Source organism: Dicentrarchus labrax, unplaced genomic scaffold (assembly GCF_905237075.1).
Source record: "Dicentrarchus labrax unplaced genomic scaffold, dlabrax2021, whole genome shotgun sequence".
NCBI classification, from domain to species: domain Eukaryota; kingdom Metazoa; phylum Chordata; class Actinopteri; family Moronidae; genus Dicentrarchus; species Dicentrarchus labrax.
In genome coordinates, this window is record NW_026136715.1 from 17,228,867 (window position 1) to 17,373,045 (window position 144,179).

General features: G+C 42.3%; 5 protein-coding genes and 1 long non-coding RNA gene across 14 annotated transcripts; 3 read left to right on the forward strand and 3 right to left on the reverse strand.

The window, feature by feature from the left end:
- Positions 1-701: 701 nt before the first annotated feature.
- On the forward strand, positions 702-52,924 carry samd11 (sterile alpha motif domain containing 11). 5 transcript variants are annotated; one of them, XM_051424237.1, is made up of 13 exons: positions 702-1,891; positions 3,048-3,139; positions 16,658-16,833; positions 25,006-25,115; positions 32,650-32,742; positions 36,080-36,244; positions 41,921-42,074; positions 47,248-47,363; positions 47,644-47,722; positions 47,863-48,659; positions 49,569-49,702; positions 50,770-50,880; positions 51,141-52,924. In XM_051424237.1, the coding sequence occupies exons 1-13, from the start codon at positions 1,192-1,194 to the stop codon at positions 51,423-51,425; spliced, it is 3,012 nt and encodes a 1,003-aa protein (XP_051280197.1). In that variant the 5' UTR covers positions 702-1,191; the 3' UTR covers positions 51,426-52,924. The 5 variants fall into 5 exon arrangements, with proteins under 5 accessions (XP_051280197.1, XP_051280198.1, XP_051280199.1 ...); XM_051424239.1 differs by lacking the exon at positions 702-1,891 and adding an exon at positions 2,017-2,163; XM_051424241.1 differs by lacking the exon at positions 702-1,891 and adding an exon at positions 2,082-2,170.
- Positions 52,925-53,873: 949 nt separating this feature from the next.
- Positions 53,874-71,635, reverse strand: noc2l (NOC2-like nucleolar associated transcriptional repressor). The gene is made up of 18 exons (XM_051424242.1): positions 71,474-71,635; positions 70,911-71,051; positions 70,612-70,795; positions 70,288-70,531; positions 68,850-68,940; positions 68,671-68,749; positions 68,339-68,449; positions 68,137-68,250; positions 67,719-67,907; positions 67,145-67,284; positions 65,989-66,100; positions 63,930-64,043; positions 62,396-62,497; positions 62,023-62,166; positions 59,082-59,195; positions 58,727-58,862; positions 55,379-55,480; positions 53,874-54,318 (listed from the first exon to the last, which is right to left on the reverse strand). Exons 1-18 carry the CDS (start codon positions 71,491-71,493, stop codon positions 54,188-54,190), a joined length of 2,268 nt encoding a protein of 755 aa, XP_051280202.1. The 5' UTR covers positions 71,494-71,635; the 3' UTR covers positions 53,874-54,187.
- Positions 71,636-71,793: 158 nt separating this feature from the next.
- On the forward strand, positions 71,794-88,111 carry klhl17 (kelch-like family member 17). Of its 3 annotated transcripts, none has more exons than XM_051424245.1 (12): positions 71,794-71,955; positions 74,356-74,620; positions 75,316-75,437; positions 75,559-75,780; positions 79,236-79,352; positions 79,496-79,727; positions 80,555-80,699; positions 81,020-81,187; positions 82,320-82,408; positions 82,570-82,643; positions 82,785-82,966; positions 85,633-88,111. In XM_051424245.1, the coding sequence occupies exons 2-12, from the start codon at positions 74,407-74,409 to the stop codon at positions 85,859-85,861; spliced, it is 1,794 nt and encodes a 597-aa protein (XP_051280205.1). In that variant the 5' UTR covers positions 71,794-71,955; positions 74,356-74,406; the 3' UTR covers positions 85,862-88,111. The 3 variants fall into 3 exon arrangements, with proteins under 3 accessions (XP_051280205.1, XP_051280204.1, XP_051280206.1); XM_051424244.1 differs by lacking the exon at positions 71,794-71,955 and adding an exon at positions 72,092-72,665; XM_051424246.1 differs by lacking the exon at positions 71,794-71,955 and adding an exon at positions 72,096-72,665 and having other exon boundaries at positions 79,496-79,709.
- A 6,133-nt stretch (positions 88,112-94,244) lies between these two features.
- On the forward strand, positions 94,245-108,071 carry plekhn1 (pleckstrin homology domain containing, family N member 1). 2 transcript variants are annotated; one of them, XM_051425495.1, is made up of 16 exons: positions 94,245-94,442; positions 96,219-96,309; positions 96,507-96,662; positions 97,812-97,892; positions 98,433-98,523; positions 100,400-100,533; positions 101,107-101,256; positions 102,529-102,609; positions 102,713-102,788; positions 103,058-103,203; positions 103,520-103,663; positions 104,387-104,629; positions 105,127-105,282; positions 105,712-105,987; positions 106,225-106,285; positions 107,215-108,071. In XM_051425495.1, exons 1-16 carry the CDS (start codon positions 94,369-94,371, stop codon positions 107,397-107,399), a joined length of 2,145 nt encoding a protein of 714 aa, XP_051281455.1. In that variant the 5' UTR covers positions 94,245-94,368; the 3' UTR covers positions 107,400-108,071. The 2 variants fall into 2 exon arrangements, with proteins under 2 accessions (XP_051281455.1, XP_051281456.1); XM_051425496.1 differs by having other exon boundaries at positions 105,715-105,987.
- Positions 105,971-120,702, reverse strand: LOC127377531 (uncharacterized). Its single transcript, XR_007887703.1, has 3 exons — positions 120,533-120,702; positions 116,544-116,680; positions 105,971-106,038 (listed from the first exon to the last, which is right to left on the reverse strand). It is a non-coding gene; the product is annotated as an uncharacterized LOC127377531 (long non-coding RNA).
- Positions 109,070-116,359, reverse strand: LOC127377528 (PPARGC1 and ESRR induced regulator, muscle 1). Of its 2 annotated transcripts, none has more exons than XM_051425494.1 (4): positions 116,067-116,359; positions 111,691-115,416; positions 110,346-110,462; positions 109,070-110,003 (listed from the first exon to the last, which is right to left on the reverse strand). In XM_051425494.1, exons 2-4 carry the CDS (start codon positions 115,397-115,399, stop codon positions 109,888-109,890), a joined length of 3,942 nt encoding a protein of 1,313 aa, XP_051281454.1. In that variant the 5' UTR covers positions 115,400-115,416; positions 116,067-116,359; the 3' UTR covers positions 109,070-109,887. The 2 variants fall into 2 exon arrangements, with proteins under 2 accessions (XP_051281454.1, XP_051281453.1); XM_051425493.1 differs by having other exon boundaries at positions 111,691-115,541.
- Positions 120,703-144,179: the final 23,477 nt, after the last annotated feature.

Consider the following 144,179-nt stretch of genomic DNA (forward strand, 5'->3'; position numbering starts at 1 on the left):
CACACACATATATAAAACAGCTTTTAAGTTTAAGTACAGCTTTAAGTAAGTTATTTCAAGGAGGGGGTTTAACACTGACAGCTCTGTACACACTGTTGAACAGTTTTAGTGCTGGCTCACTGAAGCGGCCACAGCAGGTGAGTGTAAGTTTGAGGGTGAGATGGTGTCACAGTAGGTTGAGTATAACAAATAGATGGCTCAATTTAGACACACAAGGAGAACATAAAAACCGGCCAGTGAGTTGACTGTCATGGGTTGATGTGGTGGCCTATGACGTCTGTTATCACCTCTGTGTGTCTGATTAAAGTCTGCTGCTAGCGTTTGGCTTTAAAATGATTATATATGATGGAGTTATTAATTTAAGTGGAATTTCTTTGATGTAGAAACTATTGGTCTAAAAGGTGCCTGATTTAGGTCTGGTATTATTGGACCTTAAAATGATCATAAATCATATCATTTGAGAGGAAACTGTTAATATAAATGTAGGCAGTGTTGTTGGTTGTCGTAAATATGAAGGCACAGCTGTTAAGATTAGAAGTTAGATTCAGTGGCTTGCTCATGCTCACTAATGACGGTTCCTCCATTTTACGCACTGAAGCGCCGTCCCTCTCAGTCCCCCCTCCTCTCCGCGGCTCTCGCTGAGCCTCCGCTGTTTAAATGGGCCAAGTTGAGAATCGGCGGAGAGTGCAAATCTTGTTTGGTCTGGGTCTGTGAACTTCAGCGTGACTTCAACGACATACACAGGGGTTAAAAACAACTCTTTCCAAACTTTCAACTGTATTAATGTTGCGCAAATACTACTCAGGAATATCAAGCCCGATATGTTTGGCTTATGTTTCTGATTAATGCCATATGCCACATTGGTTTAAGGAACAGGATTAATGTACTATTTCTTTTTTTATTGCCTTCACTGGCTGTGAAATTGTATATTGGCCAGATTAAAGCTCCCCGGTATTGAATCGATGTGCCGTTGTTTTTTTTTTTTTTTTAAAGATTGCACAGCCGATTCACGATTTTGACTTTACTCAGTGAATATTACAAAAAAAGAATCTCTTACTTCTAACTACCCCAAAGGCAAAGAAATAAGAGACACGACATAGCTGCGTGTGGTAATGATCACCGTAGGTAGCATAATGTCCGGGGCTCAGGGCTAGCCAGCATGTCAGGTATTAACAGAGCGAGCGTGATTAAATGTGGGAGGTAGGAGCTGTGAGGCTGGCGGAGAGCGCTGCTGCCGCTGCGAGCTGGAAACTACTGAATGGGAATCTATCCGGCAACTTCACCAGACCGCTGTCTCACGGCGACACGGGGGCTCTGCGTAAAACCAAGCGGCGCGTCTCCAAGTCTGGGTCAGCCCCGCTCACAGACGGAGAGGACGCTCAAGTTGGATCGGACGAGCAGCTTTTCACTTGTTACCGGCGCTCGGCTCCCTCTAACATGCCTGCCATCAAAAAGGAGAGGCTGGATGGAGACGATATGGCATTGACTGCGTTCAACCAGTCCGAATACCTGGCCCCTTTAAATGCCACCGCGATCCCCGTGGTGACCCCGCATCCGCCGCCCTACGACCATATTTTCGCCCATCACCGCGCGTACTTGGGGCTCCACGACTCGGCGCTGCATCACCAGCACCTCCACCATCACACGGACGACTTAATGCTGGAGAGGTTCTCCTCCATCCCCGACTTTCAGCCCTTCTTCGACAACGGGGAGCCGTGCATCGAGGTGGAGTGCGGCGAAAACAAGGCTTTGCTTTATATCAATAAATTGTGTCAAGGCAGTAAGGGACCCTCAATTAAATACAGGGGCGAGTGGCTTACCCCCAATGAGTTCCAGTTTGTCAGTGGACGAGAGACTGCCAAAGATTGGAAACGGAGTATAAGACACAAAGGTAAGAACAACATCTCGGTTCGGTTGGTAGAGAGGGGGCACCTCCATCATCAATAAAACACTTTTAGACGCTGCTTATTTTCTGGGCACAAAACTTAGTCTGGCGGTTCGGTGCCGAGTTTTGGAGTGAAAGGGTTACAGCAGTCAGTGCGTAAGGAGACAGATGAGAAAAGGCGCATATCCTCAACATACCCGCCGAGGCTTTGACACAGAGTTCGGGCTGCGAGCACAAACCACACCGGGGCGCTTGGAGTAGGCTGCACCGGGACCGAGGTGAAAAGTTAAGACATAGATAATTCAATATGTGACAGTTCAAATATGTCTTTTTCCTCATTAGGGTGGTGAATCGCTCTGTTGAGTGCAGCTGCATGGCTGGTGACACTTTTACGCATCGCGTGGCTGCTTTTAAAGCGATTATTTTTTTTAAATTAGCGTTTTGTTTCTCCATTCAACGTTACAATCGGTGTGGATTTGTGCCTATTTCAACCAAATATGACTAAATATAACGTGTATAGCTGCTTTTATGCATAAACGTATTTTATATGTTTTTGTTAGATTGTCAACATCCTTGACAGCATCAATCTGGGCTACTGTTCCGGTATATTTTATGTTGAGAGTTGAGATTTATAGTATTTTTATGCAATAACTACGCATGGTGCGCTCACCCCATCACCGCACACACACACACACACACACACACACACACACACACACACACACACACAAGGTTACTCAGGCAGAACTGACACGCGTTAAGATGTGTGGGGGGAGGATGTCGCCCCCAGGTCAGAAATGGTAGCCTAATAGTTTAATATACCGATTCTTATAGACAGATGACAGTAGGCTGCTGTCTCTCTAGCTCATCACACTGGACTATTGGTAGAATTAAACTTCATGGCAAAAATGTTGAGAGATGAGTCAAGTTTGACTGCAGGGGCTGACTCCTTCAGATATATTTCCTGCGTTTATTGGTTGATTTTTGGAGAGATTTGTCTTTAAAACTTTGAGTCCTGAGATGATGGGATGAAGAACAGGGCCCATTCTCGAGCAAGTTGATTATTCTTTATCACATGCAGTGTCATGGAGGAGTTCACTGGCTGGACAATGTGGTTGGTACTATTTTTTACTAAATGTGTTTCTCTCTTTTATTTTTTCAGGGAAAAGTCTCAAGACTCTTATGTCCAAAGGAATCTTACAGGTGCACCCTCCAATCTGTGATTGTCCTGGTTGTCGAATTTCATCTCCAGTGGTAAGAATACTTCTTCTCATCTTCTGTCACACTGGTGTTACTGCTGCACCGTCTTTCTGTGTGGAGTCAATGTGTTAACTAGGAGAAACTATGAGAATATGTAGGGTTAAAAGATGCTGGGTTGTTCACTGTTTCTCAAAGAGCACAATGCACAGAGTTGGAAGACATTGATATAGTACAAATATTTGTTTTAAGAGACTAGAGGTTTTTTGTTGTTATGATATATTCTTTCGTAGTTAAGTAATACAGATGTTTTTGATGGTTTTTGCTCAGTTAAATGCTTGTGCTTGCTTGGCTGTTATACCAAGTCAAGTCAATTTATTTAGAAATGCCTTTATATAGCCCAAAAACACAATCTGTTCCCACGGTACTAATATTTAGTCTTTTTATTTATTTTTTCCTCATAGACCATATAGCCCATAATTTCGTTTAGTTTAGCTTGGACTGGGCATACCGATGTTTTAATGGGATATTTTTGTCAGCTCTACAGACACAAAACAGCAGTGTGTATGAGTGTTTATTGGAGCATTGTCTTTCTTTGTAACCTTGATGGCGAACGACCCTACAGGCACACATGTCAACTTTGATGGTAATTTTTCTCAGCGTTAATATCAAATTCACTTTCACTGCTGCAGAGTATGAAACAGCCTTTTATTCAGAAGCATTGAGCTGTTGAGTCTGTTCAGTTTGACGTTAGGTGTCGTTGGTCGGCTCTTCTGCCCCATTGAATCATTTTCCTCACCTGGCTGTTGAACTTTTGTTTGCCTTGTGCTTCCCTCCGGGCTCGGCCAGGGGCACGATGCCAAACCTTGAGGCCTTGCAGGTGTGTCACGATTACAGCATCACCACTGTGTGTGTGTGTGTGTGTGTGTGTGTGTGTGTGTGTGTGTGTGTGTGTGTGTGTTTGTCTGAGTGGGTGTGTGTGTGTGTCAGCTTTGAGCAAGCACACTGCCGGCTCACCGTCGCCAAATCTGTTCACACAGGTGCAGTGGGTGTGTGTGTGTGTGTGTGTGTGTGTGTGTGTGTGTGTGTGTGTGTTTTTATCACCACAGAGCGCATCTGTCGTCGCTCCCAAGCACTAATCTTGAGGGAAGGGTGTAAGAGGCTTAGCGAGCTACTGAGCGTGGCTACTGCTGATTATTGTGTGCGAGGCACGCAAGGCAAAGGCGGTTTAGATAAGCCGGAGGTGTTTGAGTGATACAGGTAAACTGGTGACATTTTTCACAGCCAAGAATGAAGACCTGTACCCCTAACACATAGGGTTCAGCCAAAATGAATTACCTGAGGGCGGTAGGGGGCAGAGAAAACAGACAGTAGAAATGTTCATGTCTTATTTTTTTACAGACAGATTTGAGAATCCGAGCGTGTTTGCTTATGTTTAGGCTTATTACAGATATCAGTGTGATTGGCTTTTGGCTTGCAAGGACTTGTACAGTTTCACTTCAATTACAACTGTGACGGAGTAAAACTTTATTGACGTAAGCAGGGATATGAGAGCCTTAAGGTTGTTGTTGTAGCCTACTCTCCCTCTCTGTCTCTCCCTTTCCTTCCTGGCGGTGAAGCCTGAAGTCTAACCCACCAAGTGAATACCACCGTGACACTTTCGCGCACACACACACACACACACACACACACACACACACACACACACTCACACACTCACACACACACACACACACACACACACACACACACACACACACACACACACACTAAGTATGTTGGCAGTTCCATGCGAGGCGGTGAGGGTTAGGCGGAGGAGGGAAGGCAGCGGGACTTGTATGGCCTGTACTGGCGTCTCCCTCTCTCCCCACTGACTCCCCTCAGGGCATGGCAGCCAGCACTCCCTCACTGATGAGCTCTCTCTCTCTCTCTCTCTCTCTCTCTCACTTACAGACACACACACAGTGCACGCTATATGCCTGCCTACTGACACAAATTACCTCATGCAGTCATTTATTTTGAAAGTTTGACGGCTGAACTTTGAGTGATCTTGTTTCGCTATAGGCATGAGGCAAACGATCATAAAAAAAGAAAAGTGCAGCAGCTGGTGGGAAGACTTTTCACCTGCCTGCTCAGAACTCGTGGAAGTTAATTTGCTGTGTCGGCCCGGGCACAAGCTGTTTATAACGACAGGACACAAACTGAACTGTTGTTACACTCAACAGTTCTGAATTTAAATGTGGTGATAATATTGTTTCTCCACACTCTAAAATTAAATCAGTGTGTGATTGATATTCTGTTAATAACTAGCTGTAAAGGTGTGTTAGCTTTCTTTTAAACCTGTTACTGTGTGATGATCAGGTGCTTAAATTATTTCTCTCTTTTGGCACCTTTAAGTTGTCAGATGCTGCTTATTTTGTGTGTCTGGGACCATGTTTCATTATTTTTCATGTATAGAATGTAATACTAAAGAAGTTTATTATTTATGTTGGTGTTTTAGTCTGCAGTTAGTTTGTATCTGTGTCTTTATGCGTGCGTGTCTGTGATTATTTGTACACCCGCAATGGCTGGCTTACTTGTCTGTTTGCTGTGTGTGCGCGTGTGTGTGTGTGTGTGTGTCTTTCCTCCTGGGAGAGCTGGGCTTCCTCTGCTCTGTTATTTCAGCGGAACTGGCGGAGGCCGGGAGGAAATTACACTCCCCTCCTCCGGCTCGTAAAGACCTCCTCCAATCAAGGGCTCCTCTTGCAAGTGGAATTATCACACACACACACACACACACACATGCTCACACGCATCTACGCACAAACACAGACATACACACTTTTGCCTATAACTTAAAGTCATTCTCATTCCGTTTTCATAATGCCATTTCCAATAGGGTTAATGGGGAAAAGATAATTAAAATTAAAGTGTGCCATATTGAGTGAAATAATAGAAGTTGAGCTGTTATATGATGTGGAGTCGACTTCATAGATCAACTACTGACTGTACACTGCTTCTGGTTTATGTTTTGTGTGTTTGTGCACGTGCTTGCATATGTGTTGCTGAGGCTACGTCGCTATGGTAACACCAGAATCGGTCATTGGCCCAGAAGTGTGCAGCAACTGTGGTCGTGTTGAGAGTATTTGTGCACTTCTGTGTGTGTGTCTCCCTCTCTCTGTGTATTGGACAAATTAGAGATTAAGTGAGACTCTAATGATCTGTTCATTCACCACGGGTCTTAATCTCGTGTACAGAGATCAATATGAATTGGAATGTGTGTCACAAATATAGAAATACAGTAACATTCATATAAACATCTGCAAAAACGCTTCTGTGCCTCTTGTGTCAAATTAGCATTTAGCTTCTACTTCGGCAAGATGGCAGAGACTACTAGAGAGCTTGATTGTATGTGGTTGCATGTATGTAAGTACATGCTGTAAGCTTGTGTTGTGTTTATTTGCTCACTATATGACTGGATGTATGTGTATTTGGGTGTGGACGCTGTTAACAGGCAGCTAAAATAAGATGGAGCATCTGTCGATCAGCCAAATGCGGTTTATCACGACAAAGCCAACGGCGATATTTCTAAAACCCTCCTACCAACAGCTGTGTGTGTGTGTGTGTGTGTGTGTGTGTGTGTGTGTGTGTGTGTGTGTGTGTGTGCGTGTGTGCGCAAAAGTGTGTTTGTTGCTCGACATGTGATTTCCTCTTATAGTTGCAGGCTTGCTCTGTCACATTAGGCCTTTGCAGACAGTACTGTCCTTGCATAGTTTTACTGTCATACATCAATCAATACACTCAAACAAGCATACACATTGTTTATATGCACAGGATTACTAGGAAGTCAGTTAATTAACATTGTACAGTTATATGTACAGTATTTCTAGATCCAATTATTTCGTTTTTATTAAGTTTGTGTGGGTGTAAGAAAGCTCTGAATATGTTGATCATCATAATCTGTATACATGACACTGTATTTAAACAAAGGTAAACAAAGTCTGTTGTTTACTCATTTTGTTTATTTCTAAAAATGTGCTAAAAAGTCACGCAGGTAAAGCCTAAACTTTTCAACAAGATTACATTTTGAGAGCATAAATGAGAGTTATCTGAGTTAATCTTGGTTTTCCCTCCCCAATATGAATTCATCAGATTACCTATACCATTATTTCATTAATGGTAAGTTGTGTGTGACTTGTCCAAACCTCAGCAAAGGGGATGTTCACACATCAAAGAGGAGTAGTTTTAATGGTGTGGCAGTATATTTAGTTTGTTGTTTCAGTGCAAATAGTTGCTTTATATGCACTGAAACAACAAACTAAATATACTGCCACACCATTAAAACTACTCCTCTTTGGCAACTGTTTTAATTATTAATTAAAGCTGCAAGCAGCGTTGGGCGGGACCTCGCACTCCACGCAACTCGGGGTGCACTGCGGACGCGTTGCGTGCCGTCGTAACACGTGCGGACCACAACACGAAAATGTCACGTACATCAACTCAAAATCGCCACGCAGCGCTTACCAGCTGTTGCTGGAAGGTGGCGCTATTGCTATATCTTAATATTGTCATGTAGACAAGTTCAGGGTGGGACTGTTGTAACACACGTGAAGTTTCATTGAGATTGGACCACGTACGCTGAAGTTATGAGGACGTGTTCAGGGCGAGACTGTTACAGAATATATGAAGTTCACTGGAGATTGGACATTGCACACTGAAGTTATGAGTGGCATTTCATGGCGAATCCGCTGAATTTGACAAGTCGTCACTGGCACGGTCATTTCACGTAACGCAGCTCAAAATCGCCACGCAGCGCTTACTTCCTGTTGCCAGTAGGTGGCGCTATCACTATGTCTGAATATTGTCATGTAGACGTGTTCAGGGTGGGACTGTTATCAAACACGTGAAGTTTCATTGAGATTGGATCATGAACGCTGAAGTTACGAGGACGTGTTCAGGGTGGGACTGTACACTGAAGTTGAGTACTATCTGTTTATGGTGAATGGTCGAAATTCAACGCAACGCCACGGGCACGCCGTTTGACGGAATGTCGTAAATAGCACAACTTTTAATCATGAATGTCTTTAGATTGTGCTGATTAAATTGGAAGTTGATCCGATAAATTCCCTAGGAGGAGTTCGTTCAAATACAAGGCGAAAAATCACAGAAAATGAGCACGGAATGCAAAATCGCTGACTTTGATGCCAAGCCACGGACACGCCGTTTGACGGAATGTCGTAAATAGCACAACTTTTAATCATGAATGTCTTTAGATTGTGCTGATTAAATCTGAAGTAGATCCGATAAATTGCCTAGGAGGAGTTCGTTCAAATACAACGCGAAAAATCACAGAAAATGGCCAAAAAACTCTAAACGGCTGACTTTGATGCCACGCCACGGACACGCCCTTCAACGTACATGCACAAATAGCACAACCTTTAATCAGCACCATTTTTGGACTGTACTCACACATTTTGAAGCAGATCTGATAAATTCCCTAGGAGGAGTTCGTTCAAATACAACGCGAAAAGTTCGCGAAAGTGAAAATGAAAATCAAATGGCCGACTTCCTGTGGGGTTTGGGGTATGGGTCCAAGAGGCTTTTTTGTACGTCCCAGCATGTTACACCTGCCTACCGAGTTTCGTACATATCGGTGAAACGTGGCGCCGGGGCTTCTGTTTTTTATCCTGTAGGGGCGCTACACAAATGACGAACACGATTTTTGGTATGTGAGCTTCAGGCACTACTCTACACATGCCCTGTGAATTTCATATTCATAACTATTACGGTATTCGCACAGTGATTTTTCATGCCAAAGAGCGCCACCTAGTGGCGTATTTAGTTTTTCCTTTTTAAGGGAGCCTCAGGGAGCCAGGGGAAAGCATCATACCAAGTTTCATCTTAATCACACATACCGTTGTAGAGATATAAAGTTCTTCATTTTAAAGAGCGCCACCTAGTGGCAATGGCCTGAAATTGTGCACGATGCTTAAGGAAGACATGTTGAACTGTGGACCCGAGTTTTGTGTCAATCGGACATACCAATGTGGGGAAATGGTCCACTTCCTTTTTTGACGAAAAATCTACAGGAAGTTGGAATTTTATAGCATGCTTATTTTTTAAATTTCAAAAGGTTCCAATTACTTTTTTGCCAGGGCGGTCCCCAGGTGCTAGGTGAAAAATTTGTGCGAATCGGACAAAGCGTGTAGGAGGAACCCGAAAAAGTAGTTAAAGGACATTTCGCGCTCTAGAAAAAAAAATTTCTAGGCGGAAGTGGGCGGGGCTTATATGGGGAGATTCAGCTCCATTCACCGAACGCGTGGATATAAGTTTTTTGAATGTGCGACAAAAGATGCAGAAGTTATTAGCCTAAACGCATTTTTTATGATAGTAGCGCCACCTAGTGGCAGACCCAAAAGCGACACATGTAAACTCCCCATTTTCACCAGACCTGAATACTTTGCCAAATAAAATTGACTTTTCGTATATGTTCAGGGGGGCAAAATCGCAGTCAATGGGGGCTAAAAATAATAATAAGAAACGGAGCAAATACAATAGGGACCATGCCTCGCTGTCTGGCTCGGTCCCTAATTATTGTCAGGATGAAATATTCAACACGAGAAAAAACATCAGTTGAATTTACCAACCACAACTTCAACCTCGCCTCCGCTTCCCCTGTGTTTGTGCGGGGAGAGAAAGGCTCGTTACCTGTCCGTAAAGCTCCCCTGCAGCAGCCTCAGTGGGCCTATCCAAACACAGAGAGAGAGAATAACGGAGGAGGAAGGAGAGAAAGAAACTAGAGGGAAATGGGCGAGTGAGAGGCACGCTGGCACGCTTGACTGCACCGCCACTGACCTCCCAGCGCTGCCCCAGCAGCACTCCCCCGCCCCGACACCCCCATCGCCTCCTCCCCCCCACGTCGCCGCCTCTCGCCCTCTGTGCACCTCTCTCCCTCCCCCTACTGCTCCCCCATCCCCCTCCCCTTGCCCTGTGCCGCTCCACTGGGCTGCAACTGCCCGCTCGGCTCAGCGCGTGGGGGCCGAGGGTGCAGGAGAGCATGAGTGTGCGTGTGTGTGTGTGTGTGTGCAATGGTGGTGGTGGTGGTGGTTGGGGGGGGGGACGCATGCCTGTCCGCCCTACAGTGCTTTCTCACTTTTTTTCTCTTTCTCTCACACGGCCTTGAACAAACAAGTGTTGCCTAAAGTCTGTACATAAACCACACACACACACACACACACACACACACACACACACACACACACACACACACACACACATACACACACATTATCAGTTATCCAGAATCTGATTTATTTTGGTACATTTGCAAGGAGTTTTATTGGATCAGGTTTGTGCCTGATTTCGTGGCAACATCAAACCAGAATCTTAAAGGAAACATGTACCATTACCTGAGTCAAAATATCTTCCTCTAACTAAAATGTATCTTCAAACTGTAGCATGTAGTGGGATCTCTAGTGTTTTTAATAATATATTAATATGTATCTTTAATATGTAGGTAGAGTGTGGAGAAACATTCCCTGTGGCTGGAGATGCTGTCCATACTCCATTCGCTTTTGAAAAATGAAACATTTGGTGTGTCACATCTATGACAAAATTATATATTGCATATGAATCTAACACAGAGGTAGCAAAAACTGCAGTTCTTTGAATGGCCACTTGAGGCCGGCTGCAGAAGTGAGTCAATTTCCATAAGGCACCATATTAAAATGCTTTTACTTTACAGCAGAAATAAACATGTTCACAGCGGTTTCGGCCTCTATAGCTAAATTCCCCATTCATCTGTACGTGGGGTGAATTTCTGAATTTCTGGTGAGTTTCAATTATATTAAGGCTAAAACGTACGCATAATTAAGGTCACGGCTGCTTTGAGTGACAGGTCGGTGCCATCACAGGTGGCTGTTTTCAATTAACAGGCTTCATTGAGCCCGCCTCAGCTCCACCCACGCTCCCCGTCTTTGCCCATTAGCAAAGACGGGAGCCGATGGAGATGGTGACGGCCAGAGCTTCACAGTGGCTCTTCAGAAACCTATGGGTGACATCACAGAGACTACATCCATTTTTAATAATACAGCCTATGGATTAGTGTTCATGTTACTTGGTTGGTTGATATTTTCACTGCAATCCAAGAACAAGGAGACAAAAGCCATTCACAAATTTTAAAGTAGTGCCGTCTTTGCTTTAGTTGGAACTTGCAAAATGTGACACATCGTAGCTTTAACTGGATTAGGTGTGACAGGAAATCTGTACTCGGAAATAATGACGTCATTATAGGCTATAAAAAGGTGATACTTTCCTATTACATACAAATATATATCAATGTATGTTTGGCACAATAACTAGAAAAGGTAGGTAAAAAGTAACTATACTGTATAAATTATCATACAGTGTGTCAGTACGAGTGTGTTTGTGTCGGTATGAGCATTATATTCTAATGCCAGAAGAGTTCATCATGTTTCTAATTACATATCTTCAGTTTACTCACAGCGGCGCTTGATCTCTGCTGTTCTTGCAGATATTATACCAAGTTTGTTTACGTGCACAATAATAATTTGATCATAACCAGATCAGGCAAATACGAGGCTTGTCAGTTTATGTGGGACCTCTACAGTATAGTGCGCCATTTGTCTGATTTCTTTCACCGGTTTGATTCCTAACAGAAAGGTCATGGGGTACAGTTTATGCAAATGGTTTTATTTTAATAAACAAACAGCGTCATGGTGTGGTGGATGAAAAAGAAAACAAAAATTATTTTGGGATGACAACCATACAGCTTTCATGTCACAGCTAACACAAAGTAAAATAGAGATCGTATTAAGGTGCTCTGTGAATTTATTAAAGCAAACACCAACTCAATCTCTCCATGTTCTTTGTCTGTCCCTTACAGACATAATCCTGACCATCAAACACATCACATAAACTTTTAGGTTATCTGTGTAATCCGGTTACTGCGGACCACGTACACACTGGAATTAAACTATTACTTTAATCTGATCATTCAGGTTTTACTGGTTACGCTCTCAATTTGATGAAATCTGACACATTTGTAGCTGATCACCTTTTATAGGTGCACCTGTGGAAATGTCAGGACGGGTGAGTCAGAGATGAGGAGGGGGTGACACTAAACAAAGTAAAAAAATATATATTTTTGTGATCTCAAGACACAAACACACAGCAGACAAATTGTTTGTTATAGCCTTGCTTCAGAGCTCTTATGTGAGCACGGTAATGACCGCTTCACCTCCCACCCTCCTCACGCTCGTTTTTTTCCCTCTCTCTCCTTCTCTGTCGTCTCCTCATTCCCCCTCCCCCTTTCCCCTGGTGCTCGCGCCAAGTCGGCCCGCCATCCCGCCTCCACACACACACACCCACACACACACACACACACACACATACACACATGCTTCGAGGTAACGGCAGACAGGCGCGTGACTCATTAGGCATTCGTCCCCCAGGGAGATCGCTGGGGGGGCGCGTGCGAGGGAGAGAGAGCGCCGCAGCTGCAGGAATGTCACGGGCGGCTACCGCTGTGTGTGTGTGTGTGTGTGTGTGTGTGTGTGTGTGTGTGTGTGTGTGTGTGTGTGTGTGTGTGTGTGTGTGTGTGTGTGTGTGCGTGTGTGTGTGTGTGCGTGCTTGCTAATGCTGGTTGGAGCCAGCGGCAGGGCACTGCACCTTTCAGGAAATAACGCAAGGAGAAAGAAAAAAAAACATACGTATTAGTCCTGTTTTCCACCAAGAGCTCATTTAAAAGTCTGAAATAAATTTAGAGAGAAAACATTAGATTGCCTTATAATTTCTGCTTGGATTTAAACGCCTTTGCTGGCCAACATGTTGCTGTGATATTAGCCTGTGTTGTTTTTCACTGCATGAGCGTTTTGTTGCTTTTTAACCAAACCCTTGATATAAATGTATGAATTCAGGGCGCGACCTAAATGGGTTACAGGAACCTATATGGCTGCTAATGTAAGCACATTACTCACCATATGCAATCACCACATTGTTTTTCTTTGAAATATTCAAGCTTTATAACACGTATATCTACCTATTAAATGAGAATGTATGCAGATGATGTTTTTCAAAAGACCATATGAAAGTTTGATTTCCTGCGATTTCTCAAAGGGTGTCAGTAAATTTAGTGTGAGCCAAGATTACATTCTACCACGCTAAATGACATTCACTGCCACTCAAGTCTCTCTTGAAATTTGGTAGCCAGTGAAAAAGATGTGAATATTCACTAAAGCTAAAATCTTGATATTTATTGACTTAAAAACCCTTTAATATTGCCCATTATATCAAATTTCCTTCAGATTCAACTTCATTGTAATTTTAAAAAAGGACCCAATAACAGAAATGTTATAATGTCAATTGTTTAACTGTACATTGTAAACATTTAAACTTAATGTGTCTGCCCATTGGCCTAAACAGTGGAGCATGAAGAGGGTACGATAAACTGTGTAATGTCAAATCTCTTACAAACTGCAGCAATGTGAATATATTTTATGAAATATAATATGTTTAGTGAAAATCATGGTAGATTTCAGAAACCTTGCTGTTACTATACCTGTATTATGGAACTTTCCACACATTTTTAACATTAAGTGAAGTGAATGGTGCTAAAGACACTCTTGGTTACTGGCAAAAAGTCAGTATGGCTGTTTTATAATATGTTATGTAACTATAGTGATCACCTGCACTACTGTTTGCCCTTTGTGTTTCAGTCGCTGTATCAAACTTGCAGTAATTAATTACAGAAATAATTCACCATTATCAAGTTCAACTTCTAGTGTTATTCTCAGAGGATACTCTATCTATTGGAGAATGAATGTATTATATGAATGTATGAATATGAATGAATGAAGGGATTTATGTGTTTATGAGGAGTGTTTCTGACCATTTTAATTGTCTGTCTAGATTGTGTAAGAAGTTGGTCAGTGTGTATCTGTATGTATTTGTGTCTTTTTTTGCGTGTAAATGTGAAGCCCAGATATATTTCTTGGCTGCCTGACTGTCAGACAAAAAGCGTGGGAGGTGATATTCATAGAGGTGCTTTTAGTGGGACTTTTATGAGAGACTTTTTTCCATGGCTGAAAAGGAGGTTGACCACACACAGTAAGGTTGCCTCAGCTCTGTGCACATGCGTGTGTGTTTGTGCGTGCACATTCGAGCCTGAGCGCTCAGGCGCCCTTCCTTTGAGCGCTCCTACGTGGGCTGCCAGGGGTGTGTTTTGCTCCGTGTTTTGTTTCGGAGAGCCCTCCCCCGTGCTGCGGAAGTGTTGCCGGAAGCAGTGGGAGCTCACCCCCAGTTCTGCGTCAGTGCCACTAAAGAAAGGATCGGGGCTTTCCGGGAGGAGAGAAGAGGCTGGAGGGGGGTGGGGGGAGTGACGGGGGCTGTCAGCCTGTGTATGTCACGGCCATGTGGGTGGTTGTCTACACGCTCATACACACACACACACACAGATACACAGCCACAGTCACGACTGGTCTTAGACAAACTATTCCTGTATACGCTATATTGCTGGCATGCTCCAAGTAAAATCCCCTGCTTTGGAGGGGAATTCTAAGGAACAGGAACAGGTGGTGTGTGTGTGTGTGTGTGTGTGTGTGTGTGTGTGTGTGTGTGCACGCGTGTGTGTGTGTGTGTGTGTGTGTGTGTGTGTGCACGCGTGTGTGCATGCTTTTGTGTGTAGGTGGTGAAGTGTAGTGCGCACGTGCAGTTGTGTGTTTTCCTGGATGATGTGAAGACAGCAGTAAAGAGAGTTGGAGGTTGAGAATTTGTATTTAGCAGATGTGTGTGTCTGACAGATGTAACTGGTTGCGTCCATGGAAAACTGTTGTTTTGACGTGATGTTTAGCTCTTGTTTCTGCCCCTTTGGAGCTCCAGCACTAACTTCCCACAGCCTAGACCTGGTGTGGAAGTAGCAGAAGTATCAGAAAGTGATCCACTGTCCTCAAACGCTTGTGCAGAACTTGTAGAAAGCTTCGACAGGAAAGAAGAAAGGAAGAAAAAAAACTCTTTTCTGGCAAGGCATGATAAAAAAAAAAAAAAAAGAGAAAGGAGAGAAATGTGCAGAACTCTGTGGCCTGCTCATCCTGGGGGATGTTTTCATCTTTCTCTGTCTCTCTCCCCCCCCCAACTCTTTTTAATGTCTGCCATTTGAGAGACTCCAGAGGGGCTGCACCTGTTTGCCTCTTGGCTAGGAGCCCCCAAATCCCTCCTCCTGCCCCCGCCTGCCACTCATGCTGCTGCACCTCCTGGGATGGAAGGAGCAAGGGGAGGAGTGGTGGAGAGCGGGGTTGCATGTGGTGGAAGGGATAGCTGGAGGGCTTGAAGGCGTCCGGGAGTAAGAGCAGAGATGTAGGCACAGAGAGAGAGCGGGGGGGGGATATAGTTTCAAATCCAAGTCCACTCCACACCGGACAGACCTTACTTCTGTGGAGCTTTCTCTCTCTCATGTTTTGACTCCCCACATTCTCTTTCATTTCTGTATTTTCTCTCACCTTTTCTCTCTCCTGTACAAACCCACATCCGCTCTCCCTCTCTCCCCTGTTAACTTTTCTCCTCAGCCTACCCTTCCCTTGCTCTTCTCCAATTTCCTCCCCCGGCTCAGTCTTTTCTACTCTCTCCATCTCTCTCTCTCCCCTCCCATCTCTACTCCTCCCCCCCTCCTTCTCTATGTGATAGGACCATGTTAATCTGCAGTGACCTCTTCAGGTCACATTAAAGGTCGCCCAGCTTCACTTCCTAATGCCCCTAGGGCCACAATCTCCTTTTTATCCCTTCTTTTCTCCGCTTACTCCAGCAGCTTTGGAGCAAAATAAACACTTCAGTTAACCCACCAACTTTTCTCCCTATCAGTTTGGTTTAAGAGTAGAAAAGTATAGTAAACGTGACTTCTGTGTTTGGTACTAGGAAAGAAAACCCCACTTATTTCAAAAGGATGTTACTCCATTACTGCAGACGTACCCAGTTGACTGAACAGAGAGTATTTGAGGATTTGTTCATTATTCCTTTATAATTTATTCACAAAGAGTGCACGACTTTATGATATCTGGCTGTCAGTCTTACAGATTATGTTCAGTGGTTTCAGTGTAGCTCATGGGTGACAGCTACACTGATGTTTCTATCGTTGCAGTTGAACTGTTTTTTTTTTTCTGGAAGCTTGATTGTAGGTTCTGATGTCTAAAACAAAATTTGGTGTTCAATGATTTAATGCAGTGGGTCCAAACTGTTTTTTTGTCTCATGTACCCACACAGCCCTGTCAGATGATCCCAAGGACCGTCTGTCATAGTGTTTACGTATATTTCTTCTTAACAGATAGTGTTAGGTGTTAACATCTGACTCGATATGTGTGGATATATAGATTTTTTTTATCAAATCTCAATACTAGTCAATACTGCAAAATAAAGCTAAGATACCTTTACATTGGAGTCTTAATTCACCGTGTATGTGCATTTGCAGAGAGAATGCAGCGTATTATAACAATGATGCAGATTGAGACACACATTCAACAATTTGACAACCTAGTATGAATTCTGTTGCTAAAGTGTCTCCTTTTTACTTTGTGCCTTGTTGTGCAGAACCGTGGGCGCTTGGCTGAGAAACGTACCATCCCCCTGCCTCCCAACCGGGTGCCCAAGAAGGAGCTGGCCTCCATCTTCAGCAGTGACGACAGTGAAGGCAGTGAGCGGGCCAGTGGGGATCATGCCCACATCAAGCAGGAGGACGAGTTGCATTACAGTATCATGAGAAAGAGGTGAGACACCTATGACTTCTATAGCCATGGCTTAAATCTAGTTCAAGCATGTTAGATACCAGTTAATATCCCAGACCTTTTAGCTCTTTCTTTACTTCTTACATTGTCTTTCCTTTTTCTGTGTGCGTGTAATTGCTTTTATTGCACCTGAAAATGCATAGGATGTGTAGTGAAGTCACTGCAGGAAGAAAATGTCATGCTAACCTCTGAGGTGTTTCTTTTGTTAAAAATAATTAACAGTAATACGTCCTCTGTTTTGTTTGCTTCTCTTCGGGAGAACATTATTTTTAAAAAAGTGGCACCTCAGACGTGTGTGTAGTATTTCCATCAAAAGTGATTTCAGGATAATTTTGAGGTGTTAAAGGCACATTTTGTGACGAACAGACAAAAGAACTGTGTTTCAAAAATATACTCATGGCTTTTGCTTACGGAAGTCTAATGGATGGATGTGCTTTGAAAGTGTTAATTGGTTTGTTGGTTTGCATTTTGTTGCTCCTGCCAAGTCTCAGTGTATCTGTCTTGACTTGATATTGAAAGACTGAGTCACCTGAGTCACCGCACTGCTTCATCCCATCCTGTGCTGTGCTTGGGAGCTTGATCGTAGAGCGTTTCATACAAAACATTCACATTCAGGTTAAGTGTGAAGAACGTTTTGACATAGTTATGAAATACAGAGCCTCAGTATCATATTGAATGCGGAGTCCAGCATGTATCTATACACAGTCAGTCTCTGGATCCTCTTCCTTCACACTGTAGTCACACTATAGTTGTTATTTTAATCAAAGCAAGAGGAAAGCCATCTACTTTACAGGAATATTTTCAGTATTGCTGTTGTTATTTCTTAGGGTTGGCATCAAACCATAATAATAATAATAATAATACCACAAGTGGTATATATTAGGAATACAGCTTAAATGTTTTCAGAAAGTCAGTGGTTTATTAGTGAAATCAAACATGTCATAGTTTAGTGTGAATCAGTTAATGGCTGTCTGACAAATTGTCAAAACTGAAAATTTCCACAATAATGGATGGAGAAGAGTGCTCAGTGTGTTGTATACACATTAGACTGGTTTTGTCATAAAAATGTGGACTGCATTTACTAAAAGCCTGTTTGGATTCAAGCGATTAATCATGTTCACATCTTCAAACATGCAAACACACATGTGGGGTTACGGTCACCACAGCAACATAAACTAAAAAAAATAGGATTTTAATTTTAAATATATACTTTAACAATCAGTACTTTGATGCATGTGAAATGACAGAAATCAGTACATTTTGAATCTAAAATAAACGTCACATGGATTTGCGATTACGTGATGTGAACATATACAGATTTGTATGATTCAGAAATCAGACAGGCTATGGACAGATATAATGCAGAAGCCGTTCATTGATTAACCTCTGAAAATCCCCAGCTGCATTATAAGCAGCTTGTGCAACCTCATTACAGGAGGGGATGTTTTTCATGTCTTGAGACTTGCGTGTGACACGGCGGACAGCACAGCAACTGTGAAGCTTTAAATGGATCCACTAACCTCATTTAAGAGGGCTTCCCCTCCCCCGACACTTGTGCCGCTGGCGTGTTAAGATGATAATGAATTTAAAGAACACTTATGACTAATATGTCAGGCTTTTACCCTTTGAAAGGCGACGGACTCGCTGGAGCCGCAGCTCCGGTCTGTCCTGGGCATCCGTCTCAGCCCTGCTTTATCCCCCCAGTGCGGGTCTGGACGAACGGGATAATGGGATGTCCAATCACGGAAATGTGATTTCCATTGACCGCAGCTTCGTAAGTGAGTCGTAGAAGGGTCTTAACAAATTGGATTTGGCCAATGGATGTGAAAAATACAGGGCCTCTGTATACATGTGTGATGTATCTGTGCTGTCTCATCCACACATCATCAAGGCTGGCGGCAGCACCGTGTCACACCCACTTGATTGCTGCAACCTGCCTACTGTAACTTGAATCTACATGGACACATCCAAGCAGCATGTGTCAATTATCCAATTTTTTTTATCCTAACATAATGTCTCATGCAGCAAATTAACCAGAGGGAGCATTACATTAGGATATACTTTAGACTGATTTTCCACTCCATTCTTGTTTTTCAGTGTATAGTTAATTATATATTATTTAAATTTCTGTAAAATTAAAGAGTAGATTGTTTGGTTAGTTAAAGTGGCTGTCTTCTGTGCAATAAGAGGATTTGCTTGTCAGTGTCAACAAGTGTTGCTTTCATTCTCATCCGGACGGCTTCTCAGGTTCATTATAAACAGGTCAACCTTCTTTTAACCAGATTAATAGTTCCCTGCTTTACAGACAATTAGCTTACTTGGTGCTCCATAGATCTGAGCTCGTCCTGCTGAATAAGCACATAGCATCTACAGACTGAAGTGCAGCCAAGCCACGGAGCCGACCAAATAATCATTATCACAATAAGGTGTGTACGGAAGCTCCTTGGGGTATCAGAACTAAAGTCTCGTGTGGCTCCTGTGAACCACTCAGGAAGTGAAATGTGGAAATAAAACCTAGTTTTGTTATCACCTCGGTATCAGTGCTGCAGATTGTTTGTATCTGACTTGGATTCGTTAACACTGATTTATGGATTTCATCTCAGGGACTAAATATTTGATGGCGGTAACTTATTTTAGTGTCTTACTCAAGGGCAAAACAAAGCCTACCTTAGCGTTTGTTTCAGTTGGCCGTAGATAACAAGGCTTTGATTGAAAAGTGCTGACTGAGAGTCTGGGTAATTACCCGGCAACCACCGTGGATTTTATAAGTTACACCCGCTGACGTCTGCCTTTCAGCCTGTGCCCTGTAGAAGAAAAAAAAATTCACCATACCCATTATTAATGTTCACCATAACAAACAAAAGCAGGTTCTCAGTTTTTCAATCAGACATGAGGCTATTTGCTACTTGATCACTTACATATGCAAATGCTTCCATCTACAAAAAGACAAAAAATATATATTTGTTATATGTATCAGTGCAGACTAGATTAAGTAGGAAGAGGGAGGTTTTTGTTCAACATAGTCAGAGTGTCCGGGGCTAACACTAGGTCTCCTCATACAAGAGCCATCTCGTCCTGTGCTCATCCAATCACCAGGGAGTAAAGCTGATTGAGATGAGCAACATACTGAATTAAACATAACCCTCTAACATCATCAGCATCTAATTGGTTTTGTACCAGTATTTCTGTCTTCAGCTGCAAGGTTCTAGCATAAGTCATTGAGGGCGTGATTTCGATAGACCTGATTACAGCCTTGAACTGTTGCCGTCTGCTTGACTGTGTTTTTTACCCCAGTGAAATGTTGAGGCAGTGTGCGCTTTGGTGCTCATTGAGAGAAAACGCCGGAGCTGCTGTAGTGTTTGCTGCAGGTTCAAGTTGATAAGAGGCTGATTAATGAAATTAGAAGCAAACAGAGGATGCTCAAGTACATAAACATAAGTACGAATCTCATATTACTACTTACTATCTCAATGTTCCCTTTACAGCCCACATCTTTGTATGAGAATGGATCTTTTCATGGAGCAGCATGGCTCATATTTGTTAATGGAGATGCTGTATTCAATCTGTCTCATAACCACAGAGAGTGAAAGACACTGATGCTGAGTTAGCTACTGTATGTCTATTGCATTTGACATTTTGTCCTCTGGCTTTATTGAACAACTGTGTCATTGCCTTATGCCAGTAAGAGGTCACGGACAGTGTGAAATTACTGGAAATGGCTCTCCCCTAAAGCACTAATTAGTGAGCTTGGAGGTTTTATAGCTTTCTAGAGGAGCTTTCCGCTTCAAGAATTTTTGGCCTTGTTTACAATGTGTTTACCATGGCGACAGAGTCACAGCAATTTAGTAGTTGATTGGGCGTTGGCTAGCAGCAAGACACTCATTGTTTTCACATGGAGCAGTATTTTGTCTATCAACTCCCTGTCAAAACACAGGATCAACAAAAAGATGGTCAACAGTGTTCCAGCGATTTAGTCTCAGATTTGGCATTGGCTTGAAGCGTGAGGTTCATCATTTCCACATGTAAAGAACACAGTGTTTACTATTCATGTGCTGTCATACAGTATGTTGACATCAGCTGAAGATAATAAGAGCTTTGGCCTCTCATGCAGTACAACAGTGTGCTCTTTGAAAGTTCGACCCCCTGTAAATATAATGAATAATTGGCTTTTTCAATCAAAATGTTCCTTAAAACTAGAATTAGAAAAAAATAAATTAGGAAAAGGATACAATTTAAAAGGGAGAAAGCTCCTAAAGTGTGAGCCAGAGGTGAAATTACCGGTGAAAACAGCACCATGTCCATGGCTCAGTGCAGGAGACCTTAAATGCAACATGGCGGACTTACCGTATATTCTATTTCCCTCTTACTTTTCTTTCCTCCCTTGGCTGCCTTATCGACCTCATGTCAGCCTGTACAGCAGAGGAACAACAAGGAGAAGTGAAGCCGGGCTACTCTTACTTATTTATGTATCTATTTCTGTATTTATTCATTACCCCCTCTGCTTGCAGGGTTCCCAGTTGCGGGTTGCCTTTCGAGCCAACTGTGAGCAGCATGACAATTGGGTTTCCGTTGCTCAAAGGATTCAGACAAAATATAAAATGTATACGGAACCAATCCACATTTCTGCTTTAAAGCTTTATGTGTCCTAAAGTATAGGTAATTCCTAAATGAAAGACTTTTCCCGTGGAACATCCGATAAAACTTAACTCATTCCCACTTTTTCTCTGCATTTTGCCCAAGTCCATGCTATGCAGTTGTTGTTGAATATTACATATTGCCTGGTAGTATTTGAATGTTGCTGTTGGCCACCCGTGCAGGTTGGAGTAGGCTGTGTGTTGCCTTGAGAGCAGAGGAGAGCACACAATAAACCTGTGAGCACCAGATGTTACACAGCGCTTGCGACCTGTCTCTCTCTCTCTCTCTCTCTCTCTCTCTCTCTCGCTCTCGCTCTCTCTTCTCCTCCTCCACTCCTCCACCTTCACATCCCTGCTGTCTGTCTGTCAGCACTTTCCCAGTGGTGGTGTGAGACATGGCGTCAGGGTGCCTGGGCCGCCAGCTTCTGCCAGCTCACACTGTGACCTCCAGCCCCGCCACCTCAGCTCCGCGTGCCAATGCCACAGCAGGCCACTACTGGGCATTTATACTGAGGTGACTCCCTGTGCCAGGAGAAGAGTCTCTTCATGTTGTTGAACATTTTGAACAGTAACGTTTACTGTAATGGTAGAAGGGAACACAGCCTTTTCTTAACAAAAGAAAGAGCCCCAACAACTGATCTGGCAGACATCAATTTTTGCAGGAACACTGGACATTTTTATGACATTTTTATTTCTTTTTTATGGAGACGCTTGGATCAGAAATGCATAAAAATTTAAATGACTATGAGAATGTAGTAATTCTCAACATATTGTCATTTGGAGTAGTAGGGACTATGATAAGTGATCTGCTAAGTGATTAGTGTATTTAAAATGCATAGACTAGAAGCATTGAAAGAAAACCGCAGTAGAAATTCTGCCTGGGTATTGCCAGAAATATGTCTGGAACATCAAGTATCAAAAAGTTTAAAGTATAGAAAATAATTTGATCAGATATTTCCTGACCTAAATCAGGAACATTTTCTAACTTTTCACAATATATTAGCTTGATTACTTATACACAATTTGCGGTATCAGTAATGTTGGATATCAGTAGTAACCTTAATAGGCTTTGAGTATTAACTCATATTAGTTATCCCAGTGTCTGGGTCAGTCTGTCTGTCCTGTGGCCGGGGATGACTATTGACCAGTTTGGGGATGAGCTGAGGATGAGATGATTGTCTCCGGCATGCACCTGGGTGATAAGAAGGCAGCTCATGTCCTTCTTAGCTATCAGACCCCCCAGCCCACACCCCCACCCCCCTCCCAATCGTCTCTGAGGCCCCCGTCCTTCCCAGCTAACCCCAGCCTTAGGAGCTCCTTAGGGAGCGCTGACTCAGGTGACTGGGTTTTAAACACCATCCCCACCCCCCTCTTCATTGTCCAGGGCTTGAGTATGACCTTGCCTCCACCCAGAGAAAGAGAGGGGGAGGGGGGTCGAGGGGAGGGCAGAGGTGGGTGGGGATAGGGCTAGGCCCTCATTAGCCCAAGCCGAGGCGGGACAGCTCAGGAAAAGTGCGCTAATTACCCCACTAACAATGTCCTTGCCGTTCATGGCTTAGAGCGGCCACTTCGCCACAGGATAATAACCCCATCACCTCTCTGAGAAGTTCAGGATGGCATTATCATGATCACTTTAAATGATGGACAGAGGGCGGTGTTATAACGCAGCCAGTTGATTGATGGATTTGGCTGCAGTTTCTCACAGTGGAGTGTGTAACTGCAGTGTGTGTAATGTGTGTTTTGTTGGAGTCACTGGGTGACGCAGATACATTATTATGACTTTAAGCACAATTAAAAAAACCTTCCCTGCATCTAATTTTCTTTTAGAAGGAAACCATTGAGCTCTCAGACACAGATAGCTACTAATTTTAGCAAGTTACACTCTGAAAAAGTAGTCTATCATTAGTCTAAAAAGTTTGCAGTCACAGTCCAATCAAGCGTCTCCTCGCTTAGCAACCAGTGGTAACTGTTTTGTCTGAGACTGTTTTCTGACTCATTGGTTCTCTGTGACTGAAAGGTGACTGGTGAAGCCAGTGATGGCCAGCATTAGGCCCTCTACGCTTTCCTTCATCTTTTCTGTTAGCGTGTGGAAAACAGCTTGGCGACCGACAGCCTGACATTACAGCAGGAGCCTGTAATCATGGGACTGTAAAAACCCAAATCCAGCAGCCGCAAACAGTGTGGCCTCGTCATAGTGGTGGCAGCTAAGAACCATTCACCGCTTCTGTCCCATAAACTGTGCTTGCTGTGTCATACCAGACCCCCTTCATAGATGATTCTGCTTTCAATAAAGTTACCAGTTAAGCCTATAAACGAGATTCCTGCTGACACGAGAGGATGCCGATACCATCAAACTGACATGTCTAAATACTACATGTTTTCAGGCTTATTTTGTGGATAAAATGATAGTAAATGCTCCTCTTCTTTTGGGCTTTGGAACCTTCCTTGTAGCATATATGTCACAGTCCTTTAATGGTAAATGATATTTAGACTGTAAGCTACAAGATTTATACTATGCAACCCTGCACCTCTCCCACCACACAAGCTGTTTACCATTACTCTGTGACTACTCTCGTACTGCACGGCTGCTACACTCCCCTCAAACTCGAAGCGCCTATTTCCCATCATTATGCCATTTAATGCGATCAGGATGGTAATCAGATTGCAAATGAAATACCTCCATGACACAGTTGTGTGGGTCCATTGGTGTGGGGATGTTAGAGAGGTGGCTGGTGGAGCATTTGGAAGGGCAGAGTGGCTCCAACCAGATCTGGGCCTAATCTGTAAACCCTCCTCCTGCTCTTCCATTGGCTGCTGAAGGGCAGGACAGGGTGTTTGAGGAGACTCTTGTGGACAGTTTTGTTGTGAAGGACCTCCTGTTGAAGTATAGGCATGACAAGAGAAAAGAAGACCTTTTCTTTTAATAGCCAGTGTCATATACCACAGATCCATTGTGTTGTCTTTTAAAAATTACATACCTTATAAGTAAGTAATTAGTTAAAAAGTATTTTTTTTCAATCTCAAATATTAGTCATCTGTCTTCGTTCATTTTTCAATCGCCATATTTGTGTAAAACAGCTGGTGGCGACCTGAATTTAAAAAGAGCCATAATCAGGTTTTAAGCTGCTAAACTACTTATGAGTTGTGAATATGTTCGTTAATGCATCTTAGTGTGGAAGATGAGTAGGGATGAGACCCAAAAGTGCTGGATGCGGTAGTCTGTCAGAGTGTATTACACACCTCAGAGCTAAGAGCCAGTTGACAGGACAGCCACTTGTAGCTGCTGAGTCTGTGTGGAGGTATGCATTTTAGAGGGGATAGTGCTGTCTGGATGGAGGATTTCTATGGTAAGCAGTGTGTGAAATAGTATGAATTTATGCGCTGCCGCTTTATCCCATACAGTACTGGTTTGGATTGCGTTGTGGAGTTAAGTTTGTTTGGGGCTGCTTTTAAATGTGTTTATCCTCTCTTTCCTGTGTGTGTGTGTGTGTGTGTGTGTGTGTGTGTCTGTGTATTACAGTCGTGACAGTGACCTCTCTACAATCATCTCCAACCTGCACCACACCAGACAGCACGGCATGCCCGAGGGCCAGTCAGCCTCTGACCACAACTCCAGCACTGGACACACAGGTAGGACCCCCAGTGATGCTCTCTGTGTGTGTATGTATGTGTGTGTGTGTGTGTGTGTGTGTGTGTGTGTGTGTGTGTGTGTGTGTGTGTGTGTGTGTGTGTGTGTTTAAAGGTTTGTCAGGATGTATTCCCCTTTTCTCTTTCCTTTTTCATCTCTTTGTTTCTTTCTTCCTTAGCATCCAGGCTGATGATATATGCCCTGATATATCTCCTGTAACATATGTAAACGTTCCATCACCCATTTAATTTACCCTAATTTGTGTGATTGGGGGAATTTAACGTAAGCTTATTACTCATTCCTGAAGGTCGCTCTCAAGTTGATTACTTAATGTTCTTCCCACATTCTCTGCCGCACTCCAGGATTTTTGTTAAACCCCCTGTTTTAAATTACCTCTGAATAAATAGCTTTGTTTGCCATTAATCCAGTTTCATGTGAGCAGAGAAACCATGGTGTGCGTGTGCTAAGAGCTTTTTCTTACAGCTTACAGACAGAACACAGACAACATTTAATCACAGCTATTTGTCAAGTAGCTTGTATGGGGATAATGTGCAGCCATCAAAGACATATGGTTGTAAAACAACCTCTGTAGATATCAGTATTCAGCGATCAACCTACTATACTGGATGTTTGTTGGTTAGTCGTACTCATTTTCGTGACACATGATTGTATAGTGTTCTGTATCCCAACAAGTTATGATTAAAGACAACAATGCATCATCAGAAACCCAAACTTTGCATTGTCAACACATTATTATATTTTTGCATATTAAAAATGTTAAATCTTTCAACTGTTTTAAAGCGTTAAGCAAGTCACACTCAGGTCCTGAGGCTTGTTGATGACTCTGAACTCTGTCTCAACCTTTATTGTGGTGATTGTTGTGATTTTACATAAAGTTTCACTGTTGTAGCAGGCTTTTATATTATTTATTCGAATGTTTGTAAGGTTGTCTTTTCTCAGTGCTCTCCCACATTGAAGTCAGTTTAGTACGAATTATAGTAAATACTATCAATGTAGACTATTATAATACATTTTTTTATGCTGACCTGTGCCTCCAGGAAAAACAGTTGTCTAAAATTTTGATAATGACAAAAGAATTAGCTGAATTAAATACATTCCATCAGCAAATCCAAATAAAGACATTTACCCATAATTAACGAATGAGTTGGCTTTTTAACAGTAGAGATCATACCTTTGCTCCACGGTTTGACCCTGTCCCTTCTTATACCATTAGCCAGAGGCACAGCGAGTGCCATAATCAACCCACACTCAACACCTCCATACCCTCTCTCTGTGTGCTCATCTCCTCTGTCTGCCAGATTAATTGTCCATACGGTGCCCGTGATATCAGCCAGGGTGGGTGGAAGGTGGAGGGTATTAGACTGCTCAACAGCCAGCCCAGCCAGTGTCTTAAACCCCGGTTTGGGACGGATTTCCGCCCAAATACCAGCCTAATCAGCTGCTAAACTTAATGGAGAAATCAGAGCCCTGAGTAGTTATCTTAATGGAGGAGGACACAAGGGGATAAAGGTGGGTGGGTGTTGGTTGATGGAGGAAGGGGTGAGCACAGTGTGGGCAAAGCCAGAGGGGGGTCCAAGGTCCTAAAATCTGTACGTTTGACCATTAAAGGGAGATTTAACAGGCTGCCTAAGCAGCTCGCTCCGTGTCTGTAAACAAGTCCAATCCGATCAGCCACCGGCTCTAATTCTGTCTGCCAGTGAAATTAGATGCACACACGTTCACAAACACACTATTACACACAAATGACACATAGTTATACAGATGCATGCCCACGCAAAATCAACACAGGTTCAAATTTGTGTCCAAATACATAGGTGGGTGTACAAAGGTTTAAAGCGGTGGATTATTTGAGTTAGAGATGGATGAGACGGTTAACACAGCTCTCTGTCTATGATATTGCATTTACTCTGTCAGTCAGCTCTGCTTATTTGACTTATCCTCCAAAAGAGAGGGAGAGACAGGGAGTTAGACATGAGAGAAATTAAGGAAAGGCTGCAACAGAGAGAGAGAGACGGAGATGCAGTGATGGAAGAAACATTTGGAAATAAAGAGACAGAGGAAAGAGAGATGAATGAGTGCGGTGGTGGTATCAGGGGAGGGCAGGCGGCAGCTATGGCGGCGGCCGGCTGTGTGTGTTTGTGTGTGTGTGGGTCAGGAGGAAAGGGAAGCAGGCTTGCCGGGTCGTCTATGCGCCGGAGTGGGCCGTTAATTAAATCTGAGGGACAGACAGGAGGGCTGCCTCCCTCCTTCTCTTCTCCACTCCCTCCCTCAGTCGCTTGCTCGCTCCCCAGCCGCTGGCTATTCGGAGGCTCTGTGAGAGGTGGAGGGGAAGGAGGAGGGAGGGGGAGAGCAGGGGCGCCGACGCTGAGAGTCTGGCTGCCTGTGGAGACTGTAAACCGTGGCTCTGCGGTCAGACCGGAGACTCAAACAGGCAGATAAGGTGTTTTTGGACCGCCACTCTCTCTCTCCTCTGCTCCCTGCACTCAGTCTCCCAGAGGCAGTTACAGCCTGTCGGTGTGTGTGTGGTTGGGGGTTGTAGCAGTGGTTTGGGGCTTGAGCACATTTTTGTGTGTGTGTGTGTGTGTGTGTGTGTGTTTGAGTGTGTGCACCTTTCTGTGTGTGGTTTTAAATGCCTGGTTTTAGATGTTTGCTTGCGTGTGAATCTACAGCCAAGCGTGTTTGTGCAAGACCTTTTTTTCAAACTGATGTGGTGAGAATTGCTTTTAAAGTATTACCAGCTAGTTATTACATGATTAGCACATAAATGCACTTTTAAACAAAAGTAAACACTCAAGGATTTCTGATGGTATTAGCTCTGTCATACAGAAGCAAAAGGGGAAATAGGGGTTGTTTTTTAAACCTTCTGCTTAATAGGAATGTAATTGGGTGGCCATAACAAAATGGCTTCTGTGTTATTGTTCATAAAAATAAAAAAAATAAAAAACATGCTAATGCATCTGTCAAGAGATGAAATTCACTGGTGACAAAAAAAAAAAAAAAATATAGAGAATAAGCCCTTAAAGTCCAGTGTGTAAAGTTGCAGATTGCATCTTCCTTGCTTTACCCTCCCCTTCCAAGCACGAAGGAGAAACTACAGTGGCCATGAAATGTGTGAATGGTTCTATCTGCAGCCAGTGTTTTGTTTGTCCGTTCTGGGCTGCTGTAGAAACATGGTGGTTCAACATGGCAGCCTCTACGGAAAGGGACCCATGGCGTCTGTAGATGTAAAAGGCTCATTTAAAAGGCATATTTTCAGGTGATTATACACTAATGAAAACATACCTATGAATATTATATTTCATTTCTTCCAAAAGAAGTGTGGACACTGGACCAAGCGGAAGTTTCAAGTCCTTTTGTGTGTGTCTGTGCCATTTTTAGTGTTTAGCAGTACTAGCGATACTTTATATTTGTGGTTTTCTTTGGATTTCATTTGACAATTTAGATGTGTCAGGTACACTCTTATCAAAATTAACATAATGTATTGTTACATTCTCAGTACTGACATCAGATAGCAAACTTGTGAACTTGCATTATAACTTTAATAGCCTTTCATAACCTGTGACTTGAGCCTTGTATTGATAAGAATATTAATTTGCATACTTAAAAGTTACAGTGGAAGTGGAAGAAGACACATGAATGCTGGGTTGACATGGAAATATTAGACAAAGAAAGCAGTGCATTTAAGAATGGCAGAGGACAGCAGCTGATTAAAAACATATATATATTTTTATTATTTTGAATTTCCTTATTGGCAAGATTTCATTATGAGGTGTAAGTTATGACCAGAAATAAATCTTTTATCAGAGAATAATTAAATCCCATTTTAATTAAGACAAAGTAATTAGCAATATTAAAACTTTTTTAAGTAGCTATCTGTCACAGACCAGGACTCTAAACAAACCAGCCACTGCTGCTGGAAACATCAGTTCTTGTGGAAACATCACCACCTGTGCACCAGACGATTTCTACAGGAAGGAACCAACAGAAGGCCTTTAAAACGACAAAAACAAAAGCTTGCATAAATAGCCCGCAGGTTTAGTTTTTATTGTGTTACATAACTATATTGAGTTGCAAAAGGGACATTTATTTATATGACAATGTCACAGACTTTCACTTTAAGGTCAGCCATATTTTAGTCAGTTGACTACACAGTCTTCTCTTCCCGTGACTTCTTTAGTTGTGTTCTTCTCTCTTCACCTCTCTTAATTCCTCTCTTCCTGATGAAAAGACATAGGACATGACAAACAGTGGAGCACTGTTACTGTGTGTGTACATGTGCATGTGATGGCAGTGGCGCATCCTCCCCTCAGCGTGAGCAGAAGCGCCTCTCTCCCCATCTCCATCACCCTCCCCCTTCCTCCCTTCCCTCTCCCAGCTGCATCGGCCTGTAAGCCAATCAATGGCAGGGCTTTCAGGGCCGGCGGAGGCCCCGGCACACGGTGGGGGGATCAATAAGTTATTAGCACCATTCTGTCAGCTGTAATGTGGAGATTGATCGGGGGGCTGCGGCTGGCGGCCCACCCCACGTCCCCGCCTGTCACTCCCCCCCTTTTCTCCGCACAGCCCCCCCTCCCCGGCCTGATAAAGATGACAGATTAACGGAGTAAGAGAGGAATTAAGGAGTCTGGCTGTCTGAGCTGTCACCACGCTCCATGGGATGGAGAGAGGGGAGGAAGAGGACTAAAGTTTGAGGGAGGAGAGGAAATCAGAGAGTAAGAAAGAAAGAGGAATGCTTCCCTGCCTGATGGTTCGCCCTGGTGGTGTCACATGAAAGAGAAGTGGTTTTGGTCCTGCTGTTTCCTCTTTCTCTATCTGTCCCATGGTTTTCATCCCTCTTTTCTCTCAGTGGGAGGAGCAGCACATAAGGAGGAGGTTAACTAGCAAGGAGGAACTGAGTCAGAGGCTAGAATAGTGTGTGTTTAGGTCAACTTCTTAGGAAAAAAAAAGTTAGCCTGCAGACTGCTGACCGAGAATGGCAAAAAAAAAAACCAGGGGGCTATATCATAGCAGCTTGTGCTATATACACTTCTCTATATTGCACTCTTTTGATGGTTAAAATCACAGCCTTGAAGCTGAAATAAAACTCTTGACTCCATAACCACTAATTCTTCAGCCATATTAACAAGCAGGTGATGGGAAATGCCCGGGGTAGCAAACTTGACTGTAAGCGGGGTTAGTGGGAGTAAAAGGGTTAGCATAGACGCTAGCAAGAACTCAGGGTTGGGCATTAAAAGGGAGCGCCGGTGCTCTAAGAAGCCCCATTTAATTGGCTTTAAAAGCTTTCCGCCCTCAAATCTCTGGCCCTCGGGCACTCGCTCAGGAGACACAGTGTCTTGAGTGAGGTCGGCTCAAGAGACGACTCAAGTGTGTGTGTTTGATCATGAGAGGCTCTGGGTGTGGGTGTAAGCGTGTGTGCGTGTGTGTGTGTGTGTGTGTGTGTGTGTGTGTGTGTTTGGTGGAAGTGGGGGTTCTCTCTCTCTCTCTTTGTTAATATTCCAATCGGATTTTTTTTTTAACAGAAAAAAAAGACCAGTGAAAGAAATGCACTGAACGTGATTTGAAAATGAGAAGAAAAACCAAATGAGTGATAATAAAAGAAGTGGAAGAAAAAGTAGAAATTGTGAAAGACATTCAGCGTGTGTGTGTGTGTGTGTGTGTGTGTGTGTGTGTGTGTGTGTGTGTGTGTGTGTGTGTGTGTGCGCGAGTTGTCCATTAGTGCTCCCCCCTCCCTTCTCTGTCTCTTTAGGATGGTATAGGGAGTGGATCTCCTCAGGACCTGAGAGGCAACATCAAACACTGGATCATTAGTGGACCTCCTCCCTCTCCCTCTCTCTCCCTTTCTCGTTGGCTCGCTCGCCCTCTCATCAACACCAGGGCTCCTTTGGCAGCCCAACAAAATCCTCTGAGTCCTGTCTAAATCTCTTTCTGTCTCTTTCCCCTCCCTGTCTATCTGTGTCTTGTTATAGAGAAGAAAGAACATAAGTTTGGGTGATAGGTTAAGGGTTAAAGGTCAGACTCCTCTCTAGCTTCACTCCTCTGTTGATGACTGTCTGCCCGTTCCTAAGGTAACAACAATATCAGGAGTGGACACATGACAGAAATCGCCAAATGTTATTTGCTTGGGTATTGCTACGAAATTATGTTGTTTTGTTTGTATTTTCTTCCTTCCTGTTCATTGTTTCTCCGTACTGTTTACACATGCTGTGCAAATGATGAAAAATTGCTTTGTTGAAAAAGAGAGACAGAGGGAGAGAGGAACCATTCTCCTTGAGGGAGGGAAAAAAAAATGCTCCCCCATCCCTAAAAATACGCACTGAGAGGTGAGAAAGAAAGTGAGAAAAAAAGAGAAAGAAGGGAAGCAGTTGCTGCTGTGGGTTGGCTGTCTGTGTGGAGGAAGAAACAGAGTTAGAGAAAAAGCAGAGGTGCATGAGATAGAAATAGAGAAAGAAAGAAAGGGAGGGGAGAGAGAGAGAGAGAGAGAGAGAGAGCAATGACAAACGGCTTTTTCCTTCCTGCCGGCGCTGCGTGCGCTGTGCTCTGCATCCCCTCCCTCTCTGATTAGGCCCGTATTGATTTGAGGTGTGTTTGAGGGGGTTGGAGGTGAGGCGATTGGGTGGGAAGGAAGAGAGGGATGAGAGGGGAGGAGAGGAGGAGGAGGAGGAGGCGGAAGGCAGTAGGGGGTGCTGTAATTGTACACTAGATGCTTCTCTTTGGTGGCAGGGGAGGAGGTATGGGGAGAACAGGGAGGAAGAGGAGTAGGAAGAGGCAGTGAGGGTGTTAATGGGAGTAAAGACAGAGAACTCCTGATGGGAGGAAGGTTTCAAATGCACCTAGAGGAGAGGAGAAAGAGAAGGAAGCAGATGTAGACACAAGAAGTGTGTTTATGAGGGGAGGACAGCTACGAGAGAGGGGAGTGGCTGCTGTTGAGGTACAAAAACTAAAACTAAAAACATGATATAGACATAATGTAGGCTGAGAGGAGTTTCTTGAGCAGCTGAGAGGCTCTCGAGCACTTTAGTTCAGTTAGAGGCTTTTGTGCCAACATCTGGAAAAAGTAAAGGAAGAAGAGAAGAGCGAGAGGAAGAACAGTGATAACACTTGAGGACAGACTGTTGGAAAGAGACGTTTGAGGAGACACAGAGAGACAGAGCCCTCCTCCCTCCCTCAAATACACAAACACACACACACACGCACACACACACACACACACACGTGAATGAGCCGGGCAGATCTGTCATCCACGGCGGTGCAGGCCCCCTCTCATTTTTGACAGAACAGGCACATCTCCAGACGCCCGTGGCTTGCTTCACTCGCTCTGTTTCTCTCTTTCTCTCCACCTATCACTTTTTTCTCTTTGGGTCTTTTTTCGCTCTCCTTCAAATTCTGCATTTCCAAAGCAGCTGCCATGTATACAGGTAGACATGGAGCAGAGCGTCAATACCACAGCTTTTTACTTTGGTCTTTTTTTTTTTTTAAGTGACTTCTCTTTCTGTCTTTGTGTGTGTGTATTTACAGATGACCTTCTAGGCAAGAGGAGAAGCTTCTCTCCCAACAGCAGCAGCGAGTGTCCCTCTGACAGCAAGAAGTCACGTAGCGTATCCCCCAAAGGTAAGACCATGCCGTGTATTTGTGTGTTGTGATGTTACAGATGTGCTCGGAGGTGCATTTACTGAGAGTAAAACGGGTAAAAATTGTAGGAAATAAGACAGGATGACTGAATGTTAAAGTGAAACACAGAGGATGGAAGCTGCAGGTAAAGAAGAGGGAGAAATTAGGCAGTATTAGTTTAGCTGCTGGTGGTCAGTGTGTTCAGGTTACTGTGGTGATGGGATTACACGCACGCAGACTCACGCACAGTCTTACTTTCTCACATATTTGAAGAGACAGTTCCATGCCATTTCTGTATTAACCCATTCCTCTCTCTCACACACTTACAGCTGCATATATATATATATATATATATATACACACACACACACACACACACACACACACACACAATGGGGGAAGTCTGTAAAGGGTCAGTACGCCCAAATTACCAAAACATAGTATATTCTCACTAACCCTGAATGGCATAGACCATGAAGACAGTTTTGCTGTTTTTGTTTGTGCTGCTGAGTTTTATCTGTGAGATTCTGCTGCTACTACAATAAGATGGATTTTTTGAGCACCAGAACAGATTTGTGGTGGTCTAAATATTGAAAAATGACATTTGAAAAACTTTTCTGTACAATCTGCATTACTCGGATCCATCAGCAGGCCTCACTTTGAACAGTTCTCATCAATGATATCTCTGATTTGGGTGAACTGCCTCTTTAACAGGAAACCAGAGGTGGTTGTTATGTTTGCTCTCCTCCAAACAGCACACAATATAAGTATAAACTATATATATAAAATATCTAAATAATATCTTAGATAATAGCCCCTGTACATTCCTAATATATATACTGTTACCTCTATATATGACATGAGAACACCATAAATAATGGACCTTGAGAAAGAACACTTTGGCAAGACAATGCCCCTCTGTAGCACTACAATCCGGTCACCATCCTCTATTATTCATATCTCCTTCACGCGACGTGAAACCGGGCGCCTGTCGTGGAGCCGGCACAGCCACTGGGCCTGTCCCTCTGGGCTCCCGAGGAAGACTTCCTGTCTGATGCATTATACAGCAGGCAGAACCGCAAAACCAAGGGCAGCTCACCGCACATCCAGCCTCTTCTCTGGAGACACCTGAACAACACACACACACACACACACACACACACACACACACACACACACACACACACACACACACACACACACACACACACACACACACACACACACACACACACACACACACACTCCAGGAGCATGTGTAAGCCAAACAACATCAAATAGCTCTGATTATTTGATATATGAGTAAAATGTTATTTTATGATGGTTAGGGGTAAAAAATAGATCGGTGCGTGTTTATGTAAGTGCATTTGGATGTCAGATTGATTGTAGGGCTCAGCAGGAACCTGGTATTGACCTTTGCCCTCTGGGTGACCTTTGACAGACAGAAGCCCTGCCTGGAGCCTCTTTTCTCTGTAGTCATTCCTGGCCATTATAGTCTTACTTGGACACATCACAGCTTCTGAAAGATGCATGGGTTTTTGTGGATGTGTGGTAGTGTGTGTATGTGTGTCTGTTTGTGTACTCAGGCTTGGCTTCCTTTTAAAGCGAATGGAGCTCATGTGTTTTTATTTTGATGCTGTGCTCTGTGTGGTTAGGTTTTTGGCTTTTAAAGCAAACAACCTCTGTATACGCCTTGCATATATTCTTCTTTTGCTGTATATTTGCATAAGGGAGACAGATAAAGTAGACTCTTTGTGTGAGTATGTGTGTGTGCAGCCTGCTGTTCAGAGAAGTGCATTTAAGCCATTTCAAAACACTGCTGATCCTGTGTCTTAACCTTGAGCTCTGTCCACACCCAAGCCCTGACTCTGCACCTGTATGTGTGTTTCTGTGTGTGTTACATCTTCGTGCCTTTACGTTTGGCGACAGACACTATCCCTTAATGACTAATGCAGGTGGAGAAATGGATTGAGAGAGAGAGGGACAGAGAGAGAGAAAGAGAAGGTAGTGTTTGGATGGAGCCAGAGAGATTGGATGCCGCTGTGTAAATGATGTCTGTTTTTCTTTCTGTTGCAAAGTCGGCACCCCCCGCTGTGTTTAGAGAGCGAGAAAACTTTAGACAGGCACAGACTAGTTGCGCACACACACATACACACAAACTCACATACTCTTGAGGACCTTGGGTGGATTAGCTGGAGCTTGGCGGTGGAGACAGAGATGCTTGCGTGCTCGCTTCCTCCCCCCACTACCACCTCCACCCCACCTCCGCTCCTCAGCGCCACTCCTGCTCGCCTGCCCGGGGCCAGGCTCAGGTTTCAATAAGAAGGAGGGTGGTAAAAATAACCCCTGCTTTCTTCTGCTTCTCCCTCCTCCCCATCATCCTCTTTCTCCCTCTTCTAACTCCCTAACCACCTCCCCATATCCCCCACCACCCTTACCTTAGATCATGTTACTATTGACAGAGAGAGGGAGGAGGGAGGTCAGAGAGAGAGATTAAGTGTGGGGACTGACAGCTAGATAGATATCATACACCACATCGTCTTCACAACACCTTAAACACAGCACAGCAGTAATACACACATATACACACACGGTGGAAAAAACTCTTTTTCTTCTTTTTTAAAATTCTTTTGGTTGTGTTTTTTTCATTAAAAACAGTCAAAATACAGTAAAGTAAAACAACCCTACTGAGTTCATGCTGAGGTCAGGCTCAGACCATTAACAATGCATGGTTGTATGCATGTAGCTTCATTCAAAGAGGTATCCCATCCATCAGTGCTGTCTTCTTTATGAATGATCTGTGTACAAGCATGTTTTGTGGCTGATATTTCATGAAGCTTGTATGTCAGAGAGTATGTCAGTACATGGGTTGCCAGCTCTACCCACAGAGCTAACCGGGCGCCCGCATAAGGAATGATTTGTATTCTAAAAGTACACCTGTCTTATCAGCCAAAATCACAGAATGTGACAGAAAATTCACTCCCTTCAAATTGCTCAAAATTACTCAAATGAAATTCTGGTGTTTAGGATACACAACGTTCTGAAGTTAACAGACTGGTTCCTAAGCTGCAGTAAGCCTTCTGTTGGACTGAAATGTGATTTTGGGTATTGAACTACAATTTGATGTGAGTATGTGCTTGAGGCAAATTCCTCACAATCATGACTGACATGGAGATGAATGTGTATGAATACACAAGATAATTATTACTAAATTAATAGCAAGTTAATGTCTTAATGGAGGTTTTACAGCTTGCATTTTCAAGGTAGTATTTATCTCCTGATGAGTTGTATATTGACGGATACGGTCATAATATAAATGTCTCCCTCTTCTCTCCAGAGAACTCCCAGAGCCCGGTGGTGGAGGCAGGCGGCAGCCACGGCCACATGAGCCCTGAGGAGCACTACAGGCGCATGATGTCAGCGCTCAGCGAGCAAGGGTCCTACGAGGAGCAACAACAACGGCTCTACCAGCTGGCGAGCAGCATGGGTCTGCCTGGTCACGGTCAGTCTACAGACTTATACAGTATTTGTGTGTGTGTGTGTGTGTGTGTGTGTGTGTGTATGAGTGTATCAATCATCATCCTCAGTGTTATCCTGTTGGCTTTTAAATATCTGCAGTGCACAGTTGATTTCTGCATTCAGAATAGCGTTTCCTAGTCTACCAGTAAGAACTGACTCATGAAAGATCTAGAGGTATGTTTCCTTTAGTCCTTTTCTTTATTTTGAAGTAACTTTAGAGTTAGTTTGAAGAAACTTGAGATTTACTTCAAACTAAAAGGGTTTCCTTTGGAAGCACTTCACCAGCTTCTATAAAAAACACCTCTTCCATCACCTGTCACCAAGTCACCGAGATGCAGTGCTACTTTGTAACCCCAGAGTGTAGCACTGTGTTCAGGGTACCATGTTAAGGTGTGCCACACTGCTGCCATTGTAAAACCCCAGCCATGGAGATGGCTGACATTTCTATTTGTGGTGCTTGCCCACCCAGTGTCAAAGTGTCAGTCAGGGTGATTTCTGACCACCATGGCTCTCCGTTGTTAACACCCACAAGCCTTCGCATGCATCAACGCCACGATTGATCCGGGAGCTCTCATTGGCTGCCTGCCAACCCTCTAAATCTCCCTACACCCTGGAAACCACCAGTGTGTCCCAGTTTTTCACAATTTCTATAGACACATAAAATTTACTGGGTTTAGCTTAAGAGAATTGTAGTGTGATAGGGAAAAAAGGAAAATGAGAAAAGTTGCCTCGTTGGGATTTTATAAGCTGGCTTTATATTCATTTCACTCTGCCTGCCATTAAATTTTAACCTTTTTCTCACATTTTTGTAAAGAATGTAACATTAAGTCCTACCAGTCTTTATGAGCTCTTTCGCAGTAGCATAAATCCAATCGATGCCCTGGCCGAATTGTAGTTTGAGCTACTTTTATTTTTATTTGATTAGTAATGATTTTTAATTGCTGGCTGCAAATCTAGGGGGCGAAGCCTATAAACGCTTTAATTGCCTTTTCCCCATGTCTTAGAGGAGTTAGAAGCAAGAGGCAGTGCATTGTGGGGGTTTTATGGCCCAGGGTGCAGTCTGATTGCTGGCTTCCTTTCCCAGAAGCCTTGCTGGTATGAAGCAGACACACTCGCTCCCTTCCTTCACTTCCAAATTGCAAACCGTTTGATAGTTTCCATGCTATCCTTTATTCTGCACACGTGCGTTCGTCTTCCAAGCCGCACTTAAAAGCTCTCTACAGTATGTGCAGTAGTAGAAGAAGAGAAACAGGTAAAGAGAAACCAGGAATAGGCATAAAAAAAAAAAAACTGACGAGAGAGGAAATGAAGGAAGAACAGAGACGAGGGAAGAGTGAATAAATAACTTCTCCCGGAGCAAGAAATCAAGAAAAAAAACATACAAGTTTACGGCTTATTAATGATGCTCAGGTACAACTACCATTTAAAACACAACTTCACGGTAAGATTTCCTTTTAGCGACGTGTGTGTTCACATCCACTGTTGTTTGTGCGTGTCACATCCTCTAAGCGGATGATGAGCCATGGGCATCTCAGGCTTTGCCAGCGCTCCCTGACAGCCAAGCCTTTGGTGTGGCTAATTTTCCTTTTCTTCCCCACCTGGCAACTTCCTCCATCTATCACACTGACTGCTTACAAGTTTATGCAGAAAACTTAATATAACACTACCTTCACATCCTCCGTCTCCAATTAACAGTTTGAGGTTGAAGAAACTGACACTCTCACACACAAACAGTATAGGTGGGACGGAGGGGCGGCTGTTTTGTCTCTTGAGAGGCTGACGCGAATCACTTCAGCGAGAGCCCCTTGACATTGACCTGGTCTCCGACGGGGCCCCTGTGGCCCCCTCCTCCCTCCCCCCTGGGCCCCCACCACCGCCATCTCTCCTATACATCTCCATCTCAAGCACCGCTTTTATACCCCCTCCTCCTCCTACCCTTCTTTTTCCTTACCCCCACCTCCAACTTTCCCTTTAGCCTTGGTCCCCGCAGAGCATCCTTTCATGTGTTTGAAGTGTAGGGCACAGAAAATTAAAGTGTGTGTGCGTGAAAGAGGCAGGGGTGAGGAGGAACTCTTGTGTGCTTGTGTGTGGATGTGTGCATGAATGTGTGGGTGCAAGGTGTTGTTTGAGAGGTTCTCTCCGGACCTGATGGGCAAAAGAAGAGTAGGGAAGTGGAGGGGGGAGGGATGAAACTGGGGGTGGAGGTGGAGGGGTGGCAGGGTTGTAGAAATGGCCAGGAGGGCTTTCCCTCCCTCTTCATGTGATGAAAGGAGAGTGAGGGAGAGAGAAAAGAAAAGAGAGGTGGGGGTAGAGATCCAGATGAAAGTGAAAGGAGGGGCAGGATGGAAGGGGTGTGCTTCTGTTTTGTCTCCTGCAGTTGAGTCTGATTTAAAACATGAAGCTGTGGACGACATCTCTTTATCATCATCATCATCATCATCATCCCAAGGAGCCTGGAAACTCATGATTGGTCAAAATACAGACATTCAGTGCAACAAACTTGCCACATATTTACTGCTGGCTAAGCCCATGATACTGGCTGAATACCTCTTCCTGAAAAGATACTTAATTTTCTGGTGTATGGTGCGCTTTAGCGGATGGATGTCGGCTTTTGTGTACCTGCCAGTCTACCAAATCCATCACAAGGCCGGCCAAGCTGTATCAGTGCAGCGCTCCTCTGCATTCTCACACCGAGAAAAACCCGGCTTAACCGAGGGGATTTAGGCGCAACTCCAGGAATGATGGTGGGGAGAAAAATGGGATGGCACAAAAGAGGGATAAGCGGGATGGGTCCGAGTGGTAAACTGGGACCTCCCAAAATAACTCATGGAAAGGAAGAGATGTGTGTGTGTGTGTGTGTGTGTGTGTGTGTGTGTGTGTGTGTGTTTGTGTGTCCTCAATTAGGACTCCCAATTTGAAGTTGGAGGGACTCAACCCTTGTGTTCCAACAGCTGCAAGGCGAAGAGTTTTAGAGGGGGAAATTCTGAATCTGAGTACTTACTATGTGTACACACACACTGAAGGGTAGAGCCCCAGGTGACCCTGCTCTTCTCAGTTCACATCAAAGAGAATTAGAGAGAGAGAGAAAGAGAGAGTGCAAAATATGGACCCAGTGGTAGATCTTTACAAACATGGACCAGATAAAAAGAGAATGGTAAAATAGGAGAAATGGAGGAAATAATAGACAAATTATCAAAATAAATTAGATTTCCATAGTTTTATACAGCTTGTATTGTTTGCGTTTAAAGGGGCACTCAACTAATTGTACATGTCAAAGACAGGGCCCCAAGTTAGCATTTAGCATTGAGGGTGAAATAAATAAATCTAGTAAAAAGCTTTTTTATTTTTTAAATGATAGAAAATACAATTCAACACCGAAATAAATTCATAAAAAGTGAAATCAGCTGGTGGAATTTGGACTTACAGCCTCAGTATTTTCCTGGTCACGACCCTTGTCAAAGTGAGTACCAATAACAGTATAACTCAGTATTAATGTGGAAACAGTTGTATAAAGTCTGTTTCTATGTCTGAGAAAAATGTATTACTCAAGTAACTTATCCCTTATATGTAACTTGCACAGCTTGGAGACGCGTAACAAACTGGGTGTGCGGTGTTTAAAAGACATGGGAGTGTACAAGGCAGGGAGACTCTAGTGAAAGCCACTATTGAGTTGCATTATGGGAAGTATAGTTTTCTAGTTTTCTAGTGTTTTTAGAGGTGGATCCTAATTAAGGTGAGCAGCCTAAAGTTGGGGTCTCTTCCTTGTTTCATTTTTTGGCTTCAGTATAGTCAGGATATCTCAGACTCTACAGCATTGATTTTAACCATTCTTTTTCAAATCTGACGCTTCGAAGTCCCCAAACTTTATGAAAGTGCAATACTAAATAGCTGGAGTACCCATTTAACTGACCCAGTCATACAAAATAATTGGTGAGGTGGGATTGTGACCACAGGAAACTCACAGAGGTCAACTCTTCCACCCTGTCACCCCTGCACCATGTATGCAAGTGCACAACAGACTGTGTATGTGTGTATGTGTGTATGTGTGTGCTCTGGGGCTCCGGTTCCCTCTGATCCCTCCCTTATCTCTCACAAACCCCCCCCTCCCTTACCCACCCCCACACACACACACGCACACACCCTTGTCTGCCGCCAGCCGAGTCCCCTGCGGCCTGGCGCAGCAAACAGATCGATACACCGGAGCTAGGCCGCATTAATATCTGTCGCTTCACCCCCCCCACCTCGGCGCCCGCTCAACTGCTTCAGCGCGCACACACGCATGCACACAACACACATAAACACACAGTCAGGCACGCACATGCAAGCACCTAAATCACACAGACACACACAAACACACGTCACACCCGTACCGGCGGCGGAAATGGCCCCTAGCTCCCGAGGGATCTGTCTAATTAAAAAAGAGGGGGTGGGAGGGGGGAGGAGGCGCAGAAGAGCGGCGAGAGAGGATAGATAGATTGAGGCAGAGAGAGGGAGGAGAGAGAGAGCAGGATGGATTTTTCTCTCATTAGAAGCCATGTCTCCTGGTGTGGCCTGGCCTGGCTGATAATGATGAGGCCTCTTCTCCTACGAGGGTGAGAGAGAACCGGGCTTGCTGGGAGAGGGGGAGAGAGGGGGAGAGAGAGAGAGAGAGAGAGAGAGGGGATGAGCAAAGAAAGAGGTGGAATGAGGCGAGCGGTAGAGGGCAATAGGTGGAGAGAGAGGGCAGGCAGCAATAGAGGGAAGAAGGCCTGATGGTGGCGGAGGTGGGGAGGGGTAAAAACACTGAGTCCTTCTTGTTAAGTCGCTTTTTGCTCGTCCATACAAAAACACGCTGGCCATTATTTGTGTAGAAAACATCACACACAATCATTTTTTGTGCGTCTACCTCTTCATTTCCTCACATTTGCTTAAAAATGGTCAGCTCAGTTCCAAAGCGTGACAGATGGATTTTAGTGCTATGTGCTAATTTCATACACCTCTGCCAAAATGTCCTTTTTGTTTATCCTTGTTGTGTGTGTGTGTCTGTGTGTGTGTGTGTGTGTGTGTGTGTGTGTGTTTATCTGCTGATGTGTGTCTGTATGCATATATATATATATATATATATATTATATATATATATATATATATATATATATATATATATATATATATATATATATATATATATATATGTAAGATGGGGATTAGAAAATGCATGACAGTCATTTTTTAGTATTAATGTGGAATGGGCTGAGTGGAGTTTTTTTATGAGCTATCTGCATACCTCACATTCATCACTACAGGACAATAAACAACTTTTTAAAGTATGCTTCACTTGCGCTATTTTGCCACACTTGTTCACACTTACAGCTAATGTACAACACACTTCACATAAGCCATCAACTATAAGCTGGTGAAGTGTATAGTCAGTAAGATTTAAAAAATTTTTGTTTCTGTTAATATCTTAGAATAGACGTTACCAGCTGGATACTTAATTTGTCTTTGTTCTCCTGTCTCTCTGCTTCTCTCTCCCTCCTACCTTGCCTCCTCTGATCCGTCTTTTCTTTCCTCTTTGCCTCAACTATTAATCCCTCATCATCTTTGTCATCTCAACTCTATCTTCCCATCTCTCTCCCTCCTCTGTGCTCTCCCTGTTTCGCCCCTTCACTCCTAATTTCAGAAATGCTGCGTGCTCGCCAGGAGGCGTTGGCTGCAGCCGTGAGGAATCCAGCGGCCTTAGAAGCTCACCTGCCCTCGGCGGGGAGCTCCTCTTCGTCCAGCCAAAGACGCAAGCAGGGTCTGCCGCAGCACCGGGATGCACATTACACCGACAGGTAAGAAATGGATGCAAAACACACACACTAGCTTGCAATCCAAATCTCTACATGAGCCCAGCCGTAGCTAGCTGTTGAAACCGCAACCCTGCTCTGCTTGCAATACCAGCAATATTCATCATTAATAGAGCCCAACACACATCCCCCCCCCACACACACACACACACACACACATACACACACATATATACTGCATAAGAGGCGCCAGTTGATGTGAGCGCATATAAATGTGGAAATCACAATGGAACAATGTTCTGTTTTTTCAGAAAAAGGTTGTCAGCAGGAGAAAGAGTAGAAGGAGTTAATCACCTGCCAGTTTGCATCACCACACCACTGCACTTTTTCCTCTCCATTCTTCCGCCAATTCCTAGCTTCCTCAGCAAGATCTGGTCTCATATTTGTTTTTTTCGGTGTGTTGCAGTGCACGGTTGTGTGTGTGCGTGTGTGTGAATGCATGTGCATCTCCACATACATGGCTAAACTAAGGATCCAATAACCTCTTGGCTATCACTGTGGAGCTGCACGCCTGCATCCCTGGCTCTTCCTCCCTCCACTCCCCCCAGCGCTGGCCCCTGCGCCTCCCAAACAAAGCCGGGGGCAGCGGGAGTGGGCGGGTAATTGCTTGTCGATTATTTATGTGGCGCGGAGAGAGGCGGGGGATCGATAATGGGCCGGCGGTGCGGCAGCAGGGGGGGTGGTGGGTTGTGTGTGTGTTTGTGTGTTTGTGTGTGCGTGTGAGAGAGAAGGGGGTGGTGAGGGGTAGAGGTGGGGATATAAGCAGGAAGCAGAGCGGCCAGGCGCTGTGTGGTGCAGCTCTGGGAGGCTGTGGGGGTGTATATATATAGTGTGTGTGTGTGTGTGTGTGTGTGTTGAGGGGGCGCTGATTGTTCATGTGTTTGTTTGTTCCATTTTTCAAGCTGGCGGTCTGCATGCGTGCTCATCTAGGTGGATTGAATTTGGGTTTGTTTGTGTGAATATGTCTGCTAATTTGTGTGTGTGTGTGTGTGTGTGTGTGTGTGTGTGGCCAGTAGTGCAGTGTGAATGTAGTCAGTGAGCCGCGGCTGTTCTCCGACAGCACATAGAGTAATTAGCCACACAGGACCGGGGAGAGTTAACTAGGCCTCTCCCTTCCTCCATCCATCTCTACCTCACTCCGTCCCCCTCTACCTCCCCTTGCCTCATTTTTAACCCTTTCACTCTCAATTTTTGGAACTTTAAGTGAATAAATAAGATGGTTTAATGAGGAAAATATGGTGAAGTGCCCTTTCTGCCATTATCCAAATCAGAGTGCAAGAACAAAAGGGAAAAAGACAAAGAATGATGAAAAACCTGTATGTTTCAACTTTACATCCTCATGTACAAATTCACTATAGGGCCAAAAGTATGTGGACAATGCCTTGCTTCCAATTAAGGAAAAATTTTGTTGCTAGAGCATTAAATATTTTTTTTTACAACAATATGCTTCCAAATTTGTTGCCCTCGTGTTTCAAAATGATAATGCCTTTGGGATGAACTGAATTGCAGGCAATATGCCAGTCCTTATCACCCAACATCAGAGCACAACCTCATTAATGCTCTTGTGGCCGAATGGGAACAAATCCCTGCAGCCAGGTCCTAAATCTGGAGGAAAGCCTTTACAGAAGAGTGGAGGCCGTCATATCAGCATATCAATGTCCATTAGGTGTGGAATAAGATGTTCAACAACCTCACATACTTTTGGGTCCATGGTGTACATGTGTCTAAAGGCCAGACTGTATCCAGCCCTCATAAAATATACAGAACCTGCTAAAAAAAGAAAGAGGGAAAAAGTTAAGAAGTGACCTGAGTGGAAAGTGAAGAGAAAATTAAAATCGAGATAATTGGCAGGTAAAAGCAAAAAACAGAGAGGCTGAGAATGTGAGTAAGCCACGGAAGCTCTCCCCCTCTCCCCCTCTCTAACTCTCTCCGTGGCTCACCTTTCCATCGACCCCTCATCATTGATTATCTGGGGCCCATTAGGGCCCATTGTTAAAAACAAATCATTAGGGCCGCTCGATGGGCTTAGAGCCTGGCGCTCCATTTGTCTGGCCTTAAATGGCACTAAGCTCACCAAGCATCTGCAAGGCAAATAAGGGAGGGATGGAGAAAAGCAAAGAGAAAGGGGGGAGAGAGAGAGAGAGAGAGAGAGGAAAATATGGGGGTTAAAAATGGGGATGAAGAGAGCGAAGCAAAAGAGAGGAAGAGAGGAGATGGCGAGAGGACGAAGTGACGGAGAGAGAGATATGAACCAAAATAGGGAGTGAGGGGATCGAGAGAGTGTGAGATAAGGAGAGGAAGGGAGGGAGGGAGGGAGAGCGAGAGCGCGAGCGTGGAGGGAGCCTCATCCATTTTAATGAGCTTCCTGTGTAAATGTGTTCCTGCGGAGAAGGAGCCGAGGGCGGCCGCGCGGCGCTCCTAATCCCCCCACGCTCCCGTCATTAAGGGCAGCCCTGTCACACACACACACATACACACACACCCTCCCCTACACCCGGACACACACACTTACACAGGCGCACATACACGCACACACTGCCTGGGCTGCTGCGGGACGGGACCGCTGTCGCCACTCTGACAGGTCGTCACACACCAGTGAATTCCCCAGGAGCCCCTGGCCTCACTGCAGGCAGAGAGACACAGAGAGAGAGCGAGAGAGAGAGAGAGAGAGAGACACAGAGAGAGAGAGAGAGAGAGAGAGAGAGACACAGAGAGAGAGCGAGAGAGAGAGAGAGAGAGAGAGAGAGAGAGAGAGAGAGAGCGAGAGAGCATCCAGTGATATAGTTTTGCGTGATTATGAGCCCACCTTGCATTTGTGAATCTGCCTATTTTGAGTCTCATGCAAAAGTGTTTTTGCCTCGTCTTTTTATAGCATGTTAGTGGTTTGCCAACAAAATGCACAGATAGGCCTAACAGAAAACCACACACACACACACACAGCCCCAGATCAAAACGGCTAATGTCTGCCACTCCTCCCTTAAAATTGCCTCCTATAAAAGGAGGAAGAGAGGGAGAGATGGAGGAAGGGAGTGGAGGGGAGTGTCAGACGCACACTCTTTCTCTTCTGTCTCTCTCTCTCTCAGTCTCTCTCACTCCCCGTGATTAGGCCTAATTATGGTGGCGCAGACGCCTGGCAGCCCCAGTCATGCAGCTTTAATTGACCGTTATTCATCTGCGGGCTAACGCTAGGCGAGGGTAGGCGGTGCAAGGAGAGGGAAGAAAGAGAGGGAATATCAGAAAGGAGGGGGGGGTGATGGGAGCTTGGCATGCGGGAGCCATGGCGGGGGTGGATGGGAGTTTTGCGGACGCCTTAACGTAGCCTAGTGGAACTGTGCGTCGCAAGGCTAATTGCTAGCCCCGAGGGATTAGGCCAGGTGATTACACACTGGGCGGTGTAATTACATAAGCAGCGGCTAGCGGGGCCCCGGCTCGCGGCTCCGGGGTCACGCGCCGCAGCCCTCACCCAAGATTAATTGGAGCTGCCACTGGAGTGTGAGGCACCGCCGGAGAGAGCGGTTATACGATTAGCATTAACATTTCAGCGGCGGAGACGATCGATGAATGGTTTTCACCCCCCCGCCACACCACCACCACCATCCTCTGAGTACTGGCTCCCCCCCCATCTCATCTCCCCGCTCTTGTATGCATGCCCTCCCTCCTTGCAGTTCCTCTCTCTCTCTCTCTCTCTCTCTCTCTCTCTCCATTTAGTGAGGCAGGAGACATGCAGGCGCTAGCTAATTTGAACACGTTTGCAAAACAATATTTGCGGTTGCATGCGTCCCAGTGTTGGTTTTGATTTTGTTGTTTTCCTCAGCTTGTTTCCCATGTATGCTTTTGTGCAGCGGCAGTCACACACAGCTGAGCTCTGATTGGTGTGATAGCAGCAGCTCAGGAGGAGAGAAACGAGAGAGACAGGAGAGGGAAGAGGTGTGGGTAGGAAGCTAGAGAGGTGAGCTCAGGAAAGGCCCTGGAAATGGCTGTGGTTTGGGACAGTGAGCGTCATCATCCACTCCAAGCTCGAAGCCTCACACACTTTGACACTTTCAAAGGGTCAAGGTGCAGATGCCTCACTCTTATGACAGATTTGTATCCGCTTTTTTAAAACCATGTCCCTGTACCCATGAAGATGTCATGAAACTGAGAGAAAAACAGAGAAAAAGGGACAAAATAGAGAGAGAGAGAAAGAAAGAGAGAGAGAGAGGATTACAGTGAAAAAAGAACTGTGAGAGAAACTGAAAGAAATACAGAGAGGCAACACGAGGCAGAATGAGACAGGTTGAGATGGAGTGATGAAGAGGGGAGAGAATTAAATATAGAGGGAGAGGTAAAAGAAGTAAAAGTGGAGGAGAAGAAAGGAGTGAACAAGACAGATTTTCAGAGGTCATAGAGAAGTAGAAAGACGGGAGTAAAGAACAGAAAAAAGATGGGTAAGACAGAACAAGAGGCAGAGAGGGAGAAAGGTGAGAGGCGCCTCTCCCCCTCAAGGAGGACAAAAGAGGAAGCCAATAATGGAGAGGCCTTTTCAGAAGCAGAGGTTGCAGGACGCTCCATCTTTTCACCGGTTTCAATGCAGCCTAGAGAGTGAGAGGGAGAAAGGGAGGGAAACAGGCAGAAGGGCGTAAAAAAGGGAGAGAGGAGAGGAGAGGAGGGATGAGTGTTAATTAGAAGGTCCTTCAGCCCGTGGCCCCGGTCAAGACGCAGGGGCCGCCCCAGCTGTCGGAGCATGACACACTGGCATTGTGCATTCAGCCCTCATTATGTGTGTGAGTCTAGAGTGTGTGTGTGTGTGTATGTGTGTGTGTGGCGGCAGGGGAAGGAAGGAAAGGCAGCAGTCCAGGGTACAGCAATGGCCAGCGGCGCTTGCTGCGGCGTGACAAGACTGATGAGGCACTGGGGCGACACGGGGGCCTCTGGAGCACCACTGATAAAAATACACTGCATTCATTGGTGTGGCAGCATGCACACACGCACGAAAAAAGAGTTGAGACGTACTGAGAGGAGAGGAAAACACAAAATTATTAAAACTATTCTTTTAACGTAGGGAATCTTACATTATGCAGCCCCTCACACTCGCTTTGGTCAGTTTAATAGTCAATAGTATATCCAATGAAATCCAACTTGAACTTAAAAGTTGTCCTTTTCATATTTGTGTCCACAGAGAACTGTCCCACCCTCCTCCCCTACTGTCCCCTCCAACTGCCCCTCACATCGCCTTAGGACCTCACCTGCGGCCTCCTTTCCTGGGCATGCCCTCAGCTCTTTGCCAGGCCCCTGGTGAGTCATCAATCATGCGAAGGCTATAGTTCATATTAATGCACAGTACCAATGGGTATGCATAGAGTATGCCTGGCATGTATGTATACTTGTAAAATATACATATATGTCTGCACTGGTAGAGTTTCCATGGCTCTGTACCAAACCGGATGATTAAATTATACTTTTTCAAATTGTATTGTGTGTTTTCATAGATTTTGTGTTATTTCCACATTTGGGAGCTTACATGTCACCAAATGTTTGCTTACAGGCGCACATTCTCTTTCCGTTTCTATCACAGGTTATAGTTTCCTCCAACCAGCTCAAGCCGAGATCTTTGCTCGGCAACAGGAGATGTTGAGGAAGCAGAATCTGGCCAGGTGTGTGTGCGCTGTAATGTTACAGTATGTAATAATGACATTTTTTGGATAAGGCAAAGTTGTGGACAGTTTTTAATGTACTCCCATGCAAGCAGTGATATAAATGTAGGTTAAAGTCCCTGTATGTTTCACCGCCTCAGACTTGAGATGTCGGCAGAGCTGCTGAGACAGAAAGAATTGGAAAGTCTCCACCAGCGACAGCAGCAGCGTCTTCTGGGCTCTGACCATCTGGGAGCTCTACCTCCTGGTCTTCCCCCCGACCATCCAGCCCTGCGGAGCCTCCATGACATCCCAGAGGGTCACCCACTCCGTGAGGAACTGGCCCGCCGCTCAAATGCAATGCTGGTGCTTCGCCATGGGGCTGCCACACCCCTCCTAACCCTCAACCACCACCACCACCACCAGCAGCAACAACCAGGGGTGTCCTCCACACCCAAAGACACCCAGGCACAGAGCTCCACTGCTGGGCCAGATGTTGACTCCAGGAAGGCCCCCCGAAGGGGACCCCAGACACTGCTCCGTGCTGGGGATCACACAGGAGGGAGAGAGGATCGAGGGAGAGAGGAAGACAGGGAGGTGCAGGATGAGGAGATGAAGGACTCGGACAGTGAGACAGAGATGTGTGAGGAGAGGCAGGACAGTGTCAGTGCCAAGTCCAGCAGTAAACCCAGGGACAGGGAGAGAGACAGGGGTAAAGAGACTGGCAGCAAGGGAACATGTGACAGTGCCAAGGAGACTGGAGAGAGCTCAGGCAGACTGAGCCCCCCTGGTAGTTCAGCAGGCACCGACTCACCCAGTCGCCACCTTTTCACCCCTGGACTGGGCAAGGCTGAAGTCAAGTACCACCTGCCACCTGGGTTCATGCCCCCGTTGCCCGCTCTTCACGCCCAGTCGTTGCCCTTTGGATTCCCCTATGCCAATCCCTACTTTCATACGGGTGAGAAACTCACACACACAAACACACATAAGGCTAAGAAAGACAACATGTGAAATCCATTAGCGTCACTCTCTGTGTGCGTGTCTCCAGTGTGGAGACCTCTCCCTGTTAGGGGCCCTGCCTCTGACCCCATTGTGACCCCATTGTGACCCTCATGCACACCACAGCCACGTGGGCAGTGAGGAGGGGTTTATTTGTTCACATACATACTGCGCACACGCACACACACACACACACACACACACACACACACACACACACACACACGCACACGGCATGTCCATATGCGTAATAACACAGCTGCTATCTTAACTTATTACTGCACACATAAGAAAACCATAAACTAACTTTATCTCATCATTATACAAATTCCCACTATGAGCAACTTAATGACAGAAGATTGAAATCTTGTCAGTAGATCTGAAACTATTTGTTGGCCTATCCATAAATCACAACAGAAAGTTATTCCACAACAATTTTCTAATTTTTCATTCTTATTTTTTTTTTAATCAAATTAAGTGATTTATGAGGCAAAAGTACGAAATGCATTGTTTTTCAGTATACATTTACATACAATAAACTACAAACTGAACAAAACATCATTCACAGATTAACTGATAATGAAATCAATCATTACTACTTCACTAGATTACTGACCCACTTCCACCTGCCTTATCATTTATTTGTTAAAAGTTTTCTTCTCAAACTCAACCTGATGACTAAACCACAGGACTTCAGAAAATGTGCTGTCAGCGTTTGCCTAAATGTAGTTCAAATGTGTCTCTAAGCTCGCAGTTTTCAGGTTCTGCATCAGTAAAAAAAAATTTAAAAACATCCTCTGTCTAAATAGCAACTTTGTACACGGTGTTTATATTGACATGTCATTTTCACCCACTGCTGCTCTTTCAGGCTCTATGGGAGGTCTTTTCATGGATGGGGAGGACTCAGCGACAACAAACCCTGTGGAGGACATCAGCAAGTGGAGTGTGGAGGACGTGTGTGGCTTCATAAGCAGCCTGACTGGATGTGCTGAATACACACAGGTGAGGACATAGGGAAAGGGAGGAGAGAGAGAAAGAGAGAGGCCAGGGGCAGGCTGACGACTACAAACCATAGAAGAATAGTGACCAAGATATAATACAGACTGCAGCTCTACTGTAGTACTTTCAAAAAAGACATCTCGTTATATATCGATAGAAGCACTAAACCTGCACAGCAGTTTTTTCCATGTTTATTGTGGATGTGTGTGGATGCATGAATGGCCATATTTATCATTGTAGCCATATTTGTGGGCTTTGTGTGAATGAGGGTGAGTTAGCAGTGCATGTGGGGTGTACACCTGTAGTTTGTGTGAATGAAATGTGTATTTGTGTGTGTATACATCTACTGTTCCAAAATGAAATATCCAGCTTTTGAGAAAAATGAACCAGTCTTACCTTTTATTTCTCTCTTTCACAAAACAGAACATACATTTTTAAAGAAAAACAAATAAGTATTTGAAAAGTCTAAAAACTATACTCCCATGCAGATATGTGTCGCTGTAATCATTCTGGCTGTAGTGTGAAGTTAATTCCTTCCTTACGTGACTCCAATATAAGAGATGGAAACAGTCCTTGTTCCAAGCGAAAAGATTTATAAAGTTCATCTGAGGCTAATGTGAGACTTCAGCTGTCTTCTTGGTACGAAATTCCCTTTTAACTTCAGATGAAAATCCTTTCTGCAAGGAGTAATACTGTAAAGTGTGTTCCTCTCTCTCTTATATTGAAGTCACGCTATGAACAGATTTCTTTATGGCCAGTTTGGACAGGAGGACTGATTCCAGAGACCAATAACACTCAATACACATATGTGCATGTGGATATTATATAAAGAGACAGCTGAAAAAAACTAAATCAGAAATGCTGCTTAAAACCTAAATCAGCCCACATGTTCTCCACACCTGCATCCTTGTAAAAATGTTGAATGATAATCTTCAGCTTTTCCTCTCAAAATGGGTGTGTGACATTTTGGAATAGAGCCACTGTTTTGTAGGTTGTGTGAATGAACGTGTGTGTAGTGCGTTTGTGTGTATATGTCGGGGCTGTGGCTGAAGCGGCTGTGTCTCTGCCAGGTGTTTCGGGAGCAGGCCATTGATGGAGAGACATTACCGCTGCTCACTGAGGAGCACCTGCTCAGCACCATGGGACTAAAGCTGGGGCCTGCGCTCAAGATCCGCTCACAGGTACACACACCACAGACCTGCGTGTGTGTTTGTGTGTGATCAAGTGGACTTGTTGTGTGTTTGAATGTGTGTTTCTGTCCGTAGGCCAAAGACAAACTAGCTAGTGTAGCATAGATGATTCCCTTAAACTTAGCCAGCCCCACAGACTGCAGCCTCTCTTCTTCTCTCTCTCTCTCTCTGTTTAAAATACAGCATTAGTCCATTATTCAACACTCAACAGGCTGCACTGACAGTCATATGGTCTCCCCCCGTCTCCTCAGGTGGCGCGCCGTGTTGGCAGGCTTTTCTACATGACTGGATTCCCGCTGGCGTTCCCGTTTCCGCCTTCTGCCGCGCTACGCCCCCCAGAACGGGATCGGGACCCCCTGACCACGCCATCTGACACCCCCCTGCCTCTCTCCCTGTCCCTGCCCCACAGACGCACCTCCACCAGCAGCAGCTCCTCTCCGTATAGCGGCCCCACCCCAGGGTGCTCCTCCCCCAAGCAGGAAAACGGTAACGGCTCCACGGTGGTGGGAAGATACGAGGCCAAGACTCCTTCGTAGGAGAGGACGGGCAGGGGCGAGGAGGGCAGACCTGCCTCAAACTAACCTGACCCAGAGAGATTGACTCCCAAGCCCCATTAACCAGACTCCCTCCACCTCTGGACCTTTACGCTGAAATTAATGGGAAAATATTGGACTGAAATAAAAGACGATATGGACCGTATCCGACAAACCAATCAGCTTCTGAGTTCCTCGGCAGTGGCTGTAGCCGAGCAGAATCCAAACAAACTGGGTTGGAAGGGAGACACGTGAAGCGACAGAGGAACAGAGAAAGAGAAAACTGAGGAAAAGGAGACAGCTGGTCACAGACAGCCTGCCAAAAAAAAAAAAAGGAGCGAAGCCCTGCCACAAATGCGACATTCTTGCAAGTCAGACAGTCAGACGCTAGCGGAAACTCTTCCTTCCTTCCTGGGCTGGAGGAAGCTCTGCTCACTCGCTTTCTTTCTCTTGTCTCTATCTCTCTGACTGCTCTCACCACAAGCCCTACAGAACCCAGGAATTAAAAAGAGACGCCTCACCCCTTTTTTCTCTCCCTCCCTTCCCTCCCTTCTTTCCTTCTCCTCGCCTGTTTCCCCGAGGCCAAACAGCAGCGTGGAGCTGTCTTTATAGAGGCTGGAGTTGAAACATATGCTGAGCAGCACCACATCTGACCAGCTCCCTCTTATCACTGCAACTATGCATTCCACTGTCCCGATACCAAAGATGACCGGATGTGTGGAATTGAAACCATGTTTCACAATGTGTCTGCTTCTTTTTGCATTAATGGTCTCAGAGAAAGACTGGTCCAACAGGGAAATGCTAGGGTAGTGCCTCACGTGATGGTCTGTATTTGAGGTGACACAGGCAGAGCTGTCATTTACTGACATACTAATGCTTACAAATGTTGGTGAAATGGAGAAGCCTCAATGGTGTGTGCGGCTTACGTCATTGTACGCTTGTGTTGACTACTGTGGGAGGTAGGAAAAACATGCAAAATTGTACAGAATCATGCTTAAGATGAAAATATTCTGAAGGTTACATACGTGGTACTTTTACTTTTTGTTAAATGTAGTTGCACGAATAAGGTTTTCTTTACTGAAAAATGTGACTTGCTGAACTTTGGTGGTACTTCTGTTCATACTGTTTTGTTCTGCCATTTTTTTTTAAAAAGTGTAATATTAAAAGACGCTCCAATCTTGAATGCTACTTCAGCATATAAATATGAGGAAAAAAATATTTATAGGACTTTTGATGTAGTAGATAAAGCAGATTATGATATGTATTATAATTAGCCCTTAAGATGGATTCCAAAGATACTTTAACTTTGTTTTCTCTTGGTTGCAGGGAAAAGAAAGGCACAAAGCTCTTAATGCAAATGTTTTGAATTTGTTATGGATTTTTTTTTAACTACGCAAGCAATGAATTAAAAATGGTCTCTAGATTTCCCTTCAAAAGTTTTGTCTTCATCCTATTTTTCTATTCACCACACAGGTGAAATAAATCCTAAAGAAATTCCTCTGCTTTCTCTCTCTCGTGTTTGTGTGCCTGTGTCAGAGAACGTATATTCGCCTCTTCCTCTTCAGGTGTTTGTGGTTCTTCTGTAAAAACATGCAGGAGGGAGTATGCGGTCTCCTGATGCGTGTGTGTGAGAAGGGGAGGTGACCCATGGGGGGCACAGTTCAGGTCAACACCAGCTGTCAGAGTGTGAGGTTCAGCCGCAGGCCAAGGCCTCCCTTGCCTGTGGGGATAAACCTGACCCTCCACATCCACCCCACACACACACACATACAGGACCAGAACCAGGAACAGCCCCCACTCACTCTTACCTTCCTCCTTCAAAGAGTTTACACTGAAGCACTGCACTCTACTGGGACTTACCCTCGCTTTAGGCTGGGCCTCTGCACCACAAGATTCTGTATTCACTGCAAACGACTACAGAGGAAATCTGACGACACAAAAGTGTTTCTCAAATCAAATCTCCATTGTGGCGTTTAAATCCATTTCAAACAACTCATCTGCCCGGCATTGTACACCAGTGAATGGATGCAATAATCGTTCGCCCAACAAAAAGGCCAGTATCACCTTTAGTTTAGTGGTGAAGTCGAGAAAGAAAAGGAGGATAAGTTTGAGGAGGAAAGCTGTGTCTGAGCATGTGAATACACAGACAGAAAAGACAGTGGTCTGGGCGGGGGGTGGGTGAGGAGTTGGCACAGAAACAGACCAGCCTGTGTTGCTGCTCTACCACCTGGGCAGAGAGTCTTGGCACAGCATCAGACGCCACCCTGCCAGCCTGGCACAGCACTGCTGCCTCAGGGCTAAACACCCGCCTCTCTGTACCCCTCCTCCTGGCCGGCCAAGCCTGGCTCGGCCCAGCTCAGCAAGGCTCGTAGCTCTCTCCAAATAGCCCGTCCTCACAAGGCCTGAGGGTGCCTACAGGTGTGCACACGTACAGAGGACACAAACGACTCATTTCAGGTGCACTTGTGCATCAACATGTACAAGCACGTACACGCTTCATTTAATTAGTATCTTTAAAAAAAAAAAAAAAAAAATCCAAAGGAAAACAATCTGGATTCTTGAACTCTGTCTTTTCTTTCTTTCTTTTTTTACAGTTTAGATGCTTAATAAAACAACATCAACATGTTTGCACTGTACAGGTCAAGTAATACAAAATTCAAAAGCAAAGAAAATAGCAAATAGTCCAATATGATTTGAATTATAGCTGGTCGGTGAAGTCGAGAACATAAAAGTCTCTCAGGTGAGCTTGAGTGTGCCTATGAACCTCAGTCGTCATCAGACAGCTCCAGGTCCTCCACCAGATCCTCGCCTCCTTCTGCCAGCTTTATCAGAGCAGAGGAGGACAGCGGTTGAGGAGCCTTCGAGGCCTTCCCTTCCTCCTCCTCATCTTCATCATCTAGAATGCAAACAGGAAGCACTTTAACTTGACATTCAGCCACATGAGGATACAAGAAGTGCAGCAGGTATGAAGAGGTTAGGTGTTTTGATAATGTGCTGTACTTTCACCAATTCTAACTGAAGGCATATTTGATATTATTACAACTGGGTTCAGTTTATACATCAGCCCACAGGAGGTGAGTGCGCTGTACTGCAGTAGTAGTACTGCGGCAGCCATCTTGGATCTAGATAGTTGTTGACAAATACACTAATAAACACTTATAACTACATTATATATAGTGTTATAAACTATTAAATGTGTATATGCTGCTTATAAATGGTAAAAAGGTTGGAGGTTAAAGTACAATTTTACCCAGTTACTGAATTTATTTCAAATAAATATTGTTGCTTTACAACATTTATTCTATTTTACTTTCCCCTCAACGATCTTCTCGTTCAGTTCTGAAGCTACACTGAATGCCGCTGCTTGGGTTTATTACACTATTATGTAGACTTTTGGACTGACTTATGTGGATACATTTCACATTTTGGCAGTTAAACATGCTGTTTTATTTGACATCCCTTAAATTCATTTTACAGGACAGAAGGTGGTTTCTGTTGTGTCAACATAAATTATTATTATTATTATTAATTATATAAAGTATTTCTGCGAAAAGGTTATTAATTTGAAGTCACGCTTTACTAATGATTTCATATGATTTTCACACCAAGATATTCAGTTTACAAATGATAAAACTACAAGCAGCAAATCCTCAGAATACAAATCAGATACGTCAGTTTTCGCTTTTAGTAATGACAAAAAAATTCTAAAATGATTCAATTATTAAAATAGATACCAATTCATTTTCTGTTGATCGACTAATCCATTAGTTTTTGCAGCTATACAAAAATGATCTAAAGTTTTACCCCTAACTGCCAACCCTGAGTAATGAGACAGTTAATACATGCACTGATATACATGGTTATAGTCTCTTCTATTAAATTAATGAACACAAAGCAAACAGAACGTATAAAATAACTCCAGTATGCTTCTTTCTGGACGTTAATATTGTACCAACCTGAGTCTCCGCCCTCCATCCCCTCTTCATCGCTCATGTCAGAAAGATCTTCAAGATCATCATCATCGTCATCATCATCTGACCCACGGCCACCCCTTTTACCTGAGAAGAGACAGTAAAAAAAAACATTACACTGCGTTCATTTATTTCTTTCCTTGTGACATTCCTAAGTTTGCGTTGGTGTATCGCTGACGTCTGTGGACTGTGGAGACACCTATATGTGGGCCAGGCATCAGAGGCAGTCTATTTCCTCCTGAGATGGAACTGAGAGTCGATTACAGACGCCGCTGCTGCTGCACAAACACCCATGACAGTTTACTACCGGCAATTTCAGACATCTTATGCTCACGGCCTAAATATAGCAAATGGAGATAGCAGGCAGGTTCTGCAGCTACGATGAGGATGGGAGTTTGTCTGAATTTTTTTTGTGTGTGTGTGTGTGTGTGTGTGTGTGTGTGTGTGTGTGTGTGTGTGTGTGTGTGTGTGCATTGTCTAGCCAAAGGGACAACTGGGGTCCACAGGCTTTGAAGTTGAGGTGTGATGAGAGGCTGGGGGCATGGAGGAGAGAGAGAAGCAAAACAGAGCTACTTCCTCTCTCTGCTACACCTCAAAACACACACTTATACAAGAAGAGCACACACTGATAAAGACCATCTATTAAAACATTAGGGACTTCCCTTCATATCTAAATTTCAGATGACAAACATACTCTCACTCTCTCCCACTCTTTGTTGCTCAGATGGCGCTAGAAGACTTCAGTAGTACCTTAGAGGTTGCCCCCAAATGACCTGGAAGACTTATTACCGCCACACACTGACACCACTACCACCACACACACACACACCCACACCCACACCCACACCCACACACACACACACACACACACACACACATCAATCTAAATCATCAGCCCCCTCCTCTCACACTCCCTCTCTTTCCGGGAGTGTGTGAGACCACAAAGAGCTTTGGTGAGCTGCCCAAAAGCTTTTGGCTCTTCAAGACTGGACGAGGAGGTGGTGGGTGTGCGCTTGTGTGCTATCATCAAGATGTGTGTGTGTGTGTGTGTGTGTGTGTGTGTGTGTGTGTGTGTGTGTGTGTGTGTGTGTGTGTGCGCGCACGTGTTGCGAGGACATGCGGGGGCAGCTGGTTGAAGCCCACAGAGCCAGAAAGAGAGAGCGAGAGAGCCAGAATAAAAGAGGAAAGAGGGAGAGAGGGAGTGGGAGCGGCCACCTCTGGCTGTTCCACTGGACTGGTTTGAATTAGGAACCCCCGCTGGGATCCAAGCCTGTACTTCCTGTCGGGGGGTTTCAGTTTTTGTGTGTGTGCGCAAGGGGTGGGAGGGGTGGAGGAGAGACGAACGAAATGGGAGGGAGGGTTGGACAGAGAGTGAGAGGCGGAGGCCTGCTGCTTGCCGGCAGCTGCCCATCCGTTTGTTGGGACTCTCCCTACAATGAAGTCCAGATGCATTCGCAAAAAAAAAAAAAGAAAAAAAAAAAAATCCCCCTGCCGCCTACTCCTTTCCTCTCTGACCTTGCGGAGGGCTTTTTTCTGCTTGGAGCGTGTCCGAGTGTAAAGCTGTAAAAGCGAGGTTGCAGCTGTCTGTGACCTGTGGACGACCCTGTGAGGACGAGACACTCTGGGGTTAAAGGAAGATCTGGACAAGGGTTCCTGCCTGCAAAGAGAGAGAGAACCCCACTATCTGACAGAGATTACCTCTTGATTTGGGATTTAATTTTCAGTTCCTCAGGAACGGCCTCTGTTTTAATAACTCCTTGTGGTAACTGCTTTAGTGGTGGAATGTAACTAAGTACATTTACTCAAGTAGTGTACAAGTACAAATCTGAGGTTCTTTTTATGCAACTTTAAACTTCTGGGCGATATACCAGATGAACCGGTTTTAATTTCCTGTATATGATTTTGTCATATTCCGCCATATCGTTAACACTGCTGTAACTCCTTTGTTTCTTGTGCAATAGAATATCTGAAAAATATCCCTCTGAATACTTAAATACTTTTATGTCAGTTTAGCATTTATTAAACTAAATCTAATTTTATTTTATTTTGAAAATGAAGCAGCGGTAAAGTTGTTGGCATTTCTTTTTTACTTTAAGTTCTGTTTTTACTACACTGCAGTTTGCACAAAGAATACTCTAGTAATCAAAGCCATCAGTACATGATGACATTACAATGTTTCTATATTCTATGTACAGTCCTCACAGTAGATTAAGCCCCTATAAATAAATCCAAAGGCCCAGTTTTTTTTTTTTTTGTTGTTTTTTTATAAATACTGTGTACAGCCCAGGTCCACTACATCTCAGAAAACAAATTTTATACTTTCTATTCCACTATATTCGCCAGCTTAGTTACTAGTTACTTCTTGTCCAGTGAAAACAATGTCCATGTCATCAAGATTGGTGTTTTAGATTTTCTTTCTGATAAGGATGAAGTGTTTGAAAGTGATTTTTTTGGGGCTTTTGCCTTTATGAATAGGACAGTTCAAGATAGACAGGAAAGGAAAAGAGGGGGGGGTGACATGCAGCAAAGGGCCACAGGTTGGACATGAACCTACGGTCGCTACACAAGGTCTCAGTCTTAGTACATGAGGCACCAGCTCTACCAGGTGAGCTACGAGGACGCCCGAAGTGTTCCTCTATGGGTTGAGAAAAGTCTCCTACTTCTTAAGCTAAAGAAATGATTTAAAAATCCTGTTGGATTAGCTGGAAAATGCATCGTCACGCAGCTGGGAAGCTTGTCTGAGCTTATTAAAAGTTGACTTTTTAGAGATACGTGGTTCTCACAGCACAGCAACACTACAAACACATGATGATCTTATAAAATATGATGCACTGCTGTAGATTAAACTACAACAGTACCTAAAGTAGTTAAAATTAGCTCCACCTAAAAACTACAGCAAACAAATACAACAAACATATTCATGCATCATATATGACACTGAGACCATTTACTGCACTTTTACCTTTCATTGCTTCTTTAAGTCAATTGTGCTGATAATAAGGTTTGGAAAGGAGGCCATACACTTGTAGTGGAGTATTTTCACATTGTGGTACTGCTACTTTTACTTTAGTTGAGGATCTGAGAACTTCTTGCACCACTGATCTGCTTCTTGTAGCCAAATCTTTAAGATAGTGTGTGTTGCAGAAACAGAGATAACAGCCTAGAAATAAGAGTTAACTGTCATCACCTCTGTAACTTTGCTTTCACACTGCAGAAGACCAGGCTGCAACAAAACACAGCCCCCTAGAGGCCAAGACATCATAGCCTACTGTTCCACAAGTAAAACTGTGATTTTAATGTGTGAGTGAAGGGAGCATGTGAGAGTCAGCTTGCCTTTGATTTTGAGTCCTTCATCATCTTCGTCTGAATCGCTGTCAGACTGAAACAGATCCTTGAACTCTTTCTTGTCCTCTGTCTTCTTCTCCTGAATCTTCCTGCGTTTGATTTCAGGGAGGTCCAGATCTTCCATCTTTTAGAGAAACAGCAGTGTGTTAATGACGATGATCATACGATAATTGTGCTGCCATAAAATGTTTTCCACTATATAGCATGACTGTTTCGTGATTTATGTAACAGAGCATTTCTTGTGGGTAACTCTGACATTAATAAAGAAAAAGCCAGAAGTGATTCATGATGACTGAGTGGGATGAGGCAAACGCTCGTGGGTTTTTTTTTTTTTGATAGTTACCCTTTCTTTGCCAGAGATCTCCAGTTGGATCTCCTTCTCCCTCAGCTTCTTCCACTGGCTGTAGTACCTGCTGAGGGGAGTTCCCTCCTCCTTGATCCGCTTCTCCCAAGCCGCCTAACAGATGACATGGAGATAGATTTTATATATGTGGGTATATAACATATTGTGTTAAATAAGAAGCAGATCTGTGCCTGAACTTCTCGAGAAACTTGATGAATATCCAGAGCAGTGGTTATTTTTTCAGAATCTGTTAAGAGAACCTTTTAGCAAATTCATTCGGGTTTTAAAATGATCCTACTACATGTGGCTTTCCACCACAACTTTATATCAATTGAGCAGGAGGAAGAGATGGATAGACGAGACAGTGACGAGAGTCAGAAGATTTGGAAAACAGACAGATTGAAGATGCCTGAAAGGGGAGACCAGCGGATCTTCTCCAGCCCCTAAAGGTCTTTGTGGATGATATTGATTAGGTCAAATCACATTATCTGACCAACAAATCCAATAGAGCGAACAGACCGTGGCCTCCTGCGCCCGTTAGCTTAACACATTTACCACAATTTGCTGTGTGGCTATTAAGATGGGTGACATGTACACACTCACAAAAAAAAGACAGAATAAGAGAATGAAACTTGAAAAGATACTTCAGCCTTGACTTAGATAAACAAAACTAAAAATTTTCACAAACAGGCAGCAGAGAAAGACAAGAGACATCAGAGTGCGACCTGGATGGAGGCAGGGCATCATTAATTAGGCTAGCTCTCAGTTTGGGTGACATGTCAGCGGGGGGCTGGTGGCCGGAGGGGGGCTGTGGCCTTTTCCACTGCAGCAGCAGCAGGGCTGTCCGCTCTCCTTCGCCTGCGGTGACACCTCTACCGCTGCCACGATGCCAGGGAGTGGATGCCATGACGACAGCCTCCGCTGAGCAGAGAGCTGTGGCGACAGGAGCTGGCGCTGCTGCGGTGCCGTGCTGTCTGTCGGTCTGTCTGTTGTACTTTAACGCACACACACTTCCATGTGTGTACACACACGTTTTCTCATCAGTTAATTTACACAAAGACCTCTTTAATTTCATCCTTAAACACTCTTAAATATTAATCAGCACTACATTTCAAGAGTCTCAGCAGCAGCAAAGCCACATAAAAGCATGAATGTACAGGTAGCACACAGAGAGCAAGTCAACATAGAAAAACACACTAATGGCTGCTCATTAAGGCAGAGGCGCCTCTGCTTCAAAAGCCCATAAGAGCCTCCAATAACCACAGGGTCATTCTTAACCAGGCTTAGAGTTTACACAGGGAAGTGTCCTGCATTATCGCTGACTGTGGGGTTCGATGGTCAGGACTGTCAGATTGCCTGCAGCCTCTGCTTCAACTGGACAAGAGCCCAAAAGAAAAGACTCGACTTTTTGTCATCCAATGACAAGTTATCTTTGCAGTCAAACTGGAACACAGTGCTCTCTTTTTGATGCTTCTTGAGAACATTCAGATGAGACACCACCTACAAGCTGAGTGAATCTAAATGACTAATCCAAGATCTAAAAATAAAAAGATTAACATCACATAGTATTGTTGTGACAACAACTGCTACAGTGGAGAACACTGAGTCAAACTTGTACTGATTATTAAAGAATTCCAAGTCAAGTGGATTGAGCTGGTTCACATTGTCGTCAATTATCATAAGCACCGATCACACCCACCACAGCAGCTGACACCATCTCACCAAAACCTGGCAATGTGACAACAGACAACTCCTCATTACATCTGATTTATGAACTACCAAGAGGGATTGATGGACAGACGTCCAAGCCTAATTAATTTCCAAACTGAGTTTTGTGGATCGTCGCATACTTCTGTTAGTGTGAATACATTTATGTTACATCAGTTCTGAGGTCTCACCAATGCATAAAATAACTGAATCAATACTTTTAGGAGGAGAATAAGGGACTGATTTACTCAAAGACTAAAAGTCCAAATTAAATGGTTCAAAGCTGAGTATCTAATTAGAAAGCAATAAAACGTTCAGTTTTTTTATGACCTCCTTAAACTGCAATAGGAAAAGAAAACAAAGTGATGTGAGCAAGTGTGTGATGCTCACCTGATAAACAGAATGCTGCAGCGATATTACAACATAGTCTGGGCTTTTGATGTGTGTAATTCTATCTGATCAATTTGAACGGAACTCAGCCTCTTCAGATAGTTCACTTTTAGGGTAACACGTGCTGAAACATATCAGGTAGTTTGAATCCCTTCAAATGCACAAAGTAGAGTACATGTGGTAAGATTGCTGATAAGGTGAAATAATACAACAGCTTGTAGCAAAAGATAATGAAATGATGGTAATAAAACTGTTGCTCTCAATGAGTAGAAAAAGCAATAAAACCGACTTAAATCATAAAACATATTGTTACATGACACAATAATGATTACTCATCAGGGCTGTAATTCATTTTATAAATTATGTTATAATTAGACTGCATTATGACCCACTGGATATTATTAAATCTTGAGCCAACAATACACAGTTGGCTTCCATGAACAGATGAATCCATACAGGTTTTTTGAGTCAGTTAAACAAGTTTGACTCTGCAACCTTTGATAATAATTCCAGATTTTTTGTCTTTGTCCACCTATAAATCGTCCTATTTACCTTTTGTTTCAATAACTTAACAAAAAGTAAATATTAAATAATATAAAATAAGAAGAAGAACACCTTCCTGCATTTAAAACTCATTTAAAAAAAATTCAAGAGCCGAACTTTAAAAGGGTCCAAAAAAACCATAATATTACGAAACCGAAGAGCCAAACTGACACAAGATACAAATGGATGGAAGAGGTAAAATGAGGACTCCAGAAAGGCGGCCTGCAAAATCAGGACAAGACAGTCTTCCCTAACCCTCCCTCCCTCCGGCTCTCTTTCACACACAAACACACACACTTACCACAGCGGTGGCATCGGCCACTCCGAAGGCGGCCTTCTGTCTCCGTCCTGTGATGTGGCTGCTGTTCTCCTGTACCTTCTCCAGCAGCTGGCGCACCGGCTTGCAGTAATTGGCCACTTTGCATTCCTTCAGGAACGCTTTCAGCTGCAGGGACATGGAGGGGGAGTATGAGAAAGAAGGAACTGGTGTAAAGGATCATCGAGTCCGCCCATACAGTGCATTCAGGCAGAGTAGAGGAGGGTTTGTGGTTGTTTCCCCAGAGGAAAGCAGATTCAGTCTGGCAGATTCTCAACCAGATCCTGAATCATGTTTTGAACTTTGGAAGTGACGATTTGTAGACTTTGGTCACTCTCAGTTTAAAAGGTTGTGTTACCTGAATGACGGTGGGCAGGGCGAGCTCTGGGAAGCCGACGGAGCCAGCCTGAGTGTGGAAGTATTCCAGTATCAGGTCATACAGCTGGTCAATCAACCCATCCTAAAACAGAAAGATTCACAAGCAATATTCACACAGATGTGTAAATCTTCAGTTTATCATTTGCTGTGCAACGAAATTCAGTGCAAAATAACAAAAACCAAAACACATCAAGACTGACATCTTAGTTATCATTTCACACATTTCAGTGTTGTGCCCACTGATGGTTATTTAAGAGAAGTAATCCTAGCTTAGTGGTTAGCAACGTAGTAACATTCATGAAAACAAGTCTCAGAAAAATAGTGATAAGCGTGGATGAGATTGACGCAGTTGTTTTAAGTCTCCATACAGAAATAAAATTACTGTAAAATTAATCAAATCTAGAACGGGCACCTTCTGGTTTGTTGGTCGATTGGTTTTCTTGGCAACGGTGTGTGCCTTTGAATAGCACCCAGCAGTGCTATATTTAGTTAACCTAGAATTAACATGATCATTCCCCCCCCCAACCAATCTCAAAATGATGTGGTTGACTACAGCCCTACACCTCAACATGTGTTTGATTAATAGGAAAAAATGTATGTGCTGAGATCCACGGCTACCAAAGCATCCATGTTAACTGTAAATGTCAGCAGAATGGATACGTCAAGTTAAATGAAATAGCAGTTCAAGTCATCGCCTGGATTTAGTCACCTCTGACTGATAAACAGAGGGGATTCACAGGTTACTCTGCAGATCATGCAATAGGAAATAAAATGCTTACTCAACATGAAAGACAAAGAAAAATCAACATTGTTAAAAATATTAAGAGTGTAGCATTAACAGATTACAGCCGGCCAATGTGTTGCTGAACAGTGGCCAGAAGTAGCACAAACACTACAGGTAGCCACAGCAGGAGGTCACCTTTTAAAGTGGCACCTGTCAACCATAGATGGACTAAATGTATATTATGGAGTCATAGCACATACTGTACAGATCTGAGTCACATGTAATTTAAATATCACACTAGTGTAAGAGTACAATTAGAAGAGACACTTTGCCTCTCACTGTGAACAGAAATGAAAACCTTTCTAGGCTATGTGGACTAATAAGTGTTCAGGTTTAGACAGATCAGTGCTTGTTAAGTCAGGTCTGTCTGTTGTGAGTCTACTAGGCAGGGGTTCGTGGCAGCTGCCCAGGTGACAGCGGTGAAAAGAGCCCTAGCGAGCGGAGTGCAGTGGATAATCCCAGAGGGCCGTGCTGCAATCCTCTTGGCTGCAGTGCTGAGCGTGCCGACTTAGGGCCAGTTTTAGAGCCATGACAAGGGGCCAGCGCTGCCCTCAATCCCCTTATGTACACACGCAGGCTAACACACAGAGTCAGGGAGCGACGTGAAAACAACATTAACTTAAACCACTCATCTGATCAGCTGCTGCTCCTTCTCAGCACAAGAAACATCAAAAGCACCGACAAAAACACGAGCATGTGTCCTACTATCTGGGCTCACTGCAGTACTTACCTTGTATGCTTTCTCCATTAGGTTGACCTTGCTAAGTTTCAGGATGACTGCAAAGTTGATGGGTTTCTTGCTCATTCGCCCTGGTTTCTTGTTGAAGTCCACCTGTTGGAAGATCTAGAAAAGGAAAGACATAAACCAATAGAGTCAGACCAAACTGCTTAAAAATACTCATATTGGTACAATAGTGCAAACTATCTTTAGAGAACAGAATAGTGGATGTATATATCAGTCTTTTGGTTTGTACTTTTATATTTTTTGGGGCTTTTATTGACTTTAATTCATTATGACAGCTGAACACTGACAGGAAGGGGGGAGAGAGGGAGGAGATGACACGCAGCAAAGGGTCACAGGTCGGAGTCGAACCCATGGCCGCTGCAGCAAGGACTCAGCATTGGTACATTGGGGCTTCAGCTCTACCAGATGAGCTACCAGGGTGCCCCGTGGTTTTTACTTAAAAAAAAAAAAAGGAAGTAGTTTTTGGTTCTCATCATAATCAATTATCCTAGCCTCCACACCGCATACTGAAGGAATCTCCTCAAACTGATGGTCTACAACAAGGTCAGAAGCCACCACTAACATTTTTCTGAAAACTTTATTTTCACTGACGTTTTCAAGTTCAACAGAAGGAAAGAAAACAAGCACAGGTACAGAATCAGCTATATGCTGGTAGTGTCCTTCAATTATGACAACTCATTCTACACAGAATGAGTTACACATACTGCAGTGTTACTGAGATGACACATTTAGTCTGTGAAAGTACATTCTAGCCAACGTGTGGGCTATTTGTCTACAAGCTTTAGCTTTCACATCTGCCCACGGTGCACAAGTGAATTTCTGCCTTGTATTTGTGTATCAAGCTATTTCTGACTCCCCGTATCTCTGTGTATTTCTGCGCGTTTGTGCGTGCGTGGTCGTTAATGTGCTCAGTGTGTGAGGCAGAGCAACGCTCCTGGCCGGTGCTGTCTGTACAAACATAGGATGTGGTGGCGGTCTGCGGGGGAGCCAGGGGGAAGTGGGAAGGCATGGGCCAACCCTGGTGCGCACACACACGCACACACACACACACACACACACACACACACACACACACACACACACACACACACACACACACACACACACACACACACACACACACACACACACACACACCTACTAAAGCAGGAAGCTCCAAATCATACACCCCCCTCGGAGATGCGAGAACACACACAGGCACAGACACACAGGAGGAAGGGGCTGCTTCTGCTGCTCTAATTAAAACAGTAGCAGCGTACCTCAGCCAGCCTTTAACAGTGCTTTAACAAGGGAACAGTAAAGGAGAAAAAACACAGGAAATATCGTGCGTCACAAATAAACACGGTTTGCTGTTGGGGGTTAGGGGAGGGGGCTCACAGTGTGTGTGCACGGGGAAAAAAGAGGTGGGGGAGTGGGCCATAGGCAGAGAGGATGTGGTCTGCACAGCGTGTTAGGACCAGAGTGTAAACCACAACTGTGCTTTTATCGCTTCGGTCAAACTGCTGCACACGCACACACACACGCACGCACACACACACAGACCGCTCCCAGCGGGCCGAGCTAGTCGCTGTCGCCAGCATACTATTCTCCTCCGGCACACCACAACACCGCCCCACGGCATGCATAAGACACACAGCACAATCACGTGCTTAACACCTGACCCACAGAAAATGTTGTCAGTTGGTGACCTGTGATTGGTCTGATAACAAAGGTGTCTCTCTGGCGCACACACGGTCCTACCCTTCTATGTGTTTCCTCCTGAGCTCCTTCAGTTGTGGCCGTTGAGACCAAAATGCATTTCATACGCCACTGATGTTTTTCCACAGCAAACCACCGATGGAACATTTCATCACATCTACCTTTTCATTGTTTCCATTTGTGACAAAGACAACCAACTGACTGTTGTTTATTCTGCATAATTTTTAAACTATTTAAGTGTACTTGTGAACTTGAAACACTTTTGACTGCTGGAAACTTGACACCTGCATTTATTCACTATGACTGGGGGTTACTGGGGGTTACTGGGGGTGACGTGAAGTCTTACCTCCAAGAGGAAAGGCAGAACAGGTACGAATGTGTTGGTGCTGCTAGATAGCAGGGTGAGAGCTCTGCAACAGTGCATCCTCAGAGGGTAATATCTTGATGTGGGCACCAGTCTGTTCAGAAAGATAAAACAGTGGTCAATGTCTCCACCTGCTGTTGGGAAAAATAAAACATGGTAGGTTCACATAAATACCTGGTATAATGTTATAGCGCATAGCCGTGACTCCACAAATTAAGGCAACTACATACAGTATTGTTCAGAGTTCATTTTTTAAATATACAGCATTCATTTTTTGTAAATATACTGTATGCATACAAACTCAAACGTTTATGTCTTTCTGCCTGCAGTTGTTTGTTACAGCAGGAGAACCTTTATTCTCAGTTCTGTTCTGTTCATTTACTGCAGTGAGTTTATGTTGATGTGTGAAGCTAGAGCTGATATTAAATAGTATAAAGTGTTGACGGTGACGTGTTACTTCAGGTGTGCCAATAAAATACAATCCACAGGTTTGAGGTTTATAATTTGTGGAAAAAATAACAAGGAAGAAGAAGAGTTTGTCTTCTTTCTGATTTGAGAAGTGATTTAGTGCTGAAAGAAATGGCTGATTAATTGATAAGATGATTGACAGCAAATTAATCAACACCTATTTTGATAATTAATTAATTGTTTAAGTCATTTTTCTGGCAAAAACATTTGATGGTTTCAGACTTGCTGCTTTACCTTGTCTTACATTATATTAAAACCAAATATTCTTGTGTATTGAACTTTTGGTTTAACAATACAAGCTATTTGAATACATCACTTTAGGATCATAGTTAATTTCTCACCAGTTTGACATTTCTTTCAGCAAACAATTATTTGATGATGCGTTAGTTGTAGCCCTGTTTCTGTTTTTTTTCCTTCTCAAACTCAACAGAAATTAAAAGCTCTGAATGTCATTGCAAACTGATTAACAGCTACATAAACTGCTCTAAAATGATTTACATTGATTACAATAAATACAGACTCAACAAATATCTGACCACCTATCACCTCACTCTATAATGGATAATTCATTTATTGGGATTACCTCGGAGAATGTCAACTTTTTGCACATTCTTATTACATATATGAACATGAGCTTTTAAAGGAACTTAATAAAATGACATATACTCACTTGATTGTGCCAATTATGACTTGGCAGAGGGGATAGATGAGAGGTTGGAGTACATCACTGGGGTGCAGGGTGCTGAGGACCCGACACCAGAGGTACAGACAGTGGACATACTGCCAGTTATACACCGACTGGTATGTCTCCTACAGAACACACACAAGCACAGTTGGTGTCTTATTGTAGGCGCTTAGAGAGGCTCCATAAGACCTGAACTCTGAGCTTCATTCTGTTATGTGCTTTTTTTGTTTTTTTGTTGCAATGTGCTGTGCTGAGAATAACAATCAGGCAAAAATGTCAACAACATCAGGCTATTGTGCTGAACATGAAGTTACCAGAAAGTAGCTTTGTGCTCTTTCTAACTGCAGTGGCCAAGTCAATACATGTTGAAGTTTTAAAGAATAAAAATAGACGAATAACCCTTAAATTACTCATCATAAAATAGTCTTCCATTGCCTGGTTCCCTCTAATGCAGGAGAGCATTTCAAATATGTCTTTGTATGCGTCTTCAAAGCTTTCGAAAGCACAAAAGCTGAGCATCTCCCTGAGCAACATCCTGTGCACACAGTCAGAAACCAACCTTTTTCTTCATGGTCATAGCGTTCCTGAGGTGGATGGCCAGCTGTCGGATGTAGATGAAGGCATGCTGGTAAGTGGCTTGTGTGTCCAGGGAGTACATCTCTGATAGAGTTCGCTGCATGAAGTTGATCATGGGCAGGACATTGGGAGATGTGAACTTACAGTTCTGTACGTAGGAAATGTACATTTGCTGCAAAAAAGAAAGAAAAACATGAGGACAGGACAGATGATAGAGGCTACTGGATGTGGTTTTAAGTATTTGGAATGAACATCAACTTAAAATGAATACTAAATATGACACTTTAACTCACTTTTTGACATAGTCTTTCAAGAAATTACTCTAAACAAATTCTAGTCCATTTTACATCTAGATTTACTGTGTACCTTTCTATTCCTGTATTGCTCTGCATTCAGCTCACCTTGAGGATAGGGTTAAGATATGTTTCCTGCTTGTGTCTGCAGATTTTGTTGAGGGCCAGGAAGGCGAGAACCCGACTTGTCTCCTCCCCTGTGCTCCACTGCTTCATGAGTTGCTAGAAACAATGACATAAGATCGCTTATAAATAAAAGAAAGAAATACATTAAAAACTATTTGACATACTACGGTAACTTGTATCTTACCTTAACCAGGTGACGACACTGTTTGGGTAGACAAAGGTAATAAGGTACGAGCTGGTTGGCGTGACGCAGGACGGCGCTGATGACTGTAGCCTCTGTTAGACAGGATAACAGCTACAGGTGGAGAACAAGACAAAAGAGAAGACGTTAATACCGGGATGCTCTCAGGATACAAAAGGAGAGGCGGAAGAAAATATCATGGCATGTACAGCTGTGTTATAAATGAACTGGTCTGGAAGAAGAATAAAAGACATTTCTCTACACTTTATCTACTGTGTCTCGTCCTGTCTACCTCACAAGAAGAGGCACAAAAAAGTGAGAGAACCTGAACAAACCTGAACTACTCCGCTGAGGTACATCTTGACGTCCATCTGATTCTTCTGCCACTTTGAACTAGACGACGGGAGCACTAACCTTAGAACAAAACACAGGGAACAGAGTGAGGAGTGACCCAGCTTTCCACAGCTACATTAAGGCTAGGTTAAGATCAGCAGATGTAACATTCACTTCATACTTTTTCTGGTCTTTATTTGGCTTCAGGTTGAGCATCCTCTGCAGGGCCACATAGATATCTCTGATACAGAACAGGACCAAGGCGTTGAACACTGCAGACAGAACAGGGAGAGTGATATTAATGTGTATTCATGGAGTATAAAATGTTCAATTGAATCATTCAGCACAAATCTCTCAATTCAGTACATTCGATTAATCAAAGAATTCACTGTGTTTTGTTCAGAATCTATGAAAATGTTCAGTATTAACGTACCTCCTGCCAGCATTTCAGGTCGTTTGTTATTACAGTAAACCGCTGCCGTTTTCTATTACATGCACTGGTAAGGTAACTTTCTATTATGCTGTTATAAAAGGTGAATATTACAGTAAACAAAAATGTAGGCACCTTTTTTTAAATTATTGAAATGTATGAAACTGACACCACCATCACAATGCCAATTTCAAACTGCATCACAAATATTTACAGCAAACATTTTAGAATTTCTACAGGGGTCACATTTAAAGATTTTTAAAGAATTACAGCTATGAACAACATTTTGACAGCTACCTAGACATCATTTCTGTTTACGCTTTATGTGAGACCAAAAATAGTAACTGAAACTAGGGATGGGTGTCAAACTTCAATACTTTTTTAGTAATGACCAAAATGTGTTGCATCATCTTTGATATCTTTCAAGTACTGAATGTGGGGATCCAATATCTGGTCAGATTTATTTATTTTTGAGAGTTCCTAAATTAAAGTCTTGACCGTATCTTATTTAATGCCGCTATAAGAGACATTTTAATAATATTAATATATCATCGTAGTGATCAGCTGAATCTGCAGCGCTCTTCAGCTTTACAAAACTTTATAGTGAGTTTTAACTCATTGTTAACTGTCTGATCCACAACTTTACTGTTTTAGTTCACTCTCGCTGCTTTCATAAAATCATTTTTGGCCACAGTTTAGCTAATAGCTGGTGAACATAATGGAGCATTTAGCAGCTAAAGAGCCGGGCATTTCCCTCAGGAGTTGTTAGAGACCAAAAACAAAACTAAAACAGAGAGTGAATATTGGATTTAAATTCAACAGCTGGGCAGAGACACGACTCCCAATGAATGATATTGGTCTAAAACTGCAATGTAAATGTAAAATGTTTAAAGGTGATGATATGTAAACGTGTTAACTTGTTTCTACACCCGCTCCCAAAAAAAAAAAAAAACAGTTACTGCAGGTTTAAGAGTTCTTGAACACCTGCTCGTATTTACACATTTATTTAAAAAGTTTGAAGTTTAACGTCTTTTGATAAATTAAAAAAGTTTTTTTAATTATCGAAACATTTTGAACAATTCCAATTTAGATGTGAGATTCGCAAAAATAATGACAATGTAATTTTTCCATCCAAATGCAGCAGCTTGAAAACACACATCAGCACCTCAAATCAAACATGGTACCCTACCTGAACTGTCAGCCACTTTGTATCGACATTGACTGCCTCCTTCACCCTTCGTTGTAGCCACGGCGGCCTTAAAGGCCTGGGTGACTTCTCTGAAGAGACGAGGTGTGGGTTCCTTCTTCATGGCTGCTTTCCATTCTTCAATCATCTTGTCTGTGACTTTGATTGACTCCACTGCCTTTTTGGATTTCTTCGAAGCTTTCTGCCCCTCATCGTCGTCCTCGTCGTCGTCACCAGAGCTGGCCTCCTACATGCAAAACACACGAGTATGAAGATCTTTTTCACAAGAGAACTCATCATCAACTCACACAGCAGCAGCCGGCCTACCTCCAGTGCAGATGGCAATTTGTGGTACTTAGTCTCATCCTCATCCTCAGAGCTGTCTGTGTCGTCGAAGTTTAGGAGCGTTTGGTCGTTCTGTTGCAGAAATTTGAAGAACTCCGGATCTTTGTTTTGTAACCTGGACAGCTGCTCCTTGTGCTCAGAGGCCTTACCTTTCTTCTTATCATCACTACAAAGGAAAAAAAAACACAAAAAAGTTGCTTTTCTGTCCTTGAGAGGTTTTGATACCATCACAACAACGTCACAGAATGAATATGGAAATGATCCCATTGTAAATGACTCACATCTTGGAGGCTGCAGATTTCAGATTTTTCTTTTTATTAAGTCCATGATGTTTGGGAGACTCGTCTTCAGATTCACCTTCACCTGCAGAATCAAAACCACCTGACAGCAGGAACTCATCCACACTGAGGTCTTCTAGTTTCCTACGAGAAAGACAACGGAGGAAATAAGTTTGGCCAACATGTGTGAGGAAACTTTGTGATGCATGGTCTATTGCTTCCAGAGTCCATTTAAACGTTATGTTGTTCAGCTGTCAGCTAGGTAGTCGGCTAGTCGGCTGTAAAGGACTTCGTTAACATTCATAAACAGTCAGTTTTAAGGAAAATAACACTAAACACGTAGCTGGTGTTTGATTTAAGCTAGCTGCTTCCAGGAGCCCCAACACTAAGCTAGCACTAATAGCATGAATGGCTAAGACTAAAACACACTATGTTAGCTAAAACGAGTCTCTCAACCCCCACAATGTCACCGACCCAACTGACAACACTTAAACTTATAGAAACAACAAGAAAGTGCCGTTAAAACTCTTAATATTCAGCATATAATAAGGAAAGTATCCTCCAACCTCTTCTGTTTCTCTGCCATGCTGGATCCAAAACGTGATTCTATACAACCCCAATACCCACAATCCCTCTGTGCAACACCAAGCCGTTGGTTTTATGTTTCATGGGCACTAATCTGTAAGCTAACGGCGTTTAAACACGTAATAAATGACTCATAATTGTTTTGATTGGGCACTACGGGCATCTTTTGGTTTACTTTTTTGATAACAATTGTTACCATCAACATGAAGCAGTCGGATCAGAATGATTAAAAAAACTATCGGCGAGCACGACAACCTCGAAATTACAGTGTCAAAGTTGCTCGTCGGAGAAGAAGCGGTGTTTTGATGCCACACGTGAGGTTTAAATTAAATGAGCAGCTGTGGACGAGGGACATTTCTCCTTGTTAGTTTTTAATCTGTTGCCTTAAACAGCCACAAAGCTGGGCGAGCTTACAAACAGGAAGAAATCCTCGCTGTCACATCGACACCGACGGCGGCTGGTGGTGAGTGTTTTTATTTAATTCTCCCGCAGACTCGGCTAACGTTAGCTAACAGAGTGGGACATTAGCGGCGATTACTTTTATTTAGTTTGAGCAGTGACTCACACACTCATAGTTACCACCAAGCGAATAAAACGATGTGTATTGAGTTTATAAACGTTGTTCGCTGTGTGTTTGATTTAGCTGTCCATGCTAACCGATGCTGGTTCTGACCAATCACGGCGCTTCTACGTAAGACCCCGCCCTCCGCGCTGGCTGAGATGAATTTATCGAACGCACTTCCGGACTCTGACCAGACAAAAGGGGCGCTTAAGGTCGCGTGTGTCACGTCAAATAATAAACAAACATCCAGTGTCAAAACTTGACATTTGCGCGTGAGAAATAACTTCCTGTGTGCTTCTCGCGTGCCTCTTCCGCCCCACGGCAGGACATTTAAAGAGCGAGAGCAGCGTTTCCACTTCCACCTGCGGCAGATCCAGCTCCACCTTAACAAACCGATGTCAGCTTTCATGCAGTTTTTTTGCATTGACGTCAACCGCATACAGCACAAAACAGAGGCTTTCTTCATATCTCGTATGCTTGAGTCAGAATATGGACAGATAGTCAGACACTGGTACCAGTTTTAAACCAATCTGACTGCGACAGCTGCTGATTTATCCCCCATCACACCGAGGAAGACACTGTGTGCAAGGATAACCGCAACACTACCACCGGTAAAGAAATAACACATTCATTCTTTCTATTGCTGCTGCTGCAGCTGGTAGCTGCTGTTATTCAAAATAGATGGAGTGGGGGTTGGGGTCTCTTCAGATCACATAAGGAGGCTGATGTATGAATAGAAACCTCCTTCTGTCCAAAATAGATTGCAGTGCAACATTTGTTCATCTGTCAAGATTGTGTGTGTTTGTCAAGGAGCCACAGACCCGTTGTGTGGATGTCAGACAAGGTTTTGAGCCAGAGAGGCAAGGGAAGATTTTAAGAGACAAGCCTGGGATGAATAAGACAAGTGCTTTACTCTGTTAGTTTTAACTGTGACAATTGTGATTTCACTTCTGCCTCAACCTCCTGTGTATGCATGTCTCAATTTGCAGCATTGTCTCATGTTATTCCCATGGGCATGAGAGCAGATTGTTCCCTCATAGAGGAACACGGCTGGTGTGTTTTTGTGGTCTATTGTGTTTCGGAAAATGGGACCCAAAGCTAGTCGCCAGGCAGCTGTGGTGACATTTGAGATGGTCCTCAGTGGGACAGTGCAGAGTATTTAGAAAGAGAATAGTCACTGAACAGATGACAACATAATTATGATGCATTGATACTCAGTGAATTCTCTATTTGTCTGGAGTAAGACACGTGAAACTCAACTTTACTCAATCAATAATATTTATGTTGTTGTTTTTCAGCCTAGATGGTTGCATTTCTTGGACTTGACTGATTAGGGAAACTGATACATTTTCCCTAATGAGGCTGTGATGGCTGCCTATTTGTCCTAACAACCTTGTGTTATTGTTACTAAAAAGTCTTTATATTTACAAACAGGAATAATTAATTTTAAATGAAAAGTAAGTCGTAGAGCAGGCTATATGGTGTAAAATAGTAGTTATATTTACCCAGTTAGGGATATTTTAAACAACACATTATTTGAAAACTCTCCATCAGAGGAGGAAGAGTACCTTACTTTACACTTTTCAAAATAGTGGGCCTGAGCTCATATACCTTGTAAGGTATCATAGCATCAAATTCAGTACAAGACTGAAATATTTTCCTCTTGAAGTCTGTTTTAGGTCTGTGATGTCCGGTTTAGCATCCTAAATATTCAACAAACAACAACTTCTAAGATGCCGCGTGATGATGGTTATGCAACATTCTGAAGTGTGTTCTCCAATCCGAGAGCAGGGCATATGAGAGTACAAAGGAAAAGGCTAACTCAGGCTACATCCTTCTCTCCTCCCACCCTGCCTGTCCGAGGCTGCAGCTGGGGTGATGTGGGGGGGTTTTACAGCTAATTCTGGTGCAATTAAATTCGCTAGTCAGCAGTCAATTAGACAAACCAAGACAGTCCAATAGATGAGAAGCATGCATTGATTTTATTCTAGTTTATGGCATAATGTCCATCTTCTTCCTTTTGTCATAATGCAATTTAATCAGTCTTGACACTGAATGTCAAATAACCAGGCCAGCCAACTTACTACACTTTGTAATTGTACTGAAATTGTCATAGCTGTCAGGATGGGTACTATAACAGGAACACTGGGTACAATGATCGCTCAGGACACCTGTCATAACACCTGCATCCTTGCAAATAAACTAAGCCCTTGCAGGTGGATATTTTCTCTGATGACAAAAGACAATTTTTTTTATGACTTGGTATTAACTGATATGAAACTGTTTTTCTACATGTTTCAGTTGCCCAGAGTGCGGCCGAGGCAGGAGCCCGCGACCGCCACATCAGGCACCATGATGGAAGGGGGCATGCAGCTGCTCAACCGCGATGGCCACAGCATCTCGCACAATTCAAAGCGGCACTACCACGACTCTTTCGTGTCCATGAACAGGATGCGACAGCGCGGCTTGCTGTGTGACATTGTGCTCCATGTCTCCAACAAAGAAATCAAGGCGCACAAAGTGGTGCTGGCATCCTGCAGCCCCTACTTCCACGCTATGTTTACCAGTGAGTTCAGTCCACGTCGTCCCCTGTTTACACTTCACTTTGTGCTTTTATCCCTAAAGTCGATGTTGCATGCCTCAGACGTTGGAAGCTCTGACATCATGCCAACACATAATTTTGCTCTGTTGCTCAGAGTTTGATGACACAACAACTCATCAACTCATCCTTTCAGCATCATTGCTTCCTTCCCCATCTTCCTGTCTGGGGCACAGGTGGTCAAATGAGGTCTAGTCTCAGATTTCCTCCTGACACTAGACCTTTGTGAAGGTACAATGTGTCTCCAGACAGTCAGTTGTCTGGCTTTGAGACTCAGCTGCTAGGCTTCCTCTCGTCTGACCAAGTCCCTAATTAGCCCATGTTAACAGAATCTGCTGATCTTTCATGATCATTCGAACAGCAAAAGCACAGCTCCCCTTGCAGATATTATGTTTACAGTTTCTTCAAACTAGAGGAGATTAAACATTCGACTGTTGATGTAGAGCCTCCTGACACCGAGTTCTGCAGGAACACCCACACTGGGCAAGAATGTATAGAATTTCAAAATCCTCCACACACACAGCTGATTGAATGGACAGCAACAAATGAGCAATGCTCACATTTGGCAGCAGTGCTGTATACATTAGGAACAGGGAGGCTTTTAACTGGTTATAACTTGTGGAAAAAAAATATAACCACCCTCGTTCTGTGTGGTCATTCAGATGAGATGTCGGAGAGTCGGCAGACCCATGTGACCCTACATGACATTGACTCTCAGGCTCTGGAGCAGCTGGTCCAGTATGCCTACACAGCAGAGATTGTGGTCGGGGAAGGCAACGTGCAGGTAGGGTGGAAGATTTCAGATCTATAGAGAAGATGGTCAAATCTATAATTTTGATTTGATTCCTATTTCTCACTTCTGACGACTCACGGTGTATTTCCACCTGAAATTCAACTCTTCCTAGACGTTGCTCCCAGCAGCCAGCCTGCTGCAGCTCAACGGGGTGCGGGACGCCTGCTGTAAGTTCCTCCTCAGCCAGCTGGACCCCTCCAACTGCCTGGGCATCCGAGGATTTGCTGACACGCACTCCTGCAGCGACCTGCTCAAGTCCGCACACAAGTATGTCCTGCAGCACTTTGTGGAGGTGTCCAAGACAGAAGAGTTCATGCTGCTGCCACTGAAACAGGTAGGGGTGAAGCTTTGTCTTTCTCCTGCTGTGTCTTCTGCCAACTGGTGCTTTTTATAGACAGTAGTTTCAACGTTGGCTTATTCATGGTGGGAAATATACAGTGCTACTGGAAATTGCTTCCTCTGTCACAATGGTGATATACTTACCATTTAGCAGCATTGTTATAGCCAACCCCAGGGGAACCTTCCTCAATCTAAAAGCCACTGACCAGTAAGCAGAAACACTTCCTGATCAATGCTAGTCCCAGTTCACTTTGTGACAACTGGTGGGAGTCATATTACCTTAAAATGTAATTCATTATGAGTTAATGACAAAAGATTATTGACTTGTGGTTTAACAACTTGCTGCTTACTACCCCTCAGTGGCTCTACTTGAGTAATTCATCTAGTTGCTAATATATATGACAAAGAAAACACAAAGATTAAGCACTTCATTCAGCTCCTGCATGCTTATCACCTTTTCCTCACTAGTACATGTATCGAAACCCGTCATGTTTTTCATCAGAGGTTCCATTGAGGGAAATGGCTACAAGCATGCCGATGTGATTTTAACATTCATTAGGTGGACCTCTCTCCTTCCTCAGCTAGCTACATCTATCGCTGTCTCTTGTGGTTTTATCATCCCGATGTGCTGCCATGGACTACTTCATCTGGCACATCAGCGTAGCCAAACTATCACTTATTCATTAGCTGGGCACAGCAGTGACAGCACTGTGGTTCCTGTCCTGGAAGCGGTAGTTATGCAAAGCTAGTGACATTTACACAGCCGCTGTACTGTTTATAGAAAATAACGCCATTGTTTACGTCTCTGTCTGATTAATATACTTAATGAGGGTTTCTTTTTTGGTTCCGATATTTTTTACTGCTACCATATTAAAGCAAACATTTTGGGGGATTTATGTTAGATTTACGCTTGCTAAATCAGTGTTAGCCATTTAGTCAACTGCATTGTTCCCAAAGAAACTACCTTGATTGTTAAAGGTTAAAGAAACAATGTAGGCACAGTCTCCTTTCCAAATTTAAACAAAAGGGAGGTCCCACTCCAAAATTCATTTACAAGTCTGCAGGACTCCTGTTTGTTATTACAGGAGTTAAACGGCTTGAGGATTTAAAGTATAAGCATCAAACCAGTTTACAAACTCAATTGTTTACGTAATGTTTGATCTTTTATCCTTTTTCATTTTTAGTTGTTTTTTATGTTTTTAATAAATAGCCTCACGATTTCAGATTACATGTAAAAGTCCAGAGGGAGGCGCGTTCCTGTAGGCGAGTGTAAGAGGGGTTTTGATAAAGGAAAAAAACTGCATCATGTCTTACAGGAAATGGTTTCTTTTTCAAACAAATGCCTGTTGAGCCTTTCCAGGTGACAAGGAATTAAAGTAGTGGTGAAAACAAGTAACAAACAGCTGCCAGCAGCATCATCTTTCCCATTATCTCCTTGCGTCTCTAAGGAACAATCCCCACAGTAAAGTAAAGAGATTGTGCTTCAGTCTCTCTGTCTGTGGCCTTCAAAGCCCTGAGACTGAATCTGCAATAGGAGTGTGTGGGCACAGTCCATTAAAACAGTTCAAGTTAAGCTGCATAAAGACAGATTAAAAATAGACCATTTTCTTTTCTTTGTTTCTATTCTTCTGTCTCTCTTTTCCTTTGGCTCACCGCCCCATTCTGTCTGCAGCTGTTCTGTGTCTGTCTGCGTCTAAATCCACACCAGATATGAATTTATGTACTGGCTGTTCTAAAGGACTCTGAGTTCACAGAGCTTTGAAATATGCCCCATATTTCTTTCCATGTTCTGTGAAGGAAGTGGCAAGGCATGACATGGCAGTGACTAGTCTGCTTTGGTGATGCTTCAGTGATGTAGCCTCACATATTGGTGGCAATATGTAGACAATAAAGGATGGATGCATCGTAATTACGGTGTGTGTAGTGTATAAGGACATCTTGACACAGCTGAAACCCTTTTTCATTCATACATCTCTTATGCTCTCCGCCATACTACAAGCACAGTTAATACACTCCTAAAACCAATTTCCTTTTACATCTCCTCCACACACACACACACACACACACACACACACAAACATTGTTTGAGTTAATGTGATGCAGTGTGTGTATGCAGAGATAAGGGGGACTGCAGGGTGGGGCAGCAGCAGTATTTCTCAGTGTGACTGTGGATTAGTGGACGCTTTTCCTGGGAGGCTGCTAACTGTTGCCCTGATCTGGTCAGCAAGACAGTAGCAGCAGCTGGCTGCTCTGGCCCCACCCAGCCCTGCCAGCATTGGGTTGAATCTGGGAACAGTGCCAGCCAGCCAGCCACTCAGACTGCAGCACTCGTTTTGCCACAGACACACACGCAGTGGTAACTTAAATATATCACAGACCCGCTTCACACATACAGACCTTAATATAACGAACGGGTATTTATGAGTTAATGGTCAAAGTTAAAATGGTGCCTGAAATTATTTTGTTTCACTTCATTATAAATTTGTTGATGTTTTTTTTTTGGGACGATAACGATTAATTGACGATCGATTAATTGGTCATTAAGAATTTGATCAAACAATTCATTGAATCGATCTGCTATCTAACAATAATCTGAAATATGAACAACATGTCTCCTATTACATTCGAGCTATCAGAATTAGATATTTGTTCTATTCAGGGCGCCCGGTTAGCTCAGTGGGTAGAGCTGGCGACCTATGTACTGAGGCTGAGTCCTTGCTGCAGCGGCCCAGGGTTCGAATCTGACCTGCGGCCCTTTGCTGTGTGTCATCCCCTCTCTCTGTCCCCCTTTCCTGTCTATCTCCAGTTGTCACTATCATAAAGACAATAAAAGCCCCCCCAAAAAAAGATATTTGTTCTATTCTCTTGTTGCAGGGTTTCATTTGGTTGTTTGTCTTATCAGACTACATGCTAGCGGAGATTATTTTTATCAGCACACACTGCATGTAACCTCATATTCAATGACGTATTTAATATGTCTAGGCCTCTACAGCTTATTATGTTTAATGGGCTATGCAGTGCTGTCAGAGAATATGCATTATGTTGCTGTGGAAATGAACCTTTTTATGTTTTTTTATTACAATGAATTGATTGTTAGTTAACATTACCAATGAGTGATTAAGGAAAGTGCTTACAGTTTGCAACCCTAGTTGATTCAACTAAATTTAATTTTGAAACAATGCAGAAAAAACAGAGCTCTGCCCTTTAGTCTTAAATTTTAAGCACAGAAAACAAAGTGAGATAAGAGAGGAGGAAGGAAGAGAGGCAACAGTTCAGCAGATAACGTCAGGTACAACATCCTGTGTGTTGACATGTTTGGTCTGCTTTTTGCTTCTGCAAGTGCTTCTCTGATGGTCACCGTTGAATTAAAGGCACTATGAGTTTGAATTTTAAGTTGCTCTTGTAATTGATTATAAATGTCTCTATCCATCTGCTGTTTTTTCCATCCAGGTCCTGGATTTGATCTCCAGTGACAATCTCAACGTGCCATCTGAAGAGGAAGTGTACCGGGCTGTGTTGAGCTGGGTGAAACATGATATCGATGGACGCAGGCAACACGTACCTTGGGTAAGACTTGTCTCCTCTCACCTGAGGAAATCTCTGTACACAATGTTTTTTTAGTGTTGACTATAATCTAAAAAACAGGTCCATCACATTTCCTCCTCTCCTGACCCTAACACACCCTTACCTCCTTCTCTCTGCCCCGTTAGCTGATGAAGTGTGTGCGGCTGCCGCTGCTGAGGCGAGACTTTCTAATGAGCAATGTGGACACGGAGCTGCTGGTGCGTCACCACTCGGAGTGCAAGGACCTGCTGATTGAGGCTCTCAAGTATCACCTGATGCCTGAGCAGAGGGGAGTCCTCAGCAACAGCCGGACACGCCCGCGACGCTGTGAGGGCGCCAGCCCTGTGCTCTTCGCCGTTGGTCAGTGTGCCCCTGAAGGTACCCATTAGGGTACACTTAGGCCACACATCAATTAACTTTAGCCTCTGATGTCACTCATAAAGTATGCAAACATCAGCTTTTTTACAGCTGGGAGATAAAAATACTGATATAAGTATGAGAGACTAGACGCTGTCTGTGATTTTTATAGTATTGTAATATAATAGCTTAAATGTCTCCCAGGGGCCTCATTTATTAAAATGTTCTTAGATTTACACTTGAGTCCTAAGGTAATTTCTGATGGTGTGCTTAAGTTTGATTCATAAGATACTGAGCATAGAAAAACGTTGCTTACGCAGGTTCAAATAAGCCCATTTGTAACTCAGGTACCTGTGATATATAAATCTCAAATTAACTTTAAATTGACAGCACCTGTCTTACAATCAGCAATTTCCCCTTGAAATATTGTCACAGTATTCATAGAGATACTGTTCCACAATATTACAATATATCATTTAGTTAAGCTTTTACTACCGTCTCCTTGCATAGCTTCAAAGTTTTAAACTAAACCATATAAATAGGAAATAAAAAGAGCCATTTCTGAACCACAATAAAGACTGCAACTTGAGCCCAGGAGTCAACCTGGGTATCAGCGAAAATCATCAAACCTTTGCACTTATTGGCCAAAATCATGTTCCAAATTATTATTATTATTATTTTATTTTATTTTTTAATTTATTTTTAATCAAATGACTGCTTCACGTCAAAGGTTTGTTTTTTCACCATGCTGTGTGTGTGTGTGTGTGTGTGTGTGTGTGTGTGTGTGTGTGTGTGTGTGTGTGTGTGTGTGTGTGTGTGTGTGTGTGTGTGTGTGTGTGTGTCTGCAGGTGGGGGCAGCCTGTTTGCCATCCATGGAGACTGTGAGGCGTACGACACCAGGACAGATCGCTGGCACATGGTGGCATCCATGTCCACTCGGCGGGCACGGGTGGGTGTCGCAGCCATTGGGAACAGACTTTATGCTGTCGGAGGGTGAGTGGTGAGAACAGTAGTGTTGACCTTCGACCTAAAACTAGCATTGCATTGTGAGATCTATAGTAAAGCTAACTTTTGTAAAGCTTTGGCAGGAGGAACATGTAGCTGACTTACATTTAAAATGATCCTGAGTGATACAAAAACTATTCATTCCTTGTGCTCTTGATAAGCTCTAACAGCTTTTCTTAATGCAAAATGCCTGTTTAACGTTCTCCTATTGACATTCATTGAATTTTTAATTTATTTATTTAAGGCAATGTTGTCATTTTAATCATTCAATAGCCGTTTCTGAATAATTTACATTCACACCTCTTCAGGTATGATGGAACCTCAGACCTCGCCACCGTGGAGTCCTACGACCCCATTACTAACTCCTGGCAACCTGAGGTTTCCATGGGAACACGACGAAGCTGTCTGGGTGTAGCCGTCCTACATGGCCTGCTGTACGCTGCTGGAGGTTATGATGGAGCTTCCTGCCTCAATAGGTACACACGGACAGGCATGTTGGTGATGAATGCTGAACATTCCTGATAGATTTGATACGCTGTTGAATGTTGTTGCAACATTTTTGTTTGTCTAGACGCTGTTTTCTAGGCCAGGAGCCTCATTTATAAACATGTTCTTAGATTTATACTTGAATTTAGTCTTGGATCATTTCTGACGGTGTGCTTGGATGGACCAAAAGACACACAGGCGATAGACTGAATGAACTGTGCTATGAGTGTGTTTAATTCAGCGTGTATTTGATCCACCAACCAGCACTTAATTTAGTGAGACATCTTAATTTTTTAAACGGTTCAACTCTCAGTCCTGCTGTCTTCTCCCACTAAGCACAGCTGACCAATGGAGGCTGGCGAGTTGAGGCAACAAAATGTTATGTCTGTACAGAAATACAGTTTATTTTAATGGATTACATTGATGTTAAATTGACAAGAAGACTGTCAACATATGATACATTTTATCTTATGTTTATAGTTTTGTTCTTTTACAGATACGTAAGGAATTGTTATGTCATATTTCTTAATGATAGTTTGTCATAATAGGTTTTCCTGGAGAACGCAGGGGGCTTTTTAAACTGCTGTGTCTTTTAACAACTATTACCACTACACCACAAAGTATGATAAGGTTGTCTGACGTTGACTGCTATTATTGGTTTGATTAATGGTATAATAACGTGTGTGTATTGATTACTGATGGTGGCTGATGCTAATTATCAGCTAATTGTACTCTGTTTCTAATGGCAGTATGCAGTTAGAGGTTTCCCTTTGCATTCATCTGTAACTCACTGCTGAAAGTACAGAAAACACAATGGAAAAGTTAATATTTCTATATATAATCGTGCAATAAATTTCACTTTATAGTGAAAGAGCAGCTTTATAGGTCACGACTGAAGGCTCTGTATTGCAGAAAAAGGCCCTTTCAGGTGTTAGAGATAAGATCATTTCCATATCAATGTAAGGTTTTATAAATAACTACTTATATGCGAGTCATACTTAAGATCAAAATTGATTAAGTCTGTTTTATAAATGAGGCCCCAGGTCTTAAAGACAGTTTAGTTTATGTCAATAGGCCAACCCTACAGTGTCGTTATGTTCAAGTCTTTTTCTCCTCTTTCAGTGCAGAGCGTTACGACCCTCTGACTAGTACATGGACCTCAATAGCTGCCATGAGCACCCGTAGGAGATACGTCCGAGTAGCAACTCTGGGTAGGAACTCCCCAGAACATTATGTTATGAACACGCTGTTCTTCTGTGTGTTTATATAGCGCTGTCTGCATTTTGATGTCTGAAATCAAGAGGGAGTTGCCAACTTGGTATTCATCTGCTAATATTTACATTCTGAGTGTTTACTCCCTTTTCCCCTCCAGATGGCAACTTGTACGCAGTGGGAGGTTATGACAGCTCCTCACATCTCGCAACGGTGGAGAAATATGACCCCCAGGTAAATTCTATGCTGGTAAATGTATCATCAAAGCAACTTGTCTGTTGCCAGGATCAAGTAATTGTGGAGGCAAAATCATACACTATTTATAAATCTATGAACATGTGACCAATGCTCAGTCTCTCTTTGTTTAATGAGCAGAGCAACACGTGGACAGCCATTGCCAACATGCTGAGTCGGCGCAGCAGTGCTGGGGTGGCAGTGCTGGACGGCATGCTGTATGTCGCAGGAGGGAATGACGGCACCAGCTGCCTGAACTCTGTGGAGCGGTTCAACCCCAAGACTAACACCTGGGAGGGAGTGGCCCCCATGAACATACGAAGGTCAGCCTCCACCCATAATTTATATAAAACATAGTAGTCGCGTCCAGGTACAGTGAGGAAAAAAAAGGCCTGAACTTCGTTGTCAGTCCATCTATTTTATGCTTTCTTCTGTAACTCCATGTTGAAGCACAATGAACATAAAACAAACTGGTTTTCAGCTGCAGATTTTGAAAAAATAAAATTAAATATCTAACCCACCCCCAAAGTTCCTGTACTTTTGGAATGTACTACCCCCCTGAGCAGGGACTTTTGGGGCAGGGGGGTAAAATAATGTCCCCAGAACTTAATTTAGACCCTGGTTCCTGTGGTGGAGTTCCTCCAAAGGTTAATAGTCCCTGGGGAAAGCTCCTGCAGTGGAAATGCGACTTTGAAAACAGTTGTGTGTGAAATCAACTCTAACAAATGTGAACAATGTAGCAAATACAACATTTCTAACTTTAGCAACTCACTTCAAACATGAGAGAGTGAAAGCAATCATAAGCTCTACAGAGATAAATGTTTGACATGGACAACCCCCTTGTCAGATTTTAGAGACAAGAACCACCAGAGCGAGTAATGAAGCAGCTTGCAGCTAAATGTATTTGTTTATGATACTGTGCAGTTGAGAGAGATAGAGAGAAAAGATGGGTGAGGAGATGATAAAGGACTTGTGATGGATCAAGGGAATTTAATTAAATTAATTCAATGAAATGAGACACACCTTAGTCAACTGAGCTGTCAGGATGACACGGTTCTACTGTTCCATCTGCCAAAGTTCAGCTCACAGTAATGAAAGGCTGAAATGCATCGGCCTCCAACTGTGCTATATATTTTCGTTAAGGCTTGTACAGCTTTTATCCTTATTTTTAAGCTTCATAATGAACATATGACACCTTGGTGTGGGAGGGGGTTGATTTGTATTTGAGAAACAATGTGGTACCCACAGACAAAATCCCAGAATTGCCTTAACCTAAATAGAAGAAGATAAAATCTCCTTTTGAAAAGCGAAAGAACAAAACTGTAGCGCTGTCTTCATGGAGCTTGTCAAACGGGTACCCCTGCTGTGATTATTTTGCTCTGTGGAAAATCTTTACTCTTGAAGGCGAGAGATTTGGGGCATTTGGATGTCTTCCTTACTGCCTAAACCGTCTTACGGCATAAACATCAAATGACCTATTTTCCATAACAGTAGACAATTTCTTATTTCTTAGAAGATGAAACTTGTCTTGCGGGTGATTCTCAAAGTGGGTGTGCATTCACACACTCACAGCATTGTATTCATACAAGATCGGCATCAGGAAGGGAGCTTTAGAGATGTAGCTTGGTCTTGGATTTGAGGACACACCAGCAGAGGCCCCTGGACACACACATACACTTTCTTCTGTGTGAGTCGTTGTACTGTAGGAGCAGGGAAACCTGACAACAGTTGACTGTGCAGCTCCATGAATAACCCATGTGTTAGTCAGCTGTGTGGCTTGGAATGCTTTTCTTATCCTGTTGCTGAGTGGCTCCATTTACACAGTTCAAAACATCACACAGTATTGACCACTAGTCTATCACCCTTCTACACCATTTCACACAATGTGCAGTTTGAAAACATTACAGAATAACTGTTTTGGCCAAAATAATCTCACTATACAATGACTGGAACTTTTGAAAATCCTCATTGATGTTGCAAAAAGATCTGCTGTCTATTTTTATTTTTATTTACTCTGCTAACAAACCATTAACTTTACCACTGGTCCTACAATTAATAATGAACTAGTAGTATTATTGGCACTTCCTGGGGCCAGATTCATGAAACTCTTTGTAGACTCATGACTGTGAACTGTGCGTACGCACAAATACAGAAATATGCATACGCACTGTTTGCGCCAGATTTGAAAAAAATCGCACATATGCCTGATTCTGTTTATAAATCTCAATCATTGTGGCAATGAGTGCATGAGCTTAATTTCCACTTCCACAATGATCCATAAATGGATGTGGAAACACCATTCAACAACCGTTTGCAGAGCGATACTTGCCCCGGCTCCACCTCCACCTTATTTGTCAATGAAAGGAACAAGAAAGAAGAGAAAGTGATCGTGTCGCATTTGGCAAAGTTCTCCAATAGTATCAGAGCAGCTGTCATTACGCATGGCTTTTAGCACCCGCACCACTAACTCATCACATGTTCATATAAACCATTGTGGTAATATTTCATCATTTTTAAACGTCAGAAGGATGATTAATGATTAATATATACAGCTCATATTGAGACAGATTTTACCAAGTGCTAACAGTCACAGTTCAGCATGAAATAAAAGATTAACAGGGAAATGATGGCGAATGTAAATAAGAAGAGTGATGAAAAACATCACTCATAAATAAATAGTTATAAGGTTATGTTTATTTTTGTTTATATATCAGTGTCTTTTGTGATCTTTCGTTTTTCAACACAATCAATGATAAAGCTCATGCAAAGCTCCATCTATCATCACTCAACAGGTGCTGCCATCAGTTGGCACTCTGTAATAAACCCTAGAGTTAGCAGAACATGCTAACAAACAGAACAAAAAACAGAACAAAAATATCCAGATAAGAGCCTAAAAAATTAATCATAATACAGTGTTTTTAAAAAATAAGGCTGCAGAGTACATGTGGAATTTAGATAGTGAATTTGATTTTTTTTTCCCTTCTTCCAGGAGCACGCATGACCTTGTGGCTATGGATGGCTGGTTATACGCAGTGGGAGGTAACGACGGCAGCTCCAGTCTCAACTCCATCGAGAAGTACAACCCACGCAGCAACAAATGGGTCGCCGCCTCCTGCATGTTCACGCGACGCAGCAGTGTGGGCGTGGCCGTGCTGGAGCTACTGAACTTCCCACCGCCCTCCTCGCCAACCCTCTCGGTTTCCTCCACCAGCCTTTGACACGGGGTCACCGCTTGGCTGACCTCAGCCTCTGCTGCTACAGCCCAGACTGGCTCTGGGAAGAGACGCAACTGCTCGGTTTGAGACTGGGAGGAGGAAGAGGGCGGGAGTGGACAGGTAAATGAATGGAGGGAAGAGAAGAAACAGAGGGAAGGTGTGGATAAGGCTCCTGGCTTGGTTAATATACAGAACCCTTCAGAATTAGTGACACTCTTGGTAAAGATTGGTCAACCATGGTTTAAAAAAATCACAAAAAAGGTCATGAACTGAAATGAAACAATCTACGTTAATACGCAGCATTCTGTAATCTCAAAAGAAATGTGCCACACATAACTTAAAATTGTTCATAAATACGTAAGGGATGCCAGATGATTCCTGAAAGATTTTTTTATTTCATAGTCAAACCAATCTGCCTATTCTCCACTAAGTTTGCCATTAGTTCTGGACTGCCCTGTATCTGCCTGGATGCCTGATATTCCACTGTACAGCTCCACCTCCAGCTCCCACTCTCTTCAAGAGTACACAGACGTATTAACAATGACCGATCTTTCCTCAAGCCCCACTTTTTTCCCCACACCACTCCCACAGTGTTTGACACACTCATCGTGAAACGTGGTGGACACTTAATTCTGTCATGTGTGATGTAAATGTTTTTGGTTTGATGTTGTTGTCCTCTGCAAGATTTTTTCTTTTGATGTCAGGATTTTTTGCAATAATGTACAAAAAAGAGAAACTGAATGCTTTTACTTTTGGAATGTAGCTTTCGACTGGTTATACCATGCATGTTTACATATTGGCATTGACTCCCAACAGGAGGATAAAAATGTTGTAGTGCTGCTATGCCACACTAGGTGGCAGTAACAGGCAATGTTATAAACCCTTCCCACACTGCAAGAGAGCATGGACACCAACAACACAGAAATGTTAGGCCCTCAGAACTGTAAATTAGTTCGAATCTTTTTTTATATATATCTATATATATAAACAGAGAATAATTATGTTGAACTTATATGTATTATTTATAAAAATGTATAAATTCTAATATATTCTGTTTTAAAGATGCTTAGAGAAGGAAACAGATCAGACATTTGCCTATTTAAGAGGGTTTTTAATATATTTATTTAGGTGTGTAACGTGCATATTGTCAATGGAAATGACAAAGAGAATGTCTAAGTGTGTGAGAGAGGTAGTTGTTTGGTTTGTGTGCATTCAGAGTTTCTCCTGGTTACGAGGACTGATTGTTGCATTTTGATATGCAGCGTTTAATTTGCATTTCTTGATGTTTCTTCACTGCCACAAGCATAATCTCACATGAAACTGCACCTAATGTCCACTACATTTGTGAAAAAGGCTTTAGTTGCTTGCAAACCTGTCGACCAGTCTTTATCCTACTTCTCAATTATTTTTAAAATGGACATGGAGGTGGATATAATTCTTGGGACACATGGCAGTTTAAACTGACAATAAAGCAGCAAGTACTAGTTTACCTACAGTATACCAACACTCGACACTAATGAGTAATGCTGTTGACACTTGGTGCTGTCATATTCTCTTCCACACTACATCAAGTGTGGTGTCTTGTTTTATTACCTCATTGTTGAAACGGACCCAACTTTATTGCAAGTTGAACAAGAAACAATTGTATAATTAGCCACAAATATACTGGCTATATAACCTGTGGTGGATGATTTGGGAATATCACCACTGAACTTGCATTGTCTAACATAAATGGATCACTTTGAGTCTTTTTGACTCCATTCATACCCAAGTTCAGTTCACTTCATGTGTAGCGCAGTGATACCATTCCAAACTTCTGAGAAGTTGTCTTTCTTTCCTTTTTTTTTGTTTTGAAGGATTTTGTTAATCCGGTTCTGTTTATCTTATACAACTACCTTATTTTTCATTTATTAGAGCGGACCCAGTAGAATAGGGGCTATGATGGTCTTATGGAGATGTTATTCTGTGAAGACTTCCAGAGAAAGGCACACGAAACCAAAAGACTTTGGCCTCCATTCTGCTGATCGAACTGTAAATAGAAAGATTGCTTACCTTAAATCCATTTGTGCAATTTCAACGTGACTGTAGTTTGTTTTTTTAAGTTTGTTTCAATGTGGTGATAATTGTTTATTTATGATATGTTTGTTATTTATGAAGAACTTTAAAATATTGAATTTTGCACTATTGCGAAATGGAGCAATACACTGTAAAAAAAATGAAAAAATGAAATAAAGATGTTTTCAGATGTGACAACTGTCCTGACGAGTTTGAACACATGTACACACTGGGTAGGACAAAATCTAAAACATATCCTGCAGCTTAGAATCAGCAGGTTTAATCCCTGCATCAGCAAAAGCATCTTACTGCACTCAGAGGCAGAAGCAGCTAAATACCCAATGAAAACACACACGCACACACACACACATACACATACACACACATACTTAAAGTTGTGTTGGTAACAGTGTTTGTTACTAGGCTCACTATATACACTCAACATTGCTGCTTGGTACCTTTCCAACATTCTCCTCTTTCATAGTGATCTAGGCAGACAGCTGAACACTCTCACTTTACCCTTCTTGACCTCAGTCACATGGCATTCACACCTGTGGCTGCCTTTGCACACACTCTAACCTATGAAGCCCCAAACACCATACAAACACAGGCCCAATATACACAATGCAAAACATACAGCTTTGAATGAGAGAGGGACAAAAATGCTACAGCTGCACATAGAGATGGTTTAACGGCGTATTCTGAGGACAAATCCGTGCATGTGTTTTGGGGCTTTGGCATACTTTTGGCATTAGACTGTAAAAACTAAAACATGTTGATACTTGTGAAAAGTTATGGTGAAAAAGTTGAACCACTACAGGAGAGAATTTATTTGCAAACGTAACATTTTCAGAAAACACATTCATTGAGGCATGTCTGTTATTAGCAACTGTAAATCACTAAAATATGGCCAAATGAGAAGCTTCCAGCAGAGCTTTGGAGCTTCGAGGGGGGCTGATAGAGCAACAAGGAAGTGATTCTTCACTCTGACTCATCGGACCGTCTGTACATATCAAACTTTACAGGGGATGAGTGTTTTAAACTCCAAAAGATTGACACTTTAATGTGTGTGCATTATTGTGTGTTATGATTTAAAAGGTGCACATGGACTGTACATGTCTCTGATTGCTGTAGCTGTGAGTCACCTCCGCTACTACGGAGATGCTAATAAGTTTACAGCCTGTCTAGATGAATGTGCTCACTCTTTAAGAGCTGCTGCAGCTGATCCAGGGGGGCGGTTAGTTCCTTCTCTCCGTACTCCCAGCATTCCTGCCACTGGAGCCTCTCCTCTTTCATCTGGTGTCAGCCTCTGCACAGCCCTTATCAGGCCATGGAGATGCGGTCACCCTCTCTGGAAGGACTGAACTGTCAACTGGACCACTACACCTACTGTGAGAGGCATACACTTTTTGACCTGCTGCTTAAGATAAGGCCAAGCCTGAAATGGAAAATCTGCCATCCCCATCAAAACTATTTATGACTGGACAGCTCATTGATGTGTGTTCTGTAATGCTCAAGCAAACACAATAACAAGAGGTGTGCCAGATAGCAGATCTACAAACAGTAACAAGTAGAGTACTGGAGTAATACTGTGTGTCAGCTCTGAAAGAGGTTTGACAATCCTGACATAACCATTTTTAGAAGAGTTTTAGAAGGTAATTTACATAAGAACAAAAATGCCAAATAGCAAAATACATCAATATTCAAATGTGTGCAGAGACCCAAAAAAAAGGAAAATGAAGAAGCAGAAAAAAAAAGATGAGCTAATGAAACCTGAAAAAAAAACCTTTGTCAGTTTCTGGGCTACATAAGATAGTAACTGCCTGCCTGAGTCACACACAGCAAAATTATGAAATGTGAAAGAGTAAAGGTCTAAAAAAAATCTGCATGTGCTGAACACAAGAAAGCTGCTCTGTTACAATCAAATAGTATTTACAAGTACACTAAATAGCACTAACTGAGTGCTTGACAACACAACTAGTCTAGAAAATGAGCACGGATTTGAATAAACACCTCTGTCTCCATACATACAACTGCAAACTACAACTAGTTGAACTCTATTATTTAATTTCCCCAAATGTTGTAGGGATCATATTAGATGAGATTAAAAAAAGCTCAGCTCAATATGTGCGGTAGATATTTGATTTTGACATGAATCCAATTAGTGTGCATCACTTTTTTTTTTACAAATTTTGATTTCTCTGGAAATCAACGTACCTAACTTGTCTCAGCACATTCATGTCTTTGTCATGCTCAAAACTCTTCATTTCCATAGAAGTGAATGTGTGGCCCCCAATTTCCATACCGTGTGTCTATGTCTACACTTATTAACTCTAAATAAAAACAGTCCTATGTTTAGTCGTTTCACTAGTTCACTATAATAATATAAACTTATGTAGGTATGCAACAAAAACTGGGATCTACTGAATTTAGAGACTGAAATAGTTAATCTGACTTTGACTGATCTTACCTTCAAAGGAGGATCTGGGTCCAATTAAGATTCCTTTATTGTCGTCCTGTGTGAGAACTTTGGCACGTCGGATTCTCTGTTGGACACCTGATGTTGGGAGCCTCATATCCAGACTCAGTTTTAGTGGCCCAAGGTGTGACTTTAGCACCACTGCTCTCACCCACTGAGTCTGGATAAACACAAGCGAGTGACTTCTCGGAGAGAGCCAAAGTTTAACCCACCACACATGGAGTGAATGACATTATGAAAATCTAATTCAGGATTCTTCATTTGAACAGATGTGATACAGCCAATACAATTAAACAGTTGGTTTAAACCAAGATTGAGCATAATTTACAATGGTACAACTGCATTTGGTCTGATTTGAGCAAAAAGAGGCACAATGAGACAAACTGAAAAAACAGATATATACCAAAAAACTAATATTTTTAATGGGAAACTATGCGGGCCATTGTTAGGAAACAGCTCATTCAGGAGTTGTGAGCCCCACCATATGAAATGGAGTGGGAAAAAGTGAATGGGCTGTTTGTCTTTCCAGATAAAGTGTTGCTTTTGGCAAAGCACTCCGTATTTCCAGTCCTATCGAGCAATGTGGCACAAAACTGAAAGAGTGAGATCTATTATAGTAATCTAAACTCACCCACAAAGTGAGTTATCTAACAACAGGCACATGTGCTGCTATTAAGTCTATTAATATTTATCATTTAACTATTATTTAAATTTCGAAGGTAACGAATAGACAAACAAAAAAGTTACAACTTGACACCTCAGAGCTTTTTAATAAAATCTCAAAATGCTTTGTTGAACAAACTAACTAACATTTAGTATAAACAGTAATCACGTTATCATGCTAACATTTGTAGTGTTAACTAGTTAAAGGTGCAATGTGTAAAAATATAAGAGATTTAAAACATCCAAAACTAAAATTATCATCAGAATGTGAATAGTAGTATAATATTAATATAATTAATATTTGGTTTTAACGTTATGTCAATGATGTCCGCATAAGTTAGCATGCAAACCACCAACGTCGCGTAACATCACCTAAGAACTGACATTGCTTCGATACTACCTACCTCCAGAGGCAACAGTCCAATAGTATAACTCAAGTGGCTCATATAGCTAATATGCTAACATTAGTATTTTAGGTAAACAGTTATCATGATAACATGCTAATGTTTATGGTGTTAATATGGTAACTGTCCACTTGTTAAAATACTGAATGTTAGATTTACATTTCTTAGCATGTTAACATAACAGATACACGGTAACATGACTATGTACAGCTAGTGCTAACTTTAGCATGTCAATATGTTAAGTATCTTTCATGTAATATGGTGAATGTCTAATGTTAGGATACCTATACCAAAAAATTAAGGTCAACTCATATTTTGTTGAGATTTCACTCTTGACACCGCTAGCATGTTGATGAAAAATATTTATAAAGTAGTATAGTTTAAGGTAGTAACTAATATTTGATTTTACCGTTTGTTTCTGATTGTTTCTGTTTCTGCACTGTATCTTCATTGTGCAATGAATGGGGAAATTCTTGGGAAAGAGTTGCAACCAACCAGTGAGGGGAGGAATGACATCTAACTGAAACTGTATTTACCTCACAGTAAAAATCTCTTGGTTTTTTCCTTGTTGGCTTTTTCCTTATAGTTAAGGAAAAGTGCAACAGGTGAGTCGCCATGCCAGCCGCACACAAGTTCATCCTCCTGCTTTTCCATGACAATCCACAACCAGGATCAAAAGTTCATTTCACAGGAATATAAAATATTACATCAGTGGCTGGATTACACTGATCACAATGTAATCAGACCGATCAGATACGCCATATAATAATCAGATTACTTTCAACTGATCCAGATAAAACAAAACAAAAAATGAGGGCTCACAAACAAGGACAACAGTCATAGTTCAGTAAGGAGTCACATAAAATAGAGTAGCTAGAGTTGTGAAGTGTGATGGGGCACTGGGTCCAGAGGGGTTTTTCCCCATTCTTCCCATTAAAGTTTTTCCTGTAAACAATATCTTCAATGTTACTAACCATAGGAACCTGGGAATCTCCTGGATAATGTAACTGTTAAACCAGTGTCCAAACAATAAGTTTGGCATGTTTGGCTAAATCTCAGGTCACATTTACTTACGGGAGGCAATGAAGAGACATTTTTGTCCTCCTTATGATTCTTAAAATAGTCCAAGATATGATAAGTTAGGATAGATTCTATTTGTCACAGTGTGTTATTGGTGGCCATGCCTTTCATCTAACATGTCCTTACCTGTTGGAGGCGTGTTTGACAGGAAAACCTGAAGAACCTCACTCAGTGACAATCATGTGAGTGGCAGACAATCACTCAGTGAAATGGAGGCAAGATAAAACACAGGTGGTCTGTTTTATTCGTCTTAACTTCATCTACTGATGTGATAAAAGACATTTTCTTTGGTAATGTTTATATCTTGCCAGTCACTTACTAAGATGTTTTATATTCATGCAGTTCAATCAGTAATCTTCATTGATTAAATTACTTGTCATGAGCTCTGTGGCCCATCAAAAAGGGTTTCAGAGAACAATAATACTGTAAGTCTGGAAAGTGACAACGACCCTACAGTTGGTTTTAACAAACTGATGACTGTTGCTGCCTCAGGTGCATTCGTTTGAACAATCTGGCTGAACAGGTTACCTGACAGCCAGCAGCACACGTTTCATTTCATGACTACGGTACAGGCGCTTAACACAGACAATGACCTAATGAGCAAACACAAGATGATCATGAGAGTTTGACTCCTCAGCCTGATTGATGACATCACTTGTCACTGTCTATTTACGGAGATCAATCATGGAAAAATACATTTTCTAATGTGAGTCATGAGTGTTGCAACCTAAAACCGATTATTATTAACTTAATTACTAAAAGGTCTACCAGGCTAAATTGATTCTGTTAGAGGATTAACTTCATGTGATGCTGGTTATTATCCTTTTACACTGTATAGCCATTGGGAATAAATTGTAGAAAGAAAAGTTGGTTTTACACATGTCAAAAGCTGATTTTTGTTATAATGAGTTTCACCTTTTAGGTGTTGGAGAGGAACAAACTCCTTACATGCAAACAAGATATATTTGCATACACCTCTTGCCTTATGAAAATGAAAGCCTTTGAATACACAAGCCTCCTGTATAAACTATCACCCCCATCCCACTGACAGATGACTGCCCAAAAAACATATTCACAGTGTTGTTCACATATATATCATATAACAATGTGATACCTGCTACGTTTACCTTTCACGATTCACGTTTCACGATTACTGTGAAGTTTTGTCTATTTTTTACATCTATAATAGGTTTTCTTTTCAAATTAGTAAAACAGAAACAACAAGAGAGCCAGTCATAATATAACACTTCCCAGCTAAGTTTCAAAATGACACTCATGTGATTAAACTTTGTGGGTCAATAATAAATAGACTACTTAAGTCTGCTGGCATTTTTCATGTCTGGGCATGCCTCTGGAAGCTCCCATCTTCCCCTCTGATTGACACACACCATCCAGTGTGTTTAGTGACCACTCAAGTCACTGGTGGACCCAACAACAAGCTCCATTTGGCCCATGGAAGGTGTGAAATGGCACACTTCTCCCTGAACCCCCCTGTCTTTGTTGTTGGGATTGATTTAACAGACAGAGGCAACTCACAGGAGGTGTGAGTCCTACTGGTTATTCACCACACACACACACACACACACACACACACACACACACACACACACACACACAAACAGCCTGTGACACAGCAGCCAAACTCCACCCCTTTTACGCAGACAAACTCTCACCGGTCTGACTATACAGCCCTGACCCTGCCCACTTCTCCCTCAGTACAAGTCTGACTTCAGCAGGGAGCACACTACACTCTTGGATTACACTCATCCATCACAGGAGGAGTACAGTTTGTCTTCAGAGCAGCGTAAAGCCCCACAGACTACAGCAGCATGGGGAGCAGCATGTCATGTGTCCCCCAGCACAACTTCAGATTCTCCAGCAAGAGTTTCATACGCAGAAACAGGTAAGAACAATACAACTTGGCCAGGTATTCTTACTGTTCTTGTGTCAGTGCGTTGGGTCTAGACAGAGCACATGTCATGCCCTTGACTGACGTTTGTTATTTTAGACTCTGCGTTTCAGCTGGAAGGAATTCTTGGTATTTTTCGGGGTTTGAGAAGTGGGGTGAAACAGAGGTTGTGAATTTTGTGAGGCCAGGGTCAGGATCATATGGTAATACAGGATAGTCCCCGAGTCATGCCTGAGTGGTGCCCGTCTGGTCAACGGTGTCAATGATCCAGTTACCATTTGCCTCCTCTTTGCATCTCTGTGAAGATGATCTGCCAGCTGTCAGTGAATCTGGTTTCCCTCCAAAATCAGGACCTGACCCCATTCATTATCATGATCACATGTGGGCAATTATAGTTAATTACAGATAATAAATGACACATGATATATAAGTTAATAGCTCGTAGTGATCTGACCTGAAATTTTAGAACATGAATACAAGAACTGACTGACATTAATGGGATATATTTGCTATACTATCTGGTTTTCTTTAGTCCTCCAAGTTTATTTGCCTGGGCATATTACCCTCACTCTGCTGGACCACCACATCTGATACTAATTAGCCTCTGCTCCAGTCGTGTCCCCCTGTGCTGTGTGATGAGTCAGGGTCTGGTTGTGCCATGTAGCTCTTGGTTTTCAAATAAAACCAGAGGCAGGGCAAAAAAAAAAAGAAAGAAAAAAACGCTGGGTTTCAAAAACCCAACGGTTCAAGCTTGAACACTGATACACCTTCCAAGTTGAGTCGATGGTTCAGCATGGACAATACATTCAGTGTTCTTGTTTCCTGTGTTCCCTGCTTGCTCTTTGTGTTGGCGAATCAGGCCAGGCTCAGGTATTCCCCACAGAGAAGAGGAGTGAGTAGCAGTTGAATGCCACAGCAGTGACTTGGAGAATGCAGGGTGTGCAAATCCACTACCTGTCTATTATCTACATTCCTCTTTCACTTTGGAACTGCAAATTACATCAGTGTGCACGGTTATCATATTTTACTCTGTGTATGAATACATTGTAAATGTATGTAGTGGAATAGTGTCACTCACTAAACACTAATCAATGATTGATGCTGCACATGGACTTCCTGATTAGACAGACCTTGATTCCCACCATGCAGACAAAAGCCTGCGTTGTTGCACGGAGGACACTGGCACACATATGTGCAGATAAACAGATAACCTACCAGCTGAGATTATAAAAGCAGTCTCCAAGCGTTATCATTGCAGTGAGGGAGCTTCCTCATAAAGATGTGACACTAATGGTAACTGATGAGGGTCATGCAAAACAAAGAGGGACATTGAGTGCTGATTTTCCTATGCATATCCTTGCTGTCAGAAACACAAGACCTGATTGTTCTTATGATTTAAATGGCTGGCATTGATGGAATGGGGACAAAGAAAGGGTTAATTTATATGACTTGAGACACAAATCATAAAGTCATTAATCTGTTGTGAAAATTTAACTCTAGCAGTGGTTCAAGATTCAGTGTATGACTTGGTAACTGTGGAAAAAAGGGGAAAACAGAGAAATAAGACACTGAACCAAAATTTGAAATGCAAATTAGAGTTAAGACTCTTGTATTTAGGTCAACTCTCCATCTGATGATAGTGAACTCCCATGAACAGGAAATGTTCCTTGTTTACACTGCAGTTGGGAAGTTAACTGAACAGCAAACACAGAAGAGATGGTAAATATTGGAGAGGGAGTTTTAACACGTGTTTTCCTCTTTCTCGAGCAGCAGTCGCTTGTTTCGCAAGAAGAATCCCCAAGAGGGGCAAGAGAAGTCCAACAGCATCATCAATATCCTGTGCACTGTCACCCCAAGGAAGGTAAGATTCTCCATGAACTAATAGGAGATAGCGATAACATAAATCCTAATCATCTTCACAACAAACACAACTCCTGTTCTCCTATACATGTCAAACCGTGTGCAATTACATTTTCATTGCTGATTGATTTAAACAGCCGGTCTCACTGGTTTATTTGTGTCATATCTATACTTCACCAATATTACAACTGGTTGCAGGAAATGTCCCATAAAGATCTGCAGACGATAGAGAATATAAAATGGGATCCTCCCTATGACCCGGCCAGTGGCTGGAAGAAGAGCAGCATCAATGTGAAGAATTATGGACGGATGATTCACAGCTCCAAAGTTCGTTTCCGCTTCCTGCACTGCCAGGTGAGGGGAAAAAAATAACTTTTTAATGACTCTATGTTGAAATGTCAGGAAAGCAACAACAGAAGAAAACAAAGCTAATTCCGTCCAATCTCTATTGTGGTCAATGAGGTCTTAAACAAAGAGCAAGCCTACAATGACACATCATGCCAGTCATCATGTGAACCCTGTGAGTTAACAAAATAAAAAAAACAGGCGGAGAGTAACAGGATGTTGCTCTGCGGCCACCAAACACACTGAGACTTGCTACTGGCATTGACGTGGTGGCTGGCTGCGAATAATCCAATCATTTTTGCACAAAGCGGACTGCAGCCTGTGTTTGGACATGCTTGCTTCTGCTACGATTGTGAAACATCTCTGAGAGAAAACCTCAGGGTAGAGAGAGTTTCCCTGATCCCAGAGACTGATAGAAGACACACCGGCTCCTCACTGTGGGAACTACAGTTTGTCAGAGCTGTGACACAACAGACGTCAAAATGTAGAGAGAAAAGATTAATTGAGTGAATGCCGTCATGGCAGCAAAAGAACACATTGTATTATAACATAAAGTAATATTACAAAGGAAGGAAACAACTTTTACCTAAGTGTTGACAGAGAGTCATTCAGCCAATGAACCATTGAAGACAAGAGACGCTTGTGGTCAGTGAAGAAATTCCAACATTTTTGATAATCCTTACGTACAATCTACTAAATCATAACGTTTCCTGTAGGTGCTCTGTGAATCAGCAGACGATACAAGAACAAGATGTTCCAATGTGAAATAAATAAACAGACATAACCCCTGGCTGGGATTTAAAGAATAATTAATCTTATAGGGATAATTAAACTGTCATATACGACTCTTTCCTCCTCAGAGGCAAGTCTCAGAATATACATCAGAGTACAAGTGCCTTTGTGCATGCAAGGTTCAATTCCATCAACACTAAACAGGACAGATTTTACAGATTTGTTTTCTAATTAAAAGTGTGCCAATCTTTTAAATTAGCCACTGTACCATTTGATTAGAATTAAAAGCTGCTTAAACTGCATGTACATTTTTAAAACACTGTAATATAAGGGTTGTAGTTTTTTAAAACATTAATTCTCACAGACATGAATATTTTTGTCAACATTGTAACGCCAATTAACTCATCGTACTCATCGTCTCTGCAGGATGTACATGACTGCTACCTGGATCTCTTCCAGACACACCTTCATTTTGTCTCCAACAACACAACCGGACTGACATACCAGGTGAGTTTCATTTCAACTCAGGCAGTATTACACACAATCCTTCCTTCAAATCCATGGTTCACGGCTAATATCAGTTAATATTTCAGGTTTGATTTTTAGAGTTTTAAAACTCCTATGGGGCATAGTTTTATGTTATGTCATCATACCTTTTGACATGCGTATCCTGTCAACCAGAAGCATGTTGGTAAACAGAAAGTATGATTGTGCTTCTTCACCTGTCTCATAAAGTTTGAGCAGCCATTAATCATCGTTTACTGTGTCTGCCGAAAGCTCAACTCCTACGTCAAAAACGCACAGCTTAGCACCTGTATAATGTATTAGTCAGAATATAGATGACGGCAAATACAAGGCAGACATGAATACATCATCCATTTACAAGGCTGACCTCAGCAGCATGGTGATTAATTTCTTTGTTAAGATTTAGAGCTCAAATAGGGCAGCAAAGGGAAAGGTTGCAGAGAATGCTTTTAGTGTGGGAATGAGAAAATGTTTTTTTGTCCAAAGAAGCGTGATAGAGCTTTTTTGTTGTTTTGTGTGCAGGGAACTCTTCCGTTGAAAGAACTCACCATCTGCAACCTGCAACAGAACTGCAACCACAGCCAACCCCAGGAATACGCCTTTCAAATAAACGGTAAGTTTCGACTCCACTAGAGATGCTGGCACCGAGCCCTGGAATGTTGTCATCTCTTTTGAGCTTTATTGGTTGTGTTGAATTTAGTTCATCAATCACCCAGACTGGAACCAGCTAATCCAGCAGGATGTTCACGAACCAGTGTCTGACTTCAAATTTCAAAAAAGGAAAAGAGAGTCTTGGTCTTTGGCTCATATTTAACTCCCTATTTGTCACAGTTGTTTTTTTGTTTTTTTTTACCCCTGCTGGTGGTCTGCTGTATTTGTGTCTTTGTGTATCAGTTATGGATCAAAGTAAAAATTCTCCCCACTTAAAATACAGCAAGAAACCACATGCTATTTTCAAGCTGCAGCATTTCCTAAGTTGTCACATTCCAGTGATTCAAAGGTGCCGCGACCCTCTTCACCTCCACTCAACCCCAAGACTAACTAGAGCTGGGCCCCCTTCACCCTTGGTCAGAGGGCCAAACCGGCCTTAAAGGCCCTGCTTGTTAGACAACAGGTGCACTTGAGTCAGCCCAGCTGTCGTGCAGAAAAGCCCAGCTACCGCTCTTAGCCTTGTCACTTCACGTAATCTATGGCACATTCCAACAACTGCTCAGGTTAATGTCTGGTAGAAAAGCCACTTAGCTTTTGAGTCAGAATGGACAAAAACGAGTGAAACCTGATGTCTTTTCATGAAGTAGAAATAAGCCGCTAAAGTGACTGGATGGCTTTGGTCCTCTCCTGGGAAGTCAGGGATTAAAACTATTGAATTAAAAATATATCCACGTGAATAACATGTGAAGAGTCAGTCCCAGTAATGAAGAGTTTAAGGTTTCTGTGTTTATATTTCTTTATCATCACTATCTAACTGAAATCTTAAACATCCCTGCTGTCATAATACTGACACTCTTTGCTGTTGCTTTCTCATATTTGACTTTGCAATTTCCCGGATCAAGCTTGTTATTTTGAGGGACTGTATTTCAGTTCAGTTTCAACCTTTATTTACCTTATGGGAGGCATCACTGACAGGAAACATGTAGAGGAAGCATGACGGAATTCTGAGTCAAGTGAGAGATCTGATGTAGAGACCTCCGTGAGACCCGAGTCTTCCTCTCACTGAGCAGAAAATATGAATCAACTTTAGCGTAAAGTGGTGTGTGTGAGTTAAAGAGTGACGAAGCATAGACAGCATGAGGTGGTCTATAAATATTTCAAGGAAGCCTTCACACATTTTGAATTAATGTGGCTGTGAAAGTAACATAATGAGAGTTAATGACTTTCAACAATAACTAATGGCCGCCGTAAACTGAAAGTTTAACAGACAGGAAGTCTTGTGTTGCCAGTCCCAGGACATTTCACATTCACTCATCTTGCTTAAAATGTAGAAAAACTAAACTTTTCAGGGCAGTGCTACGGTCAATAAATAATGGTCAACTAAGAACTGGGATAAAGAGAGTGGCCGCTTATTATGGAGCTGTCAGTGGGCTATGGTTCCCGACAATTACAGTACAAAGCCATGGGGCTGGAATGAAATAGGCTATCTCTGCTGGTTATCTCTGGTATGTGTGGGACTGAGAGATAGAGGGAGATTCCAGCTCTTTTATCCCAGGTCCTGTCCATTCCTCCTGGGTAAGCGGTGTGTGGGAGGGTGAGTAAGCTATGACTTATAAAAATGCCAAAAGAAGCAGGTCAAGGGAGATCTTACATGTGGTTTACCATCTTGTACATGTGTTAGCATTTATTGCATAACATGCTCTAAACAGCCAGGGAAGCAGATTGTGAACGCTGTCAATGATTGAGCACCCTGGAAGAAAGCTTTCTGAAAAAGTCTAAGAAAGAGGAGCCTCAGTGAACTTTCCCTTTTTTGACCTTGTGACCTTTGCACCCTGCAGGTGTCAGCCTTAACCCCATCATTGTCTACTGTGCCAACCAAGAAGAACTGGACCTATGGTTTGGCCTGCTTAAAGAAAATATTGAGGCCAACGGAGGCACTGCGATTGCACCTGAAAACTACACCAGAGTGAAAGTAAGTTCAACAACACTCACACTTTAGATGCCAACATGCTCCACAGATCCTTTGTTACATTTTATCAGGCTGCATAAAAACTGGCTCTTGTGATGCAGCCAAGAATAACATGCCTTTTTTCTAAATTCAAACCAGCATATGACTGTGGTCATCTTTTAATCCACCTGGTGACTTTGCCAGGAAATGCTTTGGCTTCAACCACCACTTCAAAACAGGGTGTGTGTGAGTGTGTAGATTTGTTGAGTCAAGTAGGTCACTGCTGGCTCTCCCTGAGGCCTGGATACTAGGGAGCGGCCTCGACTGCATCACATCTGTAAAGGGTTAAAGTGCTGACTCCACACCCACAGGTGGGGAAACGACTGATGAAACACATGAACTTAGATGTGTCACGACAGAAGAAAATAACGGAATGATAATGCTCTTATAAGCCTTGGGTTAGGAGACTTTAAGATGAACAAACAAGAGTGACATTCTGAGAAAGAAATCCAAGTCAACATGTTGCTCAAGGAGCTCTTTTTATATTTACTTTGTTTGTTTTTATGCTGATGATTATTTCCTGTGTACCCCCTGTAGCTAAAGCAGGACAAGACTCCTGAAGGCAGAGAGGAGCTGAGGAACTCCATCAACAGAGAGCCCATCTACGAGTGGGAGGGCTCTCAGCGGGACAGCCTGGGCACCATCACCTACGTCACTAAAGTCCGACTGCAGCACCTGCCCTGTCAGGTACGCCATCACTGCTGCTTATCAAGATTTAATTACTATAAATGGTCACACAGAAGTAAAACATACTATATCTGCTCTTGCCTAATAATGGACATATACAGTAGATCAGACAGTTACTCATGGTACATACTGTACATGTTTTCAAACTCTGGGAATTTTTCACACAATGAATACAAGCAGGGTCATATCAGCTCTAAATCCAGGTGACTCACATAGTTTTTGAATTGCGCAACACATTACCTCAACACAATGTAAGGAGTGAGGGAAAGGGTGGAGTCTACATTTAGGCAAATGATACCTCTCCTGCAGATATACTTGTTTTCTATTATGTTTATTTTCCTGTCAAGGCATAACACAGTGTCTGGCACCTGCAACCAACTGATGAAACATGTACGACTCCTTGCTAACCAAGTCAGACATGAGCACAAATAAATAACGCTGATGCAGCATCACATAGCAGCCAATAAAAACAGTGGTCATGACACGGCTTGCATGGATATCAGTATATAATTCTCTGTGGGAAATCGCGGCAGCCCTTTTTGAAGTGTGTGAGATTTAGGGCCTGGGTGTGTGAGAGGCATTTGCCCAGCTCACGCAGTGACTCGACTCACCTCACAGCTGGAATGTCAGCTGTCTGTCCGGACACACCCTCCGAGAGGGAGAGGAAACATAAACTCTCAGTCTGCCGCACCTTTAAATGCCCCCCTAACTGGTTTGACTGAAGATCACTACTGGGATTTAAACTGTGCCCCTCAGCACATCATTAAAGGATAATGCTGGTGTTTTTTTAATGTTTGCACCAGGTCTCACAGCTGCCTCTGTGCTTTGTATTCATAGTCTTATCTTCACACAGTCAGAATAACTGGAGTTATCAGGGATTGTTTTCTTATCCTCTGAAGTATTTGGTGTCATTCTTTCCTGTACCACATCAAAACTTTAAAAAATTCCAGAGATAGATGAATGAAGCTTTAATTTGATTTACTCTAAGTTTCTTTTTTACTTTATTGTACCAAATAATTTTCCTTTCCCTTTGCACACAATGGGAGAAAATGACGTCTCCAGAAGAAAATAATCTTTCATTTTGTTTTCTAATTAATATGACTTTTAAAGTCACAAGGTTTAATTTACAGTGAAAGAATTATGAAGGGAAAATGCAAGCAAAATATAGACAATGGTTAACAGATATTATTCATAAATGACAGTAGTATTATTCAGTGAAACACAACTATATACACATAAAGCTCACAAGCAGCTATAATCTTGTGTCCACAGGAACAGAGTGACAGACTACTAGTAATGTATCCAGCAACGCTGATCATCCTATCAGAAGAGGATGACGGGCTCTTCTATAAGGTACCATTGGCCTCACTGACCTTTTACTCTTCATCTTAATCATATCCTGAGCTGTGTATACAGCATATGCAGAGTTTGTGTTAACAAGTCATTATGATTACAGGGGAAACTTCCACTCAACATGATTTCTGTGACCACACCCTGCCAAGATGTCAAGCCCAACACATTTATGATTGAAGGTAAATACACAGAATCAGTGAGCTGCTCTACTGCAGTCTCTTTAGCACACTGGCATTTAAAAATACATGTTAAAGGGATTTTAATGAGTGTACATTCTTATGCATGTTTTACCCTAAGTGGCCTTTTCCATGACTCCATTAGCGTCACAGTGTGTAACCCTCCATGAATGAGCTGGTTTTATCCCCAGAATGACAATCTGACTATAGCACATTCCATTGAGTGAATGGACCGAATGACAGGCTTTGTCCTCCCCCTGCTCTCTTCCCAGGGAAGCTGATCAACCCCATAGTCGTGTCGTGTCTGGATAGGAGCGAGTTCTGCGACTGGATCCAGCATTTCAAAGCTGCTGATGTGCCCGTTCTCACCCCCCCGCCCCCCGTGTATGACATCATCTACACCCCGACGCACAGAGAGGTGAGGCCCGCCCTCCTTCCTTTAAAAAACAATTACACTATTCATAGCTGCAGCTGATCCATAACTATCGAGTGTATATATCTCCACCTGCTTTGTGAACCTGCGGGTGGAGTGAACTGAAATATGAGGAAAAATGATAAAGGAGACAGGAGACATGGCCTTGCCTCTTTTGTAAATTAACATTTATCAGGCCTATGAAATGATTTACAACTACTACAGCTGCTACTAAGTCAACAGTCTGATTAACAAAGACAAAATTTGCTCTTAATCAAATATTTTAATTTGTAATATATTTTTTTTGTCCTATAATCTCTAGGCTCCACAGTTTGACAGGTGGAGTGGAAACAGTCAAGGACGAAGTGAGTCTCTTAAATTCAGACAGTCACCCAGTGGACGTAACCTGCAGTTACCCATTCATGAAGACAACCCTCTCTCGCCAGGATACTCTGAACCCCTCTGTGTAAGTCAGCTGTGTGCTACTTCTCAAGTTCAAGTATTCTTGAGCTAATAAACTGAAGCAAACACTACAATATTTGCCCAGATAAAAATGTGGTAGGAGTAACCCTGTACATTGCTAAAATAGCTCTGTTTGTTTTGGTGGAGCTGAGCAGCAACACCTTTCTTTTACAAAGTTAATTATTAAGAGAGGTCTAGAGACGGCTCCTGTTACAATGGCTCAGGTGATGACCGTCAGGCCTTCCAGTTTAAAAAATCATAACAAAGTCAAAAATAACATCCACCCATAAAAACAACTTTGGGATGTTGGGAATAGTTACAGTACATGCTGATTCAGCAGAGAAAAGTTTGCTTGTTAGCTTCAGTCTATTTAAAAAGTACTGAAGCACTCTGCATTATCAGGACTTTTGACCAAACTCCCCCAGGAGAGGGTAGGCCGACTACCCATCCAATTAGCTTAAAGTGGTGAGGGCTCAGTGCCCCAGAAGACATGTTGTTGTTCAGCTTCTGACCATGAACCACCACTCTCTCATTTTAATTTATGGAGACCATTTTCTCTCAAACTCAGAAAACTGCATTTACTAAAAAACACAAAATGATGTAGGAAACTAATGCTGAACAGAGGAGAAACTGTTTTTTAATGTTTGTTCTACTAGGACTCAGTGGTTGTTGTAAAGCCACAACTCTTGGCTGACTTTTGCCCTGGGTGTGTTTGTTGTCCCTACAGTACAGCTCCAGTCGTCCCTCCTCGACTGAGACAGCCCGTCTGGGCAGCAGGACCAACAGCGTGTCTTCCCACACCAGGCCAGAGCGTGACCTACGACCTTTGTCACTGCGCTACTCCTCCCCACAGCGTGGCTCCTACCTCCAGCCTGCCGAGAGCTCAGTGCTGTCTCAGATCTACAGCACGCCCTACTCTGCCCAGCATCGTGCCAGTCCACAGCGGCTCGAGAAAGCCCCGCTTGTCAAGGTAATTCAGTCTGGCGTCCAACTTGATAACTGAATATTCCCTTCGAGACTGTTGACTTATTTTACATGTCATCTGTGCAGTAACTAAAATAGACACACCAAGCCAACTGAGAGGGGTTATAATGTATGGTGTTAACAAATTGGGTAATAGGGGCATTTGATGGTGCAAGGAATGAAAGCTCTATTATAGTTCATAAACAAAACTTAAGCCACCAGAAAACATTTACTAGAGGGTATCCCTACATTACTATGTCAGTTAAGAGTGTAGTTTTAACATTTGACAGCTAAAAGCTGATTTGTGAGAGAACAGATTGTTGTCACACCAGCACTGCTGCATATCATGACTGGCATTAGGCCAAAACCCATACTTGGTAATCTGATCCTAAAGTGCAGAGAGAAAAACAGATAGACAAATAGAGTAAATCTGCAATTGATTTTTCTCTCATCACTTGGCGTTTTAAACTAACTCCTGAATCTGTTTGAATCTTTTGTGATCAGTCTAACAGCTGGAGCACCCCTCAGACATCCCTGAGCTACTCCCTGAACACCCCCCAGCGCCACTCGGACATGTGCGCCCCCCGACAACCGTTGTCACCCCTGTACGATGAGCCCTGCAGCCCCGAAATCTACTCCCTGGATGAGGCCAGGCCAGTGGTAAGTGGGTCACCGATACTGGATCCATAGGTTCAATTTACACCAGCGCAGCCTGTTTGATATCAAGCAGTGCAAACACACTCACACGCTCATGTTCAGTGAAAAAATAAGAAAGATCAGAGGCCATCTGTCATCTTCAACCTGCAGAGTCTAATAGATTGCAGAAAGTGTTTCCACCTCTAAATCTAAATTCGTAAAAGACTCGTCACACTAATCTGGGTTAAATCATCTCAAACCAGCTCAGTTACATTTGATTAAAAAGAAGAACAGGAATTATTTTTACTAAAGTTTATTCATTGCAGTTTTACCCTTTTTGACCAAAGATCTATTTGACTACCAGGTAAAATTATACTTGATGAAAATCACCTAAACTCATGCTTTACATGCTTCTAGTTGCCCTAATCTGACATTTCTCCCTCTGTCCTTTAGCAGCAGAGCTGGCAAGAGCCGATTCAGTACCACCACCACCAGCAGCAGCAGCACCACCATCAGCAGCAGCATCAGGGCCCCCAGCTTCTACCCTCCACCTTCCAGCTCCGCACCCCTCCCTTCGGCAAGCGCTGCAGGAGAAGCCTGGTCCTAACCAACTCCCAGGGACAGGCTCTGGGCCTGGAGATGGAGACGCCTCAAAGCCAAGCAGATCAGAGAGCCGAGGCTGTGTCGAGGTTAAAGCTGCTTCCTGCGCCCGGCCAACTGCAAGAGCAGGTGAGAAACACAGAGATACTCCTCTCCCAGGACACTCCGGTGTCTGGAATGCTGAGGAACAAAGTGCAAAACGATGGCACGCTGTATGTTAGCAGAGCGCGTGTGTATATACTTGTTCTGCAGGTAATATTTTAACAGATGTCACAGATGAAACAGATATTTCTGGAAACATGAGAATGTTTTGTTATAGTTGATCACAGGAAAATAACTTTCTTTTGTTTTCACATCTGTTGATAGATTCTCCTCCCGTTGAGCTCTGTGAGGAACACCCCTCAGATGCCTTATGGTTACTCACCAGGTAAGAACTGAAGGCATGCAATCAAAAACCTGATGAAACCATCTTTTGTTTATGTATAATGTGCCTGGGTGTAGACTCAGAGTTCAAGTATGTTTGACAGTTTATAATAAATAATTATATGCTTCCAGTACTGACAAAAAAATATTTTTCATCTTGTCAAACAAGAACAAAAAGACGGGTCTAATTAAGAAGCATATTTCTGAAAAACAATGAGCACTATAGCACTGTAGCTATAACAACGCAGCATCATATTTCCTTAAGTGTGAGTTATGAAAGTCAACACTGTCAGCCGCCTTCCATACTACCTCCAAAGGACACAGAACATTGCTTACACTCCATTACACCTTAAATTAAACACTAAATGCACTTTGGATTTATTGAACTCTTGGGTCTGTCACCAGGTAAACAGAAGGTTAAAGGTTACAGAATTGAAAGTGCAGGAAATGCACAAATGTGTCAATGAAATGGAGCTTAGTGCAGCTCTAAATGCTATTTGTGCAGATGTCCCATGTGGTGTAAGAGAACACTGTTTCACAGACTTACTCCTGCACTGTGACTGACAGCACACAACTGGGCATGGTTACACACTTATCTACAGGGTGTTTTATCAAAATGGAAAGAACAACTAGAATTTACCTGATAATTGTATTTCACTTAGATTTACAGATTGATTCTAACATTATAACCAGATTATTTCATGTGGCAGGCTGCATGTTTCTGTAGTATGAGAAACAGAATATAAATAGCAAATAAAGGCTGGTGTGGTAGTGGCATGTTACACTACTGGTTTTACAGTTAGATAATATGTTGGTACAAGGCCAATCACACCATAAGCATGTTGGACTGTGTCCAAGTTTATTCAGTCAGGGCGACGTTTGTCTTTCATTGTTTGAAACTAAAAGCCTGGGAATCTTCTCTCGCTCCTATAGATCACCACTCGTACCTTGAACCCACAGAGCCAGATGACCAGGAAATGGACTATGACAACATTTGGGAGTATGACAGTGATACTGGAATGATTCAGCCAACGTCTGGAATTTCGACACACTGGACAGGATTAGACTTTGGGGCCACAGGCCTTGGTGCCATGGAAACCCAGCAGAGATGGTCATAAAACAAAACAATAGCCCGGCACTCGTCTGGATGTGTGCAAACAACAGATCTCTATCAGAGAGATAATAAAAGTCAACGAGCACAGCCTGTGTTGCTCCTGCTGCATACAGTATGAACCAACAAATCCCATGAACTGTTGTTACATGTTGGGTAGTCAAGCAGAGGAATGAGTGTAGGTATAAAGAGGAACGGGCTACCAACAAAGCATTATGAAAGTGACTTCAACTGTCTTTGTTTAAAATGTAGCATTAAAGAGAGAAGACAGCACGGTGTACATATTGTGTAGCTTTCATTTTATTTATGTATTATATTATTGCACTAAGGGTTTAATATGTAGTGCAAGGACCTCCATTTTTTTTATATTTAATGTATTTTCTAACATGCTGTCCAGTTTACTGATTGGTATATTTTTGTTTTGTTTCCAACTGAAGCTATAAAAAGCATTCCATCAGGGCTTGTTATAGTAAAGGATGTATATTTTTGTAAATGTTGTAGATTTATTATTTTATCATGTTACACTATCGAGGCAAATATTTGTGGCTTCAACTGACTGCCTCAAAGGTGCTAATATTACTATCACTACTACAGAGTACTGATCCCTGAGTGGCTTCCTTTTTTCATTTTTGTTTGAGGTGTTTATTTATACTTGGAAATAAAAACTGGAAAAGTTAAACGTTTTACTCTGTTTTGTCTTATTCTAATCATTCTCTTATGGCAGCCTTCTCTATGGAGCTTTACAGCAATGTAGCTTAGCTGTTTGGCCCGACACTGTTTTGGTTCACTCTCGTTGCTCTCACAGTGTAGTTTTCTGCCACTGAACACACCTGCTCAGCACTAAACGGCAGATAAAGTGAGTAACTAGCTAGTGAACATAAAGCATTAAAGAGCCAGATACTTCCCTCAGGAGTTTGTAGAGAACAAAAACAGAACTAAAAGAGAGTGAATATTGGACTGCCTTTGCCAGGTGGCCAGACACACAAATCCAAGTGAATGAAAATGTTGCATAACTGCTGGATAAGCAGTAAATAAGCAATTGTGCCCAAAATGGCCCAAATGGTCCAAAAAAAAAGTTACTGCAGGTTTAAATCTGTGGTATAAAATTCAGTACGAACACACAGACACACAGACACAGACACACACACACACACACACACACACACACACACACACACACACGAACAGTATACGTGTATAAGTAAGTACACTGGCTGTTTTACAGCAAAGTAATTAGAAATAGGGGAAATAGATCAAATAACTGTCAAGATTTTATTTGGACATGAAAAAAAATCAATGAAACAAACACCAGTAAACACGTTGTTGTTCATGCATGATGCCACTACGTGTATTTTTTTGGGCCAAATCTGTTATAATGAGAACAGCTTAGCTCAACATTGCCATTTGCTGGAGAAACAATATGTATAATTCTCTCCAGTGAACACTTAATCTTATGTTGAATACACATTTTATGTGTATTATAATGAATTAATGTATTATATTAATTAATACCTTAAACAAATGTGATATTATCTTGACAGTGGAAAAAAAGTATTTTATATAACTTGAAAACTGCAGCTCAGTGTGATACTCCAAGTTCTTACATGGGCTTATGTTGCCCTCTAGTGTTTCATTAGAAGGTCTGCATACTTTTGGAATAACAAGACACAGCACACATCTCCGAGATGCTGTTTACTGTAGTTAAAATGAAAGACACCAAGAGCTCACAGAGCAACCCGTATGACAAAATACTGTACAGTCATATATAAATGATCCATCATGAAAATAAAATGCCCTTCATACATATAAAACTGATACTGGCACAGAATACAGTCCCTCAAATAAATTATACTACTGTAAAGGTGTTTTGTTAAATTTTGGAAAACATTCCAACACATGTTACTTATATGATCTTATTTTCTAAAATATGTTCAAATATTGTTATTGGAAACATTTAACATGCTTAAGTCGCCTTAGATGAAAGCATCTGCCAAATAAATATAATGTGATGGAAACAAATAGGCTCAAACAGCATCATCCTAAACTCTTCACGTGCCTCAAGTTAATCCATTTATCATGTCCATCTTACATCTAAACTCTGTACAGCTCTGAGTAAACCTGCTCCTAATCTTCCTATTGTACATACTGAAACCTTATTTACAAATGTCTAAAGCCTTCTTTCTGATGAATACACACAAGTCCCATCTTGACTGTGGTGGTTTCATATTTCATACTGATGTTTTCACACATTAAAATGTTTAACAATTTAATTAGCAAGGAGCAAAACAACTGCTATTAAATTAAACAATTTCCCGGTACCTACCAAAAGAGAGATTAATAAAATTTAAGATTAATAAAGCATATAGTGCAAACATGTAACAGCACATCAAACATTTGACAAATTCCTCAAAGGACTGAGGTCCTGCACTGACTCATATCAGGTGCTCTTGGAATTTTTTTTCATTTTAGTCGTGACGTATTTAGAGGCAGAGTTGTCAAGAATCAGTCAGGGCAGGGTAATTAAGTTTCTTTTCACCAGCTGCTGCCTCTATCTTGACGTATTTACGCAGGTATCGGATGGCTGACAGAGCACTTACATTCGCCAGCAGAACTGTGGGAAAATACATATAAAAACTGAGTCAACGTGTTTACACTTTATCTATCCATATGAAGTTCACTTGTACATGCGTTTATTTTATTTCAGTGCTTTGTTGATTTTACATCAATATTTACTGGGAGACATATTTCACTGTCTCAGAATATCATTAACAGTCAGAGTCCATAAAAAGTTAAATGAATTGATTTCAATATATAATTAAGTCAAATGTAAAATGAATAAAAACAGAATAAGCAACTGCTTTGTAATTTCAGTCTTAAAAACATCAATAAAAGCAACATTTGCAGATTTTCTGTTATAATAAAGTACATTATTGCTACATATTAACACACATACCAGCCTTCCAGGCATCTCCAACTTGTGGGTTCGCAGTCTTCAGCACCCACGAAGCAAATGCAATACAAACTAGGCACATGTCTGACTGTCTGAGAGGCAGGAGAGAGGCATCCAACCCTTCAAAGAAAGTGACAGAATATTATACATAACAACATGAATCAGTTAGTGTGTCTCACAAAATTACAACAACCATCCACAGGAGTGCAGTGAGAGGTCAAGGGTATTATAATTGGCACTAACACACCAACAGCTGAGCACAAGCCCCCAATAATATGTTGATAAGATGTTGGACTTCCTGTTGTGTCACACTGTGACTCGGTCAAGTCCCAGCAACTGTACAGATTACCATTACACAAACATACAAGACTGCTTGACGCTACTGATATTAAAGATAACTTCAGATGTTATATTAAAAGTTGTAAGTTATTATCTTAATTTCAGCTCATTGGAAGTATAAGAAGAGGGATTTATATACGTTAAGACTACTCAAGTTGAGGTATTTTCATTTCCCTTCCCTGTCAGTGTAAATTAAGAGCGCTCTACTGGCAGCTTAGAGAGAACACTCATTGAGTGAAGTCAAGTTATCACGTACAACCATTCCTCTTGGCGTTCGTGCAGTCCAGTCAGTGTCTTCTGACAGCTGAGGTAAGAGAGTCCGGCCCGGTCATGACTGTAACAGCTGACTGAGTGGATTACATATCTTACATTACAACTGTCCACATGTGAGGAAAACCCAGAGCTTAACTGAAAGAGGTGTAGGTACATTATCAGCAATGTATGTTTTTTTAAATCCAGCAGTGGGAAAAATGTACAGGTTTTATCAAAGAAAGACTTATGTATATATAATTAAATTATTATTATAGTTAAAGAGTCAGAGCTATCTGCGTTAGCTTGTTTTCACAAAGATACTGTCTCTGTCTGATCTGTTAGACTCTAACTAGAGTTTTAACCAAGTTATACACTATTTTTAAGCCCAAAGTGTTAAACTGAAGAAGAGCTTTCTATGGTAACAATCAACATAAACTGTTGACTACTGAAATAAATAAATTTTTGGTTTGCTAACACATTTCAACTTTTGGTATTCCTTCATTTGAGACTGCGCAAAGCACAATTCAAACTTTTCCAGTAAGTTGTAATCTTTTTATTTTAATTTTCTTTTTCATATTTTTTTTGGGCCTATATTTAATAGGGTCGGTGAAGATAGACAGGAAAGGGGGGAGAGGGCAGGCCGGACGACATGCAGCAAAGGGCAGCAGGTTGGAATCAAACCCAGGCTTCATTGGTATAAAGAATGGATGAATACAGAATCAGCATCGTTGAGTCTATTGTGTGAAACTGGACTTACTTGGATTTGAAACAGCCATCTCTAAGTCCCCGTATCTGAAAGGCTGCTGCTCTAGTTGTCTGGAGATCCTTTCCTCCAGGTGGTAGAGAAGTGGATCAGAAAACATCACATCTTGATTTCCCAGAGCATTTATGGGATGAACTGTCCTTCGAAGGGATCTGCCACTTTGCTTCACAGGTACAAGAGTGTTTGAGAGAGCCTCCTTCTGGACTGTAGATCCAGTAAATCTAAAATTCCTGAAGGAGAGTGTGTTTTTCCAAAAGAAATTCTGTTTGAGGTCGCCATCTGTAAAGAAATTCTCATAAACATCAGAAATCTTAGATGCGCTTGGTGTACGGCTGAACCTGTTCACCACCCTCACAGGGCCGCAGGTATCTTCTTCATCAGATTCTTCATCAGAAGAAGAAGATGCAAAGAAGTAATCATAAGCCTCAGGGAACTGCAGATTAGCTGAGCGAGAGCAGGAAAAGATAGGAACCAGCTCATCTTTGGCCTGATCTTCTGCTGTGATGAGAGGGTAGAAGAAGGTTTCTGTATCAAACTCTGAGAAGAAATGATCATAAGTTTCAGGGACAGAATTTCCATCAATGTAGCAGGTGGTTATGTTATCTGTGTCTGGTTGGCTTCGATTCGATTGTATTCCACCAAAGAGGTACTGAAATATATCTGTGAGAGAGATTCTGTAGCTGTCGGTCGAAGATGGAGCCAAACAGTCAACGTCTTTGTCTTGCTTGTCTCCATCAGTGAAATACTCTTTTACTTTTTCGAATTCTCCTCCTTTGTCTAAGGTTTGTAAAGTTTGGCCTTTCCATGTGTAGTTGATAGTCTCCAGGGCATGTAGATTGTGCACGCTTACATTTTTACAAATCTTTCGGAGGCATGTTTGAGCACTTCCAGGGAGGACCGGTTGGGAAATGTTACTAACAGATGTCAACATCATGTTCTCAGTGTAAATATCAGCACCTAGACTCACTGGAGTGGATTCACTCTCCCACATAACACCTCTTGAAGAGGAAGACTTGAATGTCGTACCTAAACCTGAACTCGGTTCTACAGAGTTAGGATCACTGTATGTATCATTGGTTTGTTCAAACTTGGACTCATCCAGTTGAGTAAAAAAGCCTGAATCCGTCATATCAGACACCTCAGTCTCCTCACTTTCCTGTAAAGGTGTGAGAGAGCTGGGAGGAGTAGCTTTGCTGATCATTCGTAAACCCAGAATATCATTTATTGTCAGCCTCTCCATCTCATTCCAAAAAGATGACATAGCGAACACTGAATGTTTTGCATCTGGTGCCTTTTCAGGTTCACATCCTGCTTTAGATGCTGTGATGGCATCTTCTGCTTCAACCACTGAATCACATTTTGAATCTGTTGTGTCAGACTGGCTTTTGGGTCCAAATGTGTCATCTCCTTCCTCATGTTTTGCCAGTATTAGTGATGTTTTTTCTCCTTGACCTCTAAAGTCATTCTGACTGACAGATATACAAGAACTCCCTGACACGTCTGTGATATTTTCATTTGAGAGTGACATGACAGATTCTGTGTCCAGAGTACAGCAGGATGATACTGGTGTAACATCTGGAAGACTTGTTGGTAAATCTTCAGACATGGACGTTTTGGTTTCTCTCCGACTTTTGCCTGTTCGATTAATTTCACCACAGAGATATGGATTCCCACTATGAAGAGCCATTATTTGTGATCCTGCTAATTCAGCTCTCTCAGCTGTTGTGTTTTTCTCTGACAAAACATAAAATTCTGATAATGCGTGAAGCGCCAGAGGAGGTTTTGTTTGCTCCGCTGTAATATTAATACTTCCAGAGAGACAGCATTTATCCGTCAATGAATTGCTGGTATCTAATGGTAATTCAGCACAGTCCTCTCCAGTGGAAATCACCTCTAAGAATGGACTGGCTGTAGTTTTGAATTGCTTCGGCTCCGAGTTGTGAGTGTCAGAACTGCTCATATGATTTGTAGACAGGGGAAAGTGAGTCTTTTCCAGTGTAGAGCTATATTGGTCTGTGTAGTGACATTCAAATTCCAGTTGTTGTTGGGGCTCAGCCTCTTTTTGACACAGTGTGCGGTTGTCTCTGCCAGGAGTTCCAGCCTCTACAGCCAGGACTGACTTAGCAGCGGATAGTTTGTCCTTTTGGATGACTTCCACTGCGGGATCATTTGACTCTGCACTTGGTAAAATACTGGGAGTTAGTGATGTGACCTCTGCTGTACAAGATTCTGGATTTTGTTCATGTTCACCACAAATTATAGGATGATGAAGACTCTCTGCATGAGTGTCCTCTCTTCCACAGTTTGCTGTTTCTGTAGTCAGGTCTGATATACCAGTTACACTGTCAGTAATTGAAACTGGCAACACAGGATGTGTATTCAGTCCCGTTGATTCTTCTACCTGTAATGTGCTGAATGACAGTATATTTGTTGCCACATTACCACTGTTATTTTGTGCTAACGTTACACTATCATCACTTTGACTCAGTGGGGTTACCGACCGATTGTAAGTTGCATTATTTTCAGCCGAGCCTGTTGCTTTACACCTTCCCTGTCTGTCTATGCTCTCTGGTAAATATTGGTATTGACTGTAACATGGGGGACTGTAGTGAGAAAGATCATTTACTCTTAGGTCCTGAGCAGATATCTTCACTGGGTGATTGCTGGTGGCAGAATATGTAGTTAAAGAGGACATAACATTTTTCTGTGGTTCATTTAAATCAAATAAATTTGTATCCTCGGATACACACAGACCGATTCCTCCTCTCCATGCATATAGCTCTTTCTCTGAGTCAGTCTGTCTCTCATATCCATGCACACACTCAGCTGGCTCAACACTGAGTCGCCTCTTCTTCCTCCTCCTCCGTCTGATAGAGCCAGAAGGAGACAATTCTTGGCTCGCCGTTTTGTTTGTGCTTGTTACATCTGACTGTAAAACATTAGGGTCTTCCTTCCATTTAACATTTGTGACCATTTCTACATTACTCCGTGATTCGGTGCTGCACTTTTTACCAAGCATTAACTGACTTGTCAGCAAGTCTTCCTGCTTAACGTCATCCAGAGGTGTGCCAATTTCCACCTTTATCGTTTTGTCAGTGTGAGTTGTTGTTTCAACCCCATTCGGTGATTCATGCGACTGTCTCTGCTGTGCTGCCTCATTTACTCTGGTTTCGGTGCAGGCTCTCTCTATGATGAATACTGCAGGTTCAGGGGAAATGTTGGAACCAGGCTCGTCTTTTTTCACTGTTTTCATTATGTTGCTGATGGTGTTGACAGGCTTTGTGGTCTCTTTGCCAACTGCTGTTTCACCCCTGGCAGGCAGATAGTTTAACTTGGGGATGTTTTTTGGCAAAGTAGTGCAGCTGGCTTGTTGCCCATCACTACACCACTCCTCCTTCTGTATTGCCTCTCTGTTTTTTCCATCTCTCACTTGGCTCGGGTCAGTAAGCCTCTCAGCCTCTGTAACATTTTTCAGCCGTTCAAAGAATATATTGACAGACTGCAGGTGTATATCCTCCTCACTGCCAGACAGGACGCTCTCCATTCCACCGACGCCGTGTTTGCCGAGGTAATGCTCCACAGGAGAGCCCTCACAGTCTGGGGGGCCGTCGATGAGGCGGTCAGCCTCTGTAAAGCCTGCTGTTGGGTCGACTTTCTGAACCCTCTTAGCAAGAATGGATGCTGTATCATCAATGTCACTCATTCCCGAGTCATCCACGCCTGCTAATGAAGGAGGAAGCAGGTTACACTCCTCGCACTCCTCAAAGAAGCATTCCCAGTCACGGTCACAGATCTCCACACTGTATTCGAAGTCTTCCATTTTGATATGGAGGGTGCAATATAACCTGAAATATCACAAGTAATTACTGGTATTTGTTTATAAGTATTTGTATTTCTTTGAGGAATTTTTTGTATCATATTTTCTTAAATCATTTAATCATTCATTTACTAAATGAGTAAAAGATAATTAAATTGGATTAGATTTTAAGAATTAATTAATTAATTAATGCCAAAAAAACTGCAAGCAGCATACCCCCAACAAACCCTAAGCTGTCAAACAATAACCAAATCAACAGGCTACTAACTACATACAGACTACATTTATGCAATCAAGTAGACTGATTTTAATTGTACACTATTTTGCAGCATAGTAAAAAATATCTAAATAACAGAATGAAATAGAACATTTTTAGCAATGTGACGTAATATAATATAATGGAAATCTCTTTCAGGGAAGCAATTCAAAACTAGACAATAAGCTAAAACTGCAAAATAAATTTAAAGTATAAGTATGACAACAGGAAGTATTAATTGTCTTTGTATTTCTAGCTGTCTGCATATGTACTTGTATATCCATGCAGGTTTCTTACCTGTGCTTCTTCAGCTGTGACCCTGGTCTACAGGAGGTGAAGGGTTAGGGGGTCTGGAGTCTCAGCAGCATCATGTTGTATGTCCTTTGGTGGGCGTTCTTTTGCACGAGCATGCAGCGCAGCAAGCCCCATGATTTGATAAATATAGAGCGATGCTTCTGATCACGTAATACACGCAATGTTCTTACGCAGCCATGTCCAACAGAGGCATAATGTTTCAGAACTTTAAATAGACTCTCCAGTAGTGAACTGCATAACTGATTACACAGTATTTTTAATTTTAATATTGTAATACTGATTATAATAACTGAAATCTGTAATAAAAGATATCTATATAATATAAATATATACATATAATTCTATATAATTTAATCAAATAAGTGATAAAGAAGCTCAAAATCCAGCAGTACCTCCAACAACATTCACAACCTCAGCTGATACGGTTTGTGCGGCGTGTGCGTGTCAGTCAGCTGATACCTCTCCGGTGTGATGTCATGGGGTGACAGTGGATCTGAATCTTTTCCATGCAATCTTTCCAGACACTGCAGGGGAGTCCGAATCATCAAGGGATGAGACTGTAGCTGCACCATGTGAGACGTGTGACTCATCTAAACCTAAATGACAGAAATACAGAGGGGAAAAAAATCAAATAATGTTTACTTCAGAGAAGAAAATCGACTACTCTCTAAGAAGGAATATTTTCATAATGGATTTATAAGTTGTAACTAATGGCTTTATTTCAAATGTATAGATGGATATTTGAGCTTCCCTGTGCAGAATAATATATGTGCAGAGTTGTTTTTTGTATTCATCTGCTGAAGGGTGCTCGCCTCAAATTTGCCACATGTTTAAGAGAAAAAAAAAAAATCACAACTACTTTGGAAGCCTGTCGTGGTCCAATATGCGACTTTGAGAAATATGATGTGGAAAGCTGAAGCCAACAGTTCACTACACTGAGAATAGACCTCTCAGTGAAATAGAGATTAAAATATACAGTACAATATAATAACAAATATAAAAAAGGAGATACCACAACCAACTGATTTTCAAAGCCTAAAAATTAGGGATATAACAATAAACTCAACTCGCAGTTCAATACAAGTCACAATACGATTTTCTCATGATTATTTTAACAAAATGAGATTGAAGGCAAATGAAAACTGCACTATATTTCTCAGACAGAAATCTACTAAATATATTTTCTTTAATATTTCATACACAGCTAGTGACGCAGTAGGACGTCGTACATGCAAAGTCAGAAGTAGAGAGCACCCTCTGCTGTTAAAAAAGAGTACTGCATGGCGTCCGGTCAGCTCAGTGGGTAGAGCTGGCGACCCATGTACCGAGGTTGAGTCCTTGCTGCAGCGGCCCAGGGTTCGAGTCCGACCTGCGGCCCTTTGCTGCGTGTTATCCCCCGTCTCTGCCCCCCTTTCCTGTCTACCGTCAGCTGTCTCTATCAATTAAAGGCAATAAAACCCCCAAAAAAATACTTAAAAAAAAAAAAAAAAAAAAAAGTACTGCGATCACATTTTTATCTAATTACTTTGAATCTTCGTACATTTGTATCACAATTTAACTGTCTTGAATATATTGTTACATTCCTATCCATAAATAGGTAATTTAGGCTTTATGGATTAATTAGCACAGCGTTTTTGTTCAAAATGGCTCAAGCCATCAGGTCTGCAACTATAAATAGTAGTGATTATTAGTCATTAATAAAGGCTTCCTTTATTACATTAAGGCAGCAAATCTGGAAATGTACATGTTTAGAAACTTGTTATGGATTTTGGTTTGGATGCAATGCAGCTCTTTTCCAGAAGGTAACTCTTCCTGGTGAATTAAAGAGTTAAATAAAAAGATAATGTAAGCTATACCAGAGGATATACAAATAGAATATATCAAATGAGTTTTCAACTCAAACATGTTTGTTATTAATGCATTATTACTGGTTTATAAAGGTTTATTAACCAAGTTATTAGTTCAGCTTCTAAACCATCTATAAACGTTAATGTATAATACATATAACATTTCAAGCTCCAAAGTCCTCTTAGTTGATTTTTGGAACAAGTAAAGTAGTTAAAAGAAAGGAAAAGAAAATGGAGCTGAGATTTTCTGTTCATCCATATACTTGTTTTTTTTTTTTTTAAACATTTTGACTTCTTGTCTCGCTACATTTGTGATCATTACCTCCTCTCCTGTGACTGCTTGGCTTCTGATATTGGATAGTGGATCTAATTTGTAAATTTACTTTGCTATTACAATTAAACTTTACACTTTTTACTTTACCAAATGAATTCTGGTGAGTGTTGGGAGACGCTCAGACTCTTGGGTAGCTGAAATTATGGCACAGATGTTAGGATAAAACCACAGCTTATTTTCTGCTTGAACATTAGGGAGTACAGCTTATCTGAGGAGGACTTGAGCCTTTGTTTACAGCTATCAGTAAGACTTAGTAAGGACAATGTGATTACGGGACCATCCTTGCTGTCAAAATGTCACTGACACTGAAAGATACCAAGATAACCTATCAGTCCTGATCTCATTATCAACTGTTAAACTGTAGTTAACAGATGCCTAATGTGCCTTAATTGCAGTTGAATGTATTGATTAACGATGATGGGGTCCCATTGCTAATTTAGAATAAAAATACCTCACATGATAGATTTTCCTGCTCACTGACAGTGCTGTTTGGTGAATTAACAATATGAAAACAGGTGAGTTTTGTAGATTCTTCACAATAAAAGATTAAGCTAGAGGTATCACTCTACTTAAAAGATGAAATTTGGTTAATTCCTGCATTTGTAAAGTCACACATGACCCAGATTTTCCTTCACACAGTCACTCTACATTCAGAATTTGCATGTGACACTTTCACAGGCTGTAACTACAGCCTTTATTTGCCTAATTTTCATCACTATAGATATTTATGAGAAAACAGACCCTCTAATTAGCCAAACCACAGCCTGGGCTGTGTGCCCAAGAGGGCCCTCTCAATTCATCAGCTGATAAAGGAAGACAAGCCAGGGCCTGTGTGGCTACTGCACCTGGGGCAGCGGGCCGTTTTGACACGGGTGGGATTCTGTTTCCATCAACAGGATTAGGCTCTTATGAGTCAGTTCTTGGAGTTAAGATTGGAATCTGTTTGGGCTGTTTCACAGTGGCTAATGCGACAGAATTTCACCCTAATTGTTTACCATGTCAGCCCTGGCAATTCAGCGTCAATTAAACAAAGCCCAGTAAACAGACACATTCAGCAGCAGCTCAGTGACATGATGTTTAAACAGAGAGGAGTTTGTGTATGGTCCCGTTACCAAGCATCCTTGGTTGGTGGCATCTTATGTGTCAAACACGGGTGTAAAGTCTTAATTATGGTAAAGTAAAGGGGAGAAAAACAGAAAACAGTAGACAAAGATTCCTATTTTGGACTTTGGGGACTGTTTAGAAAGCCTCCAGACTGTTTAGCAATTGACAAATGCCACACAGGTTGATGTAGACTCTTTACAGGAGGGCTTAACTGCTAAGAGAGAGAAAAAGTACTTCAATTACACAGCATATAGGTGTAAAAGAATGATTAAAACTTGACTAAGTTTAAATATATTAGTCATCACTCTCCAGTTTAGTTAGCAGTCATTGTTTTAGAAGAAGTAGACTTTACAAGATGTGATACAGCTTCTGTAATTGTTTTTCTCTTCTTCAGTGGAAATGTGCTGCAGTATCAGGGAGGGAATGAAGTGTGTTCATCAAATGAAAATGTCAATTAAACAAATTAGATGAGTTTTTCTTGTATTTCAATATTTGAAATTTAGGAGAATGATGCTCATAAATGGACTTCTCTGTATAATATAAATTAGTTGGTGCACATCACTGCTCCATGACATGGTGCTCCAACACTGGCGTGAGTCTAAATTAATCCTACTCCTTGGTCCTTTTGTTACAGTTATCAGAAATAATAATAGTTACCTTATAATTGGCAACCAACTAGTTGATTATAAATCATAAGGTGTGAGATCTATGACCTCAACTTGATGATTATAAGGCAAATATTAACAACATTATATTTATAAATCAACTATTGGATCAATTTTGCTGTCCATTTTAATCAAATGTGTATCAGTATAACATAAGAGTCAACGCGTGTGTATATGAATTTATATGCTATGAAAATCTGTTTTAATTTGCCCTTTTCATCTCTTTTCCACTTTTCTTCCAGGAATACTTTGCATTCATAGGCCGAATAACTTTAAAACGAGTAAAACCGCTCTTAAATGTAGTAATCGATTGTTTCACAACACCAGGAACTGGTCTAGTTTCCCATTATACAATTTAAAATGGTCGTACCTGTCGCCTACTGGTTTATCCTCACCTCAGAGGGAAGCAGAGAGCGCCTGCAGGCCCTCAGGAGGATTATGCGTCCTGACAATGGTGAGATTTGATCAGGCGCACTAACAAAACATCATTGTGCTCACCTCAAATGTCACCGACAACACAGCAGTATCAGTGCTCCGGCCGTTTCGGGGTCATGTCAAAATCCACCAGGTCGACTCTGCAGAAATTAGACTGTACCTCCAGGCGACTGTACCGACACTGCGACCTGAAAAGAACCCAGGTCGGTTCACTTTGCTGCCACAGACCTCGTTATTTTCTGCGCAGCATTAATGGAGAATACCTGGTTGCAACATAGTGAGAATGAAACTGACTTGTGTAACATTATGTTGCATTACATTTGACTGGGAAGAGACTACAAATTACACACGTTTATTCTAATAAACGCTTCTGTCTGGAAATATCAGAGTAATTGAATTTACTGAGCTCGCACTTCGCTTTTGAACTGTAGCGTTGACCTCGACGACTTCGACGCAACAGTGGAGTACCTCCCATCAACCACCACGAGATGGCGCCAAACACCGCCCGAGACCAAGCTGAGTCAAAAGCACATGAAGCTCCGCTGGTGTCGAGGATATTTACATTTTTTGATGTTGGAACAACAAGGGAAGAAATAAGGTTTGCCGTTTTCACTGATTGTAATTTATAGTGATCCTAGATGACCATTGATTGACTATAAGACTTGAAATCTTGAAATATAAAAATAAAGAAAATTATTCAGAGGAGACAAAATCTTATAAAATCGGAGTTCCGTGGTCTAATGTGCATCTATTGTGGGGGTGCTTGACATGAAAAAATTTGGCGTTTGGACCATGACGTAAACACACAGGTGATTTCACTTATCTGTCTGATTAGACCTCCTCTGATTAATGTGTGGAAGAGAGCAGACTGTGTGCTTGACATCACATATCAATTTTAATATTTCATGTACTTTGGTGAACTTATTTAATTCTAGTTCCACACAGCTTTGACCTGAGCAGAGGACAAAATAGGAGTGCAGGCGTTTTAATGTACAAAGTAACTAGAATATATAACTGTCAAATACTATATTTTAATATATTACATTTCCCTCTGAAAATGTAGAACGTAACATAAAATGAGAGTAAAGTATCTAAAAATTGTACTTAAGGGCAGTACTTGCATAATTGTACTTACATTTCACTAAGGCTGCATTTCCTGCAGTGTGTGCAACAAATGCAACCAGGAATAACATGTTTAAATTAAAATGACATGTTTTTGTACATTAAAGCTAAATAAAAAAGGCATCAATTTCAAGTAAAAGAATACAGCCCAGTCTGTGTTTTTATATGTAACCCCATTTCCTACAGTTTAAGCAGAGAAAATGTTATAGGCTTCAGTTGTATTTCCCCACAGAGAATTTATTAAAATGCAGTAATACCACCAGTGCCAACATCTTATTGACAACACAGTTAACTTGTACATTTTCATGGTGGACTTTCTAATACGTGTTTAGGAATAAAGGCCATGCATGCGCATGAAATAGCTTATTTAATGCACATACTGAAATATTAAGATATTCCCCTAAGATCAGCATGCTGTGTGTAACTCTAAAATCTTCCTGCTCTACTTTCTACTTTTTTTTATTTTACAAAAGATTCCTTTGTAATGTGCAGAGTCATCTTTAGCTACATTCACAATTTCAGTGTTTGACTCCATTGGATCCTTCTCCATTGCTTCCTTCCCCCTCACCATTATGCATACAACCACATCATTACACATTAGCTGGTGTCAAGGTATTTTTAGACCTCCAGACAGCGGGTTGAATTCTTCTTTCAGTTTCCAGCCTTAAGGCTGTCGGACTCCTTGCACATAAAACAATTTAGCCCATTTTCACCCCTTCTTGCCTTGAAGTGAAACAGCTGAAGTGATTGTAGAGCGAGTCAAGTGAGACCTACACATCGGCAAGGCTGAACAGTGCACAATTAAGGCAGCGGACGCGTGACATCAGCTATGTGCCTGAGGTGTGGGGTGACCCTGGCTGACTCTGGTCTGTCTCTGGTCTCTGTCTGTCCTAAACACATACAGCCCTGCAGGCCTCATTGGCTGGGTTAATTAGTGAAAGACAGCCAACACTGTTCACTTTATCTGCTTTGAACAGCAGATTTGGATTCTATAGAGAAACTATGAATATCTATTGGACTGTGTACATAAATTGAATCAGAGTTGAATCCAACAGGCATTAGCTCTAATCAGCTGTTAATTTGCCTTCCTCTTCCCCTGACCGCTTCATGATTATAAAGTATTGTTTTAATTATTTTGTCATTAAAAATTGTGTTGACATATATAAAGGATCCCTCGTATCACTCTGCTTTTCAAACAGGACATCCTTTGCAAAACAAATCGACTTCTAAAAAGCTTATAAAAACCTGAACATTTCCATAAGGTTGTTAGAATTTTTTCCAATATCTTTTTGCTTTTATCCAACTTCTAATTGTTAGACTTATTTTTTCTCCGCTCCTGCAACAACATAATTTCCCCACAGGGTTTGTAAAAAATGTCAATGTGGCTTCAAGCCTCCTACTTAGTCTCCGTTGTTCCTCTCTGTGTTTCTTTCATGCTGGCGGTTTGTGTTCACTTTCCTTGAAGACCAAATTATACCTTTCCTTCCTTCTCTCTCTGCTTCTCTGCCATCGGACCCATGAAAAGCTGTTTACTCTGGGTTAACCATACGGCGAGCCATGTGAGTAATCATTCTTCTCTCTGTGGACTAGGTGGGTTAATAAGTTATCTGAGGACAAAGAGCTGACAAGCCCACCACCACAAACCCAGCAATGGCCTTCCTTCCTTTGGCCTGGGTCACTGAGGTTATCAGTGACATGGGAACAATAGGAAGTGGTAAGACCAATCACATCGAAACACTGTCACTCACCTCATGCATGCCACCACTCTACAGAGTGGTGCTGCATGGGAAAGAGAGCTGTCCGTCCACCACTCTCATCACATGTGATACAGCCAGGCTCCTGTGCTGTCACCACTTTAGCCAGAGTGTCACATAGCATGAAACAGCCCTTTGACCTCCCATTTATTACTACTGCTCAGAGGCTGCCAACAACCATGGGCTGTTGTGAATGTCTCCTCAGAGCACTTGTGCAGAACACATGACCCACCACAAGACATTAAAAACTATTGGAAGTGACAGCATACTTGTTGCTGGCAGAGTTATGACTTGCAAATATTTCCAGAGCTATTACAAAAGTAAAGAGAAGGCAGAAGAACTAAGAAAGAAATAAAACAAAACCAAAGCATCTGCATGATTATTTTTATTCCTTTTCATGTTTGACAGTCTGAATTATAAATATCAGACCAGTATTTTTACTGATGTGTGTATTTCTTGCACCATGAGTAATACTATAATCAATATTTTCTATTAAAAAATTGTCAAATAACTTGTATGTTATGTAATGTAACGTTAAAGCGTCACTTATAGTGAAAAAGCCAGATAACTATCGCCTGACTCTTCAGTTCCCCTCACATCTACAGAGCATTTTAGTGTCCTTCAGCTCATTGTTTTGGTTTTGCGGCTCACAACTTTACAGCTCTCACAGCACAATTTCCCTCCGACACAGTCTGCTGTTTTAGGCTAAAAGTTTGCCAGGTGACCAGAAACGCAACTCCAAATGAATGCTGTATTTGCTGGATGTGTAAAAAGGCACATGCTCAGCACATTTGCTGTACTAGCCTAAAAGGTCATTGTTGTGATTACAGCTTGTTTTCACTGTGTGTTGCCAAGTAATTTTGTATGCAGGACTTGTGATTAAGTATTGTTCGGGGTCATGTCAAAATCCAAAATAGTTTTTCTACCTACAGAGTTCTGCAGGAGTCCTAAAACCCGGAAATGTTAGCATTTTTGTGTTTCCAATTCCCTATTGGTTAGCTGCCTAAAATAAGGTCAGGGGTTACTACAAGCTAAAGAGATTTTTTTACATTTTATTCCACGACATACATAACATAACGAAAATACGTTAAGAAGCTTTTACGTGTCTTAAAAAAAGCGGTTGCTAACAAATGGCTAAATGAGACTACAGGAGTAAATTCTTGTTGTGTTTATAGTTGCCCTCTTGCAGACTAACTAAAACTTTCCAACTTTTTGATTTAAATTACATGATTTAATTTCAAGTTGGAAGTTTAGTTTAGTGGTGGTGACACTGAAGTCATGCGACTGTCATGTAGTTCATTCCTGTGAAGATGATCTTAAGTATATAGTATTACTTCCTAGAATAATCCAAAATCCAATGTAAAAATCCCATTGGCTCTTTGTTGAAGGAACCAGGGGGATGCTAACTTCTGGGTTGGCGCACAGAAATACATCTTCCCTCCAGCACACTTTCTTTCACCACTGAATGACCAAACTGTACTGTATCTAGAGTACTGTTTGGAGATAATGTTTTTAAATTCATCACTAAAAGTTGTAATTAACTATATAAAAATACACACACAAGAATCTGGAGGCATTACAGTCATCTTTTGCTCTAATTTCTGAATTTTGAGAATAACATTTAATCTGAAAAGCTGTGTCATGAAGAATACCTTCCAGAGATGCACAGAGTGATGATGAAGGTATCTTATCTAGCTATGTTTATATTCTCTGGGTTTAAAATTATTTTGATGTCATTTTTCAGGTGCCAATTTAGCATCAGGATAGATACTGTAAACATGAAGTTATTGGCTCATAAGTGGCAACCACCCCTTGTAAGTGTTAACTTTAGATCAGGGCTGTAATATGATCATGAAGTCAGTTTTCAGGGTGTCTCCTCCCCAGTAAGGAAAAGGCGTACTGCACAGGTTGCAACCTTGTCAAAAACAGCCAGTAAATCACAGCTGGAGAACGCAGCCCTACCGTGCACGCCCTCAAGCCTGGAGCCTACGCACAACCAGTCTGAGTCAAATGTGTGTGCTGTGCCCTGGCTGCCCTCTGGGTCTGAGTCAGCTGGCTGGTGAGTGTAGGTGTTTTGAGGGCATGGGCAGTCCCCTCAGTAACCTCAATATGAGCCTCCACGTAGCTTTTTGTCACTGGGCAGAATGACTGAGAAAAGAGAGCACAAGATACATCCACTCTCCAACATATTTTTGTGGTTAAACAGCCACACATTCCCTCCTCCAAATCTGCAGCTTGTTTGTTTCCTGTTGATGTGGATCACCCACGGTGTTAAAACGACTCTCCCTTGAAACCACTTAATGCACAAGGTTATCAATGGCTGACAACGGAGCCTCGACAGTGAGGTAAACTGTAGAGCCTACCTCCCTGGTTTGTTTAACCACAGCTGGTTGTTTGTGGTCTGACATTTGTTAATGATGCGTCGCTTCGAGGCTGAATGGTACATTCTTGTGCTGACACTTCAGATGTTTTTAACTCTTTTTCCATTGAGATCCAGAAGACTGTGGATCAAGTAGGACTGAAAGGCAGCTAAATTAACACAACCAGTCAGTCAATGCTGGCCTTCGCCGCCTGAGAGTGTGGAAGAATTTGCATTGAGCCTTCACCATTCACACCACAATACGGCAGGTCCCTGACAAGTGCTCCAGTGCTCGTCTGGGTCTCAGGGAGTGCAGCTCTCCAAGGAAAGAGACTCTTCACTTGTATGATGCCAGAGGCCAAATGGAGAGCTTAGGTAACAAGAGGCAAGTTGAAGCTTATTTGCTTGGTAGTTGCCATAACAGAAAGGGTAATAAGTAGTATTGGTTGACGTGTTCCTCCTGCTTAATGAGGCACAACAACAACGGTCAGAGGTCAGCATTACCAATGTTGTCTGCTCCTAAAACCTCTCAGAGCCCAAACCCTTTCACACTGCAAAATAATCAACGCTGACTGTCGGGACTGTATGCTTGAATGGCAGAATGTGTATAGGCAGGCTGATGCCATTATTTACATAATGTCAGCAGAATGGGAGGAACTGGAAAACTTCTAGTTATTCACATTTGGGAGCATTTTATTCCAAGATGGTTACCTGCTAGTCTGATAGTGCCTCCAGATAAACAGACTAAATTAGCTATTTTTGTTGTGCTAAATATTTGCAGCGGTTTGTGAACAAGTGAAACCAGATATAAACATTGAATAGTTGATTTTAATTGCTAGATCTGTTGTCATGTCTGCAGTTCTTTTCACCAAGTGGGAGATATCGTAGCCATCAGAAATGTCTCATTCTCAGAAATAAAACTCTGAGGCTGACGTTCACGGGTTTTCCCACTTGACTATAATTTAAAAGGTGTGAGGAGAATGCTGCATTGCAGTTAACACCTTATCATATTTTAGGAAATGTTAAGCATGTATGCTTCGGGTGTAAAGCAGGGATTTGGTAATAATTATCATTCTGCTGTGAAGGCTTATCATGGAAGTCCCCCAGTTTTACACACAAAGGTCAGTTTACTCACTGGAGAGCATTAATCAGCCTGTAAAACAGTTGAATAATGTCTGGAGGAGCTGAGCAAATTAACACTTGTGATGTCACTGGGGTTATTTTTTTAAAGAAACCTTTAGTGTTAGAATCTATAGTAGAGACTATAAATCAGGATTACTTGGTCTTTTGACCATGCTTTTAAAATGTGTCTTTAGCAAGTCTCCAACTTTATGGAAGTACAAAACGCAGAGTTCTAATTCTGTTACAGTTTTAGTTTTTTTAAACAAACACACTATAAAGAAGTAGTTTATAGATTATTCACTATATGCCTGTATTTCAATCAAGAGAGACTTAATTTTGACTGAACAAATATATTTAATTGACATAATAAAGATGATAAATGTGAAAAGTCTTTGGCAATTAGACCCCTTAAAGACGTATTTGAATGAGTCGGTTAAGCCGTGATTAGTATAAGAAATTACCCCTGATGGAGTCACTGGTGGTGGTGGTGGTGAAGGGATGAAGAGAATGGCTGAATATCTGGATGTGATGAGGAGTAAGATTTCTGATGAGCTCACCCTGCATCTCGTATCACATCTAACACTTTTCTCTTGTAACACAGGGAGTCACTTACCGGTGCACATGTTCTAACTGTACTAGCTAGTTAGTGTTCCTATTAGCTGTGGAGAAACAAACACCCACCAGCTTTCGTTCTTGCTGCTGGTGATGATCATGTTATTACTCTCCCAGGGTTCACTGCATCTTGTCTGATTGTTCAACCACAGCAGACTGTAACAGTGTTGTAATACTGGTCGACGCCTATGCACCTTGGCAAAACGTTCTGGTCTGCAGTTTTTCAGTAATCTTACATGTATGTGTTGTCTCCGTCTGATCCAGATAAAAATACTTATGTTGCAAAATCGTGACTGTTTTCACTCTGCGTTGTTTCATCATGGAACCAATTACCTTCACATACTGTCATGTGGTGTAATGTTTCACCGCAAACGTAATGCTTGGAATAATGTTGCCCACAGAGTGTTTCTAAGAATACGTACACTGGGAAAACCTGCAAAGGGTCTTAAGGGTCAATTTGTTTTTATGTGTGGTCGCTTTTCACTTAAGAAGCTGGGGTGATGGGTAGTTGGATGAAAACGAACCAACAAAGAACATATACTTGAGCAACTCTGTGTACTTCACAATTTTAATCAAACTACACAGAACATGGCATGCTGGGAGAGAGCCTACCCCCACTGTAGCCTGGGAAAATGCCAGCTTGTCTTGAGAACTTCCAAACAATCACTCCTTCCCCTCCTCTACTCTCTCAGAGCACCCACTGTGTTGTAATATAACCTTAGAAGGGGGTACCAGGGCTGTGAGAGGTTAGTGCTGTCAGTGGGTACATTATAGTAGAAGCTGCTGGACTGCCACACGATATTACTAAATACTAGCTGTCGCTTTGAGGTTGCTGAGGTGAACTGCTCGGTTCTGGCAGGTGGGGAGCCGGGTGGGGCTCGGGCTTTCACAGTAGGTTCTGGTTGATTAAAAGTGCTTCAGCACAGTGGTGACCGGTGGTACCCAACTGCTTGCCATGAGGAAACTAACAGCATCATATATTACAATGATCAGCTGGGGCTTGTGAGTGTTCCCACAACAATCAGAACATGAGAAGGAGAGCATGTGGAGACGGAGATTTAAAGGGGTGAGGTCTTTTTAATATTGTCCCACTGAAAGGATTGAGTCCGTCTCTGTCAGCTTTCAGTCAGTTTATGAGCTCAACACTTGGTTACTGCAAATACTCAGTTTAAAGTAATAGTTTAGTTAACATTTTATAGAATTCAATAGAACGTAGGGAGTAAAGTAAAATAGAGTACAGTACAGAGAACAGATTAAAATATAATATAACATAATAGAGTATGGATTATGTAAGGGATAATGCACAACAAGGTGTCCATTATCAGGAATCAATGGACAACATATAGGCTGGACCCATCCATTAATTGCTAATTATGGACACCTCGAAGGGCATTATAACCATGGTCACTTGCCAAAGAAAAAAATAAAATCATAGATTATATTTTCATGTTTTGTAATCAAAATCTAAAGTCTTTTTACAAGCCATAACTCTGTTCCCCTGGTAACACCCAAGGTCCTTCTTAATACCTGGAAGAATCATTACCATCCAATAAGGTTCTAATGCAATGGAAACGTTGTCCACTGTTTCAGTAAATAGGAGGAACCATAGATATGACTTGAAAACGAGATGTTTCTAGTTCCTTACGCTAGACAGAGAGCTAACGTTATGCTAGCAAGATTCAAAGTCAATAACACGACAGTTAATATAACTTGATAGTATGTTCAACAGCAAGACAATCCAGCCATGTCATTGTCCCCAAATCAATATAAAGATTTTCATGAGTGATAGGCCATGTATACTGACCTGAATAGCGGGCAGGATGTAGGAGGATCAGTAGGTTCAGAGGGGCAGTGTAGGGCTGGTGTGTTACAGTTGCCATCCTGTGGTGTTCAGAAGATGAGCCACTGAAGGACTACACTCTATCTCACTACACTATCTTACATTATTGTAAGATAGTGTAGTGAGATATACAGATTTTGTTTTCATTCGATTTATTTTAACGCATTTAATTACAACGGTGAACAGACAGTTTCACTGAAACTACCTTGGTGGTGTCCTACATCAGGAATTAATGGACACCCAGCAGTCAGTCAGAGTCAGAATTTATTGAAACTCCAGGAACATGAGTTGCATCAGAGACTACCTTCAAGGCCTGTCTCACTGCTCATAGAGGTGAATCTTAGGTTCATGTTCCGACAGACATTAGCACTGCATGAAAAACACAAAGCCCCTTCATTAATTTCAATGAGGCCACGGATGCAGTGGGGGTACCAACACAGAGGGTTCTGACAGCAGAATTGTCTGGTAAAAAAGTTAAATCTACCACAATGATTGTCGGATTACTGCGATAGAGGATAAATTACTTTTGCCATGATTTCAGGTGTTGTCAAGTTCTTCCTAACATTATTATAAAGTGCAGTGGTCATGGATCATCCCAACGGTATCTGACACAACACACCCCCATCAACGCAGTCCCTTTGTTTTTGTTTGTTTTTTCACACAGTGCTGTGTTTGGTGTAAATGCCCATGGTGTTCAGAATGCACAAGGCAAACACTTTGAGCTTGTACTCAAGCAAAGCATTTGACAGACTGATCCAGCTACTGTGTGCTTGCAGTCTTAAAGTCTATGAGATAACACAAAGGTGAAAAGATGTTTAAATGGCAGTTGTTATAATCATAGGCTATTGTATCATTCCTGCTTTGAATTTCTGCAGAAACTCACAGAAACAATCTGCTATTGAAACCAGGGATGTGCAGCCCCTTTGGAGAGCAGTTTGCTTTCACTTGCCCCCATCACCACTCAACTCCCCCTCATTTCACCTAAGGCCAGAATGTCGCTTTTACTCCCGCTGTTTCACCTTCTTTTATATGACCATCCCCTTTTCCCCTGCTGTGGGCCAACCTGCCATGTAAAGAACTATCTCCATGGAAAGAGGGGCTCCATAGGTAAGAAGGGCCTGAGGACGAGCCCTCCTGCTGGGCCTCGACACATGCTCACACACTCTGCCCTTTCTCTGGTGAAAGCATCTTTGTTTTACATTACATTATATTCCATTGGCAGACACTTTTGCTCAGAGGAACTTGCAATGAGTCCATTTAAACCGCAAGAGCTAGATATCATCCAAATTGGAAGTGTATCCCTTTCAAATAAATGACTAAAGACATGTTCAGTGTTACAGTACAAGTGCTTTAAGAATTTTTTCCAACAGTTATAAGCACATGTGCAAGTGAGCAGGCATACTCACACACACGCTAGAATGGAGAATACAACCTGTTGATTGCTACGTTGATGAATTCCTGTGTTGTGTTTTATTTGCTCTCTCTGCGTGAGCTCTTGGGTCGCCCACCTGCTACCTTAAGCCTTATTATCTTGACTAAATGACTAAAAGAGGAATCAATGAAAGTGAAAAGTGCACAATACAAAGTATGTTTTAGAGAAACATGTTGTGTTGCTGCGTGTTCTTGGTCCCTCTCCCTTTGCCCTCAGCCATGCCACAACACAGTCGGGTTGGGCGAAGGGACAGAGGCGGGACTCAGATATAGACGGCCACGCACTCAGGCGTTTCCTGCTGCGTCCTGCTTTCAGTCTGGAGCTATTTCAGAGGTTATTGATGTGTCCGCCAACTGAGAGCTTTCTAAACAACTACCCTGCTGCAACAGGTTACAAGTCCAGCTTCCCGCTCATTAGGCTCTAATTGATTGTAATCTGGCCTTTGAGAAGTACTGGCCCGCTATGGGGTTGTTCTGCACATGTGAGCGCCCCCACTGTCCCTTCTACTTGTCCACCTCACGCACCAGCAGGGTTTGGAGTACAGACACAATTGGCCCTCTCAGATGGAATCATTAAAGCGGGTGGGATAGCATGAGCTCTTTCATACATCAGGCCTCTGTGGACCAGCTTGAGACCAGGGACAGTGGCCACTCTGCCTGCCCAGTGGGAGAGCCCCATCCTGGGCAGGCTATTGTTGGCCTCACCCCTCGACTGGCTGCCTGTGGTTCTGGCTGCATTGGCTTGATTTGTATGCCAAGGCCCTGGACTAAAGACAGCCATGCAGGGGAGCTGGGTCAATATTGGTTTTGAGAGCTGGAGGAAAAATGTCAAAATGTTAAATTCTATTGACTTCCCCCCACTGTTATTTGTTTCTGTGGCCAAAGGCCTAGTGGGCCATTAGTGTAAACAGGGCTTTGTCTTACGGCTCAGCTTCCAGCAGGAGGCTCATAGAACAAAACCCAGAGATAGAGGGTCTAGTCGGGCTTAAAAATGGCTGAGCTGTGGGGCTGAAGAGAGACCTTAAAATGACAAAGACAGAGATAAATAAAACCAGCTGTTTTGATCCCCTCTGACACTGTTGAAGTACGTTTGCCATCTTTGCAAATGATCGCTGTTAAGTGCTTTTTTGGCATTTGGGAAGATCTGCACAACCGAGTGAGGGCTCCGGGCTGATTATTATCATTCTTCAGTTGCTTTATAAAAAGGTAAATATCAAGAGAACACATGATATGACACATTGTATTGTCCGATCGAATATTTACAAGGATCATTGTTTTACCTTATCTCTTCCTGCAAGGATGTCCAATGCTTTTCAGTATCATATAATGACTTTTCCACTATGTCTTTGTTCAGAGGTCCACTGGGTAAAAGTGAAGAGCAGCTGTTTTACAGCGGTACATCCCTCTTCCTTTTTTGCCCTCAGCTCTCTCCTGTCTCTTTCAGCCCTCCAGGAATATGGGATTCTTTTTTAAATCACTTCAATTAACATGAAGCCATAAAACCGTTCTCCTTGAGTGTTTTCACACCCTTGTCTTTTTTGCTTTCTCCTCTGGTCCTCCCTGCTTTCTCTTACCTATTTCCCCCTGACTTTATTAGGTGGCAGGCTTTTGTGCTGCTGCAACAAGTCACTTCCTCCGTGGGCAGACAGGGAGGGAACATGGAAATACTGAGGAAAAGGCACATAAAGGCTCGGAGGGGAAACTCTTTCACTGAAAACTGTAAAATGTTATTGTAAGGGGTTGATTTTTGGCTATGAAATGTAAATGTGTAGAAATCCATGCCACAGCCTGAATGGATTTACCTTCCATAATGTGTATGTATCCACTTGTATTTTGTATACATCTAATTGACCCTTGCGTATTTAGTTCTATCAGTGCTAATGGATTACTTAGCACGAGTCACACTGGAAACAATATATGTGTGTGAAATCACACATTACTGCAAGTTGACACGTTTCTATCATTTGGCACCAGAAGACTAACATAGATCGTGAAAGCGTAAAATCCTCCTACTTACTGACACTTCCTGATAAACTGTGCAGTAAAATAGTCTAACAACATTTACTTAGACCCCCTACTTCTCAAGCAAACAGCATTTTCATTGCTTGTCAGCTTGAGTAAGCATAATCTTAACCTTTGAATTCACCTGTGAAGCACTGTTTAATAGATCAGACAGATCAAGGAAAAGAAATATAAGCCCCTCCTCTACCTCAGTGTTGGTCTGATGATGTCTGCAATTCACAGACATGCTATCGCATTACAAACTGCAGCTAATGAAGGGGGAAGAGCAAAAGACATACATACACAGTGTATGTGTGTGTGTGTGTGTGTGTGTGTGTGTGTGTGTGTGTGTGTGTGTGTGTGTGTGTGTGTTTGTGTGTGTGTGTTGTTGTGTACAAAAGCTTTTGCTCTAACCAGGTCAGTAGGTTTATTCAGTCTCTGGAGACCTGGACAACCTACTGTACTGGAGCAGACCTGCTCAGGTAATAAAACCAGTCAGACTGTCCTGTCCAGTCTGTGACCCTGCCCAAACCAGCTGGGTCTGAATTTGTGCATAACGCAGCAAACTGAAGGTTTCGGCTGCTAAGTGCTGCAGGGACTACTTTACCTAGAAGTCAAAATAGAGTCTGCAACTTGCAACATCAAGAACAAAAGATATCAAGGTTGGTTTTTAACATGACGCCATTTTCAGATCATTTTTATTATTGCAGAGACTAACAAATGAAAGAATATTATTTATTTTGTCCCAATTTAGAGATGAATTCTTTTATTTTACCTGGACATATTTGCAAACTAGGTTTGATAAAAATAAAAAGAATCACAGAGCATTACTTGCAAAAGAAATAGAGTGAATCTGAAGTTGGTGTAGCAAATGGAGTTTAACTCTGAAGGATGCCACTTCTATGAATAACAAATATATAACATACGATGTGATAACATGCCCTAAAGTATAAAGATTACATGATGTGAGTTCTTATCTTACCATCCGTTATACTAAAACACAACAGCTGTGGTCCAAACTTTTGTAATGGACTAAAATAAGATGTCTTGCAATATCTGGACAGTTTTAAAGTCCACAACTTTGACACGACTCATTGCACTTGTTTTTCTGAAGACGTAATGGTTCATCAGTATGTTCTTTTTCTTCTTCAGTGACCGTTGTTTCGGTCTATTCATATTCTGCGTGACACTGAGCAGACTCTCCCTCGCCACCTGGGTCCTGAGTATGAGCATGGCCTGTTTGACTCAGGAGGACAAAAACCTACAGTACTAGCAGCGAGAAAAGCATCTGTCACCACTGTGAGTATGCACACGTGAAAGAAATATAACAGTTGTAAAAGGGGGCCCGTGTGATCACAGCACGGCCTCCAAAGCCCCACCTCACCCCGCATACGCCAACAAACAACAATTCCCTTCAGAAGAGTTGACTTTGCATAAACATATTTGCTCACTGTGATTGCCGGCTTTCTGCCAGCCCCTTCTGGTGAGAGAGTGAGCAAACATGTCCCTCTCCCTTGTGGACCTGCTGTAAACCAAAGGCTGAAAGACGCATAACAAAAGGAGGGGAAAAGAGCAGTCAGAAAGGTAGGGTGAAGTTTGAAGAAGAATAAAGAATAAATAGACTTTGTTTGTCTCCACTGCTACTGATACCAGTGGTATACGTCTTTACAGCTGCAGAGGAAGAGGAAAAACAGTGCAAACACAAATAGGAAGAACAGTAACCCCTTCAAAAATGTTATGACCACTAAAAGATATTTTCGTTACGGGCAAGAGTAAGTAAGTAAGTTGTGTTCAAATAATGATCAATGTGGGTTTGTGACTCCTCGGCTTCTTCTCTGGACTCTCTACAGTCACACAGAGTCAAAGGAGTTAAAAGCCAGCCAGCATGTGGGATGAATTCGTGGCCCACTGTGAGCATTGCCCCAAGGAATTGTTGGACAAAACCCGACTCTAACACCTGACACCTCACTGTGAATGATCCTCTAAAGAGTGCACATCCTCCTTACCCAGGCCAAATAAACTGAGCCATTTACCCACTCAGCTCTGAGGTGATTTAACGGGTTTGTCTTCTCTTGTTTTGCGATCTTTGTGAGGATTGTATGCAGTTTTGTATAGCTTCAAATTGCAGGCTTTTTTATGAAGTGAAGTCATTTCACTGAAACTTCATATTTGCATTTAGATTTAGATTAGATCAGAGAGTAGGTTTTATGAGAGTTAGTGTAAGGGAATGTATGAAAGGCAACATAATTATAGCTGATTTTGAGAGGATTATTACCCATCTTGTGGTTTTGGATTCACAAATTGAACTTACAGAGTTTACAAAACATACAATGAAAACAAAGCCACTGGTGAATTTAGCTTGTGTACAGTAAGAGAAGGACATAGAAAAGACGGGATGACATTAGTCACCTGGAAATTCGAGCTACATTTCTCATCCCACAAAATGACATCATGAGAAAGCACCTGCTTGTAGGACATAAAACTCACTGTGTGCCCAGGAAACAGCTGCCCACCTATTGTTGTCTGGACTTTTGGTTTATGGACAACATGAACCTCTCAACAAAGCCAAGTCCCCTGCGGATGACAATGGCCTAAGTAAGAGGCAGAGTGAAGGGCATGCAGTGTTAAATGAAGTGCAATGTCAGCCTTTTACTTGTTTTTATTGGGCAGTCAAGTGGATGGTGCAGCTCTGTTGGGGGCTCCAATAAAAGGAGGAGGGAGGATTCTTTCACACATAGGTGTCTATCCTGTTATCAGACCCATTCATAATGATGGAAGTGTCCAGCAGTGGCAGTGACAATGTCTATGCTCACCAATGTACAAATGTGCACACATTTATAAACAAAGGCTTGGATCATTGGGATACTTCCCTGAGTGGAGACTGAGCAGTCATTGAGATACAGAAGGTTTAAAGTATTTTTTCTAGACCAGCTTCATCACAAGAAGAACACCTGGAAAGAGGTTTTGGATCAGTTTGGATATCCTGATAATGGTCAAATGCGGATAGTAACCATGTTTTTGCAAGTATACCAATATACTACTAATGTGTAACAGCAAATGTGTTTTGAAGAACTGCTTTGATTTGTTATCAACGTAATGAGGGAACATTGTTAATTATTGTATCTGGAAAGTCATCAAATGTTGATATTGTCAACGTATTCCAGTTGTTTTCCTACAATATCCACTCTTACAATACAAGTCCTGCTTGATTGGGGTTAAGGAAGGAATGAGGGTTTTGTTTGGTATTGAAAAAATCCACAGTGACTCAAAGCCTGAGACACAACCTGTCTATTAACATCTAACTAAAACTACGATCTTTCTCTAACCTTAAACAAACTGCTTTCGTTGCCTAAACCTGACCACGAATCGCTGGTGCCTGGTGTCATACTCTTGCGATCTGTACACCCCTCATCCACTACGCCCATCTCCCTACAAATTCCATGCGGTAATATAAATGTAATTTGCATTATACAGTATTAAACATGCTAAACATGAAACAACAAACTAAAAATGACATGTTTAACTACATCAGATTTTACCAAAGTGAAGGATACCGAGACACATACAAAGATAGGAGTGTGGGATGGTGAAAGGAGCTACAGCAGCAAACAGAGCTAGCACGAAGGGATCAGCAGAGTGATGGTGAGAATGTTCTTTAATGTCACAAAAACAAACTGGATGTACATGTCTTGCATGTTACTTGTCCATTCATAGCTGATCAAGCAATGCAAGAATAAGCTGCTGACACATGAATGAATCAGCTGATCTGAAGCGTTGTAGCTGTTCAGTGATGAACACTACTCACACCAAGGGACTTTTAGGATCTGAATCAATTTGATCACCACATTATCAATTGAATAATCAAACAAACACAGAGATCTAATGCGCTGAATATTAAAAAATAACAAACATTAATTAAACTTTGTCAGAAAAAGGTGACGCTAGGCTTGTAAAAAGTCATAGAATAAAATATCACCCCCACACTTTCATATAATTATTACCAGTTACGTCACTTTTTAAAACATATCATTTATAACAGGTGTTTTGCCTGATGGTACTGATCAAGCAGACTTTCCCATCCTTATTGTTTGGATTGACCAATAAGACTATGATCAGCCCAATAATCCGGTATGTGTCCCAGCCTAACCTGTACTAACCTGTACCTGCTACTTAACTGCTTAACTTAATCCTTCAAGAGGAACATTTATTTACATTTAGTGGACTCAAACTTGACAGCAGAACAATGACTTCAGCTCTACTGGTGAATAATTTATGTTGATGTTAAATAAATCACCTGTGATAACGTGTGTTCTCCTTGACTTTTAGCCCCTCAATGTTTTTTCCATTCAGTCATAAACAAACAGAACTTGCAAAAGCCAAAAGTTGGATGCTATTTCATTAAGGCATTACTCTTTTCTGTACTGAGGGAGGCACTGTTGGATTTGTTGGATCACCGAGAGGCATTTCTTAAATGGTGATAAATGTCAGATAAAACTGAACATTTTAAGAGTAACCTGGCATACATAAGTCATCTTGTCATTCTGTTTAAAAATAAAAACACTAGAAACAACTCTAACAATGTATATGTAGTATAAGACTTTCATGAGCAGTTCTTCACTTTCTGCCTCGATATACTGAAGCAGTTTATTAAAGTGAAACAAGACTTTAGTTCCCTTTGAAAATCTACGCTTTTACAGCTATTCAGCACAGGATTAAATGTGTTTTCAGTCAGAAACCTGGAATTAAATATAACTCACAGTGCTTATTTTTGCACACAATGAAGAAGCTGATCCACTAATCCAGTGCCACAGGTGCACAAATACCTGTGTAAGCAGAGTTAATACTGATAAAAGCTCTTGGAAGAAGAAAAAAGAAAGAAGGAAATGTTCCCACACTTTGACTGGTTTGTTTCTCTCTCTCTCTCTGTCCTTCCTTTATGTTTTCAGTCCTGCCAAAATGTAAAGCACGGTGCCAGCCATGAATGAAAAAAAAAATGAATGGGGGAGGGAAAAATAATAGACTACAGAAAAACCAACATTGACTCGTGTAACTCACCTGTTGGTGAGAGTTTTTGTTTGGTGTTCATTCAGACAGCAGGCAGTGGGGGGCCCCTCCCTGAGGCAGCACCGGTTCCCAGGTAGAGAGAGGAGAGATGGGAGGAGAGTTCCCACCACGCTCCCTAACTGTTCTCACCGCAGCTGATTGGTCGGATGTTGCATCATCGCTGAAACATAACACTCCTCCAGCAGAGCAGGCAGGTGTATGAGGCTGCAGGGCAGAAGGAGCAGGTAAGTGTGTGTGCCAGACACGAGGACAAAGAGACGTGCGAGGAGGAGGAGGGTGATGAGCAAGTTTCACTCAGCTTTGTCATACCTTCAGACTCTCAAAGTATCATACGTGTGTGAGGCGCTGTTAAGCACTGTGTGTGTATGTGTTTGGCCTTTTGCGTTTTGTGTTAAGCAGCTGCTCCACCAACCCAAAGACAGGTGTACACAAACAGTGGATATTTTGCCAATACATAGGCAAATGAGCCTCTTAAATCAAATGATGGTGGTTCCCACGCTCCGTTACACAATCACTGTTGCTTTAAAAGGGAGCTGGGAAAGCAAATTGTTTCCGTTTTTCTTTATTTTGGCTGTTCATCCTCACTAAACTGACTTATAATATTGATGACTGATAATATTGTGGAAAGGAGAAAGCTGTTAAGTTTGGTTGACAATGTAAGGCTTAAGTTCAAATACACATATCACAAAATGTGGAGCCATTTGTCAAGGTGTCAATTCTAGTATTGATTAGGATCATTTCAGGAGGCTGACTCATGCGGGTGAACCCTTTCACTCTGTGTATTTCCGTGTGAAATGGAACATGACTGTGGCATTGACTAAATTTAAAGTTATATTTGTTTTTGCCCTTTAGAAAACTGTGTGAGTTCAGGGCAAGGTGTGAAGTTCAACAAGTCAGTCATGCATTATCTCAGTTGAGGCTGGTGTTTGTTTCTGAATGAAGGACTGGTATATCAAGATATGAGTGAACTTGTTCTACACCTGGGAATGCAATGAACTCCTGGGTAGCTTCTTGAAGTCAGCTCTTATCACAGGATATCACTTGAGCAGTGCAGAGTGACAGCTGACTTCCTGGTGTGGGTTTTGACAAGGCATGGTTCTCATGCTTGGCATCGGCAGGTCCCCACCTGGAGACATGTTTACTGTCACCTCTGTCTGACTGACATGGAGCAATAACCGGTGAATGTTTAACCTCTCACTGTTTCTGCTTTCCTCACTCAAGTTAAATAAAAGCACTTCTTTTGTTATCTTGTAGAGTTCAGATTCATTTTCATGGCTTCCTTTGGGAACCTAGGAGCTCGTCTCAGATTTACACAACCACTAAGTGCAACCACTAAGTCTGCTGTTACTGAATTACAATTCGACTTAAAGGGGAACTCTGACATTTTTTCATTTTATTTTATGGTGGCACAAAATAGTGCGGAGTGTGGGGTTGGAGAGTTAGAGAACTGAGGTTACCAGACATCTGTAGCCCATTCTTCATCTCTGCTAGAGGCTAGTCGCTCAAGGCTCCATTAGCTGCCATAGCATTAGAGCCAAACCATTGACAGTATATATATAGGACAGAGCTTCCGGGTCTGTGAAGTGAAGCCAACAGGGAAATATCTTAAACATTGACTCTATGTAATGGCCAGCAGGGGGCACTCCGTTATGCAATAAAAGATTGATAGCAGGAGATATTAACCTACTTCTCACCTGATTCATTGGCTCAGTAAATGGTTTCAGAATACGTTTATGGTCTCAATCTGTAGTTTAAAGTCTTCTCCTATACAGCACGATGTTCATTTTGTAAATTATGGTCCCAATTGGAGTAAAATACATATATTGAGAGGCTCAACTCACAGTCCGTTGCCTCCACTGGCTCCGACAAACCGTCATGGCAACAACCATAATGCCAAAATCAGGCTTCAAAACGGTACTCCACAAACCAATGGGTGACGTTCCATTGACATGCACTTGCAGGCTGAGTCAGAAACACAGCTGCATTTACCTGCACACACAAGCACAAATACACTGTATTTACACACTATCTACACTGTGTGCGCTCTCTTCTGAACCTTTTATTACTTTATGTTCGCCGTCAGTAGTCACTGAAACAGAAGGTATTTTAAATCCCTTAGTTTAATGAAATGGATTATCTGAAGCATTTTAAGATATACAAAAATAAAGATCTATTCTGCCACCCATGACTTAGCCTTAGCAACACCAGCCCAGAATTTTCACTCTGGTCATTGTGGTCTGGCTGAGCTCAGTAGGCATTTGCGTGGGCTTTACACAAGATGATTGACACATCTCTACTCCCTCAGATGTCAACAAGTCATAATTTTCAGACTGGGTTTTTTTTTATTTTCTTTTGGCAACAAAACAACAACAGAAAAATGCACAACAGCCATCATCTGGGACAGACATAGCCCGGAACATCTGTTCTGCCCCTGCTTACTTTCCATGATCAGCAAATATCGTGTTTTACTATAGCTAAACAAACAAACTCCTCTCCTTGACATATTTTTTCTCCTTGTGAATAATCTAGAAAATCACACTTCCCGGATTCAGTGTATACAAGTTGGAGGGTTTGAGGTGGAGCGTCAGGACACCTACAACATGACATGAAAAGAACAAAACCTAAATCCATACAAGTATGTGGTAAAATATTTTCTGAATCCAAAAGCTACAGACAGTTTAAATACTTCCCTTTTTGTTTTTCAAAAGACTTAAAGAATTAAGTGTATGTAACCTACCTGTGTGAATGTGTGTGACTGTGGGTGTGTGAATGAACAATTGAATGTGTGCGTGGGAGGACGAGTGCTTCTGGCTTCTGCATCTCTCTGTTAATGTGTGTCAGTCTGCAAGCAAGGCAATGAGCCCGGCCGTGTGCCTGCTGCAAGTGTGCGTGTGTGAGTGAGTGTGTGTGTGTGTCTGTGTGTGTGTGTGTGTGTGTGTGTGTGTGTGCACATGTGTGTGGCTGCTGACGGGACCTGTCACTATCAGGCCCACACATCTCTGGCACTGTCTGTGTTGACACTCTGCCCGAAGGGGAACGAGTCTGCAGAGGTTGAGGAGAGCAGCGGTTTCCCACGGCTGCTGCTCTCAGCCTCAGCCCTGCCTCTGCATTCCAGGGCTGCCAGCGCTCTGTAAATGTTTGGACAGCCTTGAACAAATAACACACCTTGAAAGGCACAAGCACAGGCCCTCTCTCCCTCTCTGCACACCCCTTCTCTTCATCCGCCTCCTTAAGCTCACATCGCTAACACACCCCCAACCCATCCAAACGACAAATCTACCTCCCTTGCAGCCCCCCGCCTGGCTACTGCCACTCTCAAACTTTCCCAGCTTCGCTCTCATGCACAAATAAACACTACCTGTACTGTGTTACTATTGTACACTTGCATATATAAACATGCAAACTCACCTGTGTATATGTAAATACACACACATGCCTGTTATTCTGTGACAACAGGGCTGTAGCTGTTTTAACTTTGCAGGATTATGCACAAACACAGAGCTATAGAAGTACATTTTTGTAATGAAAAGTACTGCCAATAACATGCATATAATGCATCACTCTGAGTGCTCAGTTTCTGGTTTATAGCTCCCATGTTTAGAATATTAATTTTTTCAAATTATCCTGACAGCATTACAGTTCAGTCTCTAAAAGCAGCTTCCACCCTGGTCGGGCACATTTGGCAGGGGTGCAAAGCCAATGAAGGATTGAGCCCAGTATCCTAGGAATTACATCCACATTTGACGATTCCGCACCCCACAATTTATGTTCAATGTCAATGTTCTGTGCCAGTGCAGGAAGCAGTGTGCCCTTTATGTAGCAAGGCAGAAAGTAAGGGTGTGGAGGACGGGGTGATGGATTCACATGTCAGAAGTCTGGCTTTCATGCAGGAAACCAGAGTTTCAAACCTGCAATTAATATTGTAATGTTTTATTAACTGTTACCACAATCTATCCCTGACCTGAAGTATTTTAGTTGCCTAACTAACCCAAGCCATACTTCAGCCGTAAGTTATTTGCTATAACCACAACAAACCTCATCCATACACTCCTGAACAGAATTGCAGAAGTGTTGGCATTGGATATAAAACAGTATTAAATTGTCCGATATTGATGCTCTTGTTTGGTGATGATGTTACAGAATTGGTGGCTCCTACTGTTGACAGTGGGAGTTAGCAGAAACAAGGACTACTGCAGGAAAAATTGCTCATTCGAAACAGGTAAACACAAAGGTGGCAAGGGTTACACAGGGCTCTCCTCAATCTTTCCTATTATACATTTGTCACTTGGTTTACACAATTGTACTATTAAAGGTAAATGACATGGGTTCAAAAATTAGTACTGTATGTGTTTGAAGATGGCAAGTTTTCCAAAAAGTACAACTGTGCTTTACAAGTCACCTTACACATTTATTTTACATCAGCCTTGTACAGAGAGCTAAATGTTGTCCACTGCAATCTTTCAATTCCCATGAGGAGCAACAGGAGGAGTACAGTTCATGTATTCAGCAAAATCTTATTTTAATAATAAATGTTTTAACTTTTAACACTCCGTTATTGCAACCATGAATATAATATTCATGCCCACATAGATAACCAAGACTGGAGTAGAAAAGAGCACTGAAGTTCATTCCAATGTGAATATTAGCAGAGTTTGTACTGCCTGATCCGATCAGGGAGAAAAGTGCAGCATGCAGATGTTTTTATTCACCACACCACACCACCAACAACTCGAACAAACACACACACACACACACACACACACACACACACACACACACACACACACACATACACACACACACACACACACAAACGCACACACACACACACACACACACACACACACACACACACACACACACACACACACACACACATATACACCCCCACACACAGTGTTTACATGGCCTGCAAACCACACAAAGGCTTCCTGCCAAAGAGGGGTTGTGAGCATGATAACAGTTCTCAAGCTTGGTTTAATGAGCTCACAATCATAAAACCAAAATACACTTTGATAATACAAGAAATAATGACAGCTTCCTCCCGAAAGTCTTCAAAATATACACTGATGATTAAGACATTCAAGCTACTGTGAATCAAAACATCCATGTCATTAGGATAATGGCTGCATAATGTAGCCAATTGTCAGCTGGGCCCTCCTCATACAGTATGTGAACAGCGCATTCATTGGGCATCAGGCTTGATGAGCAATAACATGAGCATGATAATAGCGAGGCTGACCCAGTATAAATTCCCACACAACCACCCACACGTGGACCCTGATGTCTGCCAGCAGCTGTGGAATCTGGAGTTCCTTGCTCATAGTAAATCCCACGAAACATAACGCAGGACAATTTCCACTGCACTCCTCGGGCAGCAGCCACTCAAACGCAGCTCTGTTTTCATTGTCGGGAGGCCTCGGGGTACATATTTCTGTAATTTGGCTTTTATGCTCAGCAGTTTTGCAGCTGTGATGACATTTGGGTGTCGCCCCCCTGTTTCTCACGGTCTTGCTGCCAACGCTGCTCCGGCCGCTGGTCGTCAGCCAAGACTGAGGTCTGTGTGTCAGCCCCCACTTCTTGTGTACACATGCACACTGAAAGAAGGTGCTTTTGAAAAAAAATATATTCCTGGCACCGCAGTGGGCTTTTTTCCCTGTCAGGGTCAGTTTTCCAAACTGTAGCTCAACAGTTTAAGGGGGTGGAAGGGTGTCAGACATTGAAGTGGTTCATATAACTGATAAAGATGATATTTTTATCTTTGACATTTCAGCCTCGTCAGCTTTTAACTTGTTAAAGTACAGAGCCTTTTTCGGTTTTGTACCTTTGCCTTTCATTTACATATTATTATTATTATACATACATTTTACTTGTCAGTTTTATTTTATTTCTAAATGTTCTGTTATCCTCTTCCTTAAATAAAGTATTCAAGTGTTCAAACATTTTAATCATATTTAAGAAGAGAGAAATTATAGCAGACTTCACCAACAATATCAGTACACTGATGGAAGGCAATCATACTTTACACGTGCTGCCTTAAATCTGAGAGTAACTTGCAAAAGATAGTAGGAGAAATACTAGTTTAAGCCTAGTCTACACGTATTCATTAAGACATGAAACTAATTGTATGTTGAAATGCAATTATTTATTGAGGCTATATTTCAGCTTAATGTGGAATGAAATAGATGTCCATCTTGGGTCGAATTTAAACCAAATGAGAAGGCCTAGACATGAATTTTCAATGACTAATTTTGGCTTAAAACTGTATCAGCCATGACGGGTCAACTGGATGCTTGGTGGGACTGGCTTCAGCAAACACTGAATGAAACCAGTAAAATCAAACTACAGGAAGGCATACCCACCGCCGCCTTGTAGTGAGTGCAAGATGTAAGCTGTGTTGCTCCA

Bases quoted from the DNA above. Each gene is read 5' to 3' on its own strand.
- samd11 (XM_051424237.1), top strand. From the start codon at position 1,192: ATGTGGGAGGTAGGAGCTGTGAGGCTGGCGGAGAGCGCTGCTGCCGCT. The intron at 42,075-47,247 runs GTAAGAAATGGA...TTGTGTCCACAG, and splicing joins GATGCACATTACACCGACAG to AGAACTGTCCCACCCTCCTC. The intron at 47,723-47,862 runs GTGTGTGTGCGC...TCACCGCCTCAG, and splicing joins AGGAAGCAGAATCTGGCCAG to ACTTGAGATGTCGGCAGAGC.
- noc2l (XM_051424242.1), bottom strand. From the start codon at position 71,493: ATGGCAGAGAAACAGAAGAG. The intron at 68,750-68,849 runs GTATGAAGTGAA...TTTTGTTCTAAG, and splicing joins CCAAATAAAGACCAGAAAAA to GTTAGTGCTCCCGTCGTCTA. The intron at 68,251-68,338 runs GTAAGATACAAG...CATTGTTTCTAG, and splicing joins AGTGTCGTCACCTGGTTAAG to CAACTCATGAAGCAGTGGAG.
- klhl17 (XM_051424245.1), top strand. From the start codon at position 74,407: ATGATGGAAGGGGGCATGCAGCTGCTCAACCGCGATGGCCACAGCATC. The intron at 79,353-79,495 runs GTAAGACTTGTC...CTGCCCCGTTAG, and splicing joins GCAGGCAACACGTACCTTGG to CTGATGAAGTGTGTGCGGCT. The intron at 81,188-82,319 runs GTACACACGGAC...CTCCTCTTTCAG, and splicing joins GGAGCTTCCTGCCTCAATAG to TGCAGAGCGTTACGACCCTC.
- plekhn1 (XM_051425495.1), top strand. From the start codon at position 94,369: ATGGGGAGCAGCATGTCATGTGTCCCCCAGCACAACTTCAGATTCTCC. The intron at 102,610-102,712 runs GTACCATTGGCC...TTATGATTACAG, and splicing joins ATGACGGGCTCTTCTATAAG to GGGAAACTTCCACTCAACAT. The intron at 104,630-105,126 runs GTAATTCAGTCT...TTTTGTGATCAG, and splicing joins AGAAAGCCCCGCTTGTCAAG to TCTAACAGCTGGAGCACCCC.
- LOC127377528 (XM_051425493.1), bottom strand. From the start codon at position 115,516: ATGGAAGACTTCGAATACAGTGTGGAGATCTGTGACCGTGACTGGGAA. The intron at 110,463-111,690 runs GTAAGTCCAGTT...CTTTCTTTGAAG, and splicing joins GATGGCTGTTTCAAATCCAA to GGTTGGATGCCTCTCTCCTG. The intron at 110,004-110,345 runs GTATGTGTGTTA...ATTTTCCCACAG, and splicing joins TGGAGATGCCTGGAAGGCTG to TTCTGCTGGCGAATGTAAGT.